Source organism: Dryobates pubescens, chromosome 13, assembly GCF_014839835.1.
Source record: "Dryobates pubescens isolate bDryPub1 chromosome 13, bDryPub1.pri, whole genome shotgun sequence".
Lineage (NCBI taxonomy): Eukaryota > Metazoa > Chordata > Aves > Piciformes > Picidae > Dryobates > Dryobates pubescens.
The window spans coordinates 30,992,324-31,118,752 of record NC_071624.1 but is presented as its reverse complement, the minus strand read 5'-3'; the positions used below and the strand labels follow the sequence as shown (position 1 = coordinate 31,118,752).

General features: G+C 46.0%; 5 protein-coding genes across 5 annotated transcripts; 1 reads left to right on the top strand and 4 right to left on the bottom strand.

Moving 5' to 3' along the window:
- Positions 1-6,831: 6,831 nt before the first annotated feature.
- On the bottom strand, positions 6,832-9,318 carry PIMREG (PICALM interacting mitotic regulator). Its single transcript, XM_054166801.1, has 4 exons — positions 8,972-9,318; positions 7,855-8,180; positions 7,682-7,777; positions 6,832-6,879 (listed from the first exon to the last, which is right to left on the bottom strand). Exons 1-4 carry the CDS (start codon positions 9,260-9,262, stop codon positions 6,849-6,851), a joined length of 744 nt encoding a protein of 247 aa, XP_054022776.1. The 5' UTR covers positions 9,263-9,318; the 3' UTR covers positions 6,832-6,848.
- Positions 9,319-12,338: 3,020 nt separating this feature from the next.
- On the top strand, positions 12,339-15,296 carry FBXO39 (F-box protein 39). Its single transcript, XM_009903049.2, has 3 exons — positions 12,339-13,434; positions 14,273-14,449; positions 15,168-15,296. The coding sequence occupies exons 1-3, from the start codon at positions 12,421-12,423 to the stop codon at positions 15,294-15,296; spliced, it is 1,320 nt and encodes a 439-aa protein (XP_009901351.1). The 5' UTR covers positions 12,339-12,420.
- A 509-nt stretch (positions 15,297-15,805) lies between these two features.
- On the bottom strand, positions 15,806-21,129 carry TEKT1 (tektin 1). The gene is made up of 7 exons (XM_009902854.2): positions 20,712-21,129; positions 20,108-20,273; positions 19,741-19,869; positions 19,019-19,162; positions 17,995-18,217; positions 16,805-17,001; positions 15,806-16,096 (listed from the first exon to the last, which is right to left on the bottom strand). Exons 1-7 carry the CDS (start codon positions 20,899-20,901, stop codon positions 15,937-15,939), a joined length of 1,209 nt encoding a protein of 402 aa, XP_009901156.1. The 5' UTR covers positions 20,902-21,129; the 3' UTR covers positions 15,806-15,936.
- A 4,572-nt stretch (positions 21,130-25,701) lies between these two features.
- SMTNL2 (smoothelin like 2) lies at positions 25,702-36,141 on the bottom strand. The gene is made up of 8 exons (XM_009903040.2): positions 35,723-36,141; positions 31,290-31,377; positions 29,866-30,096; positions 29,695-29,767; positions 29,059-29,229; positions 27,885-28,002; positions 27,081-27,232; positions 25,702-26,163 (listed from the first exon to the last, which is right to left on the bottom strand). Exons 1-8 carry the CDS (start codon positions 36,089-36,091, stop codon positions 26,037-26,039), a joined length of 1,329 nt encoding a protein of 442 aa, XP_009901342.2. The 5' UTR covers positions 36,092-36,141; the 3' UTR covers positions 25,702-26,036.
- Positions 36,142-43,048: 6,907 nt separating this feature from the next.
- USP32 (ubiquitin specific peptidase 32) lies at positions 43,049-123,079 on the bottom strand. Its single transcript, XM_054166333.1, has 34 exons — positions 122,851-123,079; positions 98,865-98,992; positions 93,456-93,561; positions 92,154-92,272; positions 88,717-88,876; positions 78,259-78,390; positions 76,239-76,346; positions 75,295-75,410; positions 74,611-74,673; positions 73,349-73,432; positions 70,433-70,494; positions 70,207-70,309; positions 67,985-68,171; positions 66,811-66,986; positions 66,495-66,635; positions 63,224-63,341; positions 60,335-60,489; positions 59,136-59,217; positions 58,369-58,443; positions 57,536-57,674; positions 57,168-57,273; positions 56,352-56,525; positions 55,698-55,872; positions 54,755-54,906; positions 53,594-53,705; positions 52,788-52,999; positions 50,998-51,182; positions 50,076-50,162; positions 49,432-49,552; positions 48,590-48,781; positions 47,428-47,719; positions 46,597-47,030; positions 45,907-45,999; positions 43,049-44,302 (listed from the first exon to the last, which is right to left on the bottom strand). Exons 1-34 carry the CDS (start codon positions 122,906-122,908, stop codon positions 44,129-44,131), a joined length of 4,821 nt encoding a protein of 1,606 aa, XP_054022308.1. The 5' UTR covers positions 122,909-123,079; the 3' UTR covers positions 43,049-44,128.
- Between the last annotated feature and the right edge of the window lie 3,350 nt (positions 123,080-126,429).

Below are 126,429 nucleotides of genomic sequence, written 5' to 3'. Positions count from 1 at the left end.
AAAAAGTCCCTCCCCAGCTTTCTTGTAGGGCCCCTTCAGGTACTGGAAGGCTGCTCTAAAGTCTCCCCAGCGCCTTCTCTTCTCCAGGCTGGAACTCCATTGAAGCAGCCTTCAGGTTTACAAGTATTTTCCCAGTAGTGTCACACCTAGTTCTCTAACCCATAAACTCAGAGGAATTATTCTGTGGCCTGTCTTGGCCCTGTTACTTGTATTAATTCTGATCATAGAATGCACTGCCTTGGAAGGGACCTCCAAAGATCATGTAGTCCAGCCCCCCTGCAGTAAGCAGGGACATCCCCAAGTGGATGAGGTTGCTCAGAGATCCATCCAGCCTGCCTCAAGGGATGGAGTCCCATTTCTTCCCCTGTCCTCTGCAGCTAGGAGGTCGTGCAGGTAAAGCAAACTGCATTTCCCTTCGCTCAGCTCACTGGCAGCATGCTCCTGCTTGCTGGGTTTAAGTAGGCCTGGGACCCCAAGGCTTGTAAGGCACTAGGCAGATGATTAAGTTTACTGAGGGGACCTGAAAGCAATGTGGATTGCAAACTTCTTTTTAAGCACTGGGTGTTGTGTAGCACATCTCCTGACATTAATCACTGTTCCTGCTGCAAAGTTCAAAGCTAATGTTTCTTTAGCTGTCTACCTCTATGATCCAAGAGACTCCAAGATCTATTTTTCTTTTGTTTTTAAGTTGCTGTAGTAGAAAGGCTTCCTTCCTTTCCAAAGAGGGATCTGTGTGTGATTCTGTGACTGTGTTAAAGGAACCAGCACCTGAGCACAAGGTTAGAGCAATCTCCTGAGTTGTTAAGGTCTGTCTTTTACCCTTGTAGACACAATGTCATGAAAACTGATTTTTGTCTATTTCTATTACTGAGTCAACTTTGCAGTAGTCACTGTGCTGGCTTCTCAAGAATATTGTGAGCTAATAGTAGTGAAACAAATGTGTGTGTGTGTGCATGCATGATTTAGATAGGTAATGTTTCAAACTTTCTACACCTGGAACTGAAATCAAGCTGAAAATACTTTCCCTGATTTGATTTCCTACAGATGTGAGAGCTCATGTGGCCTTTGCAGAACTCCAGTATCACTTCTTGCTCAGGGATAGAATGGTTTATCTCCTGATCACATGCCTCCAGCTGAGCACTTTGGCACTAATTTGGAGGTTAAGACTTCTTATTAATCAGCTGATCTTCCAAACCATCACAGGCTAGATGCATTTCATAGCTTCAGACTGGTTTGGGTTGGAAGGGACCTCAAGGATCATCTAGATTCAATCCCACTGCCATGGGCAGGGCTTGACCAGGTTGCTCAAGGTCTCATCCAACCTGACCTTGAACACCTCCATGGAGGGGGCATCCACAGACTCCCTGGGCAACCTGGGAAAGCACCAGGCAATTGCCACTAAAATGGCAAAACAACTTCTGTTGGAGCTGAGAGTATGAACAAGATTTGAGCCATCTCTGAACTAGGCTGCCTGTCCCACAAGACTGGGTGGCAACGGCTGGGGGACCTCATGCATGTTGAACCACTAGCTTGCCTTTTCTTTCTTCATTGTCCCAGCTATGCTTAGGAGAACTCCTGAGGTTTGCCTGCTGACTCACTGGGGTTACAGCAGCATTTTTTCAGTTGTGTTTTTTTTCTTTAAAGCCTTTGCTTCTGGTCAGAATTTTTAGTCACAAGAAACTGCAGGTGGTGGTTCATGGGCAGGCAGTTTGCAGCTGGCTTTCAGTTTTACTTGTACTCTCACAGAAGAGAATTATTCAGGTTGGAAAAGACCTCTAAGATCATCAAGTCCAACCATTCATGGAAGGATTATCACTCCTCCTAAGCAGGCTGAGGATAAGCTTAGTCCCACACTCTTCTTGCTTAAGCTTTGTAAGGCTCCAGAAGTGTTAAATCATGCACAGAAGGAAAAGGGATGGAGAAGTCAGGCAGGTGGATGCCCAAGGCATACAGGTTACACTCAAGCAGTAGTTTCAGCACCTTCAGTGCCTCCAGTCTGTCACAGAAAAAATGCATTCTCTTAACCTGCTGAAGGAAGGAAACCTAAGTGAAACTGTAAACCACATCATCATCATTCCAGTGGGTGCTAAGGCAGTGCAAATGTGGAAGCATTTCCTTCTTTTTCCCTGTTGCTATGGATCCACTTTTAAATTACTGTAAAAAAACAAATCAGTGGCTGTGATTAATACAAGTGGTAGACTTGAGATGTTGTGAAAACACACCTGGCACAACTGTGGTTTGCTATTGTTTGTGTGTGTGTGTGTGTGTGTAGTTACTAAAGAAAACCAAACCCACCACCTTCAGTGAAGTTTTGGTTCTGCTGTCACAATAAATTTATAACCAATACTATTTTTACAGTTAAAACCCAAAACCCCACCACCACCACGATGAAACCAACTCCCCAGTGGCTGTTGATTCAATTTTGTTGTCTAGTTAGGGTTTGAATATATTGTTGTGTAAAAAAAACCAACCACCAAACAAAGTGCAGACTATTCCACAGATCTGAATAGTGATGTTGAGCCAAAAGCTGTTTTCTTTGGACTTGATCAGTTAGTTGTTACTATTCTGTTTGTTTGTTTAGTGTTTGCATACACTTAGTGCTCTTGGAAACCAGATTCTTGCTTGACCAAAGTAACTCCTGTTTTGGGTTTTTGTGGCATGGTTTTGTATCTAGTCAGTGTTTTGTTAGGCATAAAACAATGCCCTTGGTAATTCTTGTTTCAGTGGGGTTCATGAGAGCTGCCAGTTGGGTTTGTTTACACACAAGGAGGCTCAATTCTTACAGCTTACTTCACCTGTTCCTCTAGTAGCTGGGGAAGTCAATGCTAAAGTGCACTCTGGAAGTGGAACTATCAAATAGGGGGGGAAAAGATTACATACCTTAATCTACTATTAAAATAAGCAGAACCATGACACTTTAGCTGGAAGCTCCACTCTTCAGCAAACTAACCTTTGTTTGCCATGACTGATGAACAAAATTGTCCCTTCTTGTTGTTTGTGTGCAGCCTTTAGGCTAGGGCACTCCTTGGCTGTGGGTGCTTAAGCAAAGCTCCAATACTTAAACCTGCAGCACCATGGAGTACATTTACAAGGGGCAGGGGGGAATAGGAGTATTTTCCTTAGTTATTTTGTTTCCTAATCTTTGTTAAAATTCACGTGTAAAAAATACCTAAAAATCAGTAAATAGTTTCATTTTGAAAGGGTATATCAATTGTTACTGATCAGAGAGGGTTTTCCCCCCTCCTCCCTCTTGCACCTGAGCTATAGAAAGGTGAGTACCTCCTCAAAGGTCCTGGATGAGCAGAGCCTGGGCCCCTTTTTAATGAGCCCATTGGCATATGAGAGGAAAGGAGAGCTTACATACTGCCATTTCATGATGTTTCTGATTAGGCCTTGAAGTGTGGTAGCTGAACTCAAGCTATCTGCCTTGAATTGGTCATTTCAGGCATGCAGTGGCACTTCCCTTCCTCATCCAGAGCTGGTGCAGGATAGACTTCCCCTAAACACAAAACTTCCCAACTTACCTCCCTTAGCTTCTGTAAGAGCAGGGATTCCCTGCTCTGTGTCGATAGCCTCAGCAGAGGGTGGGGGGGTTAACAAGGGAATTAGACTCCATTCTGTTTAATCATTCAAGGGTAAATAGAGGTTCCTAGAGATGAGTCTAAATTTGGTCCCCCATCAAGAAAGACAGAAAGGAGCTACTAAGACATTTTTGGGGGTGAAAAGAGCTCTTGTTTGCAGAAATAAAGGTCCTGGAGCAGCTAGAATCCTGTGTCATGGGCTCTGGAATTGAAGTCAGGTGTTGATATTTCCTCTTTCCCTCATTGCAGCTCAAGCCCAAGGGGAAAGGGTTAGTGTTTACCCTCTGGTTGTAGTTATGTCACAAAGCTCCAATCAACTGGAGATAACCATGGGGGGGGGGGGGGGGGGGGAACAGGAAACACATCTGCCAGCTCATTTCTCATTTGTAAAGGATGCACAGAACTCCTGGAGGAGGAGAGAGAGAGGTGCAGGCTTCCTGTGACACACTGGGAGAGGGTTTACCAGACGGGACACTGTTGAAAAATGTCCTTTACAGATTGCAAGCTTTAAAGATGAGGTTATGGAGGGGGGACTGGTGTGGGGCCCACAGTGGCAGTCCTCTCACAGAACCCCAGGCCTTCTGCATCATTTATTTTTCTATTTGTTAGGGGAGGGGGGAGGGAAGGGAGCAGTCCACTTCCAAGTGAATTCATCCAAGGAAACTTGAACACTGTAGCTGTTACTTTCAGTTTGTAGTTTTATTATGATGTGCATACTTTGAACTCTTGTTTGTCAGTGAGAAGGTTCTATCTGGTGACAGATGTTTATATTTCCTATGGCTGCCTTGTAAAGATTCAAACAAAAATGTACAATACTGAATTTCTTAATATGGAACAAGGAGTAAGATTTCTACACCTGGTACAGATTTTGATGTGAGCTGGTTTTTAAAAATCAGATTAGTCAAATAAAACCTTCCTTGCCTTTAAGCCAGCAGTGTCACTGAGTCTTCTTACCAGGCATGTGGGGAAGTATTAAGCCATCATTGTACACATCCTAGCAGCTAATGGGAGCAGCATAAATAGAGGCTGTTTGATCCATCTGACTGCCTGCAACAATACTTAGGCTGGAGGTTGGCTCTTCACAGACCTCCACCTCTCCCTCCTTCTCAAAAGTCATCTACAAAAGATACTTATGAACAACATAGCATCTTAGTGAAAGCTTTACAGGAGTGGTGGCAGTACATGCCAAGAATTAATTCAAGCTACTGTGCAGAACTAAAAGATGTTGTAGTACAAACCCAATGGTTAACTCCACTGCCAAGATGCTGTTTAAAGCAGCAGCAAGAACTCCTGTAAAGCTGCAGTGATTTGTCTGGAACCTAACTACTTAGGATTAATTAGGCTAATCTAATAGCAATCCTTAATAGAGTCTTAATGTGGTTTCTCTCTTGTGGCATGAATGAGTCCACTGAAGCCTTGGAATGGCAGCTGGGGACAGAACGCTACCAAACCACTGCTGCTTTATTGACTTCCAGTTAAACATGATGCACAACTTTTGCTTTCTTTATATATATATACACATATATAAAATATAAAATACTAAGCTTTCAGCATAATGGACCAGCACTTTTAGTATGCAGAGTATTAATACTTGTGGCAATTGGATTCCAGTCTAAATACTACCTATGATTACCCTTCATGAGTCTGTGGCCCTTGCTCTGGTCAGTTCAACATAAGCTTCAAAGTACTTCCTGCCCTATGAAAGTCACAGTTTTGATTCTCCTGTTCACCTGGAAAGAAAAAGCAAGGGAAGGGAAATCCTGTGCTGCTTTGTCATGCAAGGCTGTAAAATGTTATGGCTTCCTCAGTGTATGAAGTGCACCTTTACAAGTGCTCCACAGAGCTCTCCTTTATTGTTAGTTTATGAGCATATATAGTTACAGCTATCTCTGCCTAGGTACCAAGTGCTCCATGGAGTTTCCTTGCACAGCTTCTGACAGCTTGAGAAGGTTTCTGAGCTGGATGTGCAGGCTGTGAGTTCTGTGCCATTAGAGAGCCGTGGTTTGACGCTGCATGGTGCCTGCAGAAGAACAAGACTGCCATTAGCAGCATGAAGTCAGTGAAGTTAATTAACTGCTTGTCATGCAAATTGCTGGGAAAATACTAGATGGGAGCAAGAAAGAGGTCTGGGGCCTCTAGACTTCCAGGGTCTAACAGTTCTGAACACTGGCCAGGAAATACTTTACCTTCAGTGAGCATAAATGGCAGTACTGGTGAAGTACTGCAGTACTTTAGCAACAGGAGCATTTCTTGTGATAAAATCTAAGCCATTAAAATGAAAAACATTAGAACATGGAGCTGGTGACTATAAACAGCTAGAGATCAAGATTTGTTTCTTCATGGAAAAGATGGGAGCTAACACTAAAACTCATGACAGGTACTGTAACAGTTATATGCAGGACTGTAAGAGCACCTCCAAAAAAAAAAGGGTTAGGGTTATTCCAGCAGGCAACCTACAAACCAGCTGGTGACAGAGCACATTGTCTGCATCTACAGATGCAGGAGAAGTGGTGCAAATTGTTTAGGTGGAAGCAGTGCACATCACAGCTTAAAGCTTCACTCAAGCATTTGAAACTGCTCTTGTTACAGCAATCAAAACCAGGACCCAGCATTCCAAATGTAACTGTAACACAGAGTGAAGACATGAATGTCACAACACAGATCTCAGTGAAGGTAACAGAGGCATTTGTCTGGTAATGGTTCAATGAATTGACTCTAGAAGTGATGTTTAGAAACTTAGAGCAAAGAATTCCTGTGCTCATCCATTTAGGTACTGATTGCTGTGTTTAAAAATGCCAGCAACACAGGTCCCAACTGCTCTTACTGTGCTGGCATTGTCTTAACTGCCAAGACAGAGCTAGGGATGGGAAAGAAAGGCTGCAAAGGGTTCTTGTCATGCTTTGTCATCATCATTAGTAATGGGTGAGAACAGAGGTGGAGTAACCAAACCATTAGTACCAGTAGTTTTCTGGTCTGGGGTGAGAAAAGCTGCTCTTTGCATGGAAGCCAAACTTCTGGTTCCATGTGAACCCACAAGGGTTCACTAATCCAAAAGGTAGAGGTGAAGGTTTTCAGCTGCAGTGGATTTGCTGTGGCAGAGCCAGACACAGTGAATATGAGGGCAGAACCCTGTGGTTCCACTTAATACTTCGAAGCAACCTGAGCTAAGCAGCCCTTCCCTCTGCAAACAGCAGGTTTTCTCCTCACAGATGCATGCAGGCACAGACAAGGTAAGTGAACAGCTACTTTACCTGGTTGTTACTATCTTCAGTTACCAATGAGAGAAACTGTCATATCACTAACAGATGGGAGAATATTAGCAGTGAGATTTAATGACCTTTCAATGGATATGATCATTAACTTCACACAAGATTTAACCTCCAGTTAGCTAGAAATGGTCCCATTGGTAAAAATTGAGCTTTCTGGAATTATGTAGGATTTTAAGTCCTTCCCTCTACAGGTAAAAGTACTTAATGCTAAGCCCTCTCTAGATTTTAGATGCTTGACATTTAATTACTGAATGTTTGACAGAGTCATCAAGTGTTCCAAGGGAGGAGGTGGTTTAGGGAATTGCCCTGTGACAACACTTCTGACCTTTAGTGTCTAATTGAGAGGGACATAACTTTTACAAACACAGCAGCCTACCTCTGGGATTAACCAAGAGGCTTCTGCATCCCCTGAATTGTTGAGTTATGGGTAGCATGGATTATTTGTTAAGATAATACTGCCTGATGAAAAGCTTTTCTTGTAATTGTGCAGACACCAATGACAGCATCAGTGCAGTGGGATTCCCCCTTTGCCAGCCTGGATTGGCATCTCTTTTACACAAGAGACAAGGAGATGCTGTTCTCACAAGGCCTAAGGTAGGCTCTCGCTGTGAAAAATCATTTCCACAGCAAGAAACCTAAAGCCAGAGAGCATTTGGCAGGCTTTAGAAGGTGCAAGTCCCCCTGCAGAAGTATCTTGAAGGCTCTGCCATACCACAGCTGAGAATGTTCTGCAACTATTGCACATTCTGAGTTAAAGGGATCACTTAGCCTGCAACGGGCAGTGTCCAAGTGGTAGGTAAGCTGTTGCTAAAAGCTGACAGCAGCATTTACCTCTCCTCTTGCACAGCAGCATCATCAAACGCCTGGGAGATGTGCTTCAGCTTGCACATCCTGGAGGAGACCAGCTCCAGCTCACAGTCAAACTCTCTGCAAACAGAGTGATCATTACTAAAGATCAAACCAAACCCCCAACAGAATAAGGTTTGCAAAGGAATGGGGCTTACATCTTTCTGCTGCTAGGAGCAGGTGACGAATAAGGGCTCTTCAGTGCTGCTGCTCTTCTTGATCTCCGGAGAGAGACAGCATCTTTGCCAAACCAGGACGACAAACCCTTGCATCCTCTGCGTTCTGACAGCCTCATTGGCCTAAGCAAGGCTCTTTTGCTGGATCTTGGGGTGCCTTTGGAACTGGCTGCTGACTCCTTACAGCAAGAAGCTCGAGGTGTGGTGCTTCTTCTCTTGGCAGAATTGGTTGCACAGCTTCTGCTGGAGGATTCAGCTGGAAAGGTCACCTTGGGGCCCGGTGGGTTTTGACAAGACTTCTGTATTTTCTGCAAGATGCATTAGACATACATGTTATGCCAAATTAACTCTCTTGGGCTGGAGTTTGAAACCAGAGAGACAAGGCAAAATTGAGCTGAACCCTCAGCTTTCACACTCATACCAGTTTTAACCCAGCATGAACGCTTCTCAACCTCTGTACGCTTTTGTGCTGGGGTAGTCATTTCTTCACCAGACACTGGAACACAGCTCCTGTGCAGGAAAGAGCCAGGCTCCCTAACATACAACTGATGCAGTTACAATCAGAGGTCTCCACCCTTTGGTGGAAAGTGCAAGCTCAAGTTTGCTACCCTGATACCACCTAGTGGGTCTTGTCAGTCCAGATTCAGACTGACTGCAATGAAGAACATGCTGATAAGTACTATGGGTACAGGAAAAGGAGTAAACATATTTAAATAAACCAAAGAACCACACATGCATCAGAAACAATTCTTTACAAGCAATGACAGCCTCTACCCACCTTCCTCCTTGAGAAGGCTGCTTTGCCATACATGATGAAATACAGCAGGAGAAGAGCATTTACTTAGTTTCAGCAGAACTTTGACTTTATTGCCATGTCTTACATTTCTTCTTTTCACTTTCCTTCCTATTCTGTCAGAGCTATAATTTGCCTTTCTATAATTCAGGATGGACATTAAGGCTATGAGACAACCATTATGGTGTGCAAGTGCATGGGACAGACTCCCTGGGATGCAGTTTTCTGTACAGAGTCTAGAAATCTTAGCACTGAAGTTGAAGCAAAAAAGCAAACTACCCATGCTCCACCCCAAAGCCAAAGTACCTGGGACACTGTTCCAAAAGCATTTTTTGCTGTTCTTCTGAGAGTCTGAAGAGTTTGGCACTTCTGTCTTGCTTCCAGGCTTTCCCAAGTCGGGGTCTCATGAAAATTCATCTCCACTTGCTTCAGTGGCACTCGCTTCCTTAGAGACATGCGGATGGTATTGAGAGAGCTCAGAGAAGCCCTTGTCTTGAATTTGTCAGGGACAGGGCTCTCATTCTCATCAAAGTCACCCAGGAGCTGGTGTTTCCGCCAGGACATCGTGGCCTTGACATTTTGAAGCACAGATGCCATCTTGTTCCAATTCTTGGTCAACCTTATTCCTAAAACACTTGGAACAAGAGCAAAGCATAGAGCACGGTGAACGAGGGGAGATGGAAATTGTTGTACAACACATCTGCCTGAGACAACTAAATCGGAGATAAGCACACTTCTGCTTGAAGAAGAATGCAATTGATGCCTACAGCTTTAGGTCTGTACATGCCCATGAAGAAGTCATACTGCATGTCCAGCACTGGACATCAGACCTAGAAAGCTGTGAGGCTCAAGGTTGGGAGGCAGACTGCTCTGTAACTGCAAGCTTCTTGTTGGCATCTTAGAGTAAGGTCTTGTATCCCATGTTCTTGCCTTCATTAACCAAAACAGCTTTCTACTGCCAGGCAGATTTACACAGCTGCTGTTGTCTCTTGCCTGAGTTGTTAGCTGAAGGCTCATACTAAAGTCACAGCTATGATTGTGGATGTGTGAGTCCTGAAAGGGACAGGATGGTTGCTGGCAGGAGACAAGTGGTGGGAAAGGCTAAAATGCCTGTTCTCCATGTGGTATCTGACAGTTTAAATATCTAGATAGATAGATAGTTAATTCTTCATTTTCACCAGCTACCAAGCTAGGATATCCCTAGAAAATTACTTGCAAACAGCAACTGAGAATGCAAATGTATTTTAGCAATCTGAACTAAGAGTGGATTAATGCTACCAATACTAAACTGCAGGTTACCATTAATAAAAACAAGCTGGAGGGTCTCTACCATCATTATACATTTCAGGAAAGCCTCTTAATTATTCCTTACTATTTCTGACCGCCCCAAAGTGTCTCCATCTCTCACAAGTGTTCTTATTTATATCAGAAAGCAGTAAGGCTCATTAAAATCCTTTCAGTCTCTTCCCTTACTAGCTCGCAGCTTATGCACTGGAAGCCACAGCAAAGGCAGGCAGCTGCCGGGCCAGTCGCAGTGACACGACCCTGCCTCGGGAGCTCATCCCAAGCAACTTCCGCTGGTCAGCCAGGGCTCCACTCCCGCGGCTATCGTTCCCTGGTGCTGGCTACCGACAGTCGAGCACGTACAGCTGGGGCCCGGCCAGCACAACCGGCTTTGCACCGCGGGAGCTGACACGGGGGCACCGGGCAAGCCCAACCGGCACCAATGCTTGGCCCGCCGGGTGCTGTTAAAACAAGTACCCAAGACGACGCCAAGACCGGGAGAGAGCGGCTCAGGCCTCCCACACGGCCGGGAAGCATAAGCCGCAGCCGGTCCCCTGCGGCAGCCGCTCAGCTCTGTACTCACAGCGACAAACGGGACCAGGCGCAGCCACCGCACCCGAAAACCTCCTCCTCGCACGGCCGCCGCTGCCACCGCCGCCGCGTTTAAACAACGCCCCGCCCACCCCGGCTGCTCGGATTGGCGCCGCTGCCGCGGTCCGCTCCCATTGGCTGCTCCGCTGCCGTAGCCCACCCTTATTGGCTGCACCGCCGCACGCGCGGCGGCCGTTACTTGGCTTCGCGCCTGCGCGTGAGGCGAGGCGGCTGCGCCGGGGGCGCGGCCCTGCCCGGGGGGGCGCCTAGGGCGGGGGTCACCCAGGGGACAGGCGGCGGCAGTAGCTTGTCGCGATAACGGACAGGCGCCAGCAGCAGCTTGTCGCGATAACGGACAGGCGCCACTCCTTCGACCCCCGCGGCACAGTTGAGCCTGCTGTAGAGATGCTGCTGGCGACTGGTGCCCGAGCACGGCAGCACTGCAGCTCCTCCCTGCCCCACGCCGGTTTAGTACCTTTGCGGCCCTGTGGCCTGGAGACCCACGGCCTGGCTGGGAGAGCTGTGGGACTGCACAGCTTGCACTGGGATATCATTGCCCGTGGCAAACCAGGCAGCAAAGAAAGGCCAAGTGCAAGCAGTGTGGCTTGTTGGGGTTGCAGAGCTTTCTTCACCTGGGGGGGTGGTTCTTACCCTACCCCAGAGGCAAAGATTACCTGCAAACCCTTTGTCTTTAAAACACTTCCACCTAACAGTTCATTCTGGGAACAGCTGTAGCAAATTCTGTTGGATTTTGTTTTTCCAAAGGTTTGGCTTGCTTGCTCTTTGCCAGGTTAAACTTGGAGCTGACACTTCAGAGCTAGAGAGACCTCCACTGCTAAGATTGGGCCTGGAGGCATGGGGAGGCCAAGCCAGTCACGCTGCAGGTCACCTCCTGAGTCCCACCACTGCTTTATGCTTTCTATGAAAGCTCCTCAGAGCTGTGTTTCGCACGATGGTGCTGGCACCTCTTTGTATTCACATCCTGTAACGTGGGTGAGTATAGCTGTTGGCTCTTGCATAAAGTCATTTGTCATGACATCACAAATGTTACCTCTTTTGCTCCATGGTAACCACTGAGCTTGCAGAGGGAGGGTTCAGAGGCAGGGAAATCAAGTCCTGAACTCTGGAGGGAGACTATGAGAGCTGTTTAAAGTGCAGAGGGAGTTGAGCCTTGGCAGTGGAACTGGTAACTCCTGGTGTTGTGGCTGTTTGCTTATGTGTTTTACCAATACCCAGTTGCTCTTCTGGCTCACCAGCTTTCTGCCTGGCCACTGGAGCATGACTGAATGTCCTGCTCAAACCAAGTGATGGAACAACTTCCAGTGTTTCTTACTCTCTAGCAGGTATTGTACCTTAATGCCAGGATGCTGCCTCAGATGGCTGTCATGGAACAGCAGCCCAGGAGGATGAGAACAGGCACTACTTTTGCACTGAGGGTGCTGTTCAAATGTCTCCAGCCCAAAGCAGAGGATACTTTTAGGCACACCAGAAACCACTATCACTTACAGCTGATGCTAGCCAAAGGTTTCCAGAGGCTGTGGCTGCTCTAATAGCTCTTGCTAGCATCTTGCTGGTTAGCTAGACTGAAGGCCAGAAAGTTAAAAGCTGTGCCCTGGGCTGATACTGTGATTGTTCTTCACTCTCTTCTTTGGTCCTTTTGATGTAGGTTAGGCTGTGGTTTAGAGCCAGCAGCTTGTTTGGCTCTGACAGCTTGAGTACAGAGGCAAAGAAAGGATTGCTGGTTTTGAAAGTCAAGAGGCAAACTTTACTCCATTTGCTTGGCAGCTGTTCTGTTGGGAATGGCAAGAAATCTGCCCCCAGCTGTTGCCATCTAAGTTTGGCTCAAGACCCAGAGGAGAAGCGGAAAAGCTGCCTTCTCAATGGAAGACAACAGTGACCCTGAGCAGAGCTCCTGGGCTCATCTACCTGATGTCTGTCTGAGGAATATTTTCTATTGGCTGGACGACAAGGACAGGTCTCAGGCTGCCTTGGTCTGTGTGAAATGGAGCCAGGTGATGCACTCAGGATCCCTCTGGAGGTCCAGAAGCATCACGTTCCTCAGCCGCCCCTCGCGGGCGCACGTCCTGGAGGTTCAGCGGGCGCTGTTTTACGCCAAGAAGTTTGGCAGGTATCTGGAGCACCTTGAGATCAAGCTGCCCAATCCTTACAGTACTGCCTTCACCCAGAAGTTTCAAGTGATTATGAGAGACCTTCTTTCACACTTGGGCAAGTGTAGCCATCACCTCCTGTCCTTCAGCATCCGGTACCTGGAGTTAGACCGCTACTTCTGGAGGGGCATGGCCAGGGCTCAGTTGGTCAAGCACTTGGCCATCTTCCTGAAAAGAGTGAGCAAGCACCTGGAGTGTCTTGACTTGAAAGGAGCAAGAACAACCACGGAGGATGGCTGCGAGCTGCTGAACTCTCTCAGCTGTGTGACCAATCGAAGCATTATATGTAAGCTCAACATTGAGGATTTCTTCAGTCACCATCTTCATGTCTACAGGAGCAGCTTGTTCCACCAAACCATGTCCAAGCTGCACGGCCTGGTCGTCCTGTCTCTCAATTACAGCTGCCTCTCTGATGAGCTGCTGGACACCCTGCAGGAGCACAGCGCTCACTCCCTCCGCACCCTGAATATCAAATGCCACGTCAGCGAGCCCCATGGGCAAGTGATCTGGGGAATGTCCTGGGCAAAGCTGGCCAAGAGTGCCCCCAAACTGACTGTGAACTTTGTCTGTGAAAGAATCCTGAAGCACGATCACCTAGCCAGGATCCTGCTGGTAGACATCCCCGTCAGGAGCATCAGTCTGCGGAGCTGCTATTCCAATGACCCAGAGTGGATAATGAGACCTACCCTCACCGACCTCCTCCCAGCCTACCGGCATGTTCTGGAGGTAAGGGACACCACAGTGCTCTCTCACTGCAGCGTCCCAAAGCTAAGCAAATTGTGGTAGTTTTAGGCTATGCCTTTAACATTTTTCACAGACCTTGAGCAGAAAAGTAGTAAAATGCAAATAAATCACTGTTGGGTGTGAAGAAGGAAAACAAAGGTAACAGCGAATCCTAAAGGCCTTCTGCATAGCAGCACTCAGCAGCAGGAATGTTCAAAGGGTAATTTCCCTAAGTGAGCTGTTCCAGCTGTAGTCTAGTTCAGGTAATTAGCCTTGTCTGATTACAGTCCCCATTATGCTAGTCCTCACTGGCAGGCTGGTCTTAAGTTGCCCTCATAGAAAGCTAAAACACCCAAAACACTGGTGGCTGTAATGTCATCTGTGAGCAGAAAGAACCTTTGAGGCAGGGAAAGATAATTTTTTTGTAAGAAAGATTTAGGCTTTTTCTGGTTGTTCAGCCTAGAGAAGAGAAGACTCCAGGGGGACCTTAGAGCCTTCCAATACCTGAAGGGATCCTACGGGAAGGCTGCAGAGAGACTTTTCCTGAGGGTGTCTAGAGACAGGACAAGGGGAAACGGTTGGGAGCTGAGGCAGAGCAGGGTTAGACTGGAGCTGAGGAAGTTCTTCAGTGTGAGGGTGTTGAAGCTCTGGAATAGGTTGCCCAGGGAGGCTGTGGCTGCCTCCTCCCTGGGGTGTTGAAGGCTAGGCTGGATGAGGCCTTGAGCAGCTGACTCTAGTTGACTTCTTTGGGTAAAATGGGGAAACTCCTCCCTGTTGAATTCCAGTCCCTGTGCGCCCAGGCTGTGTGCAGCAGCACTAACAGTGTTCATTCCCTTTCAAGAAATTGACACTGGAATTAAACAATGACTGTGAGCTGCTGGATGGAGAGCTGCTACAGCTCACCTTAGCATGCAAGAGGTTGTCATACCTGAAGGTCTGGGCATATCTCAGTGTCACCTTTATGGAGAGGCTGCTTCAGAACCGTGCAGAAGGGAAATGCAGCTTGACTACCATAAAGGTAAGCCTTGGTGCTTCAAAACTCCTGTTCCCTTCCTTTCTGCAATCCCCAGAGGCAGGTGAGATCCCCATGCCCATAGACTGGTCACCTATGGAAATGGTTAACAACTTTCCCTCTATTTAGCATCATAATGAGCCTGGGAACCACTCAGCTTCCAACCTACTTGGCCATGCACAGAATACCACAGAAATTTAATACAAAGCCTCAGCAATTCTGCAAGTCCTTCCTAGCCTGAGTGCCCTCTGTCACCTCTAGTTCTCAGTCACCTCCCAAGCCCAGTGCTTACACCTGTGCTTCACTTGAGGCAGGTGGGCTGGATCCCACTGCACTGCAAAATGATAGAAACACATCTCACTCTTAAGGGTGCTGTGTTGAACTGGGGCCAACCCATAGCTGTAGCTGGTGTGAACCATGCTGTCATGCTACTTGATGTGCTAGGTTCTGAACTCAGTAGCTCCTCCCAGATCTGTGCAGCCCCCTGGGATGCATCAGTTCTTGGGAGTAAAAGGAACCTTGCTCTTCCCAAAAGTTGTCAGGAGATGATGTTTTCACTCAGTTTGGCATGAAAACAGGGCCAAACCTCAACATTTTACTCAAGGTCATGGAATTTGCCTTTTCTAGATCCCTCATTAGTCTCAGAGGCTTCTTCTTGTCATGAGCTGTAATGGGCTGTGCCTGTTCCACGTATCTAAGAGACCCAACTGTCATTGATGCACAGGTCAAGATTTACACAGCTGAGCAAGACACCACTGAGAAGGATCAGCTGTTGTGTGATATCTACAGGAAGTTCAAATACCTGATTGACTCAGAGCTTAATTATTTTGCCACCACCTACCCAGTGCAGTAAACCACTGGCAGAGAGAACACCCGGTGGCATCTGCAAGCAATGAACAGATCCTTCTGGAGGGCACTGAAGGGATTTGAATCTTGGCAGCAGTGCCTCTGAGAGTGAGATGCCAGTGCAGCAAAGTTTTATACTCTGTGCATTAAAGTGTTGGACTGAAGAACTGTTCTCCTGTGCCTCCAGCAGCATTTATTCTTGCCCCTGCTTTGGTTTTCTTCACCAGAACCAAAGGAAGCAGTGAGCCCTTTTCCACTCTTTAGTATAAAGCAAGCCACTTCTCATGGTAAAGCCTCCAACACCTTGCCAAGGAGCTCATCTCCTTGGTTCCATCTTACAAAGAGGGAAACTGAGGCCTGGGGTGAGGAAATGATTGGTACTTGGTCTTGTTAAACCTCATACAACTCACCCTGGCCAGGCCCCTTTGCAGAGCCTTCCTACCCCCCAGCAGATCAACACTGCCACCCAATTTAGGGCACAGATAGCTGTGAAACAGGTAGCTGTAATTACCAGCTAGGTTTTAATTACTTTGCACAACTAGAACCAGGTCAGCATTGAGCCAAACCAATTAACTCTGGAGGTTTGTCAGTAAGATTCCAGCAAGAGCTGGCTCTTTGCAGCACACACCAGCTCCCACATGCTGCCTTCAGAAGTTGTTAATGCAAACAGACTCTCTCATTTGCATGCAGAGCACTTCATCAATGTACAGGGAATTCTCCTTGACCTGGATCTCCTCCTCCAAGGAAAGCTGGCGGCGGCTCAGACCTTTCAACACCGTCTCAGCCTCTGCCAGTGTGTCCTGTAATCTAACAGGGGAAACACAGAGAGGCTTTAGCTGACAGCACACAGACAGATTGTTTTCTCTGAGAGAAAAATAGAGATGGAAAGGGATTCAGACTGACAACAGCTTCCCTTCAAGAGTCCTGCCTTTAAAGGAAAAGTAGTTCCCAGCCTTTCAGGGAGAGCAGAAGAGGGACAGGGAGCTGCTAAAGTGCATGCAGAGGAGGGCCAGGAAGATGATCAGAGGGCTGCAGCACCTCCCCTGTGGGGATAGGCTGAGAGTTGGGGCTAGGGAGAAGGCTCTGGGGAGACCTTAGAGCAGCATTCCAGTACTTGAAGAGGGCTACAGGAAAGGACTTTTTATAAGGGCTTATATTGACAGGACAAGGGGCAATGGCATTGAGCTGGAAGAGGGGAGAGTCAGACTGGAGATGAAGAAATTCTTGGCAGTGAGGGAGGTGAGACACTGGAACAGGTTGCCCAGGGGGCTCATGGAAGCTTTCTACCCTGGAGATGTTTAAGGCTGGGTTGGATGAGGCCTTGAGCAACCTGGTCCAGTGGAAGGTGCCCCTGCCCATGGCAGGGGACTGGAACTAGATGATCTTTAAGATCCCTTCCAACCCAAACCATTCTGTGAGTCCATGAATCTATAACTAGCTGAGACTTGGTGTTACTTTCACTCCTTCAGTTAGCCCAGTAATTTATACAACAACTTCTCCATCCTTTCCACTTACCTTTGAACGTTTTGTGTGATCTCCTGGACTTCCCTGGTCAGCCTGTGCTGCACTGGGTCGTAGCACAGCTCCACGTTGGGCCGGCGGTTTCTCGCTTCCAGGCGGGTGTGAGCCACTTTAGCAGGTCCCTCTTTGTCAGCAATTGCTTTCCTCAAGGCTGCAATGTTCTTCTCCTGTGAGGCAGTCTCATCCAGCACCTTCAACAGTTGCAGCAAGAGCAATCACAGCCACACTCATGCTGCTGAGATGTTATTTCATCAAAGGCTACTTCACAAAGGGCAGCCAGGATTGTGATTCCTTCACTGGAAAGCAGCTGGCACTGTTCTGAGTGTTCAGGACATTTCTGCTCAGCTATTCATTGCTCACATTAACACTCAGCTGTCATGGAGGAACTTTGGAGAGCATTGCCCTTGATGCTCTTAAGTTCTCATCACAGTTTGTGACAACTCCACAGGAGTCCCACATGCCTGAAACTCACAAGGGAAACCCTGACTCCACTGCTGCCTACTGCAGCACCTACAGCAAGTGACTGACTCCACAAATTCAGCTCTGCAGTGATGCACACAATGCTGAGAAAACAAAATCCAAGATGATTTGGCTCAGGGAGGGGAACAAGACGTGGCAGGAGCTGCCAATACTGCAGAGGTGAAATCATCTGTCCAGTTCTGGGCCCCTCAATTTAAGAAGGGCATTGAGACACTTGAGTGTGGCCAGAGAATGGCAACAAGGCTGGGGAGGGGTATGGAGCACAGCCCTGTGAGGAGAGGCTGAGGGAGCTGGGGTTGCTTAGCCTGGAGAAGAAGAGGCTCAGGGGAGACCTTCTTGCTCTCTCCAACTCCCTGAAGGGAGGTTGTAGCCAGCTGGGGGTTGGGCTCTTCTCCCAGGCAAGCAGCACCAGAACAAGAGGACACAGTCTCAAGCTGTGCCAGGGGAGGTTTAGACTGGAGGTGAGGAGAAAGTTCTTCCCAGAAAGAGTAATTGGCCATTGGAATGTGCTGCCCAGGGAGGTGGTGGAGTTCAAAAAGGGCTTGGAGCCATGGTTTAACTGTCAGGAGGTGTTGGGTGACAGCTTGGACTTGATGACCTCTGAGGTCTTTTCCAACCTTACTGATTCTATGCTTAAAGCAAAGCAGCTTAAGCCACAGGACTGAGAACAGTGATAGATGACCCAAGCCCTGCCCCTCCCTTACCTCTGCAAGCAGTGTCTCCAGCTTGTGCTTTGCAGCCTTGACTTCCTGCACCCTGTTTGCCAAGGCAGTGTTCACTGCCTCGCGCTGCTTGCGCAGGTCGCTGGCTGTCTGGGAGAGGATGCTGTCGATCAGTGCCCTCAGTGCCAAGGAATTGCTCCTCTGCTTCTCAGCCTTCTCAACATTTACGTTGGAGAAATCCACCCAGTCTTCAGGGCTGACAAAACTGAAGAGAGATTCAAGAGGAGAAGCTGGCAGCTGCCATCAGGGCCTCTGTGACTTCACAGCTCTATAATCACCGCTCCCTGAACGCAAGAGCTGTGCCCTGCTGTAACCGCAGGTCCCAGGGGCTGCCCCTCCTGCTGGGAGAGCTGCAGATACAAAATAAAGACCCTCTCCTGTTGCTAACCTTCCAGACCAGGGTAAGGTGGAAACAAGTCGCAGAGCAACTTTGTTCTAATTTTCCTAATGAAAGATTAAGTTGTAGCAGGGGAAACACAGGTCCTGAGCAACATTGCTTTGTACACCTCATTGTGAGAAGCTCACCACCAGCCAGCAGTGCCCTCCTGCAGCCCAGCAGGCACCTGTGTGCTGGGCTGCATCAAGAGGAGTGTGGGCAGCAGCACAAGAGAGGGGATTCTGCCTCTTCACTCTGTCCTTGTGAGACCCCACTTCAAATACCGTGTCCAGTTCTGGTGTCTCCAGCTTAAGGAGGGCACAGAGCTGCTGGAGGGAGAGTCCAGAGGAGGCCACAAGGATGATCCAAGGGCTGGAGCAGCTCTGCTGTGAGGAAAGGATGAGGGAGCTGGGGGTGCTCAGCCTGGAGAAGAAAAGATTCTGGGAGGGGGGACCTTAGAGCTGCCTTCCAGTACCTGAAGGGATCCTCCAGGTAGGCTGCAGAGGGACCTTTCATAAGAGTGTCTAGAGACAGGACAAGGGGGAATGGTTTGAAGCTGAGGCAGAGCAGGGTTAGACTGGAGCTGAGGAAGAAGGTTTTTTGGTACCATTGAACTAAATGATCACTTACTTTCCTTCTGTTTTCATTGCACTGTCACAGGAGCTGATATTGGGAGTGTTGTTTGTCAGGTTAGCACAGTAATCATCAATCATCAAAGCTGTGAACTTGTCCTTCAGATCCATTTCCAGGCTGTATTTCTCTGAGCGGTTTAGTCTAGGAGAAACAAGCAGACTCTGAGCCAAGGTGTGGGACTCACAGGTGTCCCTAACAGGAGTGCCTCAGGTAACACAAAGGCTGTGATGGAATTCTTCATGTATGAGCTGTTGGCTGCAAAGTCCAAAAGTCTAGAGCCTTCCAATACCTGAAGGGATCCTACAGGAAGGCTGCAGAAGGACATTTCCTGAGGGTGTCTACAGACAGGACAAGGGGGAATGGATTGAAGCTGAGGCAGAGCAGGGTTAGACTGGAGCTGAGAAAGAAGTTCTTCAGTAGGAGGGTGGTGAGCCTCTGGAATAGGCTGCCCAGGGAGGCTGTGGCTGCCTCCTCCCTGGGGGTGTTTCAAGGCCAGGCTGGATGAGGCCTCAAGCAACTGAGTCTAGTTGAGAGGTGTCCCTGCCCATGGTGGGGCATTTGGAGCAGGTGAGCTCTGAGGTCCCTTCCAACCTGAGTCATTCTAGACTTCTATGAAAGTTACTTTAAACCTGTGCTCAGCCTGACCCTACAACATCTCATGCTGGCTGTCCTCCTACTATCACCTCATCAGTGCTCAGTTATGCTCTTTGCCTCCTCACCTGATTTGCTCATTGGTTTGTTCCAATGTACGTCCAAGCAAAGCAATAACCTCCTGGAGGAGTTCAACTTCCTTCACCAGTTCCTGTTCCACTTCATCATGCACCAAGTCAATCCCAGTTCGCCTCTGCCTGAAGAAGAGGAGGAGAGGCCATCAGTTGCACTGTTCAAATGCAGGCATTCATGTCCAGCTTCCTAAAGGGAAGGCTTTTCCTTGCCACAAGGGAAGCTTTTCTTCCATGGCTTTGGTTCCCCAGTGTTTACAGAGCTACAGCTGCACTGCAGAGAGGGGCAGGCCTCTCTTTAATTATTTGTTAAAGGTTCCTTACTGATTTGGTTTTGTCTCTGAATGCTTCTCAGTCATCTCACCTGTTCAGGAGGCACTTTTGGGCAATCATGAGTGGCTCTTTGCAGCTCTCCAAGGATTTCTCCAGCCTAGTCTTGAAAGTCAACAGCACCTCCGTCTCCTGAACAATTTGTTCGAGTTTGTTATCTAATTCTTGCTTCCAGAACTTTATTTCTTTCTGCCTCTGTTCTGCAGAATTAAAATGGCAAGCAGGAATTAATGCAACCTCCTCCTACATGCCAGAGCACCGTGGGTCAGGTCTTACCTACGGATAAAAATAGTGGAGTGCATGGAGTGCTGTGGGCTGCTGTGTGGAGACAGTTTTGCAGCTGTCAGTTTGGTTGGGATAGCTTCCTGTGTGCTTTGGATTAATAATTCAGTTGTTACAAAACAAAGAATCTGCCCAGAGCAAAGAAACAAACCAAAACATGAACTATTTTGCTTTTCTCCATGAGCTCAGGGAGCATGGCATGGACACAGTTCCTGTTCAACACCAGCTGCTTTTCTAACTCCAGCTTAAACACACAGCTTAAAAACCACCTCCTGGCAGGTCCATCTGAAGCATCTGTCTCAGGTAACACCTCTGGGCAGCTGCAGAACATGGGGGTGGGGGGTGGGGGGTGTTACCTATTTTCTTGTTGACATCACTCTGGGTTTTCTGAGTTGTCTTTTCTATTTCATCCAGCAGCCTCTGACTCTCAGCGACGGTGCGCTCGGACCTGCACTTCTGAGACTCGGTGCTGGCACGCTGCATCTGGTTTGCAAGGTCCCATTCTGAAGGGTGAAACTTGGGTGGAGCTTGCAGCAGCCTGGCCATTGAGTTTGGGGAAGATTTGGGATGTTACACAGCTCAGTTCTTGGAATGTGGAACCTGAAAAGAGGAACAGCATGATGTGTTTGCCTGCAGAAGCACGAGAAGGAGAAGGCAGGTCCCTGAAGGTGAGGAAAATGCTTGCCCTTTTTACCTGCAAAATTACAAAGGCATGAAAAGACTTCTTGCTTAAGGCTTCCCAAGGCTTTGTTAAGGTGGGAGGGAGAGATTTTGCAGTGGCAAAATGATGAAACAGAAGAATTTGGGAAGGGAAGCTAGGAGGAGAGAGAGTAAAAGGCTTGAAAGTGGAACTGAGAGTAAAAGATTGGCTGTTGCAACAGGAGACCTGTGAGGAAGGATGAGATCACTGAGTGGACAAACTGAGCCAAAGTGAACACATACAAAAGACAAACAGTCTCCTGCAGGCAGCTGCTCCACAGCCACACACATCTTTGCCCATATTCCAGCACAGGTACCCATAAAACAATCCCTTTTCTCCCTCACACACCTCGTGGCTGATGCTGCGCCTAGCCTCCTCTGCTTCCAAGGTCAAACTCGGGCAGTGTCACATCCACGTCTCCTTCACTGAGGGGTGGTGGTGTTTGCTCCCAGCTGTCTTCCAGCCTTAAGCTCAGCAGCAGCAGCACAGAGTTCTGGGTTTTTTTTCAAACGTGCGACTAAACCTTGCAGGAGGTGGCTCGGGAGGGCACGGAAGGTAAACAAACCGGTTGCTATGGGAGCAGCAACGGCGCCTCCAGCAGCCTTCTGCCGCTGCACCGAGGGGAAGTAGCACAGCACACACAAGCCAGCTGTGCTTCCTTTCACCCATTCCCGGGTAAGATCTGTCTGGAACGGAAAACTTATTCCTTGTACATTCATGGAGAGAGTTCCCACAGCTTTGGCCATAGGCATTTGTTGCAGAGATGCATAAGGATTGTGAAAGCAAATGAAAGGTTTGTTAGGCACCCAGGCACCTCCAATATCAGCCATCAAATATCCTTAGCAATATGCTCCTGTTACCACTATGTTATTTTCTGGGCTAAAAGGAATTGAGAGACAGACAGATGAAATGAAGGAGACATCAGATGGTACAGTTATGCCCCCTCTGTATAGCCCTGCTGTAGTTTAGATCAGAGCAGGGGGTCTCAGAGCTCCCAGCATGGTTCAAAGAAGAGTGCAAAGTGATACGTGCCGGTCATGCTGAGTTGAGCTGGGCCAAGACAGAAAAGTGGGAAGCAACTGCAACTGTTGGCTGTGCAGTGGCAGCTAGGAAGCAGCTAATTAATGATCTTTCATTTCAAACAAGTCTCTGAGTGGTGATAAAAACTGACAACCACAGTGCCTCTCATGCCAGCTGCCACATAAACAGCAAACAGGGGTTCAGCTGGAGAAACAGCCTCTTGGAGAAAAATGCAGGTAGTTCAGAGTTAACCAAGAAAAAAGACAAGCCTCAGAAGACAGGGCTGATAGAACTGAAAGGAGAAGGCCCTAGAGATTGAAGCAGCAGCAGAGAATGAAGTGCAAAGCCAGCAAGGAAAACGAATGACAGCTGTGAACCGATGCAGGGGATGGAAAGCTGTGGCTACAGAGACTCAGCAGGCTCCTGATTCTCGAGGCAAAGCTGAAGTATGCCGAGGCTGAACACTGCTCAGAATGGATTACAGAGACATCGCACATGCTGCTACTGAGGCAGTGAACCGGGAGGTTTCCAGCGGCTAAATCGCTGCAACCTTCCTGAAGCTGCCAACAGCGTACTGCTCAGCAAACAAGAGCGGGAAAACCGAGGCAAGGACCAGGAACATTCAGAAAGGAATGAGAATGAAAAGGCTTGGTAATTCCTGACTTCGTTTAGCAATTCACGGGGGCGGTGGGAAATGACCCCGAGGCAGTCACGGTTCCACCTTCCCCTGCTCCGCCGTGGCTCAGCCTGGCTCCTCCCGCCAGCGCCACAACGCCGCCAGCGGCCCCCACCAACTGCCCACCCGCCGCGGCCAACTGGCTGTCTCCCTGGCCAATCGGCTGTGGCCTCGGCCAACTGGCTGTCTCCCTGGCCAATCGGCTGTGGCCCCGGCCAACTGGCTGTCTCCAGGGCCAATCGGCTGTGGCCTCGGCCAGTCGGCCGTCCCCCCGGGCTCGTCCTGCGCAAGGTGGCGGCGGCGCCGGCGTGGTGCCGGCAGCGCTTTGCGCTGTGTTCGCTGCAAGTAGCTCTGGTGGGGGTGTGGAAGGCTGCAGCACCTTCCCTGTACAACATCCTAAAGCACAGCTGCAGCCGGAAGAGAGCAAATCCTCTTGGCGAGCATCTCAGGCTCCCCCCTGGGGACTGGCAATAACGTTGCTGTCTAGACCTTTATTTAATTACTCGTTACTAAGCCTAAATTGGCCGAGCACTTACCTGTGCCTCTGGCACTTGCCTCACACAGCAAAATCAGCCACGAGCTGGGACTGTGAGGGAACGAGATGCACACAGCCGGCCGGCACTGCCCTCTCGTTGCAGCTAGAGTGGAACTTGGCTCTGCTAGGCAGTGAAAAGTACTCTGCTGCAAGAATGCAAGTGTGTATCCTGCTTGCCAGCTGTGGACAGATTACTCACCACACTCCCAGCACTTCAAAACACAAGCAGAGTGTTTCTGACACCAGTACGGTGAGTTCTTAACACCAGTATCATGTCTCTGACCCCAGTAGAGAGCGTTTCTCCTCACAGGGCAGTTGGAGCAACAACTGCACACTTCCTCCACAGAATTAAGGCCATTCTAGACAAATCAATAACTGAAGGCAATGGCAGTTGTATGACAAACATGACCATCCCACCCAACCTCTGTCCCCCTGCATAAAAGCTCAGATTAGCTATAGCAAGGATTCTGCTAGCTTGACCAAATACCAACCGTTTATATCAGGTATTTAAAAGTCCTTCAAACCATTTCACCAGTGCCAAGCAACAGCCTAGCCCCACTTCAAACACAACTTCTTAGAATCACAGAATGGCTCAAGCTGGAAGCAAACTCAGAGCTCATCTACTCCAACCTCCCCACCATGGGCAGGGACGCCTCTCAACTAGACTCAGGTGCTCAAGGAGGCAGCCACAACCTCCCCGTGCAGCCTGTTTCAGAGTCTCACCACCCTCACATGGAAGAACTTCTTCCTCAGCTCCAGTCCAACCCTACTCTCCCTCAGCTTCAAACCATTCCCCCTTCTCCTGTCTCTAGACACCCTCAGGAGAAGTCCCTCTGCAGTATTCCTGTAGGATCCCTTCAGGTACTAAAAGGCAGCTCTGGGGTCCCCTGGGGTCTTCTCCAGGCTGAACAACCCCAGCTCCCTCAGCCTGTCCACCCAGCAGATCCAGGCTTTCATCAGTTAACCTATTTTCCTTTTGTGCACTTCTGGTGTTTGTTTGTTTTGCTGTGTTGTTTTTTTCTCCCCCTTTTTTCTCCCACCCTGAGACTGCCAACAAACTGCTGGATTTGTTCATGGGTTCTGAAGTAAACCTCACTAGAAAGGGAGGCCGAACTAAAATCCTCTTCCAAATGCCACTGATCTTCTGTACCTTTATTTTCTAAACTGAAACTCAGAGCTCAGAGCATCAGGACTGGAATAAAACCCTTTGCAGCAAGGCTTTTTCCCCCACTGATTTCCTTTGTTATCTGTCAGTTGATTCTAAAGAGAAGCAGTAAATCTGAAGAGCATTTGACAGATTTTATTATAAAGGGTCACCAACACAGAACCAAAATCATCTTTATAAATATCTACAAATGCAGGTTCAAAATCATAAAATCATTCCCCAGCATGAGCAGAGGGCTCATGGCTTTCAGCTTCTATTTTCTATCAGCCTATTCTTAAGGGGAGGAAAAAGTAATTTTAAAAGGCTTTAAAAATTACTCTGTTTGAAACCCATCCTGGTTCAGTGGCTTTGGTTTTAATATTCACTGTGAAAACTAAGCTCTGTTGGTTTTCTCCAAGCCTTTTTGTCTAGTCAATCCAGAATGATGTCCCTGTACTCTGGGTTTAAGGCTACTTTAGCTGAAAACAGAAGTTTGTTGAGGCACTTCAAGACTTGCATGTCTTCCACGCTGCCTGTCCACCTTGCAGTCAGCAATGAGCACTGAGCAGGGCTTAAAAGATTTATTCCTGTCCCCACTGGAGAGCTGCTTCCACCTGGAGTCCAGGCCAAAGCACACCCCAGCTTTGCTTTTATTTTAATAGGTGAGAGGAGTTTGTGCTTTGCCAGCTACCCCCTTTGCTGGAGACCCAAACCATGCAAACACACAGCCTCATACACAGACCAGCCCCAGCTGCTGCTGTTCTTCATGATGAAGAAACTGATTGAGGACTGCCAGTGGAGGCTCCAGCAGAGCCTCTGAGCGAGTCACTTTAGCTCTGACCATTATGGACAAATGCTTTTGCCCCACCAGTCAGAGCCCATGTTCTTAGTTTGCTCTGAGAATAGAGCATTGCCTGTTTGATGGTTCTGCAAGCAGATATGCTGGAGTGCAAGGGCAGGGCTGGAGGAGAGGCAGTATTGCCCTACTGGCTGAGTTTGAGCACTGTTGCTAGCTTATTATTTGCTCACTGGAATTTCACTTGGCCATCTCTTGTTTCTTTTGTGCTATGCTCAACAGAGAAGTGGCCCTGAATAGAACAGAACAGAATTAACCAGGCTGGAAAAGACCTTCGAGATCATCAAATCCAACCTAGCACCCAACACCATCTAATCAGCTAGGTGCTACCTTCTGGAGGTTCACCAGCATTGTAAAAGGGAACACTTCTGTGGCAGTTCCCTGTCACTGCATTAGAAAAACAAGTGAAATAGCTATATATGAGCAGCAAATTAGCTTCCTGTGGTCGTTAAACACAGGGATATGAAAAATCCAAACCACTACTAGCACCAAAACGACAGCATTTTGCCTTTCCCTAAAGGGTTGGGGTTTCTTTTTTGTCTTTTCCAAAGGTGTTTCTGTCTTACTGCCATGCTGAGGTGATCAACACTTCGTGGCACTGCTCAGCAACACTTCAGTCAGCCACGCAGCTTGGGTGGAAGCCAAAGGATAGTGAGAAGCAAGAAGCGACACTGTTCCGTGTGCAGAACTCCACTCTGCCCATCAGGACGCTGCACTTGGCCCTGCTGGCCGGAGAGGTCTCAGCAGCTTTCACTCAAAGTGTCGTAGATGGTTGTAGAGAGACTGGACATAGGTGAAGACACACATGGGGTCTGGCCTGTGGCCCATCAGCAGCATGTCATCCACTTCTATCAGGCGGTCGCAGTGAGCCATCTTCCTGTGGGAACGACAGCGAGTCAGGAGGCAAATCCAAGGCCTGGAGCTGCTTCCAGGGCTGATTTGCTGCTCTGAGTTCAGCATCACTGAGGCACTTAGAGTCATTGAATCATAGAATTGTCAGGGTTGGAAGGGTCCTCAAGGCTCAGCCAGCCCCAACCCCCTGCCATGGGCAGGGACACCTCACACCACAGCAGGTTGCTCACAGCCACCTCCAGCCTGGCTGCAAACACCTCCAGGCAGGAGGCTTCCACCACCTCCCTGGGCAACCTGTGCCAGGCTCTCACCACCCTCATGAGGAACAACTTCTTCCTGGCATCCAATCTGAATCTCCCCACTTCTAGTTTTGTTCCATCCCCCCCCCAGTCCTATCCCTCCCTGACCCCCTCAAAAGTCCCTCCCCAGCTTTCCTGTAGCCCCCTTCAGATACTGGAAGGCCACAATGAGGTCTCCTCAGAGCCTTCTCCTCTCCAGACTGCACAACCCCAACTCTCTCAGTCTGTCTCCATAGCAGAGCAGCTCCAGCTCTCTGCTCCTCCTCGTGGCCCTTCTCTGGACACCTTCCAGCACCTCCTGATCCTGGCACAGAGGCTCCAGAACTGGCCCCAGAGCTGCAGCTGTGGTCTCAGCAGAGTGGAGCAGAGGGGCAGAATCCCCTCCCTGGCCCTGCTGGCCACACTTCTCTTGCTGCAGCCCAGGCTCTGCTTGGCTCTCTGGGCTGCCAGTGCTCACTGCTGGCACACTTTGGAAATCCTGATTCATTTTGAGACTGCCAAGTCTCCTGTGCAGAGCTGTATCATCATTTGGGGGGGGAGGGCATGACAGAGCTAAGCTACTGATCCAGCATCTACAAGGAAAACTACAGAGCTCCTGACTGCTGCCCCAGCTGCACTGAACTAGGAGCACTTCAATACTCACTCAGCCATGGTGAAGGCCAGCTCAAAGTTCTGCTTGCGATTAGCTGGGTCAAGCTTATTATAATCAAAAGCTTCAGGAAAGAAAGAGTGCACAAGGGCACAGAATGCCATCCCATCATTCCAGCTCGAGGAGAAGTTCTGCAGGTCAATGTGCTGTCAGGGTGGAAAAAAAAATGCCATGTTAGAGCAGCATGGGGGAACAGGGAGGGGAACCCTCTCTTAAAAAGACGACTTCTGGACATTAGGAAAAAGGTTTTCACAGAAAGAGTGCCCAGGGGCTGGAATGTGCTGCCCAGGGGCTGGAATGTGCTGCCCAGGGGCTGGAATGTGCTGCCCAGGGAGGTGGTGGAGTCACCAACCCTGGAGGTGTTTATAGGTGGTTTGGATGCAGTGCTTGGGGATATGGTTTCAGGGAGAGCCTTGTAGAGTAGGGTTCCGGGTTGGACATGGTGACCCTGAGGGTCTTCTCCGACCCGATTCTTGCCCAGGAAACACATCACTGGGTCACCTCTTGCTTTGGGCCTCCTAGCCAAACCCATGACAAAAGCACTGGAGTGATGGGCAGCTGTCTGTGATCACAAAGGCCAACACCAATGCACTGCTCTGACAGGCACCCAGGGCCTCGCTCCTGCTATCGCTGTCTCGAAGGGCTGCCCACGCAAACCACCACATTTGTGCACCAAACCTGAGGACCTTGAGGAAGCTGAGTCAATGTCTGGCATGTTTGACATTCACTTTTTAAGGATGCTTTACTTGCACATTCTCCTGGATAAAGAGAGAGCTGAAGGCTCTGGCATGGCCTCACCTTGTACCCCAGGGTTTTCGAGCGGCACCAGTCCAACAGAATCTGTTTGATGCTGCTGGCGCTGGCAACCCCAAAGCTCTGTGACCTCTTCAGCTTAGCTCTGGATTCTCCTTTTCCTCTGGAAAATGAAGAGAGATCAGATGAAATTACACTCTAGAAAAGTTTCAACCTGCTTGTCAGCAACATCTATGCAACCTTGACCAGGTCAGGCCCTGTCCAGGTGGTGTTTTGAGAAACACGCTGCTGAAACTTCAATTCGTTGCTCCCGCAAGAAAAACTCATTTTCATTTCACTAAGGGCAAGATTCCAGGCCCTGTTCTCCTTAAATCAGAACCCATCATGGGGTAGAAGGAACAGTCCTTTTGGTCCTTCCCACCTCAAATACTGCATCCAGTTCTGGTGTCCCCATCATAAGGGCACAGAAATGTAGGAGCAGGTCCAGAGGAGGCCACAAAGATGATCCAAGGGCTGGAGCACCTCTGCTATGAGGCCAGGCTGAGGGAGCTGGGGGTGTTCAGCCTGGAGAAGAGAAGGCTCCAGGGGGACCTTAGAGCTGCCTTTCAACACCTGAAGGGATCCTACAGGAAGGCTGCAGAGGGACTTCTCATGAGGATGTCAGGAGACGGGACAAGGGGGAATGGTTTGAGGGAGAGAAGATTTGGACTGGATCTCAGGAAGAATTTCTTCACTAGGAGGGTGGTGAGCTGTTGGAACAGGCTGCCCAGGGAGGCTGTGAATGTCTCCTGCCTGGGGCTGTTCAAGGCCAGGGTGGATGAGGCCTTGGGCAGCTGAGTCTAGCTGAGAGGTGTCCCTGCCCATGGTGGGGAGGTTGGAGCAGATGAGCTCTGAGATCCCTTCCACCCTGAGCCATTCTGTCATTCTGTGATTGTGTTATTCCCAGTCTCTAAAGATGATGGAGAAGGCAGCTTCCACAGAAGCCCTTCCTGCTCCAAGACACCTGCTTCTTCAGCTGAACTCCACAGCCAGAGGAATCTGTAGCTGTGAATTTCCAGGGCTCGCTCTGTCAAAGCCAGCAAAGCTGTGCCTGACCTCATACCATCCTGGAGCTCAAAAGCCTACACTCAGGAAGTCCTCCCAGCCAGCTCTCCACTGCTGCTAAGGACTGACCAATTAGTTTCCCACTGACAAAGCCATGCTGGAGGCTGTGACTCACCTGCCACCATCGTGCTCAAACTTCTCAAACAGAGCTTTCCTGCTCTGGGCTCCTGTGATCCGCGGCAGCGTCTGGGACCGCACCAGCTCCCTCCTCCTTTCCACTTGTCGATGCACGGTGGGAGGAGAGGAGTGGGAGCTGGGGCTCACCTCACAGTGACTGTCAGTGCCACTGGGCAAAGAGAGCAAAAAAAAGGATGTGTTGAAACACAGCCTCACTTCTCAGCTTGGAACTCATCTAAACTCTCGGCTAGGCACACTAAGGATGTTTGACTGCAGCCATTTGCTGGTTTCCAAAAGTATTAGCCCCAAGTACAACTTTCAGTACAGCAGAGCAGTTAAAAAAGTGTTGTACAAGGACAGCTTGCTCCTAACAAAATTCCACCCTGGGCACTGAGAGTTTTACTGACCCTGCTGCAACGATGCTGAAAGTCACCACCAGGGCTGCCTGGATCTGCTCTACAGGAGATTTTTGTCCCAGCTCTGTTCCAGCCAGCCCTCAGGAAAGCTCACAGCCTTTCAAAAGCTGGAAATGCAGCATCTGGGACTCGCCTGTTGTCTAGGCCAGCAGCACTCCTGTCCCTTGAGGCTATACTGGCCACAGTGGGCTACCAAAAGGCCAAGAGAAGGTCCTTACCTTTCACCGGGCTGGCTGCCACTGCCCGTCCCATAGCTCACAGCTGAGGCACACTTGGTGACAGAAGTGTTCTCTGCAGGAAAACACAAGAGCAGCAAGGTGCATCAGGGCAGGCTCTGGAACAGGCTGCCCAGGGAGGTTCAGCAAACAAATGGGGTTTGTCTCTTTTACCTGACTGGTTGAAGGTTTTCACAGCCATGGCATTTTTGTCCTTGCTCTGTCCCAGCAGGCCAGCAGCCACATTAGCTGTTCCTGTGGCCTCTCCTGAAAACCTCTCTGATGTCCTGGTGACTGCAGTGACAGGAAGGTGAGGCATCTGCAAGCTGACTGCAGGGGCATGGGCTTCGAGGGAAGAGTCTGACATGTGAAAAGAGGTCAGTTCCTGAGAGACTTTGGCCTGACCTAGTGAATCAAGAGCCAAGGAGAGGGGAGGTAAATCGATTGGCAGATCTGTAACAAAGCCACAAAGCAATCTCCATGCAACAACTTCATTTTACCAATCTTTGGAATGGTTCCAACCTAGTTCCCCCTTACAGCACACTGCAGAACCAGTCCCAGTGTGAGGGATCCTTGCAGTGATCAGACCTCTCTTACAGGTATCAGCAAGGACAGCTGGAACCCTCAGCGTGGGAAGGGACATGGACCTGATGGGCTGGGTCCAGAGGAGGGCCACAAAAACGATCAGGGGGCTGGAACATCTCTGCCATGAGGCCAGGCTGAGGGAGCTGAGGGTGTTCAGCCTGGAGAAGGCTCCAGGGACACCTTACAGCAGTCTTCCAGGACCTGAAGGGGGCTACAAGAAGGCTGCAGAGGGACTGTTTGCAAAGGCCTGCAGGGACAGGACAAGGGGCAATGGTTTGAAATGAGAGCAGAGCAGACTGAGATTGGATGCTGGGAACAAGTTCTGCACCAGGAGGCTGCTGGAACACTGCAACAGGTTGCCCAGGGAGGTAGTTGAAGCCCCATCCCTGGACACATTCAAGGTCAGGCTTGACAGGGCTCTGGGCAACCTGATGTAGTGGAGGATGTGCCTGCTGACTGCAGGGGAGTAGGACTGGATGAGCTCTGGATGTCCCTTCCAACCCAAGCCATTCTGTGAGTAATCCACTTACATCTGCATTTGTTCAGTTCCTTCCTCTTCCTTCCTGCCCCCAGTCTCCTGCTGTGGGTTAGGAGTCAGCACCCCTGTTCTTTTCATGAGTTTCTGAAGGGCCATGTGCCTCAGCCTTCCCTAAGCTGGAGACCAAGTCCTTCCTCCACTGAAGGTGATGGAAGCGGACAGATGATCTCCAGAGTGTTCTGGGATGCGAGGCTAAGATGCCACTCAGAATAGAAGGCCTTATCATCACTACTGCCTCAAGATAATGTGACAGTAATGGCCTCTAATTTATGGAACACCACAGGGCAAGCTGGACAAGAGAGTTCAAGTCTGTGAGCTAACTCTCCTCATTAGGAAATAAACATTGCCACAGTACAATGGCCTTGCTGAAACCACAGCAGCTTCTGGCGCTTCCCTCGAGTGAGGCTGGCTCTGTGGCTGCCACCAGCAGGTATTTTGCAAGGAGTGCTGCTTCATTTCATGCTCTCTTTCCTACCTGATGAAGACTGATGCCCATTTTCAATGATGGAAGAGCTAAAAACTCTTCTAAACTCAGGTTTGTGGTGGTCATCCAGGTCTACACTCTGTCAGAACAGACAACAGACACAGCAGCTGAATGTCAAACAGCAGCAAAAGTTGGAACAGCATCCAGAAACACCTGCCCAAGGCCAGGGCTTCCTTGTGTCAGTGACCACCACACGAGGAGGGAACAATCATCCAGTCCAAAAGGCAACCCTGCAAACTGAGCACTGGCAATGCAGAACTTGCATCAGTGTTCACAGGTTTGTCCTCATGGACCTTAGCATCTAGGAGGGGTCTTCCTTTTTGTTGGATAAATTTGTCACCACCCACTGTGAAGGTGACAAACAGAAGGCTACACACACAGTGAGAGATTGATTGAGACTACTTAATGCTCTGCTTTTGTTTGTTTCTGTTTGCTGCAGGAAAAAGAAATTGACATTCCCATAAACCACTGTAAAAGCATCCCATAAAATGAGTTATGATCCCAGAGGAAGGCTGGAGAAGGTCCCTTCTGACCTAAGGGGGTAATTGAGATGCCAGCCAACAATTACTGCCCATACCCAGAGCTGCAATGCTCCTGTGGCACAGTCAGAGCTGTTTGTGTCACCCACTATGACCTGAATGTGCCAAACACCTGAGCAGGCTGCAACCATGAATCTATTTTATAAGCTGGGGTTGGAGGTGAGCAAAACAGTGGAACAAAGAGGTCACTGTGAAGGTTGTGTAGCATCCTGCAGCACCTAACACAATGCACTGGCTTCCCTGCTTTGTTTTATGGCTAGCAGTGCTGGGGCAGAAACTGACCCCATGCTGGAGGATGGGGAAAACCCTGGCAGCATCTGGAATGAGATTCTGCCCTGCCTTTAGTGGTGTCAGGTTACAGCACTTTAAAATCCCACTTGGTTTGGAGATGCCAGCCTTCTGCCACATGCAGGTGTGCTGCCAATCCCTCTGCCAGTGCTGGCTCCACAGGTTGTACAACAGCAGAGGATACTAATCTGTGCTTAATAATGAGAAGTATCATTTCTACAACTCATCTAAGAGCAACAGGATGAGGAGGTGGTGAAGCTGAAGAGAAGAAATCGAAGGCTAATGTTTTGCATGTCTTAGGCTTGCCCTTAGAACCAAGCTCTCCGTGGCTCAGCAGTCTCCATGTCATGTAGAATGATAACAACTCTGTGCTTCTAGGGCTGCTTGGAATTCCTCCCTCACTGCAAAGAAGCTAGGCCTTGGGGGATCCAGAACTGGAAGCTGCTATAAAGCAGGCAAACATCATAACCCAGCAGTTAAAAAGACACACATGAGGAAGAAAAAAAAAGGAGGAGTTTTAACCATCATGAGATTAGGAAGACAAAAAATACAACTTGTTTTTCCCCTCTATGAGCCTCTAAGGTACACTTCTGGTGCACCTTAGGCTCGAGGTGAGGAGAAAGTTCTTCACCGAGAGAGTCATTCGTCATTGGGATGTGCTGCCCAGGGAGGTGGTGGAGTCACCCTCCCTGGAGGTGTTCAAGAGGGGACTGGATGTGGCACTTGGTGCCATGGTCTAGTCCTGAGGTCTGTGGTGACAGGTTGGACTCGATGATCTTTGAGGTCTCTTCCAACCTTAGTGATACTGTGATACCTTCAAGCTTTTGCCTGCAACAAGGCCAAGCTGTAGGCAAATGACAGCCAAATGAGCTTCCCCTCTCTCAAATGAGAGATCTCAGTCACCCAGAGTCATCCATAACAGCACCAGCTAGCAAAAGGGCCATGAGAGAATCACTGGCTCTAGAGATGCTGTTCATCTGTGAGAGGAACCTCCCTCTCTTGTCACACGTGCCAGATGAAACTGAAGCTTCGCTTTGGTGAACAGCAAAATCGCCGCTGAGCGCTGCAAGGCAAGGACCTGACACTCTGCTCCTCACACAGGGAGAGATGGTGGATGAAATGGGGAATGAAGAAGTGTGTGGGAAATGCAAACAAGGCTGCAAGAGGCCAGCAGGAGCTGCTCCACGCTCACACCTTCAGTCTTCTGCTAGAGAGCTGCTGCCCATCAGCATACACAAATGTTCTCTACCCACAGCTGACCCTGCGGCTTGAAGAGAAAGCCTGGAACACCATCAGCACATCAGGAAAGCTTTGGCACTTGGAGTAATCACCAAAGCAAACCAATGGAAACACTTGCCACAGAACCATTTTTGTTGCAAGGCTGGATAAAAATGGACCCCAGAGAAATCCTCCACCTTGGCCACTTCAGCAGGTGTCCAGGGCTTTGGTACAGTGAATTACAACAAACCAAACAACAACAAGAAGGAAGAAATCTGGACAAGGATCAGAAAGGACACCTGCAGGAAGCGTAAGAGAATAGTAAGCTGCACCCTGGGATAGGACAAGGGGCAATGGATATAAACTCCAGCACAGGAGGTTCCACCTCAACATGAGGAGGAACTTCTTCACTGTGAGGGTCAGAGAGCACTGAAGCAGGCTGCCCAGAGAGGTTGTGGAGTCTCCTTCTCTGGAGACTTCCAAGCCCCATCTGGATGCATGCTGTGTGCCCTGCACTTCATCCCTTTTGTTGGGATAAAGACTGCGTTGATCACGTAGCAAAAAGGAAGCCAACCAATTTATCTTGTCAGAAGCAGAAGGCTACATCTTGATTTGCAAGTGTTTCCAGGTCAGTATGATTTGTTGCCCACACTTAAAGCAAGGCAAGAGGTGTCACCAGCCGCAGCACGGGTGCTTGCTTCTCTCCAAACACACGCGCAGTGTCATTAGCGTACTCCGTGTCAAGTGCCCTGGTCATGTAACCACAGGCTGCAAGCCACCGAGGGGACCCTGAGGGAACCCAAAGCTCGCTCTGTAGCCATTTGAGCAGAGTCAGGTCAGTGCCTTACCCACTAACTCCTCTTTTCACTGCATCTCATCTTTCTGTCTGCATCTCCCATGGTTCCCAGCACTGAAATTCCTTCTCGGTCAGCTACGCTGGCTTGGGAATTTGTCCAGCCTCCCGCAGAAAATTGTTGGGAGGGCACTGGAGAACTGTCAGTACTTAAGTGATCTTCTCTGAACCCTCCAAAGCATGGTGGCAAGCTTCCATTCCAAACCAAAGCTCATCCTGTGCTGTAACACTGACAGATGCCTGAAGCTAGATGTTGCCATAACCGAGACTGTTCACCGGGTGTGAAGTAAAGGCTGTGATGGAAGCAGTGGAGGTGGTGTGAGGGACAACACCTCCTTGTCCTCTCCATGAGGCCTCTGTTCCTTCCAACACAAACATGTGGAATGGCTCCAGGTAACAGAAAGCAACGGATCCCAAGGCTCTGTGTGCTGCTCACCTTCGCCACATGGGGAAAGAGGGAGCAGTTGCCATGGCACAATGCACTGAGCAGCAGCTTTACCTTTTCACCTGCCTAGCTGGGGGAAACCCTCTGCCCCATTCATGAGCCAGCAGGAATGAAGGGAGCTGGGATGCAGTACAGACTCTGCTCATTCACTCTGCTTTAACTTTGAGGGAATTTCATTCCCAAGCTTTGATTTTTCCACCATAGAGCAGCTTCCCGTTCTCCAACAGAATTAAAGACCTCTTAGAAGAGCTTAATCAAGACTACAAGAAATAGGCTGTCACCTGTGAGAGCCAAGTTCCTAGTGTCACACAGTTTTGAGTGAGTGCATCGTGGTGTAGCGCCTGGTTGCCACCTCCTGGTGTCAAGCATTGCACAGCAGCTCTCAACTCCTCACACAGATTAAACAAGTCTCAAGTGTCAGATGAGCTTCCCACTAACAGGGGTTTCCACGCCCCAAGTTATGAGGCTCCACTAAGCTGCAGGAAGAGTTTTACCACTGGCAAAGACACGTCTTTGTACCAGTTTAGGTCCTGGAGACCACGACAGCTTGCGGGATGGCCACCTTTCAGGGATGGGCTGCATCCCTGTGGGGCAGTGGTAATGCAGCAAAACTGCCTCACCGTGGGATGCTAAGTCACTATGCTAGGAAAACATCTTACTGCCTGCCATCTGCTGAGCTGTTCTCCTCTGTGAGCCTGCCAACTGGCAAACGGCATTGCTGGCACACAGAGCCCCCTGAATCGGCTCCAGAAAGGATACATAGATATTCATGTACACAAGGATATTGACAGCTAAGACTGCCTCAGCTTCTCCTAACCGCAGGAAACTGACTGGTTGCTACCACTCTAAAAAAGATCCCAGTCTGACCAAGCCACGATCAGGAACATCTCGAGGTGGTATCAGGGCTAAGCCCCTTTCTCAGAGCACCTCCCAAAAGCTCACTGACCTCCCCCGGTCAAAGCAGCTCCCCGAGTCACTAAACGCTCTCCCATGCCCGAGCAGAGCCTGGCGTTGCCCATGAAGCTCAAGCACACTCTTGCCTCCACCTCCCGCCGCCTCCCAGCTTGTGCCCAGCACTCACCTGGCTTCGGCCAGCGGCCGCTAGCTTGGCATGGCTGGAGAAGCTCCGCTCCGGAGAGCTCCACGCAGCCTCGTCCGCCCACTCCGGGGGCAGCCCGGCCGAGCGGACCAGAGCCTCCACCTGCCGGCACAGGCGCTCCAGCTGCGCCCGCAGCCGCCGGTTCTCCTGCTGCAGCTCGGAGACGCTGCGCGCCAGGGGGTTGGCGAGGCGCAGCACCTCCTCCACCTGCCGGCCCACGCCTTGCTTCAACACCTGCATGTCCGCATGGATCTCCCGCACGGCGCCCCGCAGCCTGTCCTCGTAGCGCCCCAGGGCCTCGCAGACCGTCTGTGCCTCCCGGCTGTCCGCATCCTCCACCTCGCTGGCCATGGTGGCTGCGGGGAGAGCGCTGATCGGTAGTCGCTAGCGGCGGCCGCCTGCTCCGCCTCACCCTCTCGGCACCCCCAGGGCGCCCTCTGCCTCCCGGCGTGCCTAAGGCCGGCCCCCGTGCGGGGTGGCCCCCGCTGCCGCTGGCCCCCGGGCCGCTCGCATGGTGCGAAGAAAGAGCTCCGCAGAGCCCGGGGTGGAGCGCCCGGGGAGAAGGGGAAAGGGGCGGCTGGCCGCGCAGCCTCTGCCCCTCCGAACGGGGAGATGTAATTTCATCAGGCAGCGGTGGGAGAGGGAGCGAGAAGGGGCGGGGGCAGTGGTTTGTTCGTAGCTGCCCGAGGGCTGCGAAGGCCTGAGGGGCAGGGACACGAGGGGCTGTGGGACACAGGTGTGCACACCAGCGCCTGCAGACACGCGTGATAGAGGCTCACTCGTCCCCTCCTGCACACAAGCTTGCACACACACACCCCCCTCAAACACACACAAGCTTTTCCCACTGTGGGCTGCGATTCAATGGGCATTAATTAGTACTGAACTGCCAAATTATCCAGAAGAGCCAATCACAGAATTATCAAGGCTGGAAAAGACCTTTAGGATCATCAAGTCCAACTGTAGCCCAACTACCACAAACACTGAGCCACTTCCAGGGATGGGGACTCCACCACCTCCCTGGGGAGCCTGTTCCAACCCCTCACCACTCTCAGCAAAGAAGATTTTCCTGATGTCCAATCTAAACCTCCCTTGGCACAACTTCAACCTATTGCCTCTCATCCTATCGCTGGCTACGTGGGAGAAGAAACCAACTCCATTGTAGAGAGCAATGAGATCTCTTGAGTCTGGAGGGGAGGCAGCCAACAACCCCAGCTCCCTCAGCCACTCCTCATATGATGCCCTGCTCTGCTGAAGTTTCACAACCTGATGCCATGTGAAATGACAACATTTCAGCAACTAAAGGAGCATAAATATTCTAAATCTTAAAATCAGTTATGTCCTTAGTGACTTGCCTTGGTCATCAGTTCTAATCTGCAAAGCTTGTTTCAAAACAGCTGAAGACAACAATCCCTTGGTGTAGGCAAGGAGCCAAGAGGCCTCAGCTGTTTAACAGGACTGACAGGTAACTTCCCTGTGTTGCCCTTGCTTGGCACTGGGAACCACCACAAGGCTGAAATGACAGCAGCAGGGAGCAGCAGAGCACCCAAACAAGGCATCACCTGCGGGGATGTGTGCAGTCACACCAGCCACAGGCAGCAACAGAAGCACTCTCTCCATTCCCCACTCTCTGCAAGGCCTTCCAGCTCCTTTGGCCGTGGTCACTCCCCACAAGAAGGACTGAGAGTCTCGGGTACACACCAGGGTGCCAAGTCCTGTTAAAGGGTAACATTTAAGCAGCGGCAGCAGCGGCTGCCATGGCTGCAAACTTTGTTTTCTCAATACTGCTCTCAGGTGTCAGTGAGGCTGGGTCACCCTCTCCTCAGGAAATGGCTGCCCGATCGTGTGTCTGCCGGCGTTCCACGGGCAGTTCCAATACTTTCCAGAGCAGAGTTCTAGCTTTTCGTGGCAGAAGGTAACCCAATGCTCTGGCCTGGCTCCAGCTTGCACAGGACTGCCAGCTGAGGGGGGAGACCTCAGTGATGGGACATTTTTTTTGTCAGCACCTGTCCCCAAACACTCTGTTACAGAAGAAGTGGAAAAAATCTGTGGTCACTTCACCAAAAGCAGTTCCTTAATCACGTCCTCTCCTCAGCACCTCCTTCATCATGCGCTGCACCGTACAACCGGGCTTATTATTAGCCATTACTTTCCACAGCACTCAGCTCGCCCAGGCTGGGGGGCAGAGGTGACACCAGAGGAAATTCTGAATCTGGGGCAGAGGTGGGCAAAAGGGAGAAGTAACCCTGAGACTGACAGGGCTCTAGTGTGCTGTGAGAGTGACCTGGGACAAGGGTCTCACAAGCAAATCCCTGGGGGGGGAGGATGACAATTTGCTGCTGTGGTAATTGCCCTTTGGACTCCACATCTGAGGGCAGCAGGGTGGCCAATGCTGGGAGAAGGTGACAGCTTCTTGCTTAGCTTCCATCACGCTGGGACTCTGCTCGCATGAGTCCGTGGCTGGGGAGCAGCTCCTGTGGAGCAGCTCCTGTGGAGCTGCCAGAAGACAGGCAAAACCCCAGCCCAAAGGGCCAGTGCTGTGTTCCCAAATCAGCTCACTGCACTCTGCCTCTGTTGGCATTCTCAGAAACACCTTGGCTAAGCATCTGGAGAGTTTCTGGAATGTCAGGACAGCAGCGGCATGTTCTTGCTCATACCTCGGGTGTCATCTGCTGCTAGGTACTCCACTATCACTCTCTGCATTCCACAAACACTTCATAAACTACCCCAGCTCCCATGATGGGATTCTTTGGGCCTCCCAGACCATTTATCAGGACAGGGCTTGATAGTGGCTTTCCTGTCTGATAACGCTGGCTGACGAGCTCCTCGGGCACGCACAAACCCTCTGACACATTCCTGTCTACCGCGTAAGACTCCCACAGTTTGGATGCTGGCCTGGCCTGTGTGCTGGTTTGTCTTTCCCCACTAGGATTCCCTTTTCCCTAAACACTTTGCTTTTCTGGCTTGTTATCCTCCCCAGCTTGCTGCCACCCATCCCTATCTTTCCACAGAGAGCTGCTTTCATTATGTCTCCTTTTGGAGGGAGATGTTGAGTGTTCAAGATGCTCACAGCCCATGGCAACCCTGGACAAAGGTGCTTTGGCTGCTGCAGCAGTTGAGCCTGTGTGACAGAGAAGACATGATTAATATTTGTGAAGTCCTACAATGGCTGAGGGTGGAAGGGACCTTAGAGTGCAGCCTCCCCACCACGGGCAAGGACACCTCTCAGCTAGACTCAGCTGCTCAAAGCCTCATCCAGCCTGGCCTTCAATACCCCCAGGCAGGAGGCAGCCACAGCCTCCCTGGGCAGCCTGTGCCAGAGGCTCACCACCCTCCTAGTGAAGAACTTCTTCCTCAGATCCAGTCCAAATCTTCTCTCCCTCAAACCATTCCCCCTTGCCCTGTCTCTATAGATACCCTCATGACAAGTCTCTCTGCAGCCTTCCTGCAGGATCCCTTCAAGTACTGGAAGGCAGCTCTAAGGTCCCCCTGGAGTCATCGACTGCAGCAGCAACTGGCAATAGTCAGACATTTCCCCCAGGCAGCCAGGTAGTGCTGGGACATGACTGCAGGAAAAGCAGGAGCACCATTCTGTCTGGTCCCCCTCCCCACCTCATCACCAGAACTCTGCAAACCACATCAGTAAGTTTGTTGAGGAAGAAGGCAGCAGTCCTCAGGGAGAAGTTGGCTCTTTCCTCCACTTCACTGTTTGGGGTAACTTTAGAAGTGCAGTCTTCCCTTTATGGCAGTCTTGACTCCATCACAACAGGGTCCTTGCAGGGTCACATTCCTTCATGCAGAGACAGCCTGTCCCCTGAATATGCCACAGAGGCAGGTAAAGGCTGGAAGGAAGAGGAGTTTTATTCCCCTGACAGGACAAGGGGCTTTGTATCTCCAAGGCCTCAAAAGAGAGACAATAAAAAAGGCCTGAGGCACAAAGGCTGCTGCTGGCACCTGACTCATCCTTAGACTTCTCTGTCACCCGTCTCAGCCCTGACTCAGCTCAGCACACCATCATGGATGCCAAAGAGGGGTAACAAAACCTGCAGCTGAGGGGAGGAAGGCTGCTCTGTCCTTGCCAGCTAATGCTTCTGGGCAGCTTTTCCAGGCTCTTTTCTCCCACAGAAAACAGAACCAGTGAGGCCAAGGAGGCTGGCAGGAAAGCTGGGCAGAGGCCAGGAGGCTCAGCTCAGCTTTCGGTCAGTGCTTGGTTGTATTTCCACAGCTCCTTTTCACGTGTGTTTTGTTTGTTGGGAAGAAGAGTTGAGAAGATGACAAAGTTGGGAATTTGGGTATTGAGTAGCTCAGCTGGGGGAAATGCAGGGCAGAGCTGCATGGTGGAAGGACTGGTTTCTAATTTTGTGCTGTGATGCAGATGGACAGATGGGAAACTAATCCTGAGAGCTGGATGCAATGTGCTTTCATTCGCTTGCAGGCTGCTAAGCACGCCACTGTAGCCTGAGGAGGGGTGAAATCTGAGTTGCAGAATTACCTGTGACCAACTAAATCACAAAAGAGTGAGCAAGAGATAACCCCCACCCCCCCCCCCAAACTCGCCTCTTGCCTCTGTCAGGTGGGCCCGTTGAACAGGCTCTGGAGCCACAAGAGGCTGAAATAACAAGGGAGTGACTTCATCCTCTGCACTCAATCAGCACAGCTGCAGCACCGACATGCATGGCAATGGAACCCAGGGAAGAACAGTAGCATTAACAGCCACCATGATAAAAGGATCAACTCATCAGCTGTCACCAGCTGTCTTCCTCCAACCCAAGGAACTGTCACTGAATCCTCTCTGGAGATGGCACATGCTCCACAGATCTCCTTGTCAGTCACGCTGTGTTTCTAAGGGTAGGTTCAACCTTCCTCCACAGCACAATTTTCCTAAGAAAGGCAACAAGTGGCTCCAAGTGAGGGTCAAGAGCCAAGAGGCCCTGCCTTGGCCCCAGAGAGAGGCTGGCCTTTGTGGGAGTCACCCCTTGCACATGCAACCAAGTAGAGCAGACAGCTCTTGAGAGAAGGGGGCAGAGAAGACAGAGGAAGCTACAGTGAAACAGCTCTTGGAAAGGAGGGTTTGGCAGCCCCATTGTGGCTGTCCCACACCAAGAAAGGCCAGTTACAGCTAAACAGACAGCAAACAAGAGTCTGCAGATCTACTCCAGCATCCCAGAGACAGCACAAAGGAAATAAGACTGAACCTGGGGACCATAAACTGTCCTCAGTCAAGACAGCACAGAGGTGAAGTCAAACAGAATGTGTCAGGCTTCAAGGATCTGAGTAAGAAGTACTGCCTGGAACAGCAGCTCCTAAAGCCTAGGGGTCAGGGTGCCATTAGGGTTAGGGCTGGGGGTTAGAATTGGGTTTAGGGTTAGGCTTAGAGTTGAGGCTGTTCAGCCTAGAGAAAAGACGACCTTAGAGCAGCCTTCCAGCACCTGCAGAGGGCTACAGGAGAGTTGGGGAGGGACTTTTTACAAGGGCTGGGAGTGATAGGATAAGAAGGAATAGATTGAAACTTGAGGAGGGGAGGTTTAGATTGGAGATTAGGAAGAAATTCTTCAGTGTAAGTGGTGAGACACTGGAATAGGTTGCCCAGGGAGGTTGGCAATGTCCTCTCCCTGGAGGTGTTCCAAGGCCAGGCCAGATGGGGCCTTGAGCAACCTGGGCTGGTGGAAGGTGTCCCTGCTCATGGCAAGGAAGCTGGAACCAGATGATCTGTAAAGTCCCTTCCAACCCAAACCATTCTATGATTCTATCCTAGTCTATGAACAGATCTGACCAGAACGCTCTCCAAAGGAAACCTAAAGCAACTCAAGCCCCAGACTTACAAGAGCTGGGCTATCTTGGGACTTAGAGCTGGGCTATCTTGGGACTTAGAGCTGTGCTGGCCGCGCTGCAAAGCGCTGCCCTGCGCTTCCTGACACGTTTTAATCTGACAGCTCCCTTTCAGCTTCAGGAGAACACCTGAAAGCAGGAGAAGAGCTATTAAGAATTCTCTGACAAGAGGTGACACTTCATCTGCATCCACAGTATTTAATTTGTTTGAATAATATAGTTACAGATAAACAGCTTCACTCCATATACAATTACCAATACCTTTTTTTTTTCCTTTTAATACAGCTCATATTCCAGTACATCAACACTATTTTATTTACAAGGTCTTTATGTACATTAACATCTTTCTAAAGTCAGTGCATTGTCAATAAGGTTTTTCTTTTATACAATAATTTACAAAGTGAATGTAGTTAATAGTTAACTTAATAAAATTTACTGCTAGTTCATCAATTAATTTAATTTAAAAGGAAAAAAAAAAAACAAAACCCCAAACAATAAAGAAAATTAATTACAACCCCCTGTAACAAACACAGAAGATCAAATAACATTAGTAGATTGTGCTACCTGCTTAAATAAAACACCTGAAAGGAAATCAGTTTGAAAATCTTTCGTTTTTCCATGGAGTTGGCAAGGGGAAGGAGGAGACAAATGGGTGTTGGGGAGGGGGGAAAAGGCTTCTAACCTAGCAATTCACACTTTCCTGCCTTCAGCCTCAATGTTTAGACCACTCCAAAGATAAAAGACCATCTGGGGTAGGGAGCCACACTTGACAAGTGAGACAACACTTATTTTGGAGCTGACCTGCAGGCCTCAGAGAGGCACAACCTCCACCCAGAGGCAGGGAGGATTTTGCCTGAGTAAAGGCAACAAGGTCGGCCGAGAGAACTTCTTCAATGGTTAAAACTTGCATCTCTCTGGAAATGGAATTCACTGCTAGGTTTGGCATTCTTGCACACTGAAATGAATCCAAACATCTGCTTCAGAGATCACCCAGTGTTAAGTATCAACTCTGTTAGGGCAGACAGAAAACCTAAAGAATTTGGAGGATGACGCAGGACAAAATTAGTAAAGCTGCTTAGACTCAGCTGAGGAACAGAAGGCCAGAAGAGTGAAACTTCTCTCTTCATTCAGAGATGCAAACCATTTAACACTGAAAATGCTGAAAGAAAAGCCTGCTCACAAAAAACCCCAACCCCCCTTTTTTTTTAATTCTTCCTCCAGGCTCTGCTAAACCTCAGTCCAGCTTCTCCTTCATGCAATAAGCCTGCTGACTTTCAAAGAGCACGCTGCAAGGGCATGGCAAGCAATCCTGCTTGAATTGCAAGGGGATGCAAACATAAAGAAACTCAACAACAAATGAAAAAACAAATCCACATTGGAAAAGGCAACCAACTTTGGGGGAAACAAACCCAAAAACTCTTATTAAAATCATGAACCAGGAAAAAAGAAAGAAAGAAAGAAAAAACTAACACAACAACAAAAAACAAACCCCTCTCCCATGAATGCTACCAGGACAGCCACAGCTTCTCGTTTGAAATACACAGTGGATAATTCACAGCCATTCACTCCAGAGCCCTTAGGACAGCAAAACCAAACCCACGGTTTTCAAAGTGCAAATTTCAACCAAAAACCAAAAGCCCACCACCAGCCAGGAAACAAACAAAACAAAAAGCTCAAGCATCTCTCCTTCCAAGAAGTTGGGAACAGTTTTGTGCAATGTGCACGTTTTTAAGACACCGTTGAGTGCAATCACAAACTGACTCTCTTCAACCTGGAGCTCCTTCTTCCGAGGCATCTCGCGAGGTCGAGACAGCGCTCCCCAGGCGGAGAAAGCCGCTCCTGAAACACGTTGCTCTGCACAGCCAACACGTGGAGGAAAACACAAAGGTAATGAACCACTTGAGTGTCAGAAATGAGCCTCTTCTCACACTAGCATTTGGGTGGTGCTCCCAGCACACAGAAAGCAAGCGGCCGACACACACAGTAGTGGTGGCAAAACCGGCAACGTCTCTCGCTCTCCGCCAGAGTCCCTCACATTTGTGCACTTCTCATCGTTCTCTTTGCTTTCCCTGTTTTGCCAATAAAATGCAATAAAACTGCAGGAAAAAGGAGGTAGCAATATCATGTTGTCCATGGACAACACTACAAAAAATATCTGTTTTTTTTTTTTCTCCCCATTATCTTAAACCTAAAGAGAGCTGGGGGGGTTTGTTAGAACAGTTGGTAAACTCTACACTACGTCGTTTAGCTCTTGTCTGGACTATTGAATTTAGCTCTTATTTGGTCCTAGTTGGCTTTTCTCAAACCATTTGATTTAAAGGCCAATGGCAGTCTCAGCCTGATGTCTAACATCAGAAATGTTTAGAGCATGTAGTGAGATAACAGAACAACAACAACAGAAAAATGACTATCTTCATATTAACTGCTATTTAATTAGGGTTTTCCTTGTTGTGCTTTCAGATCACGGCGGGGACAACGACTACGCTTGGGTTATCTGTTTCAGTAAGATCTTCACCAGGTGTCAGTGTCAGGATATTTTTCCCTCAGGTTCTCAACCTCAGCTCACTGTAGGACACAGTACTTCTTGTAATCTGACTCAAAATCCTCGTCCATGCTGCTCGTGTCTGCCATCTTCTTGCCGTCTATCTTTGGCAGAAATTGTGCATAGTCTACCCCCTGCTGCTCATAGAAGAGAATGTAGGCAGAGTCGGTGTCGATTTCATCGGGATGCAGCTCCTGAGGGGAGAGAAAAACCTGGGCTGAAAGGCACCACGGGACCGTCGTGCTGCTGCCACTGAACTGAAAGCACACACAACTGCCCCAGCAGCGGGGTTTGTAGCTGGCTGATCACAAGAATCACACAGAAGGGACTCAGAACACACAGAGCTGCCCCAGCAGCAAGGTTTGTACCTGCCTGCTCACAAGAATCACACATGGGGAATCAGAACACACACAGCTGCCCCAGCAGCAGGGTTTGTACCTGCCTGTTCACAAGAATCACACAGAGGGGTAACTGAACACACACAGCTGCCCCAGCAGCAGGGTTTGCAGCTGGCTGCTCACAAGAATCACACAGAGGGGACTCAACACACAGAGAGCTGCCCCAGCAGCAGGGTTTGTACCTGCCTGTTCACAAGAATCACACAGAGGGGACTCAACACACACAGAGCTGCCCCAGCAGCAGGGTTTGTAGCTGCCTGCTCACAAGAATCACACAGAAGGGACTCAGAACACACAGAGCTGCCCCAGCAGCGGGGTTTGTACCTGCCTGTTCACAAGAATCACACAGAGGGGTAACTGAACACACAGAGCTGCCCCAGCAGCAGGGTTTGTAGCTGCCTGCTCACAAGAATCACACATGGGGAATCAGAACACACAGAGCTGCCCCAGCAGCAGGGTTTGTACCTGCCTGCTCACAAGAATCACACAGAGGGGTAACCAAACACACACACACAGCTGCCCCAGCAGCAGGGTTTGTAGCTGACTGTTCACATTTAGGGGAGGTTTGGAAATGAGGAAAAATTTCTTTCCTGCAAGAGTGGTCAGACACTGGAACAGGCTGCTCAGGGAGGTGGTGCAGTCACCGTCCCTGGAGGTGTTCAAGGAACCTGTGGGCACGGCACTGTGGTTTAATGGCTGTGGTAGTGTCGGGTTGAAAGTTGGACTGGAGGATCTTAGAGGTCTTGTCCAACCAAAACAATTCTGTGGTTCTGTTTTCTGTCTCCCTTACTGCAGCTATCAGGCTCCCTCATTTACTTGAAAAGTATGACAAATTTGAGAGTGCTCAGTGCAAATACATAGAAATGTCAGAACGTAATTAGTCAGTAATTGGACACAAAACTGCCAGCATCATGAGAAAGTATTCTGGGACTTCCATTTTTAGTGACTTTGCCATCTTTGTACACAATGAGCATCTTTCCTTAGCCATGGCACAGGCTGATGAACAGATGTTGGAAAAAATCTCAGGAGGGGAAATGGTCTAAAATTGTGCCAGGGGAGGTTTGGGTTGGATGTTAGGAAAACAAATGTCTTTATGGCAAGAGTGGTCAGGCATGGGAACAGGCTGCCCAGGGAGCTGGGGGAGTCACCATCCCTGGCGTTGTTCAAGAAACCTGTGGACAGGGTACTTGGGGACATGGTTTAATGGCCATGGTGGTGTTGGGTAGAAGGTTGGACTTAATCTTCTCCAACCCAAACAATTCTATGATCATTTCAGTAACATTTTTCACGCTCAGCCAGGGCAACTTATGAGATGCTCACGATTTCACAGCACAGTTCTCACCAAATGCCAGGTGCTTTGGCCCTGGGTGAATGATTTGGTACAGAAAGAAAAGCTTTACCTTACAGCTACTGTCATTGTAGCAGTACCACTTGTTGTTCGGGTTTTTGGCATAAGTGACATAGTGACCCCCTCCCATAATTCCTGAATGGCACTGAAGAAAACGAAGAAGAAAAGAAATTCTTGGATCAAAACCTAGAATTCACAGAATAAATGATTCACAAATTCACAATCTTTAAGTGAGTGACAATGGCTCATGACAGTCTATAATCTGGAGCTGACTAATTTTATATACTCCAGCAGCAAAAGCATTATGCAGAGACACTTTTCAGGTGTACTCAGCTTCATGGCAAATTAATTTGGCTGACAATGGCTCTGCTTTGCTCTCCTTCTCAACAGAACCCTGCTTTCTGTAATGAAAGCTGTACAGTGAATGCATTTAGTCAAAGCAATGCCACACCTATGAGGCAACAGCCTCAAGCTGTGCCAGGGGAAGTTTAGGTTGGATATTGGGAAGAATTTCTTCTCTGAAGGAGTGGTCAGGCATTGGAACAGGCTGCCCAGGGAAGTGGTGAAATCACCATCCCTGGAGGTGTTCAGGAGACGAGTAGATGTGGCACTCTGGGATGTAATGGCCTAGTGGCCATGGAGGTGTTGGGTAGAAGGCTGGCTGTGATCATCTTAGAGGTCTTTTCCAACCTTAATGATTCTACAGAGATAGCTTCCCTGAGGAGAGCAGAAGCCAACTCACCGAGATTGCATATAGATTGTAGATGGGGTTGACACAGACTTCATCTCTTTGGTCGTCGGCAGTGTCGTCCTCGCTCTGGTTGTCCGCCTGCCCGTTGACGCTGCCGTTGCTGTACGCGCTCTGCTCACAGATGTATCCGTTGGCTAGAGTCGCCTCGCTGTCCTGAGCGGTGTAGAGTTCACCCTGGCTACCACTCAAAATCTGCCCTCTGCTGAGAGCATCCCCTTGGTCAGCAGTAAGCCTCTGCTCCTGGTCAGTACCGTTCTCCTTGCTCGCATCCAAGTTCTCTTTGCTACTCGACAGTTTGTTTTTGCCCAGCTGCGGCAGCCGCAGGCGCCCTTTACCTCTTCCTAAAGTCCTTGGGCTACTGTTTGGGCTACTGTTTTTACTTGAAGGACAGCTGGTTCCACTTTTCCTCCCCAGAGATGGAGATGCTAAAAGAGAAGAGACATGGAGCACTCAGAGAAGTAAAACACGCAGCCCAGATTTCTTTTCTTGAATGACCAGACACTAAGCCCCACTGCTTGACTGCAGCTAGTGAGCACTACCCCAAACCAGCTCTGCACACACCCCCAGCAATTGGCATTTGAATCTTCCATGCAGGAGCACATCCCTCACTCGGCCCAGCTCACTTACACCAGCAGTGCCAATATCTGCTGTCTCTTGGTGGTTCTGTGAGGGTAAAGCTTCACTAAGCTTTACAGAACTAAAGCTTCAAAATAAATGCAGTGCTTTGGCCAAAGGCACATTCACATTTTGCTCATAATATCCTCTTTGCTCCCCTCCACATGCCAGTATTGACTGGAATTTTCCCTGATGGTCACTACTCACCTTTGATGTTATTCAAGACAGCAGTGTTAAGGGAGGATGGACTCCTGTTCAGTGAATCTCCTTCTCCTGCTGTGTAAGTGATCTGCAGATCTATTTTCCTAGGCTCCCCTGGGAGAGTCCTTGGTTCAGGCAGGCTGTCAAGCTGGAAGGTCAGCTGCTTCCTCTGGAGGTGATTTGGATCCCTTTGTACCAAAAAGGCACTTGGGTCAAAATTTTCTCTGGGAAATTTCACAATTTTCTGGGATTTTATCCAGCGACCATTTACAAATTGAAATCTCTTCAGGTGAATGATCTAAGGAGAAACACATTAGAGAGAAATGGAAGGAGGGGAATTAGATCACAGGAGTGTTGCTGTTTAACACCAGTTCTTCCACAGAGCATACACATGTTGGATGCTCATGCAAACCAGGAACGCTGCTGTATGTGGCAGTTTGGAGCTCAGGAGCAAGCTGGTAAAATATGGAACGAAGATTTTCGTGGGGAAAAGATGGCAAAGGTTGCTTCAATTCACTGAGCAGCACCTACCAAAGGTGAAAAGCTACAAATGCAGGTGGTACCCAACAAGAGCATGTTAGCAGAAAGACCAAGTGTAAATTCTGTGTCAGAAGAGATGACACTGCATGCAAAACACCAAGAGAAATGACTCAAAGGGATTTGAGGTTTGGTTTATTTGCCTGCGTGAAGCAAACTGAGTCAGTGGCCCTCCTGAGGCTGTAAGCAAAAGCAAATCTTATTCAGAAGGAGATGTTGGAACAGGCTGCCCAAGGAGATGGTGGAATCAAGGTCATCAAGAATCACAGAATGGCTCAGGTTGGAAGGGACTTTAGAATCATCTACTCCAACCTCCCCACTATGTTTGGGACACTTCTCAACTAGACTCAGCTGCTCAAGGCCTCATCCAACCTGGCCTTGAACACCCCCAGGAAGGAGGCAGCCACAACCTCCCGGGGCAACCCCTTCTCACCACTCTCACACTGAAGAACTCCCATTTTGGGACAGGGTTAATGGCCACAGTGGTGCTGGGTTGATGGTTGGACTGGATGATCTTGGAGGTCTCTTCCAACCAAAGCAATTCTATGATTCTATCATCTGTAGCAATAAAAATTTGTGACCAAAGTACTTTGGTTTTGTTGCTGTGGAAGCAAATGACACAAGATCCTACCAATATAGGGGGAAGTCTCCAAAGATCCAGTTTTTTGGTGGCCAAACAATGGGTCTTGCACTTGGAACAGTAGTACATCTCATCCTCTCCCAGTTCTTCCTCACTGGTGAAGGCTCTCAGACAGCTGTCCAGATTGATGGGCTCTGCCTGAGCTCGGCGGCTTTGCTCAACACTCTCATGTTCTTCTACAATCTGAAGTGAGAGAAAACTCTGTCTGACTTGGAAAGAGACAAACTGCTCTGCTCAGTCACACAAACATCACCATCTAGTTATTTAGGAGTAAAGATAAGACTAGAAGCACTCTTCTAGCAGAAATGTGACTTCAGTCCTGAAGAGGCAGCCACAAACAATGCACTGTCCTCATTTTTGGGTGCTGCTTGCAAAGTTATCCAGAAAGCACAGGTTTAGAGATTCAGCTTTTAAGCCTGAACAGCTATTGTAGAATAGCTCTGCTAGAGGCTTACTTTAAGATATGCTTTGTTGCCTCAAAGAAGGAATAGGTTCACTCACATGCAGACTTATAACACCAGTGCCATAAACATAAATCTAGTGTGCTTAGAAAAGAGCAAATTAATCTATTTTGCAGTATATTTATGAGAGCTTGATGAAAAGTGACTCACAACAGACAGAAAATGCACTGCTGTGGCCTCTTAATAGCTTCTCTTCCACATTTTGCTCATGTCAAGAGGTCTAACACTAAGACATTTAACACTGGTCAGTGATGACTGATTTCAGTTTAACAGGAAGTGGACAAAAGGAGTATCAAATAAGTCCAAAGTGGTGAAGTGTGCTGTGCTGCAGAGGGCTGAGCACACAAGCAGGGGTTTGTGTGGAGCTGTTACCCGTTCCTGGGAGGTCTGGTAGCGCAGGTGCAGTGCTGTTGGATCCCAGTCTACAGCAATGCAGGCATTCCCAACACAAGCTCTGTCCTCTGTGCACTCAATTTTGCAGCCACGGCAAAATCTAAATCCAGAAGTTAGGTGTGGTAAGGAAACTGATCAATAACTGAGTTTTTACATCACCTCACACTCCAGTTCTGCTCCCCACTTTGTAACACACACCCCCTGAGAGCTTCAAGGCCTTGCCTTTGGTGTGAAAAAGAGCAATCTTCATAAAACAATGGTCAGTGCCAGTTTGCTGGTCTACTACAGAACCCTAGAAACTGCAGCAGCTGGCTGAGCTCAACCATTTATAATGCTGACCAAGCCTACCTAGGCCACCAAAAAAGCACAATATTCTATCTCCACAAGTATTTGACAACCCAGTAACTACTGCATTTTATTTAGCTAGCTGTTAGAGACTTTGTATTTAGTGAGTAGATGGTCTGAATACCTTCCAGCAAGGGTCTGGAATTTTCTTTGTCTAGGGAAATCTCCATTTATGCTTCCAAGGTGAGTTTCTCCTCATCCATTTCACAAACCTATTACCATGGATTACATTTCTACTGTAAGGAATCACTTCCTTCCATCTAAAAAGGACAATTTACCTGTACCATGGACACCAAGCACAAGAATTTCCATCCTTCTGAACTACCCTCAGGGTGAATGGATACTGATACCCCATGGAATCATCGCTGGAACAGAAGAGAACATGAAACATAAGCACTCTTTCAGACGACCTCTTACCTTTCTTCACTAGGACTTGCCTTAAAAAATGAAAAAGAAAGCAGAAAACCCTCTCAGAATTGTAATTTTGATTAGGTGAAGCCATTAAAACAAGACCTGCCTAAATCTATCAGATATAATCTATTACCAACCACTGGATGAGAACAGATCAACTGATCTGTGTAAATCCAAGCTTGAGGTGCAGCTGGAAGGTGTACCATGTTTAACTTTACTGAAGAAAAAGATTACCACTTATTTTTAGTTATTGCCATTATTAAATTGCAGGACTCTAAATGGCTTCCTCCAAAAACAAGCCACTAAATGGAATCTGCAGGAGGAAATCTGAGATAAAAGCACACACAATTGTTCTTCAAGTTGTTGGCATCTAAAGTTTGATTCCTGGAATGGGCTGGGTTGGAAGGGACCTTAAAGATCATCCAGTTCCAACTCTCCTCCCTTGAGCAGGGACACCTCCCACCAGCCCAGGTTGCTCAAGGCCTCGTCCAACCTGGCCTTGACCACCTCCAGGGAGGAGGAATCCACAACCTCCCTGGGCAACCTGTTCCAGTGTCTCACCACCCTCACTGGAAAGAATTTCTTTCTAATATCCAGTCTACATCTCCCCTCCTCAAGCTTCAATCCACACCCTCTCATCCTATCACTACATTTAAATAGACATTACAAACCACACATTCATTCAGTGGCATCATGAGAAGTGAAAACTGGTAAAGATGAAAATAGTTTCAGATCTTGCAAGCAAGTCTAAGGCACTGTGTTCTGTGAAGACTGAGATGCCAAACTCACCAGTCCTGTGCATGGTTACTAGCTTCCTGAGGTGGGAGAGGGCTGGCCAGCCTGGAAACCTGAATCCACACTGCATCATACAGGTCCTTCTTGCGTGTGTGGACTGTGCAGGGCACGATGAGAGGCATTCCAAAGAGACTGGGACGGTTCTTCTGAGATGAGAGGAAATACAGCTCTGTCCGCATCTGCGTGAGGGAAGGAAAGGAGCAGCCATCAAATCACCTCACCAGAGCCACTGGGATGCTGCCCCTGGCACTCATTTCAGGCTTTGGCAGCTATTCATAGAACAGTTTGGGCTGGATGAGACCTTAAAGACCATCCAGTTCCAAGCCCCCTACCATGGGCAGGGACACCTTCCACTAGGCCTCATCCAGCCTGGAATTTCATTCTATTAAAAGCACTCTCAGCATTTTCCCCCAACATCAAACACTGCAAATTTTGATCATTGACTTGAAACCTTTTTGCTGTTTTAAGGTATTATGGTGATGCTAGGTGGGCATCAGACCACATCAACATCAATCTGTGTTTCAACCATGTACAAGAGTTTATTTTGTATGTGACACATTGCTCTCTACAGCTCCCTAAAAGGAGGTTGCAGGGAGGTGGCCATGATCCCTTCTCTCTAGTATCAGGTGATAGAATAAGAGGAAATGGCCTGAAATTGTGCCAGGGGAGATTTAGGTTGGCTAAAGAGTAAGTCAGGGATGGGAACAGGCTGCCCAGGGACTTGGTGGAGTCCCCATCGCTGGTGGTGTACAAGAAAGGTGTGGACAGGGCACTCTGGGACATGGTTTAGTAGCCACAGTGGTGGTCAGTCAATGGCTGGATTCAATGATCTTAAGAGGTCTTTCCCAACTGAGACATTCCTATGCTTTCTTCATTTTCCCACCACACTAATGTAGAAAAATGCACTTCATGATGCTCATCCCTGTCCCCAAATGCCCCCAACCCTAGGCAAGTATTATGCAAGTATCCCTTTCCATTGAGAAGGTTTTTGGCTATGAGAAGTGTGGATTCCTGGCATGGCTTCCAGAGACACCTTTTACTGTATAACTAACAGCTTGTAACGGCTCAAAAGCTCAGCTACAGGATTCTGCAAAGTCTGAATGAAAGTAAGAGTGGTGACAGTGGTTAACTGCCACTGCTTGGGAGAATAAAGAAAAAAATACTTATACAAACACAGAGTAAGGAGGGAATTTAAATGACCTCCTGGCCCACATCCCTCAGGCTCTAAATGTCAACAGACTGAAGCCTGGTCCCAGCCCACACAGAATGTGTGGCTATTTGAGGTGCTCGGTCACCCAGCTTTGACATTTAGAGTTCAGCTTAACCACAGATGCTCTTACAAGGAGCAGTTCATGCTCACAGAATGACCCAACAATGAACTACAGATCCTCACTCTGCTTCCTGAAAGGGAAAAAAGGCTTTTCCACACAATGACAAAGAACTGCATTTCGAGCAGCTCCTCTAATTGGATATTTTTAATGCTCAATGAACCTGGAACATTTAATCTGGGAGTTAGTAGATGCCCAAGTATGCATCTCAGCATTACAGAGCTGGGAAGCATGCCAGAGCTGAGGGAAGGAAAACACCACCACATCAGACATTATGACTGACATCTTGCTGTAAGATCTGGGTGCTCACTTCAGAGGGAGATGTATTCCAGCTCCCTCCTCTTAAGAAACAAAGATTCACTTATCACAGGCATATAAAAATGAAAAAAATCCCCAGTGACTTCCTCTCCAAGTCTGCTCTGTGAGCAGTCTCCAAGAGCTGCAAAGCCTGCTCACCATTTTCCTGTGGACTGCAATGATGTACCCCGTGCAGGGACTGTCGGAGAGCGAGGGCAGGTGACCGTTGGGCGTCCAGCTGGTGTGGTTCCGCTCGGTCCCACATGGCACTACAGTATTTGGCATCCCATTTGGAATTAGAGTTGGTTTAGGAAGGTCCCCATTCATCATTATGTTGGGTGTTCCATTAGCTGACGGCCCAGTGGAGACATCTGTAGGTAGACAGTTACATTTTCAGTACCTACAGTAACCAGACCTGATCAGAGGACTTGAATCCTTCCCATTCTCTTCGATGCATTTCATGAAACCTTTTCTGCTTTCCCTAAGACCAACATCTGACCTTTTATTTGCCTACAACTTTGCAAAGTCAGAGCATGCAAGAGAAAAACAAAACAAAACAAACTCAAAACAAAACAAAAAAAACCCAACCCAAACCAAAAAACCCCAAGAAGTGTTGACAACCCACTGATGAAACCACAAACAATAAAACCAAACCCATGCTTCCAATCTTTCACATGTCCTGCCTTAAAGCCACAAGGAAGAAAACATTTTGGGTGTTTCTTGTGTCTTTAAAGTAAGTATCAAGTGATCTCCAGACTGCTGTCCTGGGCATAATCCTAAAAGGACTGCAAGACCATCAGTAGATAGTGAGCCTGTCCATGGCCTCTCCATGAATAAAGCCTCAACTTCCCTTTTCTTTAATACTCACTGCTGACTTCTGACTAAGTTGTCAGGTTTTCTCCTGACTTTCTCCAGTACCCAAGCACTGTGCATTTTAAGTGAGCAGGAACATGAAGAGCTTTTACCTGTCTGCACAGGACTGGAGGCTGATGTAGGAGACCCTGGAATTGGTATCTCAAAAGCACACAAAAACCCACTCACTGATAACCGCACCTTCTGGTTGTCTTGAGGAAAGTTCTTCAGTAAAGAGAAAAAACAAAAGGGAAGGTAGTCAGACAGATGTGTGCTTGGAAACAGTGCCTCTATCATCTCTGCCCTCCCATCTGCTTTCTTACACCTTTCTAGAAGGTAAAAAAACCTGGAGAAGAAAAAGCTCCAGGGAGACCTTAAAGCAGCCTTCCAGTACCTGAAGGGGGCTACTGGAAAGCTGGGGAGGGATTGTTTACAAGGGCTGGGAGTGACAGGATGAGGGCCAAGGGCTCTGAGCTGGAAAAGGGGAGATTTAGACTGGAGATTAGGAAGAAATTATTTACACTGAGGGTAGGGAGACATTGGAACAGGTTGCCCAAGGAGGCTTGAATACCTCCCTGGAGATATTCAAGGCCATGCTGGATGAGCCCTTGATCAACCTGTGCTGGTGGGAGGTGTCCTTGCCCATGGAAGGGGATTGGAAGCAGACGATGTTTAAGGTCTCTTCCATCCCAAACCATTCTGTGATTCTGTGATCCCTCTGCAGGAAGATCTGAGAGAGTGATTGCTGGCTCTCTAAGCCCACCAAAAGCCCCTAGTTCAGGCAGTTTTGATCTTACTCAATGACAGCAAAAATGAATTTTATATACAAATACACCAAAGGCAATCATTAATATGCCTCCAACATCCTGACAGTGTTTAAACTCAAAGCACTCTGAGATTTATTACCTCAAGATGATTTCTTTTTTTTTTTGCCTTTCCCCCCCCCCCCAACTATAATTAGTAATCAATTCAATTAAGCTTCCACGAGCTTCTCCATCACTATTAATTTTGTTTACAAGTGGTTTATTTTGGTTCACTTTCCTTGGATTTTAAATCTATTTTGAGGCAAGCCAAATCATGGTTTAAGAACAGAAGAAAAGTTCATACAGAGATAGAACTAAGCTGATCTTATCAGCCTTTTAATGAAATTATTTCACAGTTCTTGTAAGCAAAGCTTAGTGCCAAGAAGAACGAAAGAGCATGCTGCTGTAGACAATAAACAAGAACACCACAGTGTGGTGCAGTGATGATGAATTTTTTTGTCTTCTTCTTACCTTGATGTTGGAGCTGTGCACCTCTGCAAGTAGAATCTGTTCTGGTTTTAGCCCACAGAGTTCACTTAACTGTTTTTTCAGACCTGTGTACTTTTCATCCATGTTCAACCTGAGGCCGTACCGAACAGGAGTGGTTCCGTCTAATTTAATTACTTTGGAGGGGAAAAGAAACACAGTGGTCAGCAAAGCAGGGAAGTCTTCATGACAGGAACACACTAAAGCTAATTCATGTCAGAAAGGCTTTCCCCACACACACATATGAAGGTATTATTTTTACTTCACTGTTTTCTTTCACAAATCAATGTTTGAGGTCTGCAGCCAAAGCTCAGAGAATCTCCTGCTTCCCTGAAGGTGTTCAGCGCCAGGCTGGACGAGGCCTTGAGCAACCTGGGCTAGTGGAAGGTGTCCCTGCCCATAGCAGGGAGGTTGGAACTGGATGATCTTCAAGGTGCCTTTCAAACCAAACCATTCTATGAATCTATGAAAATGCTTTATAATCTGTTTCATTTTTAACCACCTTTCCCTTTGCCTCTTTCCCACAACACACGGGTGGTTCATACTATAGCTCATGACCCCTCAAGTGGTTTTTTTTCTTTGTACACTTCCCCCAACCTTTCTTTTTCACTCTGGCCAGATTTAGGACAACCTCCACACCACAGTGAACAGCTAGGAAGGTCTCAGAATCTCCATTTTAAACATGCTTCTGTATTAAGTCCTTTAGTCAAGGCTGAAAGAGGCCTATCTGTGCTGTGTCTTTAGAGGGTTTATCTTAGTTTAACTGTACTCCAATGAAAATTCTTGTCCCCTGTGATGTTAAAATGATTGCACTGTTTTGAAGTGTAAAGAGTAACACTGCAAATGTGGGTGTTTTATTGCTGTTGCACATAAACAGTTTTTATTTGAGCACTGCCAAGTTCATAGAGAGTTAAAGACTTCCACTCACCTGTGATCTCAAGGTGCATGTAGCTATCCATTGGCAAAGGCAAGGATAAAAAATTGAAAGGGTCAAATCTAACACTTATATGTCCACAAGTTTTACATTTAACTTGTGACTTCAGCTGCCCATGAAATAGATCTACAACAATGGATCTGTTTCTTCTCAGATGGTTTTCCCAGGCCTAAAAGGAAGTACAAAAACAAAACCAACACAAAGTTAGACACCGAAGACTGTTTGCTTGAAGTACAGGAAGGAGAATATGCTGCAAGACCTCCAAAGATTCGTTGGCCTAGAGAAGTCAAATTAATTCCACAGAAGTTGTTTACCAACTTCTAATAACTAGGAAGTATTTAGTTTCAACATGGGTAAAAAGAAGTCATTTCAATTAACACAATAATCAAGGTATTGCTTCTTTTAAAGCACTTCTAAAACAATCATCAGGCATCTGGAAAGATTTTGATACTCCATCATTCTGAGGAGTTGTTCAAAACAATTGTGAAGTATCATCTTTAGACCTTTATTATAGTACTTAAAACTCATTTTCAGCTCCAAGGTGAAACTGACTCCTTAAAAATCACAGAGTTGACAACTTCCAAAAGATCTCAGTCCTGAAAGTCAGTACAGCAAACAAACTCCAAGCCCCCAAACTTCAATCCATACCTCTGCTGCTACTTCCCAGTCTGGTCGCCCATCACTGTCTTTCAGCTCAACATATGGCTTATCATGAACTCTGTTCAAATCCTCATGAAGACCATCCAAAAGAAAAGCCAGAAGCTCCTGTGAGTCTTGCTGTTGGAAGCCATTAAATCTTGGAGCATATTTTGCTATTGTCCACTGTAGAAAAAAAAAAAAACCAACAAACCAAACCCAGAACTTTATTTAACATCAAGTAACAAAGGTTGGAACAATAAATCAAAACATTGTAGACAAGATACATGCTGTCAAGGAGCATAAATTCAGCTGCCAAGAGTTACAGGCAACCCCTTATTCTTTCAGGCCATTTACAGGCAAATGAATCATCCTCTGTCCCTAACATGGGCTATAAAAGCCACAGTTAATGCCACAACCTCTGACTTGTATCAAGTAACTCCTTTGATCTCACAACCACTGAACCATGGCCATATTCCACAGAAAGCTGACCAAGTTCTGAGCACCAGGGTGGCTGAACCCCTTCAGATGTGCATCTTGCCTCTGCACAGCCCCTTCCTGAACACCTCTGCTGCATTCCTTACAGGCAAGAAAGCAAAAGCTGTGAGGAGTTTGGAGTAACATCCACGATGACTGACTGCCAGGACAGGGTCACTGGCTTCACAGCCAGTTTCCAACAAGAGAAATAGATGTCCAAGCTTCCTTCTCCTTCTTTAAGGGAGATACTGTCTTGAGACCCAGAACAACACAGGTGACAGCAGGGACAAGGGCATGAAAAGATTCTGCTATCCAAAGACATCCTTTAACTAACAGCCAGCACAGCCTTACCCGCAGCTTTAAGGGTGCAATGTTCTTCTGAGTTCCACTCCACAGCTCCTGAACCAAATCCCCGTAGCACTTGGCCATGTGTCCTTTCATTCCTATTGGATTTGTCCTAGAAACCATGAACAATTAACACCATACTGAAAGTGAAACAAAGTACAGGCATGGGGACTAACAAGGGAGTACAAAGGCTTCTTGCTGAGCAGTTTAATCTCTCCCAGAAAGAAGAGAGGTTCTACTCTCATGTATCTGCTGTAGAACTGATGGCTGATAACTCTGAAAAGGGTTTACCCAGAATGTCTGCCTCTGAAACCTGAAACTCGGAGGAAATGCTACAGTGCCTAAGATGCCAATGGTCTCAAATGGAGAGTTACCTGTTAAGCTCATAAAGGTGTCTTCCTGAAATGAAATAGCGTGTGAGAGGCTGGGTGTTACTGACACACTGGATGCTGGAGTTCATGAAGCACGTGTTACCCAGATTGCTTAGTCCAGTAGCACCCTTTTCAGTAGGAACTGCAAGAAAATGTAATCATACCAGTTGTGCAGATGTGAGACATTCAGAATGGTCAATCAGTGAAGTCAAGACCATGACCTTTTCACAGAGACCAATTCAATTTAACCTGCCCTCAATTACCAGACTACAGCAGGCAGAGGCCCACCCTGTTCAAGCCATTTGCTCTCTCAACTCTGCTTAGCAGAAACTGTGACATTTTGTTCGATCTGATCCAACACAGACATCAGTACACAGAATGGCAGAGGTTGGAAGGGACCTCTGGAGATCACCCAACTCCAATTCCCCTGCTAGAGCAGGGTCATCCAGGAATCCAATGTCCAGGTGAGTTTGGAATCTCTCCAGAGAAGGAGACTCCACAGTAGGATCCACACAAACTACTTTCAGACTGAAGAAATTACTGGATTCGCGTCTTAAAATCTTAGCTGTTCCCTACCTACCCAAGATGACCACCACAAAATCCAGAATTTCATACTGCTGCATCCAAACATCTCCCATTTTATCTATCTATACACCCAACCCACCCAGACTTCCAGCCTCTCAGTTAATAAACAGAAGGAGCAAGCAAAGCAGCACAGGCATAAAAGACCTCTCCCAAGGTTAAGAGCACTTATATTAAAAAGAATTATTTCAACATAATTAGCCTCTTGGATTTTTCTTCTCATTATAATCCAGTTATGATGCTGAAACACTTACCTTTATGTCTGTCAATTTTACTGCTGTTTGCTATGAAAGACATCTCTTCTGGCCAGCTCATGTCTTTGTTTCGCACTAGAAGGAGATGTGGTACAAGCATTACACCTGATGCAGCTGAAGAGCTTTAATTAGTTCTCTAATATTAAATTGAGATTAGAAATAGTTTTATTGGGTTTTGGTAGTTTTCATCTCAATGTTTCCAATCATTAGTGGAAATCATTCTAATTCTCTAATACTCATTCTCATACTAATACATTCCAGCCAGACCAGTGACATCTTCAGAGATTCTTCTCCTGTTGGTTAACAAATTTCCCAGTACTTGGGCTAACACCTAATGAGGATTCCCCAGACTGAACAAGCCTGGTCACTTCTTGAGCAATCACCTAATACCTATGGTTGTTAGAGCTGCCTCCCAATACCTGAAAGGATCCAACAAGAAGGCTGCAGCGGTGCTTTTCATGAGAGTGTCTAGCAAGAAGACAAGGGGGAATGAAGCTGAGGGAAAGCAGGGTTAGACTGGAGCTTAAGGAGAAGTTCTTCAGTGTGAGGGTGGTAAGACTGCAATAGGCTGCTCAGGGAGGCTGTGGCTGCCTCCTCCCTGGGGGTGCTCAAGGGCAGGCTAGATGAGGCCTTGGGCAGCTGAGTCTAGTTGAGAGGCTGGAGCAGATGATCTCTGAGGTCCCTCCCAACCTAAGCCAGTCTACGAAATATTTATATACAAGAATTCTTTTTATAGTGTGTAAACTCATTCCAGGCCATTTTCCTACCTTCTATTACTAAATGCTGCTCATCTTGGATTTTAAGATACTCCAGTCTGTGATCTTCGTCATCCAGCAAAGTAAGATAGTTCTGCAGGAGAAAAAATAAACTTCATGCAGTTACCAGTTCTAGATTTTAAATTCCCTGAGGAGATTTTAATCTCAAAGTGGTAAAATGAGAACAGTACTAACAATTGCTTCACATCAACAAGAGCATCAGTTCCCTACCCATGGTAATTAAATGCAGTAGTTCACTGCTCTCCAGAAGCACCTAGTTCAGTACTTTTAATTGTAAGTGGTATTTCTTTACAATGAGGAATACATTCTGCTGCTTCCTTGCCCTTTGAAAGAGATCCTGGATAACTGCTGGCTTCTGTTAGCACAGAAACTTACAGCATCAGGCTGTAGGCATAAGGTTGTCCAGGCAGGTGGTGGAGTCCCTATCCTGGAGGTGTTAAAACACCATGGCATGTGGGGATGTGGCTTAGTGGCCATGGTGGTGTTGGGTTGGTGGTTGGACTTGATGTGAAAGGTCTTTTCCAAACAAAACAATTCTGTGGTTCTATCTAAATGAAACAATATAAGGTTTTATTTCCCATTCTCAGCCGTTTCTGTGGCACTCCACACCAAGGCTTCGACTAAGACAGCCAGCTGTCATTTCAAAAACACAGGGCAGGATAACAAAATGTTTATCAGGGCTACTAACAAAACAAAAGCTAAGTTTTCTGCATCACTGACTCCAAAAATCCAAATGTCACTGCTTGGGCTGCACAAAACCAATCTAACATCTCCACAAAACAAGTGATGAGAGTTTTCCAACCTGGGCAGTTAAACTACTGTCTTTTTGTTCCCCTGTGTGTGTTTAGTTGTTGCTAGAAAAGAGCAAGATAGACAAAGCCGAGGAGGGACATTTTGCAAGGGCTTGTGGTGAGGAGAGGGCATGGGTTGAAGTTTGAGGAGGGCAGATGGAGGAGATTAGGAAGAAATTCTTTACAGTGAGGGCGGCGAGGACACTGAATGGGCTGCCCGTGGAGGCTGTGGATGGCTCCTTCCTGGAGGCGGTTCAAGGCCTTGGTCTGGGAGATGTCCCTGCCCATGGCAGGGGGTTTGGAACTGGATGGCTTTCCGGTCCCTTCCACCCCAAACCATCCTACGAATCACTGAACCCCAGGAGGTGCCGGAAGGCGCGGCAGGAGGCGCAGCAGTACCTCACTGTTGTACAGCCAGAGGCGCATGTCCTCCTCCTTGATGCGCAGCCGCTGGGACAGGTACTCGTGGATCTCCTTGATGGTCTGCATGCGGCTGAAGCAGCCGGTGTAGGCCAGCACCCGCTTCAGGGGAGCGTTCGGGGAGGGGACGTTGCCTGCGTTCACAACCAGAAGGAAAAGGCAAAAGCTGCTGTGTGTGTATATATATCCCCAGGCTGCTGGGACCAGATCACTAACAGCTTACACACACCACAGAGAGAAGCCCTGCTGCTCCTGTCCATGTATAAAGCAACGAGTTGGATGGAAAGCTGGTTGGTGCCCCACAGAGTCAGCACCAAACTCAGATAAAACTACTATAGCCTGTCAGAAAATTGTTCTCCTAAGATCCTCATAGGAAATAGAGAATTTAAGAGAAGTTTTAAATGATTGAATTATTCTTGTGGGTATTTTTTCTCCTCTCAGAGTATCAGAGCCAATGGTAATTTTCCAAATGAAGCACTTGGAAACGTCCTGAGGATTTTTCTTTGTGAGAGAATATTGTAAGTAAAACATAAGGTCAAAAGCATCAGCCTGACTACTCTTGAGAGTAGCATGACTGAGCTTCAGCCCTCCTTCCCTGAGGCTTCAGGCAGCAGAACGCCGCTCTCTGAAGATGAAATCAGCCTGGCAGTTGCACAACAAAAGCATTCTTCATAACTAAATTCCTCGGACCACATTCTGAGAAGATACAGGGGATTGTCACCAGAATTTCTCTACAGTCTCATGTCTGCCACACATCAGTTCCATCAGTGGAGCTTGTTGCTGTTTTCTGTGCTGTGAGCTCATCTTTAAACCAAGAACATGCACGAGAGCGGAGACCAACTTCAGATGAGCTTTTTGAACGTCTTTCCACTTGGGAAGTTCCTCATTCCTCACAGAGTCAGCTCTCTAACACATTCATGAAGTGGTTTTTATTACACAGCCAAACCCAGCTGGGCAGCTGCTACTAAAGCAACCAGAGAAGTGACTTTGTTCTACTTGCACTGTCAAAAGCTGAAAATAAATAGTACCACATCAAAAGATGCAATATTACATGCAATTGGACAAGAGGGTAAAACCAAACTGTAATCATCTTAAGCAGACAGCAAAGCATCCCTTTTGCTGCACTATATCACACCAAGTACTCTTATTTCTTAAGGAAAACAAAAAAAGCATTTTCTGGGATTAGGGATCAGAGGATTAGTTGTAAGATTACAGCAAGAAAGCACATTTGAAATCTCAAAAACAGATTAATAACTGATTGGACAAATAAATTAGTGCAGAGCAAAATGATTCCAAATCAAGATCAAATTTGGCACTTCAGAAGATTCCCTTTATTTGAATTTGGGCATTTGAAGATCTCCAAAGCAAGCAGTTTCCATTTTATTAGGTCAAGTATGAGACATGAATTTGGGTAGCAGGCAGTTTCTTGAGCAAGCAGGCAGCTGCTCTCCTGGATGGTAAGTTGGAGATTCTACCAAAGCAGTGAAAATTTGAGCATTGCATGAAGGTTTTTAAACACAGGCCAATATTAGAAAGGTTAAAGGGTTCAATTTTCAGTAGTCAGGCAAGCCCATTTCTGGACATAGGTGGCTGTGGGTGCTCAGGTGTGTGCAGACACACACCTGTGAACAGGGATTTCCTCAAAGCTACTGTGCAAACCAACTGGAAACTGAAAACAAATCCTGCAACACTTTCCAGCTGAAGTGTGAAGCTGCAATCTAAGGATTACTCTTCCAGCCCATTACCAGCACAAGCTGTTGGTGACCAGTTATGGCACATGTTTTGAGTTGGATCTTTACACTTCCTAGTGGATTGCCTGAGCTGCAGGAAATCATAATTTTTATATTCCATTGTTTTCTAGAGTAGTAAACAATTTGGGGCATTAAAAACCTTGCTGGCCAAATAACTCTGAGCCAGCTGGCTGAGCAATGATTTAATTTGCTTTACTACTGGCCCCCAGACACACAGCCTCACCCTGATGCACCTATTCTATGGCCACAAAATTAACTACCCAGACCTGCCCTTCTCAGCTCTTCAGCTTATGCAGTGCTCATTTCTCACTTTCAACTCACCCATCTATTTGCAGTAGCTACAGGACTTAACTGAGGAGGAGGCTGAGGGGGAGAGCTCATTGCTCTCTACAGCTTCCTGAAAGGAGGTTGCAGTGAGGTGGGGTTGGTCTCTTCTTAGTATCAGGTGACAGGACAAGAGAAAGTGGCCTGAAATTGTGCCAGGGAAGGTTTAGGGTTGAGTATTAGGAAAAATTTGCTTCCTGCAAAATTGGTCAGGCATTGGAACAGGCTGCCCAGGGAGGTGGTGGAGTCATCGTCCCTGGAGATGTTCAAGAAATGTGTGGAAAGGGATCTCAAACACTGGAACAGGCTCCACAGGGGGGTGGTTGAATCCCCATCCATGGAGGTGTTTCAAAGGGGCAGAGAGGGACTTGGTTTAGCCCCAGACTTAGAAGAATTAGAGACTGGTTGGACTCAATGATCTTAAGTGTCTTTTCCAACCCAAGTGATTCCGTGGCATGGCACTTTGGGACATGGTTTAGTGGTCATGGTGGCCTTAGGCTGGCAGTTGGACTCAATGGTCTTAGAGGGCTTTTCCAACCAAAACAATTGTCTGATTCCCTGATTCTACTGAAAATGCTCCCTCAAGCCTCTTCCTTTGCAGAGAAGATGGGAGGAAAGCCTCTCAATCTTTGCCAGATGCTGATTGTGCCTTACAGTTGATTAGCTGGTGCACAAGCACAGTGGCAGCAAGCTGTGGCTCTGGCTTTCTTAGAAACTGCACACTTGTATTCTTGCTGCATTCTTAAGTTACCTCTAGGTAAATGCTGAGGAAACATTCTCAGGCTCATCATACCCATATTCACCCAGATGTTGGACTGCTGTGTTCGAGTGGCAGGCTGCTGTCTCAGGAAGAGCAGGTAGCGAGGAAAGAGCTCCAGCTCAGGCACGTTTGTTTTGCTGTTTTTGATCACCTAGGAAAAGAGGTTTAAAAGACATTTTAGAGACTGCTGACCCAAAGGTGCAAGAAAGCCAAAGAGGGGTAGGAAGTAATGATTAGAGCAAATGGTTCAAAAAATAAACTTTGTTTTACTAGGAGACAAGAAACCTGAACTTCCGATGGAGTCTTAGGCAAGCATCCACAGGAACAACAGTTTCCTGCTTTCTAAGCACTTTTGGAAGCTTATTAGTTGCAGGCTGTCAAAAGCCAACACCTCATTTAGAGAAGCAGAGCTGCCTGGACCATACCATGGAAAGAACCTTTTCCTAATTCCAGAAACAGATGGGAACCTACAATGCACCTCACTCCTATCACTCGGTGTTTGCTTCAGATCAAAGTTTCACAGCTGTTGAAAAAGCTCCCACATGCTGTGTAAGATCATTTCAGTTCATAAACTCACAACATTGAGACCTTTGTTCTGAACTTTAGCAAGCATAGGACTGAATTTAAAACTTTGCACTGTAAGAACAGACTTGAAAATTTCTTCTGTTGCATTTTTAATCCGCTGACAGAAAGAGCTGGAATGATTCCAGAGTAAGACTTGCAGCTCTCCAGTCACCATTGCTGCCCAGACATTGACACACAGTGGAAGGAATGTTCACTGCTTCTGAAAGCATGCAAAGCAAAAGACAACACACAGCTTAAGCTGTGGGAAACAACACAATGCACTGAAGTGCCACGAGATTCAACTTGAGTTAGAACAAAAAAAAATACCCAAAAAGCTGATGGACAAAGCTTTGAGCAACCTGCTTCAGTGGGAGGTGTCCCTGCCCATGGCAGGGCTTTGGAACTACATGATCTTTAAGGCCTTGCCAATCCAAACCTTTCTATGAATCTATTTTCTGGAAAGAAACAACTTAACAGTGTCTGCTGTGGGGTGGGAGATGAGAACTTGAAGTGCCTGTGTACAAGGTGGCAAGGAATCAAATGGTCTTCAAGAATTGCAGTGCTCAGATTACCAAGTGTCAAAATATTCCTTAATTATGGGCTGAAGAGCCTCAGTTTACACAGGTATTGTTTGTATTTTTTTGGAGACAGGATCTCCAAACTGAAATTCTCTTATGCTGAGCAGAAGTCTCTTTTCTTATGGGGGGGGAAAAGAAAGGCTCTTATGAAAAAAGAGAAAGTCTCCCTTTTCTTTTTGACCCTATCACACAACTCCCAAGCACTTTACTTTGTGTATAAAGAGATGTGGCCTTGGGTGGCTGACGGAAGGTGTTTGTTTCCATGGAGAACGTGTGGGAGCAGGGTAACAGAAGGCAGTGATTTTTCACTGTAAACTTGCCAGTACTGCAGCTACCAGACCAAACTGTCAAAAATCACACAGCTAATTCTCTCCTCTTTGTGACACTGAATATTTCTGACACCAACCACCTCATCTCGTAGAATGGCTCAGGTTGGAAGGGACCTCAGAGCTCACCTGCTCCAACCTCCCCAGCATGGGCAGGGACACCGCTCAACTAGACTCAGCTGCCCAAGGCCTCACCCAGCCTGGCCTTAAACACCCTCAGGAAGGAGGCAGCCACAGCCTCCCTGGGCTGCTCCAGAGTCTCACCACCCTCATACTGAAGATCTTCCTCAGCTCCAGTCTAACCCTGCTCTGCCTCAGCTTCAAACCATTCTCCCTTGTCCTGTCTAGAGATACCCTCAGGAAAAGTCCCTCTGCAGCCTCTCTGTAGGATCCCTTCAGCTCTAAGGTCTCCCCTTACAATCTCTATTGGTATGTAACTAATTTCTTTTGCTACCACCAAAATAAATCCTCTCCCTTACTTTTTCTTAAGTGCAGCTGCTCTAAGAGACTACCTGACACAGAATAAATCAACCACTAGGTGGAATAAATACACTCCACAGAAACTCAAAGCAGCTCCCCCCGTTGTTAAGTGAACAGGCTGAATTACTTCCATTTTTCTTGCCTCTAACATCACTCTACTCTTTTTGTGTGTGTGTGAATTCAGTATTAATAATTCAAGGCATGCCAGCTTTAGCCTCAAATGCTGATGACCTGTTAATGGTTCTTGCAGTGTTACACACAGAAAGAGAGAGATAGCTCAATAAATTGGGAGTAAATTATATGATTCAACACTGGCTATTGCTCTGTAATTACTGCTTCTCTTTCAGGGATATTGTTGCTGTTTCAACTGCAACCAAAAGGAAAGAAAACAACAACAACAACAACAACTCATTCTCATTGGGATAATACAAGTGAATTCTTAGCCCATTAGTCAATTTCATGTAATACACTGCACTTTCACATTTGAAAATGATATTTTGTAGTACATTCTGCATTGTGCCCCAAATTAATTTTGAATGAAAGATATTACAGCTTTAATCTAGCAAACACTGGTGTCAGTTACAAAAAGCCTATTTCAAGTCCTTTGTGGTTTTTTTTTTGCCTTTTTCCTAGCTAAACTTTGATGCAAACAAGTAGAAACAGCACAATTGCTCTTTGACAGCCTCTTGCTAATTATGGCCCCTCCCTGGGAGCGTTCAAGGCCAGGCTGGATGAGGCCTTGAGCAGTGCAGTCTAGTTGAGATGCGTTCCTGGCCAGGGCAGGGAAGTTGGAGTAGATGATCTCTGAGGCTCCTTGCAGCCTAAGCCATTCTGTGATCTGCTTAAAATAACGACTGGTATTCACACAGCCATGACACAACACCTGCAACAGCTGAACTTGAAGGACAGCAATTGTTAGCTTGCTCTCACTTCATGAAATTGTAAGAGAGAGAGAGAGAGAGAGAGAGAAGTATTTTCAAAGCTGCAGGTGTCCCAGTTTTAAATCTATTGGGTTTGCAGACAGGCTGAAAATGTATCCAAGCTTGTAAAGGTGGCTGTTTTGATGCCAAGTCTTTCAAACTGCTCTCAAGTTTACTTTTGTCTGCTTTAGCCATCATGATCACTTGAGCACTTCTGCCCTTTTGCACCATCTCCTGGGGCTTGTGCTGCAAACCTCCTGGCAAATATCCACAACTTGCTATCCATGTCCACTTCTGCTCTCCAAGGCTTTTCATTGAGACTGCTCATTCTGGATCCAGTGGGAGATGACCATAAAAGATTACCTCGTGCAACCGGCAGAAGCTGGGCCGCACTAGGTTGGTTTATATTATCTTGGGGTCTATGATCACAACTCACCGGCCTGGGCAAGGACAGATTTGCTCCATACCAATGGTACAGTGCTCTCCAAACTGGTTCAGGTACCATGACATAGTCTTTTCCTTCTATCAGCTGTGGAGATCTCTTTAATCTTCCACCCTCCATTGTTAACGAGGCAGCCTTGAAACAAAGAGGGAATTTATCACATCTCGAGTGAAGCAAGAGCCCTCAGCTTTGTTCTGTGACAAAGCAGTCTTAATGCAGAATGGAGCCACTCCATGGAAAAACACAACATGACATAAGCAGCTGTGGTAAAAGCATGCTCAAAGACAACTTTGCCTGTATGCACATTTACCTTCACTGGTTCTTGTGTTACTAGAGGTTGGTTATCAATAGCTCCTGGTTTCTGAGGATTAAGCTGCAGCAAATTATTCCCATTGGCTCCAAGGAAACACTGGTTATTGTTGTCTGAAGTATTATGCTGCCTAGCAAAACAGACATCAGTCCCTGGTGTGCCAGGGTAAAGAGCATCTGTAACAGAACACAAGGGGAAAAAGAAAATCTCTGTTTTAGTTCATGACTTCATAAACCAGAAATGACTTAAACCTCTCCATCTTTTCTTTGTTTTTTAACAGGTATTGGCAGGCAATCAGCCTAAGTTTTTATCATCAGGTACGCTTAACATTTCCTTATTGTCTGGATGTCTGAATATCAAACTCCTGAAAATCTTATCTCCAGAACTGAATATACATGCACTAATGCTTTGGGTTTAGTTTTCCTCCTTGAAAGGGCAACTGGTTTTATTCATACAGAACTTCAGTTATGCAGAATACTACATCTAAATGTCAAGCTGGAAAAGAGAAAGAAGCTTTAGCTTCAAATTTGTCTCCCTTCCCACACTTCCCCTATCTCCCCCCCAAAGCCCACCCTGCAAAGTGCTCACAGTAATTTATCTACTTTAAATTGAAGTTACAATTTGAAGGTATAGATTTTAAACCACCAGATGCAGCATTCAGCTGTCTTGCAAGAAAACCCCAGCAGCTCACATTGTCACAAGAACTGACTGAAAATCATCACTAAAACCTCTTCATTCACAAAAATGGCCTTGAGAAGCCACACCACCTCACTTAAGAGCACATGCCCTGAAAAACTCTAAGTGTGCTCTTCCTAATTGTTTCCTGCTTCTCTTTGTAGTTTCTGAGGTGACCCTGCTGCAAGACAACACCAACTCGGCATGAGCTAGAAACAGCTTCATATGAAGAGTGGGGATAAAAAACACTCAGAAAACAAATGATAGGATAAAAACTACCCTGAAAACAACTCTGGAAACTCATTATTGTATGAAAGACAAATTGCTGCTTGAACAAGATTGCTTCTTGCTTATCTGCTACAGACTAAGATGCCCTAGTCATGACATCCACATGCAGGCCACTGCTGCAGGCTAAACTATGTTATCTTGTTGCCTGGAGAAATCCATGCAGTAGGTAGTTCTACATTAAACCTCCAAGGAAATAAGATGTTATGCTTACTGCTGCTAGTGGTCTCTGAAGCTTCTGATGCAGTAGAAATATTATCTGAAAACTTTTCTTCTGATGCACTGAAGTTATTAAGACCTCCCATTTTCTCTTCTCCCTGTTCTGAAGCTGCAGCAGCTACGAGTGAATTCTTACCTCCATTCAAGACAGATGAAGGCTCTATCACAACAGGGTTTGCATCCTAAAATTGGTAGGCAAGTAGAAAAGTTAAATTATACACCAAAAAGCAAAGAGGTTTAGCAATAGCCAAACCAAGTCACCAAAATTCACAGCTATGTGACCACAATGAGCTTTGGAATGAAAAAAAACACAACCACCACAACTTTCTACATCTACTGCTGAAAATGCTGCAGGAACAGCCAAGAACTGTTAAACCAGTTGAATAAATTCTTCTGCAGAGTATAAAACCTGAAATACTACATTATTTCCTCTAGCTAGACACATAAAAAGAAAACCATTTCAGACAGCTATAGTTACAGGCTATAAATACTCAAGATTTGTCCTTGTTGAATTTCATATGGTTAAGGGGGAACAGCAAGCATAAGATCAACAAAAACCCAAACCCATTCCTGGCTCAAACCTGAAAGATTTGAAGTCTTCCCTAACTTTGTTTTGTAGCACAGTTTCCTTAAGGGAAGCAGCATTGCAAAGGCAGTCTCTGGCTCACACTTGGGCAAGATTCACAGAATGGTTTGGGTTGGAAGGGATCTTAAAGATCAGCAATTTCCAACCCTCCTGCCATAGGCAGGGACACCTTCCACTTGACCAGGTTGCTCAAGGCATCATCCAACCTGGCCTTGAACAACTCCAGGGAGGGGGCACCAACAACCTCCCTAGGCAACCTCTTCCAGTGTCTCCCCAGCCTCACTGGAAAGCATAAATGTGAAGATAAATAAAGGTGGAGAAAAAATTGTGCCTTCCCCCCAAAGCATAACTTCCCCGACCAGTACAGACAAGATGTAAGAATAATTCTACCCAATTTACAGCAGTCACAAGAAGACACCAGAAGATAAAAGGGAACTAACTGAGCTCTAGAGGAGGAAAGAAGAAAACCCAGGCAGTGAACATCACTGTAACAACATTGGGGAAAGGGATGTTTGCTGTTTGATGTTGTCCCTTAAACATCACTTGCCAAGTAACAAAATTGTGCAGTAGAAAAAGAAGGCTAAAATGTCTGTTGGAATGACAGTAATCATCCATGGAGTTCCACAGCAATTCTGAGTGCTCTCCTTGCTCCAGAAGTAGACAGAGGACTAATGGCATTGTGCTTTTATGCAGGGGATTAGGTTTGAACTCATGTGCACATCTGAGCACTATCTGAGACTATGACAAGGATCATATTACCTAATACTGAGGCATTTAGCCAGCATTTGTCCAAATCACTGTGCACAAAGAAGAGCTGCAATTACATGGGCAGTTAATGCACACATTGCAGTTTTCTGAGGAGTTTTAGTTCCTTGTGTTTATAAAACAACTCAAATATTTATTTGCTTACTTAGCACTACATAAAACTCTTCTGAGAAACAGTCTGTTTCACTTCTGTAACCTGCAAAGAACTATCAACATCCCACAGAATGGGTTGGGTTGGAAGGGACCCTAAAGATCAGCCAGTTCCAATCCTCTGCCATGGGCAGGGACAAATCCCACTAGACCAGGTTGCTCAGTTACATTTTATTACATGGAATTTCATTGAAAGTGCTTCCACAGCAATGCTTTGGCTCCACTGTTTTAGCTGGAGGGGGTTAGACAGCACCTTGTAACTGTATGGTTTTAGCAGGACTCCTTGGATCACCATCAGCTACTGGACTACTCTTCATCATTGCCTATAAACCAAATTCAACCAACTCCCTCCTTTATTTGTCCAAAAACAATAAAAATGGCCCAAGTAAAGTCAAAAGCACATCAGGTAGCTTTATCATATCACCAAGTGAATCAGGAGACTTCAGGGGAGCTCTATTGTGAGAGGATGTTTTTATTCCAAAACTATTTTGACAAGCAGGAGTGATGAAACAAAGCAAGAGAGAGATGACAGTTTAATGAAATTACAGTGAAAAGCTCACCATGTGACAGTGATTCAGCAAAACAATTATTTTCCTCACAGAGACAGGAGATGCTTAATTTCAAGCATTATTGGTTAAGCAGTCATTTGCTCCACACTCCTCCTTTTCAGCAGACAAAGAAATCACTTACTCAGGAAGCATTATTATTATACTTACATATTTGACATACTCTTTCCACTGGTGCCACCATGGCATTGCAATCAGGAACCAGTTGTGCCCTGGCTGAAGGCCATACCTGCTTTCTCTTTCTAGCCAGCCTCTGCACAGAAAGCAAGCACAGCAGGAAGCATTAGCTGGAACAGGGGAAAAGACAGCCCTCCTTTGGAAAAATATCAGAAGGTTGATTCTGAAACCTGGTTTAGATTCTGAGCAAAACACACACCTAATAATCTGGCCTTCCTCTTCTGGAGTGGCAGGTCGTAGCCCCAAAACTATATGACACACCTGGGAAAAGAAAGCAATTCTTATTAAGAATGCCACCACCATGAAAGAAAAGAACAACTCTAATGGGACTCCTCAGAAAATTCTTTTTAATCATGTAGGAAAATTACCTAAAAATGAAGAAATGAGTAAAAACAACAACAAAAAAAAGAGAAGTACTTTGAGGTAGGAGATTCACAACCTGCTAAGACAAAGAACCAAGAATGTCAAAGGCCCCAAGTCAAATTAAGGTGAACAGGATATAAATTGCCATTATTTTCAGGCCCGAAGCAAAGGCCATGAATGATCACAGTGACTGACATGGATCAGATATACCAAAGGTTAAGGTGGTGAGGGAGAGAGGGAATGAGGAACTGGGAGAATGCAAGCCGTCGGAAGAGGATAAGCTAAAGGTTAAACAGTAAAGAGAATGGGAAAGGGCAAAACTGGGGAGATGTGGCTGTCTAAGAAACCGAGGGGACACATGCACGTGAAGAGACCAAGAGAGAAGTTTAAAGCAGTCCAGCCAAGCAGTCACCACCCAAAAGGCTCTTGAAATTGTCCAACTTTCCCCGAGTATCTGATGCTTCATTCTTCTCTATGAAACAAGCACAGAAGAAAAGGCACCACTCCCAGACGGCTGCTCCAGGGGGGGGAGGCTTTATTCCAAGGACAAGACAGCAGTGCCCCATGGCTAATATTTTCCTCCTTTCTTCCTAGCCAAAGCAGCCCGGGCTTGGCTGAGAGAGGACTGTGGCTGGTTGCTGCCGGCAGCTGCCAGGCACAGGGCGTGTGGCGGGGAGCGGAGGGGAGCAGCCTCTGCCCCAGCCTTTGTCTCCCAGCGCAGGGAGGAGGCTCAGCTGTCTCCTCTCCCAGACGGTTTTCAAATTGGTGGTTACTCATAACATGATTTATAGTCTTTTCCTTATGTCTCTTTTGAGGCCATCAATTTGCATCTCAGCTGGAGATTTCTAATGACTGGTGAGATATCTTATTTAGATTTATATTACAGTGTGAGAGACTATTCCACATTCTGAATAAAACAAAGGCCATTAGCTGCTGGGAAGCAACAGCTTTTCCAGCACACACAACACAGCTGGCTCTGATATTCCTTTTTAACCTCATGTAGCACTGTGCCAGTATCAGATTCTTCATAGAAACTATCCCTGCTGCAAACAAACCCAGTTGTTGACAAGCTCTCCATGGCGCTCCGCTCAGACTACTTAAGATTCTCTGCCTGCAGATGAGCCACACAAGCTCATGACAGTTCAAATAAATGCCCAGACAAATCAATGGCAGACTCGGTCCTCTTGAGCCTGCAGCATGAGATGAGGGTGCCTCAGATGATAAAAGTATCAAAGGAAATAAGAATCTGAAATGAAAATGTAGTGACTCTGTCAGGAGAAAAAAATACAGCAGACCTCCAGCAGCAATGTGGAACAAGGGTAGTGAGTAATCATCAGTAGGGAAAGTTCATTAAGGGCTCTTCATCTTCATCATGTTGCATAGAATGGGTTGGGCTGGAAAAGACCTTAAAGATCATCCAGTTCCAACTTCCCTGACGTGGGCAGGGACACCTCCCCTAGCCCAGGTTGCTCAAGGCCTCATCCAGCCTTGGCCTGCAACACCTCCAAGGAGGGGACATCCACAACCTCCCTGGGCAACCTATTCCAGTGCCTCCACCCTCACTGTAAGAGAGTCTCCCCAGAGCCTTGTCTTCTTCATCAGTATTAAGTAGTGATAGGAACTTGATGCTAGGCAGTCCAAAAATAAAGGCAGCCCCTCTTGAGAAGGCTGCAATGGGAGCACAACCTGATGCAATTAGAGATACAGAGAATTTGAAGAACTGTCTCATTTTACTCTCTCCAGCTGCGATGAAGCTGATGGTCTCAGACCCCCCTCACTCACTCACTCACCCTGAAGTTGTTGGAAAAGCAGTCCAGGGTCATAAACAGGAGAGTCAGGAGCCTGCTATTGAGGCAGCCTCTCACAACAGTTTTTTTGTTTTAAAAACCCCACAGAGCTGCTCTCTGATGAAACAGTTTTCTGCTACAATCTGACCCTGTAACTGATTAAGCTTCACTTGTAAGATGAGAGCAGAGCCCACTGGCTCTCCCCAGCCCTCTCTGGAAGATCTGAGACTGTCATACAGGGCTGGAGGTGAATGCTAAATCAGGGCAAACCTCCAAGGCTCCATTAGGATTATTACTTTTTAAACTCTTAAGTATCAACCTCTACAGGAAATGGATAAGGAACAAACTGCAGTGAATGAAAATACTCTTAGGGGGTGATTTCCTGCACAAAGTGAGCCTGAGCTAAAACATGACTGCTTCAAGGATTTACAAAAATCCAGTTCCACCTCAATTAAGAATAAAATTCAGTAGACCCTTAATCCTCAGCTTCTGCATCACAATAGTGATATGATACCACAGCTTTCAAGGACTGCTTCATTAAGACAGCCATGAGAGCTCCCTTAGATGGCCTTCACAGAAAACACAAAGGGAAAGTGATTGCATGAAGTTTAGCAACACCTTTGCTCCTTTGCTGGGTCACCTTCTTGGCAAAGACTTGCAAGAACAACTGGTTAAGAGCACAGCCTTTTCCTAGTGGAGAATATAACTGCTGATGCACTTGAAATTGCATTTTATATGCAGCACAGGATGCTCTCTTCAACAAATTCTGCTTTAGCCATCCCCAAACACTGAAAAGAACAAGAATCCAGGAGAGAATCAGCCCACCGAGGTAACGCACAACCGCAAACCCACCTCAGTTACTGCAGCAGGGTGCTGGCCAGATGCTGATGCTGCACTGTGTGGCCATGCCAAAAGCTCAGGAGTTAATGATCATAATTTGCAAGTTCAATTTCCTCTAAACATACCTGAAACAGTAGGTTTAAAAATTCATTGGCAAGCGCACTCTTCACACTCCATATCTGGTAGTCCTCCAGTGTGAGGTGTCCAAGCTTAGTTGAAGGGAGAAGGAAAGAGGAAGGAAAAGCCATCAAACCATTAACCATGGCTACTTTAGCTCTGAAACAATATAGAATCATAGAATGGTTTGGGTTGGAACAGACATCCAGAGGACATCTAGTCCAACCCCCCTGCAGTCAGCAGGGACATCCTCCACTAGATCAGGTTGCTCAGAGCCCTTGAACATCTCCAGGGATGGGGCCTCAACTACCTCTCTGGGCAACCTGTTGCAGTGTTCCAGCACTTTGTTCCTAACATCCAATCTAAATCTGCTCTGCTCTCATTTCAAACCATTGCCCCTTGTCCTACCACTGTAGGCCTTTGCAAACAGTCCCTCTGCAGCCTTCTTGTAGCCCCCTTCAGGCACTGGAAGGCTGCTTTAAGGTCTCCCCGGAGCCTCCTCTTCTCACCCCCAGCTCCCTCAGCCTGTCCTCATAGAAGAGGTGCTCCAGTTCCCTGATCATTTTCATGCCCTCTTCTGGACCAGCTCCATCAGGTCCATATCCTTCCTCTGTTGAGGGCTCCAGAGCTGGACACAGTACTCCAGGTGAGGTCTCACCAGAGCAGAGTCAAGTGGCAGAATCACCTCTCACCATGCTGCTTTTGACGCAGCCCAGGATGTGATTTGCCTTCTGGGCTGAATCATATCACTGTACATAGTTCACCAGTTGTATATGATATTATTGCCTAGTAGCTTGATAATGTGTAAGTTCCTATTGAATTACTAGAGCTCCTGAGGAGAAAGTCTCTTTAAATAGCACACAACAGAAGCCACACTAACGCTCCAGGCTCTCTTTTTCAGATCATTTTTAACATGAAACAAAAGAACACTTTCTCCAGAACAAAAGTCAAGCATCAGATTTAAAACTGGTATTGATTATGCACAGCCAAGCCTTGCAAAGAGCAAATGCTTCAAAGTCAGTTCATCTGGTTATGTATGACTTGCAAAATTCACTGTTCTTTCTCTCACAAGCAGTGTGTGGGAAATTTTAATGGAAAACTGACATTTCTTTAAAGGGATTCCTCTATTGACACATTTAAGAAAGCACAAGGGTCTTCTTTCTTGCAAATCACAGAATTGTTTAGGTTGGAAAAGACCTTTAAGGTTGAGTCCAACTGCTAAATAAACTGAGGGCAGAAAAATGACAAGGAAAGAACAGCAAATGCCTACCTTTGTGGTATCATGCATGTTCAAAATATCTTCTACAATGTCAGACAAATCCATGCCCAATTCCTTAAACAAAAGGAAGGGAAAACAGAGTTAAATCCTCACAGCATTCTCCAGGGCTGCACATGTTCAACAGAATGATCTATGGGTAAGAAACGCTGAAGATCCCTTCTGTGTAATTCACAGCTGACTGCTCCCAGACAGCTGTACCTTTGTAGCTAAGGTTTTTAAAATGAAGCAGCACACACTGCAGGCAAATCATTCTGCTTTGGCAATGGCAGCTCAAGAGTTATGCAAGGAAAGTTACATCCAGTTATCAGCATTCAGCTAAGGTAGAATTCACAGAATGCTTTGGGTTGGAAGGGATCTTACAGATCATCCAGTTCCAACCCCCCGCCATGGGCAGGGACACCTCCCACCAGCACAGGTTGCTCAAAGCCTCATCCAGCCTGGCCTTGAACACCTCCAGGGAGGAGGCATCCACAACCTCCCTGGGCAACCTGTGCCAGTGTCTCCTCACCCTCACTGTAAAGATTTTTCTCCTAATCTTCAGTCTAAATTCCATTCTAGCTCAGGGAAGCCAGCATTTCACCAAAACCATGCTCAAACATTCCCATCCCTGCTATTGAAGGATGAAGGATTTTAAGAAGCAGAAGGGAAATGAGTGAAAGCCCAGGTGGGACTTACAGGTATTTTATCAGTACGATTATCTTTCCAGACCTCTAGGAGTGCCACCACCATGTCCTTCAGCTCGGTGCGAGACAAGACTCCATCCCGGTCGATGTCAAAAACCTTGAAGCAAACTGAGACCCAGAAAGAAAAAGGAAATTACTTTTCTCTGCCAGAACTACTCAACAATTATTTTCTCTTTTTCTTGCAGAATGTAAAAGTCTGCAGAGTCACAAGAACATGATTTAGTGCTGACAGTTTTGATGAGGCAGGATGCATGTGTGGTGGTGAGGAAATGGAGCAGCTGTGTTTAATAAACTGAAATGGAGATCCCTGCAATTCTGTGCTGTGTTTTCTGATGTGCCATAGCAGGGAACATATGTGCATCCAGAAATTTCCACTCAATGAGAGCTTTTAAGTTGCAGCAATATGGCTTTTGGGAAAGTATGGAACAAAGGTATTTCAAACCCACAAGAACCTCGCAGGGAGACAGCTGAAAAGTGGAGACGAAACAAGCCAGACCATGCTCTTTACCACAAGACAATCAAATAGGGCATTCAGTTTGGATTAGAGCTAATAAATAGGTAAGTGTTTGCAGTTTTGATATGGAGATATACACTTCTGTGTCATAATCACAGAATGGTTTGGGTTGGAAGGGACTGTCAAGTCATCTAGTCCAAGCTGTGAGCAGGGACATCCTCCACTAGAGCAGGTTTCTGCTAAGCATGTTCAGAATTTTTATGAAGCTCTAGGTGATAGCATCTAGAGAATTAGGTTTAGTCATCCTTTATAAGAGGAAGCCTTGATAGTTAGCATTTCTGTAACGTCTGAACTTCTGAAGTCTGTGACTTCTCACAGACACTTGCTTAGAGACATTCTAGAAGGGTGGAAAGAACTGAAACTTCCCTGCTCAAACCTGCAAAACCTCTTGAAGATGAAGAGTTACCATTCTGCATACTTACACTTCTGTCTTTCTGCCAAGGGTCCCCTGCAACATGCTGAGAGCCCACAGGAAATTTCTTTAAAATCTATGTGATTGTCTCGGTTTTCATCAAAAGCATTAAACAAACCTGCAAAGCACAAAAGCATCTCCTGTTACGGCAGCCGGCTGAAGCAGCTGACAGTTGTACTTGGCAGTCACAGCAAGGGTTAATGGTTAACATTTGCAAGAAGTACCAACGCTTAGGACTGGAACTAATTCTTAGGAAGTGGAATAAAGGTAATTAAGCACTTCCAAGACCATTTGGAAAGGTGAATTAGATTCCTCCTCGATGGCCAGAAAAACACCCCGGGGGCAGGGTGGGGAAGGAATCATGAATACTGAAGAGAAACCTTCTTTTCAAGGCTTCCTTGGAGTGACTGTTATAGAGAGCACATCCAAACCGGGATGGCCAGCACCAGCATTATCACAACAGCTAAGGGATCAAAATAGTAAAAGCCCTCAGATACCAGCTGCTTTTGGCTTTTCTGAAGTGCCTGCTAGAAACTCCTGTGAGAACCCCTGAATACCACTGCAAGTTTAGCCCTAAGAGAGTCAGGAGATTTAGTCAAGGATTAAAGAATCCTACTCTTTCAGAACACATCACTTCTTTTCTCTGAGGACAGGGTTTGTTGGGTTTTGGTGGGGTTTTTTTTGGTTGGTTGGTTTTGGGGGTTTTGTGTAACATGACTAAGTGGCACTATCCACAGCAGACATACAGAACAACCAGAAACCTGCCCCCTCCAACCATTCAACCTGCCCCCCTCCAACCATTCAACCTGCCCCCCTCCAACCATTCAACCTGCCCCATAGCAGCTGTGGAAATTTTGGATCACTAATTGGCTAAAACACACTAACAAGCACAAGGGTGGAGGGATATATCCCTGCTGATCTGAACATCAGGTCTGGTGTTTTAACAGCTTGCATCTGCTGAAGATGAATTTCCCATCTTCTACTTACTGCTGCCACTTGTCAGTATAACTGACCATTTGGTGACAAAAAATTGTCACTCTAGGAGCGCAGACAAAAACTAGCACGGAAGTTGAATGTTACTTAATGTCCTTATGTTGTGTAGTAAATGGCAATTAGACAGTTGCAACCTCCAGTTATTACCAGAGTGGCTTCAACTTGAAAGACCAGCTTGGCTATTAATGGCTGCATTGCATCACACAAATCTCCTAACTGAGCCTTCTGAACAAAACCTTCCTTGACTCACACTGTTAGGGGAGGCTCTTTCATTGACTGCATGATACAGCTCCTGGCTTGCATGCTGAATTGTCATTTAATGGATGAAACTCACATCTGTCAGTTTAAAATCAGTCTTCTGCCTTCCCTCCCTCAGGGACAGCAGAGTATTTTGTCATTACAGCATATTAAGGGACCCAACAAAAATAATTTAAGCACTAGAGGGGAAATTCTGCATGAGGTTTGACACAATTCCTGACAACCAATAAGAATGTAACACACAGAAGCATCGCTTCATAGATTCACAGAACGGTTTGGGTTGGAAGGGACCTTAAAGATCCTCCAGTGCCAGCCCCCCTGCCATGGGCAGGGACACCTTCCACTACCCCAGGTTGCTCAAGGACTCATCCAGCCTGGCCTTGAACACCTCCAGGGAGGAGGCATCCACAACCTCCCTGGGCAACCTGTGTCAGTGTCTCCTCACCCTCACCGTAAAGAATTTCTTCCTAATCCCCGGTCTAAATCTCCCCTCTTCCACCTTAAATCCATTCCCCTCTTGTTCTATCACTACAAGCCCTTGTAAAAATTCCTTCAGCACCTCCTCTGCCATTCCAGATTCCCCAACAGAGATCTTTCCAGGCATCCTGTCTCATTTTCAAGCACTCAGAACTCAGTGGAATGAATCTCTGTAATTTAAGCTTACAATATATTTCAAGAGGCCCACTTTGGAGCCACACCATTTGTGTGTCAGCAGACCATCAGGTACCCAACACCACAGCAACATCACTTCCCTGCACATTCAACCCAGGGTTCCATACCTTCACTCAGAGATGGGTGTATGGGAGGGGAAACCAAGGGGGCAAATGTTTCTAAATCAAAACGCCCAGTTCTCGATTGAGCTTTCAGCAGCCAGTAGCGTTTCTCCAGATCGATGATGTCAGATTCCTCCACTGTACAATCAACAAGAAAAAAAGAAGAAAATGTTGTGCCTTGTTTAGGCCATGGTAGAATTCAGCACCAAATAAAAATGCAGCATGACTTTGTCACAAAGAGAAGCTGTATTCATTTTCTTACGCCTGACTCCTGCACACAACAACTGAAAATCCAAGCAGCAGAGAAATGAAGGTTTGATTTTATCTTATTTATTTACAGAATCATCTTACCTGGTCACCACCCAGGAATTCAACATCTTTCTTCTTCCTAACATCCAGTCTAACCCTGCTCTCCTCAGCTTCAAACCATTCCCTCTTGTCCTGTCTCTAGACACCCTTAGGGAAAGTCCCTCTGCAGCCTTCCTGTAGGATCCCCACAGGTATTGGAAAGCAAACAAAGTGCTACGGAAAGGTGAATAAAAATAGCCAGAGGCAGAAGTTGTGTCTCCTTTCAAAGCCTTCTAGACAGAGGCCTTTCTCTTTACATTTTATCCTTGAAATTAAATGCATAGGTAGATACTTGCATATGGAGAAAGGTGAGAAGTATTGTTGAGTAGAAACTTTTGTGTGTCACAACCCTGCTTTAGGTCAGTGTGATCTAATTGGTTCTCAAATAGATCTGCAATGACAAAGCTGGCTATATTAAGACCCACTACGTGTGATCCCATTCCCAGATGGTTCTGAGGCTTTAAATCCATGCCAGCTTTCTAATAGGTTTAACTGGAGCTATTTGGCCTGGTTTAGCCTAGAGAAACAATAATAATCCTGTAAGGCTTAACAACAGAAGAGACCTCTCCCTCCAAAAAAAAAAATAGCTGTATGTCAAATTGAAATAGTTTACTCCTCCCAATGACAGAAATAGGAAAAGAAATTCACTGAGAGTTGTAATTTAGAGTAGTGACTGAGGGAACCCACAGTAAGGGTCAACTGCTTGCAACAGGCACAACAGTGCATCAAAACCTACACAACACCTCACCCTCAGCAGCAGCAGGTGTAGAAGATTGATAGCTGAAGTAGAGTTGGAGGAGTGGAAGGGGTCTGTATCTTCCTCTAACATGTATTTAGAGAGACCAACTAGAAAGTAACATCAGTGCAAAGATGTTGTGTGTGTCCCCCCAGCTTGGTACACTCAAGCACAACACCCACACCACAGAACGCCAGCTTGGGAGAGACCCCAAGGATCATCTGGTCCAGCCTTTCCAGGTGATAGTGGAGTTGAAATGAGCTGGCCCAGCACCCTGGCAAGCTGAGTCTTAAAAGTGACCAGTGTGGGGGCTCCACTGCTTCCCTTAGGAGATGATTCCCATGTCTAACTGTGCTCATGGGGAAGCATCTTCTTTCTCTTCACACCAAAGCTGCAGCTCTAGGGTCACATGAAGCTAACCTAAATCCAGGCTGAACAGAGAAAGTTTACCTTCCCCCTTAACCCTAGGCACATGCTACAGCATCCTCACTAGCATCAGGTATTGTGCATTTAAGTAGTAAGTGAGATAAGAGAACTGATCCAGGAGAAAAAGAAAGCCAACTGATTTCCTTTCTCTTCTTCCCCTCCTTCCCAGCTGGATTAATTCCCTTATCTGGCTTACCTTCTCCTGGCTCTTGAGACCTTTAGAGGTCATCTAGTCCAAACCCCCTGCAGTGAGCAGGGACACCAGGACACCTTCAACCAGATAATCAGATAGCTCAGAGCCCCAAACAACCTGACCTGGAACAGTTCCAGGGATGAGGCATCCACAACCTCCCCGGTCAACCTGTTCATGAGTCTCACCACCCTCTTCCTGAAGAGCTTCTTCCTAAGATCCAGTCTAACCCTGCTCTCCCTCAGCTTCAAACCATTCCCCCTTGTCCTGTTTCTAGACACCCTCATGAAAAGTCCTTCCAGTGTTCATGGAGGTGGTTAGGTAGAAGGTTGGAATTGATGATCTGAAGTCTTTTCCAACCTTAAGAATTCTATGATTGTATGACTCAAGTCCCAGTGCTCTACACACCACTGCACAACAAGGTGTATCCATGGAGTTTCAAGAACAGAAATAAACTAAAGCTCAAATAACAACTGAAAGGTAAAAGTCACTTTATGAGCCAGAACCTTAAGCACCTGGAGAGAATCACAGTGTTGTTATCCTGCCTACACAACTCCACACAGAGGGCAAGTTTGTAGTGTCATTTAGAACTGCACAGACACATCCCTGCTCTCCTTAGCAAACACAAAAGCATTATGCTAATTCCCTGGAGCATGAGCATGTAAATCACTTTGTTTCCTTGCAATCTACCTTTGTGACTAGGCAGAATAACAAATGTGCTAGGTGCACTGCACTCTTTAAATGATGCCACACTAACAGCACTCAAAAAGCAGAAGGAAGCTCATGTTGTCTTTTCTGAAGAGCTGGTCTGCAGAACTGCTCTGAAAGGTGCATTCTTTATCTTAAGTACTTAAGAACTGAAAGATTTACTGAACGATTTACAGATTGCATCAGGTTGGAAGGGACCCCTCAAAGGTCTTCTTGCCCAACCCCCCCCTGCAGTCAGTAGGGACACCTCCAACAAGGTTGCCCAGGACCACATTGAGTCTGATCTTGAATGTCTCTAGGGAAGGGATCCAGACCACATCCTGTTCTGGTAATTCACCACCCTCAATGTGCAGAACTTCCTCCTGATGTCCAACCTAAATTTCCCCTGCTCCAGTTTCAAACCATTGCCACTCATCCCATCACTACAAGCCCTTCTAAACAGTCCCTCCCCAACTTTCCTATAGGTCCCCTTCAGATATTAAAACGTAGTTCCTAACGTCTCCCTGGAGCCTTCCCTTCTGCAAGGCTGAACAGCTCCAATTCTTTCAGCCTGTCTCCATAGGAGAGATGCTCCAGCCCTCTTCTGATCATCTTTGTGATCCTCCTCTGGACCAATTCCAGCAGGTCCATGTCCTTCCTGGGCTGGGGGCCCCAGAGCTGGACACAGGCCTGACAAAACAAACCAGTCCTCCAGTATCCCCAGCAGAAGCTTGCTGTGCTCCATCCTGCAAACCGCACTTCACAGTTTCTACAGCGCTAACTTCAGTGCTTTGTTATTTCAATCCGAGCAAAGAAAGGTTATCAGAAAGCATCTTATCTGCATTTCTATCAAGCACTGGTGGAAATTACAGAGTCATTCGAATGATAAAGGATTTTCAAACAACAATCTTCAGAGGAATAGCTGCTAAGTGCTACACTGATAACACAACCAAGGTAGGGCCAGTAGATGGTAAAAACCAAAAGGGCCAAGCATCAGCAGCCAGAAGGGCCAAACAACCTTCTTTTCCTGAGTGGACTTAGGAACTTTAGGCTGAATGCAATTACAAATGTGGCAAAAGTGCATTTTCTTTTATCCTTTTTACAATGAACTGCAGCCTGCTGCAATAGTTTCACTTACATAAAATACAGGAAGCTTTATTGGATTACAGCACACGTGAAAGTTGAACTCCGCAGTTGCAAAGCCAGCTGTTATGTAATTTCACTGCTCCAGAGTGATTGGGTTTGGGTTTTTCTTGGCCCATAATGCTGTAAACCAGCCTCTGGATATATCATGCACCATCTATTCCATCAGAAATGGAAACCAAAGGAAATCCCTTGACATTTATGCTATAGATCCATCATCATATTTGTTAGTGAAGTTTAAATGAAGCATGATAAAAACCAGAATGCAGTTATCTAAACATACTAATGTGGATAGAGAAGGTGTCCCTGTCCACCATGGCAGGGTGGTTGGAACTAGATGATCTTCAAAGGTCCCTTCCAACCTGAACCATTCTGTCAATCTATGAATGAAAAAATGCCACATTCCAAAGAGACTTTATACAGCTAAAGGATTTCAACTTTTCAAAGTGTACTTCCCCCCCCCCCCCCCTAGTCTGTTTAAATTGCTGAGCTTGCACTCAGTAATTCAAAGTTTAAATAAATTAAGTCTCCTTAAATATATTTCCTAGATATAGTCCAAAACACCAGGCAGGCTTCCTAGGCAAACACAGAATCATTTCTGACAACTAATTCTTTGTGGGAGAAAATCCTGCTGGTGGTAGTTGGTTGGTACTCAGGTGTAGGAAAAACTGGGTTTAGGAACTAAGGTCCAATAAAAAGCTAAAGTTGTTCTGGTAGCTTTTAAATCAAATGATTGTTTGTGGTCACATGGAGCTATTATGCACCTGTGGAATTAAACCCTACACTACCAATTTACTACTGTATGCCACTTTGTGTCCCTCATCGCTTGCCCATCAAATGATGACAAACTTCCAGGTCTGGGAAGTTACAAGTAATGTTTCTTAGCCCAATTCTCTAAGAATTAGACAAATCTAGTCAGAAGGGTGATAATGTCAAATACACCTCTAGCTACAATCTTCATGTTGTAAAGGAAAAGCAGGTAAATCTCTCCAGCAAAAATAACCAGCTGAGAAACTAAATCTCCTGCAAGTGAGTTCATTTCAAACCTGCCACTCTGTGATGGACACTCAGGTTGCATGACAGCAACAAAGACTTCCAAAAACCCCAAGCATCCTTAAATGTAATACCATTTCTTTGTGAAATGTTATATAGGTAGCAAGCCATGAACAACCTTCTGTCTTCAGACAAGAAAAGCAAACCCATGCTCCCATTCCAGGCACCATTTATTACAGCTCCTTTATACCACCAGCATTAACCAAGCACTGCAACACATCTGAAAAGGTTAAGCTTTACCCACCTATTGGCACAATCCTGTCTGGTTCACAGCAGTAGAAGCATACCATATTCCCAACATTTTAACTGCAGCTTGCTTTCTTTTACTGTTTACCATCGTCTCCTGCAGGCAAACCCCAGTCCCCAGGCGCAGAGAGAGCTCTTCATTGTGCGGCGGCTGAGTCAGAACCAGAGGCTGACTGAACACCACTCTGCTCCTGACTAAACACACTTGTTTGTCACCTTTAAATTAAGACACTGAAGGCTCTGGGACCTGGGCAGAGAGAGCTGCTTTGCAAGACACAAAATAGCCTAGGAGCTAAGAGGATAACAGTGTGGCAAGATGCAGATTAAGTGACACTGAGGCTTCTTCTTACTGGCCTGGGCTGCTGTAAATCTCTCATTGCCTTTGTTTTTTCCCTAACTGGAAAATGGACACAGAAGGGAATATTAGAACTTGAACCAAGACCCTTGTGTGTGTCAGACACAACTATCCAGGCACTCACCTAGCAGAATATTGTGTCTGCCTTAAAATGATGACAAGCCATGCAAGAAGAGGTAGTAAACATCCCGGTTCCTCTCAAAGCACAAGTGTTCACACACTTGGAAGAAAACAGCACAGAACAAAATATGCTCTTAAAAGCACCTTTAATAAATCCTAAATCTCCAGAGTAGTCTTCTAGTGGCTTGCCATACACCATTAAGAGATGGTGTTTCAAGAGTGGGCAAGCTACAGAACATGATTTTAACATCCATACAGCCTTTTAATGGGAGCAAAGCTGAGTGATCACTTCACTTTTACAGGCTCACATCCTCATCTTACCATGAAGCCCTACAGGTTTCTAAACCCATCCCTGACAGAAGTAGTTACTTCCACAACATCCAGTTTCAATCTTAGACTGTTTCAAAAACTTACTCTTCCACCTCAGTCATGCTGTCTGGTTATCCAGAGCCCCTCTCATTTATGATGTTAAATTAGTGATAACTGCATGCTCTAAAATCTAATTACTGTACTGCTCACACACTGTCTTGCTGCATTCCAGCATGGTAGAGCTGTCAGAAAAGGCAGGAGCATTTTGATGAGTTTTTCTGATGACAGAAGAGAGTCTCTCAATTCAAAGGAGAATTAGGATGCCATTTAATGAGAGCTCAGTGACACAAGAAGTAGATAACAAAGAAGTAGAGATTACATGGTCTGTCAGTTTGAAACCAGTGACCCCTCTGATAAATTGAAGTATTCTCCCCATGGAAAACGACTGAAACCCTGAGTTTAAGTCCATCATGTGACACTGAGACATGCCAAAACGACTCAGTTGTGGAAAAGGAACCATGGCCTGTGCTGCAGCAGCACAAATACTTCCAGTCAAATGAAGGAAACCAGTGAGGTGCTACCTGGAGTCCACCTGACACCCATGGGCTGAGATAGAACAGAGGAGGGACCACTTGGTCTCAAAAAGCCCTGAGCTGGGCTCCTGCTACTTGGACAAAAAGGTCAAGAAGAAACACAAGTAACCTGCACTTACACTGTGTGGTAAAAAGGAAGGAGAGCAGACTGTCTGAAACTAAGGACAGAAAACTAAGACACAAACTTCCCACAAATACATTTAGTCGGTGTAATGGAATAATTTTCCCCAACTGGAGAAGGGAAAAAAACCACCTCCAAAAGTCTCAGTATCTTTTGAAAGGAATGATACAGGGACCCCCAGGGCCTGCACCTGGGAGAGGAGACCCTGCCATGTGCCTCATGCTGCTGTATGTCTGCCAGCCCAAGCCCCAGAAAGCTGCACTTTGCAGGCAGGGTGGAGCCAGTTCCATTCCAATACAGAAGTGCAAACCAGCCAGGGCTGACATCCACCAATAGCTAAGAACTGGATTATTGAATTGCTTCATTTGGATTTGGAGCAGCAGGGACTGGGTATTTAATTGGTAATCAGCAAGGATGAATAATGATTTGGGCCAGTATTCAACACAGAATTTGAGTCTTCTGAAAGGAATCTTTTCCAACCTTAATGATTCTATGAGAAGAGAAAAAAACATTTGGGGAAAAAGGAAATCATTCAGAAGTACCTGGATCAGAGCAGGAAACATAAAATCCAACCAGTGCTAGGTGGTCAGCACTCAGGTGTAGGAGAGACTCATACCCCCAAAATGGAGTTTTTTGGGGAACAAAGGTCCAAGAGAAACTAAAGTTGTTTTGGTAGCTTCTAAATAAAAAGCTCCATATTTAAGATTTAAGTGAAATGGGACACTATTTGATTAAAAGCAGCAAGTGTGTGCAACTTCCTGTGGAATTCCAGCTCTAATTATACATTGAGGAACACAAAGTCATCTGCATAGCAGAATAAATGTTATTTACCAGTGAAAAACTGGAATTCCTTTGCTTCCCTGAGAGCTTGGCTCATTAAGCAAATGTAACTGGAGTCACTGATGCTCTGCAATAAAATGGTTGCTGTCTGGTTCTGAATCAATGTTCACACTGCTCACTGTTTCTATCAGTGCCATTTCTCCTGTCTCTCACACCTCATTCAAGATGTTTAAGGGAAGAACAAGGTGAGGGGAGGTAAAGATTAGCAGGAGGGCCTGAAGCTGGAGCCAGGAGAGGGCGTGCTGGGACTCGGCTAGGTGAGAAAATCGTCAGCTGCAGTGGTTTCACAAACCAGGCTGCATTTTACAGTGGAAGAAACTGTTAAACCTTTCAGTCTTTCACTGTATTCTGCTCACAGTGCTTGCCTAGGCTTACTAAGCATTATTTCAGTTCTTTGTTCTCCCAAAAGGCCACTATTCTCTCAGGTAAAAGAATCAAACCCAAGCCTTCCTTGAGAGGAAAGGAACTGTCACAACAGCTGGTGCTGTGTTTTACACATTCAGCTGTGCTAAGAGCATTTCTGTACTACAATTCTTACTCTTTGGATTGATCTGACGAGACTGTGATTATTAAACTTCAAACACAAACCAGCCCCAAGGCCCCCAGAATTTATCCTTTACTGCAATTACTTCCAAGTGCTCAAGCACTTCTATTTTCCTTACTTTTGCATCTGCAGGATGAAATTCCTACACTGCCTCAAATCCCAGAGGTAAGCATCAGATGCATTGCAAAGAAAGTATTTCTGCAGACCTCGGGGGTGGGACTGGTTCATTCAGCAGCTCATCTTGGTTGTTTAGTCTGGAGAGGAGGAGGCTGAGGGGAGACCTCATTGCTCTCTACAACTCTCTGAAAAGAGGTTGGGGTGAAGTGTGGGTTGGTCTCCTCTCTCCAGGATCAGCTACATAGAACAAGAGGAAATGGCTTTAAATTGTGCCAGGGAGGGCTTAGGCTGGAGATTGGGAAAAATTTCTTTGCTGCAGGAGTGGGCAGGGATTGGAACAGCCTGCCCAGGCAGGTGGTGAGTCCCCATCCCTGGAGGTGTTCAAAACCTGTGTGGACATGGCACTTTGGGATGTGGTTAACTGGGCATGGTGGTCTTAGGTTGATGGTTGGACTCTATGACCTTAGAGGTCTTTTCCAACTGAAACAATCCTCTGATTCCTACTATCTCAACTTCCTGTCAGTTTTCCACATCTGCCACCTGAGAGACAGTGGGCTGCAGACAGTGTAACACAGCACAATTAGGCTTTTCCTTACTGTAATATTGAGATGGAAACTAACAAACTCAGAGTATATAACTTGATGTTATCTGGAGGGCCAAACGCAGCTGTCAGAGGAGCTTTGCAAACGTGGTGAAGCACGCAGAGCCTGCAGATACTTTGCAGTTTGACACATTCTGCTGAGGGCCTGGCTGCTTCTGGTGACAGTGACAGGTTTAGCCAAACCAGGAGAACAACACTTAAGTATTAAATAAAAAGACAAACATGAAGAGCTGCTGCATGAATAGGTTTGCATTACCAACCTCCCAGGTTCAGTACAAATGAACTTCTCTGACAAAGCACAGGAATATCTGTTCAGAAATGTTTCCATTTCAAAGCATGGGGGAAAAAACAAATCAAAGCAAGCTCTGAGGTAACATCCAGAAGCCTGGGGTAAAGCTTTCTTTGAAGACTTGGGGCAAAGGAGACTTGACAAGGTTGGAGCCATGGCAGATCTCAATTTGACAGAGCTTGAGATTTACTTTTTTTTTCCCAGGGCTGATGTGTAGAAAATTCAAAGAGGTTTGTGGATGATTTTTTTTTTCCTTAGCAAACCTCTTTCCCTACCTTGTCCATTAGACCTCAGAGCATTCAGTGCTCTTGGGCAGCCTCTCATGTAATGCTAATAAATTACCTGCCTATAAACTTCTAATTTTGTTCTGTATTTTAATTTCAGCTGCTCAGAGTTTTAATGCTCACATTTAAAACCAAGAGCAAACCCTGGATGTTCCTTTATTCAGGCAACCCATTAAAGAGATTAAATACCACACTGACACCAACAAAGAAAATCCATGAGAGCCCATAAAACACCACCACCAGCTTGCTCCAGCCACCAACATCTGAACAGCAAACACCCTTCTCAGGACACCAAAGCCCTGTAGATGCTTTGCTGTCATGTGTGCTTCCACTAGACCTGCACACCAAGTGTCATTGATCAGCCTATTGTTTTGACATTGGACTTAAAAACAGCTGCTCCTCCTTTTACATTAACACAGAGACAAGGAAGTGCTTGTTCTTGGGACTTGATTCCTAAATGCAAATCCTGAGGAGGCTTTTCTTGAGTTAATTTAGTTGCCTGACTACAGGACTTGATGATCTTAAAGGCCTTCTTCAGCCTTAATGAGTCTATGATTCCTTTTTTCCCCCTGCAGAAAGCCAATTCAGAGGTAATACTTCTTTGTGAAATGAGCATTATTTTCAGAACTGTCTCAAGAGTTTTTCAATCCACTATATCTGAAAGACCAAATGCAGAATTACAGAATTGCTTTGGCTGGAAAAGACCTTTAAGATCATTAAGTCCATTCGCTAACTCTACCGAGCCTGGTGCTAAACCACATCCCTCAGGCACCACTTCTCTGCCTCTCTTGAATAACTCCAGAGATGGGGATTCAACCACCCCTCTGGGCAGCCTGATTCAGTGTTTGAGATCCCTTTCAGGGAAGGGCTTTCTTGTCTTACCCAATCTAAACCCACCTTAGGGCAGCTTGAGGCCATTTCCTCTCATCCTATCAGTTGTTACTAGGAAGGAGAGACCAATCTCCACCTCAACTCCAACCTCCTTTTAGGGAGTTGTAGAGAACAATGAGATCTCCCCTCAGCCTCCTTTTCTCCAGGCTAAACAACCCCAGCTCCCTCAGCTGCTCCTCACAATACCTGTTCTCCAGATCCTTCACCAGTTTTCAGTATTAAAGTCAAGACACTTCAGATATATTTGTCAGAGAGGATGTTCTGCCCTTTTCCCTTTCTTTTTTCCCCTTTAAATTAGCTTAGTACCTCTGCTCTAAGAGGTGCTATAAACTCAGCATCATTATCTCTTAAAAATAATGACCCAGAGTGCCCTTGTCCATAACAGTGGTTTACCTCTCACAGCACAAAGAGCAGAGAACAAATTAGCATGAAGAAGTCTATCTGGCTGAAGAGAACTGCACACATCCCAGATCAGTGAGACTTAATGAGCAACTAGAGCAGGGCAACAGTTTGCCTGTGAACTCTGAAATGGCTTTTAACATGCACACAGGAAGCAGCATGGTTTACTTACAGTGTGTGACTCCAGCCAGGGTCTGGTAGAAGGTAGGAGTGTCACTGTCATCAGTGAGTGTCACATACACACCTCCAGACAGCAGCCAACGGGAAAAGGTGAAAGCATCTTTGTTGTGCAACAGCCAAACCCTGAACTTCTCATAGTTCACCTTTTCACTCTGCAAGAAGAATAAAATGTGAGCTGTTTTTCTCTGCTTTCTCAGTGCTGGTAAACAGGAACCTTCCAGCTGCATGCACACAAATTGGGACAATCTCCTATAAAAATAAGTACTAAACTCATTGTGGTTTTTTTTTCTCCTTTGGAGCCATGCCTGTTTTCCCATTTCACTCTGAAATACAGCACTGGGAGGGAAATTAGCCTCCTCAGTGCTCCCTGCCTTTCAGCCACCTACCCAGTGTGGCCTTTGGAATGTCATCTACTCTGAACCTGAGGCTAAAGGGATTAGAGGAAAAATGGTTACTTACAAGTGAAAATAGCAGGGCTTGTTTTTATGAGTTTCAATTTATTATGCTAGATAAGAGCTCTTGTGTACCAAATAACAGGTGCTAGAAAGTCATAAACATTCTGTTAGAGCTGCACAAGTATACAAACACCACAAAAATTAGATTTGTGAGTGACTAACAGTAAGATTAATCACTGTACTATAGCATGTCAATTTTTTGCCTCTGTTGACCAAATTCTGCTTCGGAGTGTACCAGTGAACAAGACATCCACAGGGTCTTTAACTCAGTGCCTCTTGCTGGATGTCTCATGGAAATACCTGCTCAGAAATACATAAAACCCACAGATTCACAGAATTGAAATGCTGGAGAGGCTGTTTAAAGCATTCAGCTGAATGGTTTCCAGGCTGTGGCCATGAAGCCCTAGGGATCATCAGACTCATTTCGACAGCACCTACAAACTACCTAAAATTAAGCCAATCTCTTAGCAGTAGACAAACTCATTATGTGGAGATCCTAATCTCCAAAGGAAATAAACAGGGATCTGCACAGTGGAAGAGGTTTCACATCATTATTTGAACTTCCCTAATATCACAGACCATTAAACTTTACTAAATTACACCTCTGCAGAATCCAACAATTTGCATTTGGCCACAGACTACCTGCAGCTGCCAACTGTAGACAATTGCAAACCCACTACTTCCTTTGCCAAGTTGCTCAAATGATTAATCAGCATCACTGCTAAAACATTTGTTTCAAATTCCACTTGTCATGGATTATTTCAGGCTCCAGATAACCATTCTTCTGATGTCTCCTTTGCTAGGCTGAAGAATGTTACATTTTTTTCCCCAACAAATAGATGCAGAAGCCTCCAAACGCTTACAGATACCATCAAAACCTTCCAGACTCTTATAATTCAAGGAAGTTAGGATGCTACAATGCTCCTCCATCACCACTTTAATCTGTATATATCCACACTGCTGACTGACAGCATGGTCCTAACCTTCCTCTTACCAACCCTGTTTCTGATCCTTCATCCCTTCTCTTTTGTGACAGCAATCACATTAGTGCAGCCATGCAGCAAAACAGATCTAGCTGAAAAATAACCTCCAGGATTAGGAGCTACAGCAAAGGGCTTACTTCTCAGCTAGATCAGTTCCCCATTGCACTTCATCAAGGAATCATAGAAAGACCTGAGCCAGCACAAAGGTAGGAGAAGGAGTGACAGTCAGGAGAAGGTGGACTTTGCAGGATTTAACCCATGAGAGAGCCACTTGTTTAAGCAAAAGCAAAGCCAGCTCTACTGCTAAATCAACAAAGAACAAAGCAGATCAGAACCTTCATTTTTTATGTAATTTCTCCAGCAGCTTGAGTCAGAGACAAGAGCACTTTCTTGCTACTTGGGCCATTCTACTTTCCCTCTACTTTTTTCACTGCTTTCTGTAAATGCAGCCAGAGCTGTGTCATGGTTCACCAAGACACTGTTCTTCCTATTGGTTAGAGAAAGGACAAGGAAGAGAGACAGAAAAGCTTTTGACAGGGGGGAGAAAAGGCATTTGAATTGTGCAATGTTTACAGCTGAGCCATGATGGGACTTGAGCAACTACAGCAACACAGGTATCACTGAACTGGGTTTTTGTATTCCAGAAGCAAGACTGAGGCAAATTCAGCTGTATTTTAAAGCTCCTATTCCTGGATGTATCCATGCAATAATGCTGAAGGAATGAGAAGTACCTACAAACACCATCCTTCAATGCATAAGCCCATGGGCCATAGGGCAGGCAGGAAGGCCCACAGCAGGAGCATTAAACTTCTCCCTCTCCAGCAATGCCCTGGTATGATTAACAGGCCAGTAAATCCTGCTGAGTGGGTTATTACACTATTTTCATTTTAAAAGAAAAATCAATGTCCAGCATTTTCTCGAGCAGGGAAATGGTCTGAAGGCAGATTGATGCTTCTCTTCCTGCAAGTCTTCCTAAGGTATGAGTCTGGATTTCTTGGACAGTGTGCAATTAACTTTTAGGGTATCATTCATCAAGTCATATTGATGGGAAATTATAAGTGGGAAATACTGAAGTGGGTCAGCTCCAGAAACTGGACTGCAGCATGCACAAGATTGATGATTCCAGCCAAGAATGAAGATTACAATCATTGCCTGCAAAGCCAACGTGGTGCCACTGCCAGATTCAACAGCCCTGCCTCAGCCACTGCCATAACCAAAGGTATCTTCAATACAGTACAATAAAATCTAAGGTAACTCAGTAATCTGATCTCCACAAATAAAGCTTCTAAGCCATCAGTTTCTCAGTGGAATGTATAATGATGAGTAGATTTTGCTGATCTGTGGTCCTCTGATAACACATGAAGCAACCAAATCACAAAACCCTGGCACTTCACCAGGACCAGCAGTGCCAATGAAGTATCTGTGCATGTTTAAAAGCAACAACAGCCTGGGTTTGACAAGAACTTCATGAAGGATACATCTCTCAAACAACCTAAAGCATAAATAAAGGTTGTAGCTCCTGGCAGACACAGGGAGACAAAAGCAATACCATAAAACTATTATTTCTAAGCAATTGCTGCTGGCAGGCATGTTGAAATCCAGGATGAAGGTTTTCTTTGCCCTCTCAGGTCTGTTCCAGATTTCTTTCCTAATCACAGGAAAACATCCACAGTAATGAATAAAATTCCACTAGCAATATTAGTATTTAAATGTACTTGATAACATGATTACCCTTGGGAAATGTTCCTTCAGACCAGCACAGTAAGGCAAGAAGCATGGAGAATGCCTACAATTATCTACAGAATTGCTACTCATCCCAATCTAAGTCAGATGCAATATTACAACACAAGAAACTGGGAGCTTTCACCCAATCTAAAGGAGGCCCATTTGTTCCCACAGGTGCATGAGCCATGTGTATGTCAGAGAAAAACCAAACTACCCAATGAAACACAGTGTTGTAAATGCATCAGGCTAAAACCTGTCTGAAATACCTCAGAGAAACATTTCTTGAGCGACTCTGGGACCTTCCCATCAACCACATGCAGCATCTTCTCCATCTCTTCACGGACAACATAGCTCCCAGATTCATTGGAAAAGAGACTGAAAATGTCTGAGGAAGGAGAGAAAAGTTTAAGCAATTATGGTGGTTACACTCTTCAAATATTAAACATTTAACAGGCTGAGAATACCAAAAGCTCTGCAACAACTAAAGGACTGGACCAGGCTGCCCAGGGCAGGAGAGGAGTCCCCATCCTTGGAAGGGTCTCAAAGCCATGGAGACGTGGTGCTGAAGGACATGGGTTTCACAGAACGGTAGGGGTTGGAAGGGACCTCCAAAGACCATCAAGTCCAACCCATCTGCCAGAGCAGGATCACCCAGGGAAGCATCCAGGTGGGTTTTTTCAGTATTTCCAGAGAAGGAGACTCTACAACCTCCCTGGGCAGCCTGCTCCAGGGCTCTGGCACCCTTACAGTGCAAAAGTTTTCCCTTATGTTCCCATGGAGCTTCCTTTGCTCCAGCCGGCACCCAGTGCCCCTTTGTCCTGTCCTTGGACATCCCTGAGCAGAGCCTGGCTCCATCCTGCCCACACTGCCCTGCACATCTTTATCAAGAGGAATGAGTTCACCCCTCCAGGTCCTCTGCTCCAAGCTCAAGAGCCACAGCTCCCTCAGCCTGTCCTCACAGGGAGATGCTCCACTGCCTGCAGCAGCTTTGTGGCTCCATGCTGGACTCTTTCAAGCAGTTCCCTGAGGTCCTTCTTGAACTGAGTTTAGTGCTGACCTAGCAGTGCTGGGTTAATGGTTGGACTTCATGATCTGCACGGTCTCTTCCAACCAAAATAACTTCCATGATTCCATGACTAAAACCTTTGATTCAATTTCAAGACAGCTCAACAAGGCTTAGGACAGGAAGCACCTCCTTTTTCTCTTACCATTGTCCACCTATCAAAAGGAAAATAATCACTATCGAGTCTGATTAAGAAGGAAGACAAAACAACAGCAGGCAGTAGGCAGATGCTTGCATTTGTTTTGAGAAATATCACTGCCACCCCCCTTCCCCTGCCCACACACTGATCAGCAGCCTTTCTGGAGGAGCCCAACAAGAGAACTTAGCAAATATTTCATTTTGGGGGGGTGCAGAAAATTAAAAGGCTAAAAATGTCCAAACTCATTGGCAAAGGTACACCTAAACACAGGGGCTGAGGGTACCCCAGTCTGTTTGCTTTGCAGATGTGTGCTGCACAATCCCTGGCCCCTGTCCTGCTCTTTCTGCAGTAAGTTACAGTACTTACATTTTGCTTTCTCTTCCTCTCTGCCTCTTGTAAGTAGAACTAATCCAACTATCAAATTATTGAAGTGCAGCCCTTTGGATATTCCTCCAAATGAACAGTAGATAACCTAGAAGAACAAACAGGGGAGATAACAAAAAAGTTAACAGGAAAAACAGTGATGTCAGAACTAAAAGCAACAGCTCCTGCTGAGGCTGTGTGTGTGTGTGGCTTTCAGGCCAGTCACCTCCCAGGCAGCTAAACACATTTCTAAGGTGAATTCTCTTCCAGGACATATAAATGAGCCTTTCCATGGTCTTGTGAGTTAGTGAAAGGCAGGAACAGCAAGAGGAAAGAAAAGTTAGAATGCTGCAATGAAAAATGAAAGGCAATACCCGGGACAAGAGTGACACTGGACTCACTGCTCTAACATTGAAAACAGCAAGGTAGACAAAAATCTATCACTGCTGCTTCTCACAGACTCATAGAATTGGTTTGGCTGCAAAAACCTTTAAGACTATCCAGCCCAACCATTACCTAACTCTGCCAAGTCTGGTGCTAAACCATGTCCCTCAGCACTACTTCTATGCCTCTTCTAAACACCTCCAGGGCTGGGGATTTAACCACCCCTCTGGGCAGCCTGTTCCAGTCTTTCAGGACCGGTTCAGTGAAGAGGTTTCTTCTAATATCCAACCTAAGGCTCCCCTGATGCAACATGAGGCCATTTCCTCTTGTCCTGGCTCTTGTTCCTAAGGAGAACAGAGCAATCTCCACCTTACTGCAACCTCCTTTCAGGGAGTTGTAGAGAGCAATGGGGTCTCCCCTCAGCCTCCTTTTCTCCAGGCTAAACAACCCCAGTTCCTTCAGCTGATCCTCATGAGACCTGTTCTCCAGACACTTCAGCAGCTTTGTTGCTCTTCTGTGCTAGGAAGCAGACTAGCAGAATTCATCTGCAGAATGTTCTCTAGCTGACCTCCAAAGAAGTATCAGGCAACAAGGTAGTAAAAGATTCTGCAGTGTTGTTCAATCCTCTATCCCAGCTCTTCCCAGCCACAGTGGAGAAGCAGAGAGATTCCCTGAAGACACTCACCTCCATATAATTCTGCCTGTTACCTTCAGTAAGTCCTCTCCTTGTCCACCCATCAAGCTATCATTTTTTCATTGCTATGCACTTAAGACTGTTAAAAGATGTCTGAAGGAAAGGAAATGTAAAGGAAGCAGCTAATACAGGATGATGTAACTCCACAGCCAACATCACCTAGACCCAGCAGAAGACACAACACTACCCAAACACATTAACTCAGATCAGCCTCTTCTATTACTAAAGTTTAATCCATTTACAACTGCTTGAAGGGCTCAACTATTACAGCTAAACTTGTGCTCTATTTGCCCACAATGATTGTGAATGCTCCATGGCCAATGTCATGGCAGAGATTTGAATTCCACATTTTCTATGGCTAATCATTCAGATTTCATAGGATGCCTTCAAGGCTACACTGCACATGTGAGAGATTTCCCTTTGTATTACAGGGGAATTAGGACTTCTTTTAAAACAGGCACTCAGCTCTGAAGAAGACTACAGTGAAAGTCTCAACAGAACTGTTTGTGATCAAAAACCCCAGAGCACATTTGAGATTAAGAGGACTTCCAGGACAAAAACGTAGCTAGGAATAAACACAGGAGAAATCACTGGGTTTCTTTCAGTGATTTTTAATGTGATTTTTCTTTACACTTTATTCTCCATCACTCCAGTTTAACTTCCTTTTAGGGCTTTCATTTAGCATTTTTAAGAACAGCTACTTTATAAACAGGCTTGAATAAAGCTGTCTCCTTTCTTCATCCATCTGAAAGCCTATGGCAAATTTATAGCCATTTCTGAGTTTTGTACCACTCATTTCACAGATTCATGGAATGATCTGAGTTGGGAGGAATCATCTAGTTCCAAACCCCCTGGGCACAGGCTGGGACACCTTCCACTAGCCCAGGTTGCTCAATGCCTCATCCAACCTGGCTTTGAACACCTCCAGGGAGGGGACATCCACAACCTCCCTGGGCATCTTGCCCCAGTGTCTCACCACCCTCACTGTAAAGCATCATTCTGGTTGGAAAAGACCTTTCAGAGCCTTGAGTCCAGCTGTTTTAAGAGCCAATAAAAGGCACCATCAAAATATGATGCAAGTCTGTATTTTCCAAAGTTACTTCATGCTGTTGCAGCTTTACTCAGAAGAGCCACACCCAGACAGCATCCTGGCAATTTACATTACAGAATGTCAAATTTAATGGAATGACATGGCACACAGATCCTTTTTTTTAATCAACTGTAAGTCTGACACCTCATGTTTCATGGGTAACTGAAGAGTGTAACAAAATGGTTCCTATTCTGCTAAAAAAAGAAACAAAGCTCAGTCTACACAAAGTGTTCCCTCCAGGCCCTGTGCCCCTACACTCCAGTAAGCCTGCTAGAAGAGTAGGAGAGGATGCTCAGAGCATTCTTTTGGCTCCTTCCTCTAGAGTATAAAATGTCCTGGATTCCTTCCTGATTTTATCCTTGTGATCCCTTCTTTTCTCTCTGTACTTGAGAAGCCTGTGTTCTTGTGGCTGCCCCCTCAACATGCCCTTCATGTTTCTGTTGGCATTGTCCCTCTTCTCTTTTGTGTTACTTGAACTGCAGCTTCTTAACCAATTAGTCACACTTGGAGACAAAAAATGAAATAAATAAATGCACTGACACTGAACTACTTCATAAGCATCACAGAGTGCTGTGGATAAACTGTCTCATCTGTAGGTATATATAAAAGGTTTAATCCAATTAGTCATTTACATGACTCACAGACTGAAGTTAGGTCTTTTCTCAACATTCTTCCCCTCCTCAGTCTAAAATACAAAGGTATTAAAAACACTTGCTGGAAACATTATCAGCATTTTGTCCTTCCTCCCCCCCTGAACAGTATTTTTTCTACCAAGGTGCCCACATCTGCACACAGCAATCACATTATTTCCTTAGCTTTAAAAACAAATGGTGTGTTCATGCCTCTCACCACTTGACCAGCTTTCCTGCAGTTAAAACAATACAAACAGCACTCATCTGAATGTCATTTAGTACCTTCAGCCCCATTCTTCCAAGAGATCCTTCCAGAACAGTTCTGTCCTGAACGTTTCAAATGTTTGCTTCAGGAGCATGCCAACCATGTGAGTTCTCTGACCCAAGTTCCACTGGCTTCAACTCTGCAAAACTCTGCTTTGATTTCATGAATTCCTGAAGGCATCACTACTCAGTTATGGAAAACTACTACCCAAAGCATGCAAAGACAGCCCTGCAATCTGAGGATCAAAATGATCAATTCTAATGATTGAATGGCTGAAAACTCAGAGCAAGGCTTTAAGCTTTCCACATCCTCAAGCCAGGAATTGCAGAGCATCCCTGCACGGTACAAGGAGAATCAAACCCAAATTTGGTCCAGATTTGCAGTACTCAAGCTCACATATGTGACTACTGCTATAATTATTTATATCTACCTGTGGGTATATCTAGAGAATAAAAACTAGTTAGGCCACACCTTGAGTCCTGTGTCCAGCTCTGGGCCCCTCAGTTTAGGAAGGATGTCGACTTGCTGGAATGTGTCCAGAGAAGAGCAACAAAGTTGGTGAGGGGTTTGGAACACAAGCCCTATGAGGAGAGGCTGAGGGAGCTGGGGTTGCTCAGCCTGGAGAGGAGGCGGCTCAGGGGAGACCTTCTTGCTCTCTACAACTACCTGAAGGGAGGTTGTAGACAGGCAGGGGCTGGTCTCTTCTCCCAGGCAACCAGCACCAGAACAAGAGGACACAGTCTCAAGCTGTGCCAGGGGAGGTTCAGATTGGATGTTAGGAAGAAGTTCTACACAGAGAGAGTGATTGCCCATTGGAATGGGCTGCTGGGGAGGTGGTGGAGCCACCGTCATTGGAGGTGGTCAGGAGGAGACTTGATAGGGTGCTTGGTGCCATGGGTTAGTTGATTAGGTGGTGTTGGATGATAGGTTGGACGTGATGATCTTGAAGGTCTCTTCCAACCTGGTCTATTCTATTCCATTCTCAATGCTAGAAGTACACAGTAATTGGTACTAGAATGCTGAGGTGCCAAAGTGCCAGCTTTAATGAGATGCCATCAAAAGCTAATTATGATGCTTCCATTAATTTTACTTCACCCAACTGGAAACCCAAAAACCTGCAATATCACTGTAATGAGTGTTAAAAGAGGCAATTACCACCAAAACTATGTCTTTAAGGACAGATTTTTAAGGTAGAAAGTGGCCAGCAGACATTTGAAAAGTAGGAGTCTCCATTTGTGACCAAAAGTTTACTACACCTGAATCAGCCATTTAATTCTTAATAGTGGCATAGAAGGGATAAAAAAAGTACAGTCAAAGAAGACAACACACACAGAAGTGACTACTGAAGACATGCTTTAAGCCATGGGCAGATCCTAAACCTCCTTTTGATTGCAGTTTTTCCTGTGTTAAGTGCTTGAATCTCCACAGAAAAAGATAATCAATCTGACAACTGCATTACAGAGGCAAATGACACCATCCTCATCAACACTTAGTAAAAGTAGAAAACATAAGGAAGAAAAAACAATTAAGCTATGGTGGGGGGGAAGTAACCCTCTGCCAGAGTGTTAAACCTTCTGCAATGTACACTTCACTCCTCACATTACCTAAATAAAACTGGGAGACTTGGACACTGCCTGTGAGGTCAATAACACCAAGGATACCAGGAATAGCAGCTGTGATTAGAAACCACATGGAGGAAGATATCATCTGAAATGTCTGGCTGATCTTATTCTTCTCTACCAAGAATATTTGAGTTTCTCTCTCAAGGCAGAGGTAACACCAGGAAAGGAAATGATGGTTTTAAACATGCACAGGTACAGGATGCTATTAACTCTTCTTTTGCTTGTGTCCTGATATAGAGACACAATATTTATACCCACGAAGTGTATTTTCATTCTGGCTACTTTTTAGTTAAGTTGTGCATTTATTATACATAAAATTATTTTTAAGAGCTTGTAAAGATTAATCTGCACTTTCAAAAGTAAAGTGGAAAAAAACCCCAATAAAACAACTCAGGGAAAGCAAAAGGAAGCTCATCTCCAGAGTCAATAAAATCCTGCTCTAATGGCCATGTATAGAGTTACATCTTGCCAGCCTTTTACTTCCTCAAATCCACACCTGGATATTCAGGTTCACTTCAAAGTCACCTGCCAGCTATTAGTTGGGTTGGAATCAGCAGTTCAGTCATGCAGCACATCACTGACAGGTCTGGAACATTATCTTCACCCAGAGAATGCACGTTGTGATGTCTGAAGAATGGAATGACATGGAACGAGCCTGCATATCTGTACAGGCACATTACCAACCACCTCTGCCCCCCCAAAACCACAGCAAGTTCACAGATTACCTCAGCAACTTTTGGAGGGACTCCATCACCAAGAACTTCCCTGATGAAGCACTGTTGAGTCATGTAATAGGAGAGTCCACAAGTTCTCTTGAAAGCATCTTTCAGCCGTTTCAGCTCTATGTCTGTAACTGTGTTGAGAGAGAAAAGAGGAGGGGAAAAGAAAAGATTTGGTCAGTAAATATGTCACAGAAATTTAATAGCTTGAGGGATCTCCAAATCCTTACATTTACCCTTCCAGTCAAAAGACAGGAAGAAATTAAATGCATGACTTCACCTAGATAGTGGGAAAATCTGACTACTAGAACATGAGATCCTACCAAAAAAAGGGAGGTGAAGCAGACCTTAATTGAACATCAATCAACAGAACAGTTCACTGCCTAACTTTCCTCTGACTACAATACACAATAGTGTATTAGAATTTGTTCTAAATCAACATAGCTGATGATGAGCTGGAGGGAAAAGGTTGGGGAAGACAACGGTGAGATAAAGCCTAGAGAAGGAGAGTGATTAATCCAACACCACTGCAGGAAACCAGATGATGCTCCTCTGTCTCCTCTCCCAGCAATCCCACCCATGGCTTTACTCCTGCCCATCCAGGCTGATGATATGGATCAAACCATGTTTTGTCAGCATTCTGGTCACACAAAAGGACAGTAAGATAGCTAGCTGATCCATTTGACCTGGCATGCAAGCCAGAGAAATGATCTGCAGCCAACAGAGCAGCTAAGGAAGCTTCATCTAGCCACAAGTCTACCTTTCTGTATGTTGGAAAAAATATTTAATCACCACTTACATGCTCATAACAGCACAGTGAAGCATGAATTAACAGGAACTAAATGTCATTCTTCACCTAAGATTTTGCTGCACACTCTGCTTGCCAGCTAAAACCTGTTCCAACTTGTTCACAACCCATAAATGCGAAGCCTGATGACATCCCGTTTCGACTTGCACACCAGCTTCCTGGAAAGCACTCCCTGCCTTCAAGTTTTACAAGCAGAAAGCAACTTTCTAGCAAAGTGTTTAAAAAGTGAAGTATCTGCTTGAACAAAACAAGTCCTCTGTCAAAAGTCAAGTTGCAGTGAGCAAGAGGCCACGACCTGCATCACATGCAAGTTCCCATGGCGAGCAGAAAGAGCTATTTACCATCCGAGAGGCAAAAGGAATGATGCTGTACACGATAGCTGCTCCACTGTATTTATAGCAAGGCATTTGCCTTCCCCTGATACAACATGCCAGGCAGAAACAACACTGGCACAGCCAAAAGCCATGTCAAGCTTTTTGTCAGCCAAAATAAAACACAAGACTTGAGAGCCAAACTCTCTTTCAAACGTCTCTGTATCAATTAATTCATTCATCAAAAGAAAAATCATGCCTTGAACCACACTGAAACATTTCTTCCCTAATCTTAATCCTAGTGAACATTAAAGCCAATTAGTGACTTAACTGTGTGTAAAACAGAAACTGGGTTAAGTTTCTTTTACAGTTTTATTATAGACTCTGGGTACTTTTGACCAGCAGATACTAAAATCAAAGCATCTAAGAAATGAACTTAAAGAGTGAGCCACACAGGACTAGTGCTATCAATTAACATGGCTCTGGCAAAGACATGCTCAAGTTATCATCAGCAGATATCTTGTCTTAATAAAACAAGCACACTTTAATTATCTGGCAGAAGAAGGCTGGTACAATACTGTAACCTGCCCTACATGGTGTTCAAATGTCACAGCTCCCCACCTCATGTGTAAAGGAATAAAACCTTGAGACTGCTAAAGCAGACAGGACAAGGGATAATGGACACAAACCTGAACATAAGAAGTTCCATCTAAAGATGAGGAGGAACTTCTTTAATTTAAGGGTGATGGAGCACAGAACAGGCTGCCCAGAGAGGTGGTGGAGTCTCCATCTCTGCACACATTTAAAACCCACCTGGATGTATTACTGTGTGACCTGCTGTAGGTGAACCTACCTTGGGAGGGGAGTTGGGCTCAATCTCCATAGGTCCCTTCCAGCCCATACCATTTTGTGACTCTGGCTCAGCACTGCATTCCTGCTGCACCCCCAAGTCCCCCATATCCCTGGGCAGAGCAGGCTCTCACAACTCCAGTCACCTTCCAGCTGCCCTCACCGCTGAGCTCACTTGCTGCAGATGCAGTTCTCAGAAGGACCATGAGCACAGGCTTGCTGAGTTATGCCTGTGCACTATCTGCTTGCTAGGATTAATTAAAAGAAATACAACAGCCCACAGCCATGTCAAACTTCCAATTACTGCTCTAATAGAAGATTTTATTTATCCAGTAAATGTGAGCCATTTGTAATAGGCTGGCCTATAAAGTGATTTCAGTCAGACAAGCACTCTCCCAATCATAAAATGGACTGGCACTTCCATTCTGAGAATACCTGTATTAACAGAAATTAATTTCTAGACCATATGGAGTACTCCAGAGATATTTTATGGATCACCTTACATCCCTGAGTGCACCAAACAAGTTACATGTTTCTCAGAGCCACTGAAACTCAATCACCTCTGTGGTGGCAGAACTGCACAGAACAGTATTTTGTGTGCTAAACTCTGCTGTAACAGAGAGCAGTGAATGAGTTTAACCTTGCAGGGCTGCTCTTTCACAGCTTTGCAGGACAGCGGAGGCTGTATGACGGGGGAAGATGGCAAGCAGAGCGATGAAAAGCCCAGCTGGATCTCAGGAATGCAGAGTCCTCCCAAGAGCACCACGGGCAGCAGTCATCAGTACTTGGTGAGCACCTACCACTGCCAACTGTGCACTTCTGGCAGTGCTCAAGACTAGGAAAATCCCTCACATGCACCTCCTCTGGAAATGCAGAAGTGACTGCACTCCTACTGAAGGTGAGGAGAAGGCTGGGAAGAAGTCTTGTCAACCAGTCCTACCAAGACCTTCAAAAAGAACTGTCAGTATATGATTTAATTGCAGACAAGTGATGCTGCCAGTCCATGTTACACTTCCAAAGCAAGTTACTCGTCCTAGAGACCACTTACTATTATTATTTGCTCACAGGAACTTCAAAACAGGTCATGGAATTACAGGAAAGGTGATTCCACTCCTTCCCCAGGACACATTAAAATGACTGATGCTGGCCTTTTAAAATCATTTGCAAAGCTTTATAAAAGTAAGTTCATTATACATTTAGATGGAGGCACATGAAAGCACTCCTGAAATGGGCAGAGCATAAATCAAAGATATTATCAAGGTCTACCATGAGTCTGGAAGACAAATAAAATACTTGAATACAAAATCAGGGCAGCAGTGATACAACACAGAGGTAGAATGTGATGCTGTGGTGAGAAGAAATAAACACAAGTCTTCCATTATGAATGGACCATCTCTAGAAGCAATCTGTCTATTAGGATAATAGCATTAAAAACAAGAACATATAACCACGAGCTACCTTTTTCCCTCTCAAGTCCACAGGTCCTACACAGCAAGCATCACAGACCACAGCCAGCTTGGACAGGGCCTTCAGCAGCATGGTCTAGTAGGAGGTGTCCCTGCTCATGGCAGAGAGTTGGAACTAGATGATCTTTAAGTCTCCTTCTAACCCAAACCAGTCTGTGATTCTGTGACTGTAGGGATATTTTTCATCCCAGTTTCAGACATGAATGTGGTTAACCACCCTGTTTCCTACACTGACTTAAGTTCCTTCAAGCAAGTTGATTCACTTTTTCCAAAGGCACCACCTTACCAAACACTTTCAGGAGACAGCTGTCTACAAACACCTCAAGAAAAGATCATTCACAACCTGCTTTCACGAGACGCTGGAGACAGACACCACACTACGGGATACTCTCTTGCTGCATTCATAACCTGACAGTGAAACCCACAACATGTTAGACTTCCCAAAATAAGATTATGGTAGCAAAAACCATCTGTACATCACTCCTACCAATATAACAGGTGCCACAAACTCAGTTTTACTGCAGAGAAAGCAATGCAATTGGACACACCCCCCCCCACCACCACACAGTCTTTACATTTCAGCACTGTGGAAGCTAATTTGTTACTGTAAGGCTCTAATTCAAAACAGTAAAGCCAAGTTGCAGTAGGTAGGCACTGTACTCTAGTTCTTAAAAATATTATCTACCTACTTCCCAAAAAAAATAGTCTTTTCCACAAAAGGAGAAGTCACAGACTGTGTTGTTCCGTCTTGGTGACTTTATTAATACCAACCCCTTAGTGCTGCCTTAGCTGGATGGCTTCCAAGAAAGTTAGAGATTTCAGTTTAACAGAAGATTAGTGCTGCATCCAACCCCCAGGGAACATTTGAGCTCCAGCTTGTTTAATAAAGTTTAAATGAAACCATGCCACCTCAGCTGAAAGTGTCACCTCAGCTCACAGTAATTGTAACCAACCTTCAGCTCATCCAACTGCTGAAGGTATTTTTAGTTTAATAGTGTTACTTAAACTTAATGCTGCTTACATGGATTTGGAATCCACATCTGTCCAGGTAGAGATTGGTGTAGTCCTGTTCAGCGCTGGAAACCACTCTCTCTGCTCTGCTTTCACCCCACTGAGTCATCCTGGAGTTCTCCTTTCAGGATCAAACTGGATGTGAAGCTCAAACTATGCAAGCCCAGCTCTAGACTTAAACCTTACTTTGCCACCCATGTGAAAGTGACCTGAATTTCAGAGGGGATTCTTGCCAACTGTGTCACTGATATAAACAGAGCTGCAGGGAATCTGTCTCAGAAAAAAAAAAATGCCACGTTTCTGTGGACGCCTGGTGTTAGATAGCCACATTCTGGCCATAGGCTTTAGTGTTCCATCTGAAAAAGGAAGGCAGGGAACACAGCTGAAGGGAGTCCTTCACACTAAAACCGAAGTAAACCCAAGGTTCACTACTCAAAGCACTTACTCTTAGCACTCAAATTCTCCAATAGTTACACGTGCTTCATCAACAACTCTCCAACTTGAAGTCTGTTTTATGTAACAATTGGAGCCCAAAGAGTGGAGGTAACCCCAAAATTAATATCCTGCAGTTCCTCTTCAAGCAGCTGAAGGAATTCTTTTTGCTTACGCATTCTGTAACGTTACACATTCTATAACATCTTTAGATGTACCTTAAATTCAAGTTGAACTAAACTCAGCCGGAGGAAATCAACCCTTAAAGTGGGCCTTTGGGAGGTTTTGCAGACACATTCTCTATTCATTTTAGCAACTTTTCTTCTCTTTCTTTCCACATCCTGTAGCACTAATCCCACCCCCACCTCCTTGTCTTTATCTTGGAGCTTTAAAATGCAGCGTGAGTAATGTATGGATCAACGTGCAGCACAGCCTCTGTCATCTCCAAGGTCGGGCAGAAAAGGACAGAACAACTTCAGACAACAAACATCCCTGCAACACTCAGCTAGCTGGGAAGCAAACACTTGCCTCAGCAAAAGTTGCTCTGCTGTTACGAGGCTGCTAGTGACATTCAGGAAGAGTCATCATAAAAATATGGCTGCATAACTAAACACACCTAATATTGATATTTTCCCTTGTTCCCCTCTGCTTTGGAAAAAGAAACAAGAAAATGGGCACATCCAAGCCAATTCCTCACTAATGGAAGTATCTACAGCACATAGTTCTCACATGCTTCCTCAGAGACTGATGAGCCTAAGCTAAGGTTGCACATATGACCCCAACAGTCTGGTTTATTCACATACTGTAAGCAGTTTAAATCTTCACCTTTTTTAATGGTGCCACACTAGGAACACTACTGGGGAACACTACGGAGTGACAAAGACAGGGTGAAAGACTTGAGGCTGCTCAGCCTGGAGAAAAGAAGGCTCCAGGGAGATCTCAGAGCTACATTTCAGTATCTGAAGAGGACCTACAGGAAAGCTGAGGAGGGACTGTTTAGAAAGCTTTGCAGCGATAGGACGAGGGGCGGTGGTTTGATAATGGAGATTTAGGTTGGACATCAAGAGGAAGTGCTGCACAATGAGGGTGGTGAAATACTGGCACAGGTTGCCCAGAAATGTGGTTTAGGTCCCTTCCTCCAAGGCATTCAGGACTCAATGCGGCCCTGGGCATCCTGATCTAGCCAGAGATGCCCCTGCTGACTGAAGATGACCTGTGAGGGTCCCTTCCAACCCAATGCAATCTGTCAATCTGTGAGGACAAAACTGCAGAACTGCCATGCACTACATCCTCTGCTTGGCACCAGTAACTAGCTCACACCTAAAGCAACAACCAAGAGTAAGTCATCTTGCCATCTTTCAGCATGTGGCCCCTCTCCAACGCCCTTGCAGAGCAGTTTAAAGATTTACAGATGCACTGAAGAGAAGCAAGACCAAAATTTATGAGCGAGCACTGCTGCTTAAGATGCAGCAGCTCCCACGTGAATGCTAAGCATTGTAGGAAACAAATATTCATTCTGAAGGGAGCCTGTCTAAAGGTTAAAAGAAGTGGTTAGTCAGGCTTAATGGATTTATCACAGCTTACGTAACATAATTACTATATACCTTACCTATGACACGTGCGACAAGAGCGAGCACACTACTGACACGCTAAATTGCTGTTTATTAGGAAAGCCAGAGCAGCCACAAAAAGTACCTTCCTTCTCCAAGCTGCTTCCTCTACCCTTCAAATCCAAGCAGAAATGATCTGAACTGCTGGGTGCAGAATGAGATACAAAGTGCAGCTTTCAAAAGCATACAGCTGTCCGCTGCCGTAGACAATGAAACCAGCTCCTGAACTCTTGTAATGCTGCCCGAGACACCCAGGCAAGAGACACTTAACCTCTCCTTGTCTTACTTGTCTCAATCCTAAAATGAGAATAAATTCTGGTCTCCATCAGACAGGTGGCTGATAAATGATCTAAGATGCTCTGTGAAAGTACTAGAAGCCACTACCAAAGAGCTGCTTTAATCAGTGAAAAGGACAGAATCCTAGTAGCTTAACTGAGGGTAGGAGGAGTTAATCTGCCATGGCTACTATAAACTGACAGCCAATTAACTTAATTATAACAAACTGGACACAAACAACGTGTGTATCTGCTTTCTTTCCTTTCATCTTATTAAGGCACTGGCTGCTGAAAACATCTCAGTGATTTGGCAACCCCTATTTACACCAGAGTCACAGAAGTAACAAGTCATCACTTCCATTAGTAGCAGCAGCAGTAACAGCACCAAAGAGCTGATAAAATCTTGAGGTCTCAAAAGCCCAAAAGAGCTACATGAACATAAATTATTTATTCTGATTTACAGGTGACTAGCAAAAAAAAAAAAAAAAACCCAAACCCCAACCCCACAGGGTATCAACAATGCTGAAAATCAAAACAGGAAACAAATTACAGTATAAGCAGGAAGCAAAAACCAGAGAGGATAAAAAGTTCAGTTAAGGTGAGGGGTCAAGAAAGTTTGAGCTCATCTGACTCAAGTACCTTACAATTTATCTAGTGGCACTTATCCCCAGGACTGCAAGCACCAAAATGTCCACAGTACTTCACAAATACACAAAGATTTGAGTTCCCAATGTCACCACTGGATGAAAACCAGCTTGCTGTGTCAGTGCCTTAATAACATAAAACCACAACAGAAAAGAAAAAGCCACAAACAAAACACAACCACCAGCCCTGCAGATCTCAAGTATACACAGCAAGCAATGATTTGCAGCCATCAGCATAACACTGCATTTATTCTCTACTAAAAATAACCAAACCTGCATTTCAATAAAGCAGACAACTTGATCATCCTTCAGAAAGTAAGCAAAATTCACCTACCTCAAGCTCTTCCTGACCTCCAGCTTGGCTCTTAAGAATTCGAATATTTTGATTTTTAAGTGACAATTTTGCAGGTTCCCTCTCCAACTCACAGGGCACAGAATTCTCTAACCAGACAATTATCTTCCCTGTAATCACTTGCTCAATATTTCCCCCAGGAATCTTCATCCTAGTTATACATGGAAATTTTATTACTTTTTTCATTAGTCTTTATTGTGACTTAATGGCTGCGGTTATGAAGTTGTCAAGCACCAAAGCCATTACTGAAAAGCTTCAAAGAGGTGAAATTTGCAAGAGAACATAAAGTTTGGTTGGGAACAAGCCCCAAATAGGAAGGATAAACTGCAAAATACAATTGAGATAAATGAATCAGCTATGACTAACAAGACAACCTCCACACCCACCTGGTCCTGCCAAAAAGGAATTCACTTGAGAATATTTTGAGGGAAAACAGACACAGGAAAAGAAACACAAACCAAAGCCAACCAAAAAAACACCCCACCAAAAATGAATCTACTCTTCAGGGATCTTTCATAACCATCAGAAATCACAGTATCACAAAGGTTGGAAGAGACCTCAAAGATCATCGAGTCCAACCTGTCACCACAGACCTCATGACTAGACCATGGCACCAAGTGCCACGTCCAATCTCCTCTTGAACACCTCCAGGGATGGGGACTCCACCACCTCCCTGGGCAGCACATCCCAAGGGCCAATTACTCTTTCTGGGAAGAACTTTCTCCTCACCTCGAGCCTAAACTTCCCCTGGCACAGCCTGAGACTGTGTCCTCTTGTTCTGGTGCAGCTTGCCTGGGAAAAGAGACCAACCCGCCCCCGGCTACAACCTCACTTCAGGTAGTTGTAGACAGCATCAACGAGGTCTCCCCTGAGCCTCCTCTTCTCCAGGCTAAACAATCCCAGCTCCCTCAGCCTCTCCTCACAGGACTGTGCTCAAGGCCTCTCCCCAGCCTTGTTGCCCTTCTCTGGACACCTTCAAGTGTCTCAATGTCCTTCCTAAACTGAGGGGCCCAGAACTGGACATACTCAAGGTGCAGCCTAACCAATGCAGAGTACAGGGCCACAATGACCTCCCTGCTCCTGCTGGCCACACTATTCCTAATGCAGGCCAAGATGCCATTGGCCCTCTTGGCCACCTGGGCACCCTGCTGGCTCATGTTTAGGCAGCTGTCAATCAGCACCCCCAGGTCCCTCTCCGTTTGGGAGATCTCCAGCCACTCCGACCCCAGTCAAACGACACCAGTCAAATTCCACAGTGCATCTCCCTAAAGAGTTCACAGCCTCAACAGGACACCTACCAAGAGCAGGAATTTAAGTTTTGGTATTTAAAAATACTCAAATTGAAGTATTCATCCAGTTGTATTTCCCTCCCCCCCTGCTACCCAGTCTTTGTTTTTTTGGTAGCAGTGGCTCATCCTGGGGATAAAGCTCTTCTTGGTTCTCTGAGACCTCACCATAATGCATATCAGAGGTTTAACATCTTGTGTGCAGGGAGCAGAAGATTTAGTTATTACAATAGGATTTGCCAATTTTCTCTAACATGAATACTTAGCATTTATGTGACGCTTTTAATCTTCAAAGAGCTTACTTCTCACAGTTCCCATCCTCAAAAAGAATGCCATTAAGTATTACCAGCCTGTTTTATCCATCTGTAAAGTACCTCCACACTGTCACGTTGCTATTTGGATCATGTTTGCTTCCAGCAAAGCTAATCAGTCCCTGGTCTCTGACAACCCTCCCCAGAAGACCAGTGTGGATAGGAATTGCTACATAATAGCCCCAACAGTGAAATAATCCTCCCACCATCTGAGCATTTAGATCTTATTTGCTATATTTTATATCCTCAGGAATTAAAGGAGCCCAGCTTTTTCAGATGCTTACCAGTCCAGCTCTGCGAGCTACAGAAGAAACCTGAAAGAACCTGAAAATTCAGAAGCCTCTGCAAAGCATTAAACTAACTTTTATCATATGTACTGCTGCAAAATCCAGTGAAACAGATTGCAATATTAGGGACAAAAGTAATTACTGTTCTTAATTAAAGAGCTGGTAAACTCATTCTGTGCGACTGAACAGTGATTTCCAGCCCTTACTGATGGCAGGATGCCACCCTTCTCAGCCACGTTGGATCACTTATGCCTCTTGCATGATGAGGTGCTGTTACTACTCTGGATGCTCTGAATAAATTATTGCTGCCCCTGGAGAAGGGAAAACTCAGCCAGCTGGCTGTCCAGCACAGCCAGGCATGGGACAGTATAGTGAAGTAAAAGGAAAGGAGGTGGAAGTCCAAGTTCGAGGCAGTTCTGAACACAGAGCATAAGCCATCCTGCAACAAAAGCACCTGGAACACTGAACTCCAATCCAGGAGAGAGAAGCCTGGACAAAAATCAGTCAGGAGTCATGGAAGCCCTGGAGGGATGAAACTCCGCCTGGGGTGCCTGCCTTCACCTGAGCGCAGTCATCCTCTTCGCCCTCTGCATTCCTCACTTTTCTTTCCTTTTCTCCTATTGCTTCTCCACAGTTTCTGTAGCTTGCCTACAATTTCCTACAAAGACCTTTTCAGGATTTGAAGTGGGTGTTGAGTCCGATTTGGATTAGAAGCAGAACTGCTCCTGAGCTGTCCCTTCATGGGCTCTCCTGGCAAACGTACAGAATGGATGGTCACAGGTGAGCGGAACAGCTTCTCTCACCATTCGGGAAAGCTGCTTCCACTTTATTACCACCATGAAAATCATCTATACATTTATGCTTGTTAAGCTACACCAAATGCCATTATGTACCTCATTTCCAAGAAATAAGCAGCCTATTAAAATGAAAAGCAAAGGCAAATGCCAGCTCTGTAAACACAAACACCACGTAAGGACCATGCCACACAATAAATTGTCTCAAAATGAATATTTCATATCCTCTCTGCCAGCAGTGGCAGCGACACTCAATGCAGCTACACTAGGAATTGTTATTCAATTAAAAAGAATAAATAACCTAAGCCTGGAAATTAAACAATCTGCAGCTTCTGCACAGGAAGGCAGCGCTTCTATTGCCCCCAGTGAGGGCTAAAGGCAAGCAGTTCCTCTTTGCAGTTGCTGGTATCGTTTTGGTCAAGTGTTTACTCAAGTGGTAGTCTCTGGCAGCTAAAAGAGCCAACTCTTAATTGAGTGTAATACTTAGATACAATGTGAAGTATTGTGTGTGATGGCTAATAAAAGATATTAGATATTTACACACTGGTAAATCTTAACTTCTAAAGTTAAAAGAAAAACATGACCCACTTGGAAGTGGTTGTTTCGGCACAAACACTGCACACACGCACTGGGCTGATGGACAATGGAAGCCTCTGTATTTTGAGCCTGCCTATTTTCAACTCCTGAAGATACACCTGCCTGAAAGAGAACTTCAAATTCAGATGCAAGAGTGAACTATTCTAGTGTCAGGTCACAAATTCCTACCTTCTGTTCCACCGTTACAAACACATCAGAAGAATTTTGCTACCCAGTCTGTGAACGACTGAAAAATAGAAGCAGAATCACAAAAGACACAGCACATGTAGCTGAGAAAGAAAAGAAAAACTCAGAGGTGGTTAGTTCTGGGATCCCACTGCATGTTTGGTAGAACACCAAGAACTGAGTCTGAGATGGTTTTTAACAGACAATAGGAAATAATTAGCATCAGTGGTCCCAAACTCCTGTAGCCCCCTTCAAAATACTCATTGTTAGATGTGTGCTATCCCGAAGGTCCTACATGCAGAAGAATGAAACAGCCTATTTAGATACACCATGGGATGGGAAACTACCTTCCAGTCCATTTACTGCCCCAGTTCAGATGGCTGGGATGACTCAAATTTCAGAGTTTCACAGAAACACACTGGCCATTGTTTCACAGAAGAGAAGCACACAAACAGAAAAGGCATTAGAACGACTTCACACCAATGAGCTACAATGCCCTGAATAGTGTCAGCAGTTGGAACCTTTCCCTGAATCCCTGAAAAGGCTCCCAAGATATCCCCAAGGACATTAAAGTCTCTATTAGAAGCTGTACATTTACATAATAAATTATGAACATTTTATGTGAAGAGCTACTTATCAAATACTTTATATGCTGCTTTCCAACCTCTATTCTGGTAATTCTCTGGCCTCTGCAGTTAGTTAGCCAGTGTTCTACACCAGAATTAGTGCAGATTAGGGTTCCTTCCACTTTAACCTATCTACATTGCAATCTACTCATTATTTAAAGACCAAGATTAGTTCACACAGGATATTTACAGGCCTATTCTTTAAGCAAGGTGATTAGAAGACAGCATTGAATTGTAGGTAACATACCTACACAAAAGAGGAAGACTTTTTAAGTGGGGAGGGAAAAAAAAATGATTCTAATTCTTTAAGAAAACAAAAATCCTGTTGTCAGCTGCAAGACTGGAAAGCAAGACCCAAAAAGTTCTTTTATTGCTTTGCCACTGATAACAACCTTGGTTGGCATCCTCACAGAACACAGAGCAAGCCAGGCTGGCTGCACTAAGTGCTGCTGCTGCTTTTTGGTTGCTTGCTTTGTTTTTAAAACTGGTGCTGAAGTGCAAATCCACTTCTCTAATTTTTAAACCCAAATCCAGGATTTTACTGTTTCTCCTTGTCAGGGAAAACCTCATCATAAAAAAAAAAAAAAATCATCTTTACAAGACTAGGAAATTTCCAGTGCAGAATAAGATTCTGTTTCTGGCTAACACCTCACAACTAGAAACACGGATTGAAAAGGAGTGCTACTTCAGCTCAAAATAGATTCCTGATGCCACATTCAAATTCATTTTTAGAACAAATTTAATCTGCAAAACTGAAGTTCTCATAATTACTATCCCAATGCTTTCAGTTCTTTTTCTCCACGTCCACAGACTTAGTAAATCTGGCACTTCCTGTTCTGCTTTAGGCTTCTGAGTTTCTTCCACTTTTTTACATACATAGCACCCCATCAAGTCTTCTCCTGAAAACCTCCAATGATGGCGACTCCACCACCTCCCCAGGCAGCTCATTCCAATGGGCAATCACTCTTTCTGTATAGAACTTTTTCCTAACATCTAGCCTGAACCTCCCCTCATCCAAGGTTTCAGACTTTTAAAAGAACTAATTTCTCAAACTAATGCAGTGGCCCTGGGCAGCCTGATCTAGCTGGGGATGTCCCTGCTCACTGAAGGGGTGTTGGACAAGATGACCTTTGAAGATGACCTCAAGCTGCACCAGGGGAAGTTCAGGCTGGAGGTGAGGAGAAAGTTCTTCACAGAAAGAGTTATTAGCCACTGGGATGTGCTGCCCAGGGAGGTGGTGAAGTCACTGTCCCTGGAGGTGTTCAAGAGGGGACTGGACGTGGCACTTGGTGCCATGGTTTATTAGTCATGAGGTCTTGGGTGACAGGTTGGACTTGATGATCTCTGAGGGTCTATTCCAACCTGGTTGATTCTATGATTCTGTGATAAGATCCCTTCCAACCTGATGCAATCTGTGAAAATTGACCATTCCAAGCAACTGTCAAAAACTCCACCAAACCCAGCCTTGTGCTCATTTGTTGAGTTGCATTGAGAGAGGAGATTATACCTGTTAAAGTATTTCAGTTCAGGAATTGCTGCCACAGCAGTCTGCCACAGGACAAAACCTGAGCACTTCCATTCTCACTACAAATTAAGATAAGGAATATCAATTCAACACACAAAAGAAATGTGGGCATGCATTCCAGATTCAATACTTAACATGAAGTTAAATTGTATGAGTAGATGACAGCTGAGAGATCAGCCAACAAAAAGGCAGATAGGAGAGGAATAAAACCTACAGCTCGTGAGGGAGAATTCAAAGGGGCTTGTGATAGGTTTGATTTTTGAAGGGTTGAGGAATATATTTTTCACACAGAATGCCATGATCTCTTATTTTGGCCTGGTGACATTGCCTCTCCCAACTTCAGGGTCCAGTTCAGGCTCTGAACCGAGCAAAACAGCTTCAAAGGATTTGGTCATTAAAAGCAAGTGAAAAACATCAAAATAAGTGTTATACAAGACACTGAGAAACAGAGCTTCACTTGCCATTTGCAGCTGATGTTTAGAAGTATGTATGGCACTGATGACTGGTGTGGCTGCCTCACTCCACACCTGTTCTCCACTGCCTTGCTCTGCAGCTCATGACAAACCCCCAGAGAACTCTACCAAAAGAGAGGGAAAATCTCTTTTTAAGGTACAATGTTTCTCAGTGGCTGTTTAAGACCATTCTAAAAATCAAAATTCAAGTCTATGGCAATGTGTACCACCCATCTCCTCACTTTGGCCAGTCACCCATCACAAGTAAGAGGCTGTCCTGTTAGTCTGAACAGCATCCTTGTCCCAGAAACTCTGGATGGTTTGCAGTGTGTTCCACCTTAATGCACTGGTGAACACATTAACCTGTGTGGCTCATGAATACCGTTCCAGAACAGAGATTATTTTGCCCCAAACACACCACACATGGAAAGCAGAATGAGCTGTTAGCCTCATCAGCACAGCTCCATGTGACAGAAGAGGCTTGTTAGGTGTTGTGATAGGCTAAAAGGAGAAAGGAGAGGAGGATCCAAACATCCAAGAGATGAGGAATGTCACTTGATACACCAAGTCAGCCTACCTGTGACAGCTAATCACTTGACTGGAAGGAATGATTCAGGGACTGCTTCCAGTGCTTTCACCACTTTAAGTAATGTACAGGATGGGAAATAAAGCCCTGGTCACTAGCCACTGCCTTGATTATCATCTCTCCAAACCTTTCTCAGGCACATCCTCAAACCCAAATAAAGGCCTTGTGCAGATGTCAGTAGATTTTTAAAAGGAAGTGATTTTGTTAAACCATTTGGTTATTTAACCAAGAAACACACTCCTCTATCTCCCAGAACTCAGCCATATATCAGTATTACACTGAAACAATGAAGAATTTTTTATTGTCATTATAATAAATGACTTGATGCTCTCCACAGAAGAATCCATTGATTGATTCTAACTTGCACCAGTTTTTAAACAGATTTGCTGAAGCTGCACAAAAGCTGTCTGCAGACACATTCTGTTTCAAACTAGGACTGGAACCCAGCTTATCCCCATTAGGAATCAGAAATCCAGAAGCCTTCCCAGCAGTTTAACACAAAAATCATCGAATCAATAAGGTTGGAAAAGACCTCAAAGATCATCAAGTCCAACCTGTCACCACAGACCTCATGACTAACTAAATCATAGCTTCAAGTGCCACATCCAATCCCTTTTTGAACACCTCCAGGGACAGTGACTCCACCACCTCCCTGGACAGCACATTCCAATGGCCAGCAACTCTTTCTAGGAAGAACTTTCTCCTCACCTCCAGCCTAAACTTTCCCTGGTGCATATTGAGACTGTGTCCTCTTGTTCTGGTGCTGCTTGCCTGGGAAAAGAGACCACCCCCCACCTGGCTACGACCTCCCTTCAGGTAGTTGTACAGAGCAAGAAGGTCTCCCCTGAGCCTCCTCTTCTCCAGGCTAAGCAACCCCAGCTCCCTCAGCCTCTCCTCATAGGGCTTGTGCTCAAGGCCTCTCCCCAGCCTTGCTGCCCTTCTCTGGACACGTTCAAGTGTCTCGATGTCCTTCTTAAACTGAGGGGCCCAGAACTGGACACAGTTCTGCAGTGAAAAAGAGATGCATAAAACTGCAGTGAAAGAGAGATGCACTCTTCCCCAAAATGTCCCACCTTTGGCTCAAAAAAACCAAACCCCAACCAACCACTTCTCAGGAGCATTAGAATTTGTTATGCAATAAAGAAATGCTGAGCATTATCAGACAGCTAAGCTGCAAGCGCTGAAGCTAGCAGGCACAATCATCACTAACAAAGTAAGATGTCCCTGAAGAAATGACAAAAAAAGAGAATGTGCATCAGGATCTTGCCACTCTTTAGGCAAGCAGGGTGTTTTTGTTCCAGCAATAATATAGTATTCAAAGTTTTGTGACTAAAAGCCTTTTAAACTCTCAGGCAGAATCTACCTGAATGGATTTTGGTGGGGCTTGGTTTTTCTTTTTTTCCTTCTACATTCATCTTTGCCCAAAGGCTTCATTGTCTCCTTATGCAAATGACCTTTTCATATGAAAATTAAATGTTAAAAGATGCTTTTTGTAGTTCTTCAATACTGCAAACACCACCTGGACTTTGACAGTAATTCAGACTAAGTGTAACTTAAAGAAAAAGCACCTGTTTCAAGCAGTACAAGAAATCAATTTGGGTTTAATAGGCTTTAAGATGATGTTTTATTTACAATTAATCTTCAGGACTTTCTTTCAGAACTTAAACTAGGAAATGATCAGTTTTATTATGAATCCTGAAGACCAGATTGCAACATGTAGTTCTGAAAACACGCATGCAGAACGTGAAGACCTGCATCGAGAGCTTGGCAGGTATTCCACCTCACTGGGTGTTCTTGTAGCAGCAGAACACTGGGTGTTCAGCTAGCAGTCAACACCCAACTGGAGCTCACCTGAAGAGAGGCTGGCCAGTTGAAATCAAACACAATGTGCTCCTGAGCTGCCTTCACTGAACACCAAGTCCCACACGTTACTGAAAACAGCTCCAAGTTATCTCCAAACAGTTTTGCTCCTAGGGTGCAGTAACGAAGTGGAGAGCCAACACCACACTCATTACAAAGGCAAAGACTTATCAGTCAAGGGCAGCCAAAAACCCTCACCCTTTTACTCATTAAGAACACAGCTTCATGTCATAACTGTCTGTAATTATCTAACGTTGTACAGTTCCATTTGAGACACCAAACATCTCTTGGTGCACGCCAGTCCTCCAGCCATTGGCACTGCAACCAGCCTGCAGCTACAGCACCCATCTGGCCCAGAAGGACTCAGGTCGATGCACAGCTCCTCACTGAGCAAAGCTGTAGAATTAATAGACTACAGTTAAGCAACCTTCTTTTAGGAGGCCCTAAAAAGCCCAGCTTTACAACAGCCCTTGCAGTAACTTGTCAGCGAGTTGAAACAATTCTGGCATGAAAACACAACACTTACTCTACCCCCCCAACCATTTCTTTTCTGGATGCTCACTGTATTGTGACTTTTAAAAATAATTAGTGGCCAAATGATACAGATGCCATAATAAGAGCTCAAGGACATAAAACTCATTAGATCTGCCTGACACTCCCCATATACCAAATCCTTTGGAATGAATGCATGAATTCACAACCTAACCCCCAATCCACTCCATTTGCAGAGGATATTGTGTCATTTTTTCAAATGACAGGCATTAGCAATGTCTGCTTTTTTCAAACACAGAGAAGCCATAATCAGTCCTACCATGAAGCAGCAGCTGGGCAATCATCTTAATTTATAGAATTAAATAGACATATCATGCCTCACCTAAACACATTACTTGTTAAGGCTGTGTTCTTTTATTCTCACAAAGCTTGTCATCCCTTCACAGGCTCATTTGGTGAATGTGATTTCAATTTTTTTTTGAGCACTACAGAACTGAATGCCTTATTTTATGAAATGAGACAGTAGGCTGCCTTCCCTTTGAGCAGAAGAAAGGGGGTGAGGGATGTTTTACTCATTTCTCCCATGGTGCCAGGAGCCAGCAAGCCTGATACTGTTACAGGTCAAGAACAACAGGACTCAAGAAGCCCCCTCTGTTTTTATTTTCCTTTCACATTTCATTAGAGAAGCTCCACATCATTTTGAAAGGCTTCCTGGTTTCTATTTTTGCCTTGTTTTATTCTCTCTGTAGGACACTGTCAGGTAGCTTTAGAACCCTGATGTTGTATTTCATAAAAACAAAGCTTTACAAAATTCAAGGTGAACAGAAATGTTTCCCAGAATCTATCAGGTTAGAAAGTATCTCATGAGGTCACCTAGTTCAGCCTTGTGCTTCAAACTGGGTCAACACTGAACTCAAACCAGCTTGCAAGGGCTCTGTCCAGGGAGGTCTAGAACACCTCTAAGGATAAAAGTTCCACAGCTTTCTCTGGACATATATATTTAACAAGAAAAGAGAGACTTGCTGTTAAAGGGGTGAAAACTAGACACTGATTAGAGTGAGGTGACTGTGAAAATAACTTATTGCATTGATTGAAACACAAGGAATCAAGCAGAACAAGCAACAGTTACATGGGCTATGAGATATATAGGCATATAATCTATAAAACAAATGGTTGGGATACTCAATTGTAGTCTAAATCAACAGAAGAAAATACTTTCCATATCTATTAGCCTGACAGTGTACTTTCTGAATGTTAAAACACCTTGTTATAACCTAAGTGGGGATTTGTTCAGCTCATCCTTTAACTTCCAGCCACCATGGCTGGAATGATATTATCTATTTACACTCATCTGGCAGCTTTCCTGACCCTTTTGATTTGAATCTCTAGTGACATGCTGACAGGACAAAAATCCATCTAATACTATGAGGCTACTACCAGAGACACAATTCACCTGTTGAAAGGACAAACCAGAAGGCTCCAAGCATTTCCTGAAGCCCATTTTAAGGTTTTGAGGGCTTTTTGGTTTAAGATGCTCAGTTGTTTGTTTACAAAATGCCTACTCTTAAATCCTCTTTTATCAGACTAACATCACTACGTGCACATCCAACACTCAAGCACTTACTCAATGCCATCCTGGGGAACCATCTAAGAATTACTAAAAGCCTACTAAAAGCTATGTGATCAGCTCCCTCAGAGCCACAGCACTCACAGCAGCCTAAGCAGAAGGGAACACTTTCCTCTAATTCAAACATTCTCAACTGGTATTTCTGTGAAGAGTTTCTGAAGACCACAAAAGGCATCTCAGGAAAGCAAACTTACTGTTAGTTGACTTAAGTTCACTATACAAATGTTCCTCATTTCCAATAGGAAATAACTTGGGCAGTTACAAGTAAGAAGAGGTTGAAAACCACTGAGCACACTTCTCTAAACTCGGAACCTGAAGTAAGAGAAGAGAAAGTGGTCACTGCAGCTCAGCAGATAAAGAACTACAGATAAATAAGCTCTCTTCTAATAGTAGCCTCTTTTCATCAGTTCCTGGAAGTAGCACTCCCCAAGCCACTTGTGCATTGTAGAACACGTTCAGCAGAGACTACTGAGGTACCCTCCCAAAACAAGCAGCAGAACTGAATGCCAAAGTTGTGAAATAATTACTGCTCTGTGAATTTGAGCAGCTACTTGCAGCTCTCCAGATTTATAAACAGGAAGTGTGAAGCTCTGCATTCATACCTGCTTTCATCATATGACAGAGCCCTAAAGCCATCAAATACTGGCTGACAGAACAAGTCTCACTCTATAATCTAGACTGTCTCAACAGTGGATCCTATTCATTCTGACAGCTAAAAATAAAAGGCTGGGAGAGATCTGAGAGATCCAGGCATTTTCATCACATGCATCTGAATACTCAAAGCTCCTTACACAGAAGGACACAGGTTTATACCCCTTGAAAACAGCACATCCTGAAGAACGTTCACCTATTTATGGTGTTCAAGCACTGGTTTTCAGATATGAGAGAAGAGAAAGTAGCACAACTGCTTTTGTGGGATATAAAAAGAAGATAACAAACCACTAAAATGGTTCCCTGATCATTCCCCCCCCCCCAAAAAAAAAGTCTCTGGGATTTAAAAGGTTCACTTTATAGTCTGGGGTAATAAAAAGTAGTCTGTGATAGGCTCAAGGGCTCAGTCCATGGATTTTTGTCACCAGGTTGAGATCAAGACAACCTCAAATAGATGATTAGATATTTGCACAAGTTCTCCATCATCCTTTTGTCAGATTTATTACATCTGTACACTGGAGGATGTTAATGACTAGACACCTAATATATATGCCTTGATTTAAATAAAACAAATGTAGCTATTTTTCAAATTCAAACAAGACAGAAAAGGTCATTAGCAAGATTTATCCTCTGCCCATCACACATCATCACTCAGCACTGGGAAGAATACTAACCAGACTTTCTGTGGAGTAGAGAGAGTCTCCATGGCTTTAGTTGGCTTCTTGTTCTGCAGTTGGCAGGCATCGTGGAGGTAAGAGAAACAAGGAAGAAAACTACCTTCAAAATCCACTATTTCCTGACCTCTCCAGAGACAAATCCTGTGAAACTGATACACCTGCAAGTTTTGCCTCAGTCTTAGCTGGTGGTTTAACTGCATGCACATTGCTGAAAGATGGCACTATTTCTTTATCCCCTGCTCTTCTCCTCTCAGAGGTCACTGTGCTCAAATCATAACACAAGGAAGGAAATCCATCAGCAGCCACTCATGTCTCCAAACCCAATGACCACACCAATATTGTGGCAGTTCCCTCTTCTTCCATCCCAGCACAGGAGCACCAGAATTTTTACCTTGCTTTAAGAAGAAAGAAAACTCTCCTCTGCTCTCTGGCACAAACCTGACAGATCCATGATGATTCACTGACATTTCTTCTGTGTAAGGGTTACCTGACTGAATATTTAGCATATCTAAGCTGAAAATGGCCTTAGTTAGCATGACCTGCTCTAAGCTGCATTATAGAATCTAAGTTTCTATGAATCTCATCATTTTCAAGCACCTTCATAAATTTACACTGAGCAGGATATATTAAGAGTCACTGGAAAAGACAGTCCTTAGGGATTGGAAATAAGCTGGTCATCAATACCACAAAGTCACCTCTTTCCTGAGGAATCCTTGTTAAAGTATTCTATACACAACACAGCATAATGCAAGAGCTGCTGTGATGGAGCTAATACAAGAGCAATATAAAGTTCTTCCTTTTACAAAGTTTCACTGGCCCAAAGACAGTCCTTGAAGGAACTGGGTGTCAAGGCTGCCAGCAGAATAAGTAAAAGATAAGGCAGACTTCAGAGCAGAACCACCTTGGCATAAGGCAAGGCCTAACTGTAGGCAATACTCAAAAGAGCAAGGCAGCCTGATGAATAGAATGGGAATAGAGAAGTCAGAGGCACAGGATGGAAAAGGTACCAACCCAAAACAGGAGACTGCCTGGGCTAGGGGAGCCTGCCTGAACTGAGGCACTGCCCTAGGAAGAAAACTGCTCTTGCAGCTTAGGGCTGAGAAAACACAGAGCAGTGGACTCAAGCTACACTGCCAGTTTATGCCAACACCAAGTTAGTTTGATAAGGCAGTCAACACTCTTATGCCCAGTTTGGAATGAAGCAAGCCTTTCACTTCACCTATGAAGACCAGCCCACGAATTTCACCACCTTAGAAAGAAGTCATCCTCAGAAGGTGGTCTACAGAGTCAGGAAGAGCACTCACCACAAGTTCAGAACCCATACCTCTTCCCACAGCAGCAAAGCAGCGCCTCTGGCTCCTCTAAGTAAGATCATTACTTAGCAATATTTGTAACAACAGATGTCTAAAATAGCATCTGTTACTCTTCACTCCCAAACTACACAACAGATTGTACAGGGCATGGGGGAAAAAGGGAGACTACCAAGACTCAGTGTGACCTGCACTGGTGGACACAAACCGACTTTATCATGCCCACCTACAAGGCCACACCACACAGAGTGCAGTCAGCTGCCTGTGCCAACCAGAAGGGAAAAAAAACAATAACACTTGCAGTACTATCTCATGCTCAAGGGTGAAAAAGGCTATTAACACCAGGCTGCTCTCACATTTTCATCTCCTTGAAGAGAAGTTACATTTTAGCTACAGTTATTTATACTGTGAGTGTTTAACCACAAAAACTCTCCTCACCTTCACAACCTTTGGTAACTCCCAAAATGGAACTGCAGTAAATAAAACTGCAGCTGCTCACAACGTAAAAGCCAGCCTTGTTTCCTGAAGCCTGCAGAACCAGCAGCACTCACTGCATCTTTCTAGATCTTCTGAACAAGTGAAGTTAAAAACAAACAAGAGTCTCAAAAACATGACCATAACATTCTGAATGATTACTACCTTCTACAAGTACAATTAACCGCTATTGATTGCATATGAAGAATTCACAGTTGAAGAATTTGCTCGATATCACCTAATATAAAACATTTAACAGCCAGGACACAATGTTATGACCAAATCTAATTGGACATAAATCACAGCATGGTTTGGGTTGTGAAGGACCTTAAAGATCACCCAGTTCCAAGCCCCTTCCATGGGCACAGACACCTACTAGACCAGGCTGCCCGAGGCCCCTTCCAACCTGGCTCTGAACACTTCCAGGCTTGGAGCTTCCACAACTTCCCTGGGCAACCTGCTCCAGTGCCTCACCAGCCTCATGGGGAAGAATTTCTTCCTAAGGCCTAATAAATACATTTCACTTTCTTTCTGTAATGTTTATGTTGATCCATAATCACTGTTTGCATCCAGAGAAATGTCACGAGTACCAGCATGGCTCTGTGCAAGTAGGAATGGTCCAACAAATGATGTTTTGATAACTAGCCTGTTTTATACATACAATGATTCACTGGTTAAGTACACAATACAGTTATTCAGCAAAACATCAACTTATATTAGAGAGCCTAAAACAACCTTTCTGTCCTCAGAAAAACAGTATGAAATGCCTCACAGGGGGAGAATAACATCAAAGGAAAACACTGCATTCACTGGGCAAGAAATCACTTTAAATCACGTTTTTAAAAGCCAATCTTATTTTTTATGTCAAGGGAACTTCTGATCATGAAACATCCACGTCAAGTTCTGAGATTTTAAAGGAGCACACCAGTTTATATAGCTAACTTTAACATTCAAGGCACTTAGATTTTTCTTATTGATGAATTTTTGGCACGTGTATCTCGAGCAAACAAATGTATTTTCCACCAAGGAAAGCTTATTCCAAGCACCTCCTGTTACGTTCAACTTCACACATCTACCGAGCTACATTTCTGACTCCTGCTCCTCTAAAACCACATGCACCAATGCCTTTAAAGATTTCCTATACTTTCACCACCAGTGAAATTCTTCAAGGCTGTTATGTTTAAAATCTGTAAGGAAAGTGAGTTTGAGTCACATGTTTGTTTCTTCTGCTCGACAGTATGTTGCTCCATTTCCTATCTGCCATGGCATTCTTCACAGGCTCCAGCATAAAAGGGGAAAAATGTCCAAGTATTTCACAAAAATCCCATTTCCCATTAATTTGTTTCTCTTTCAATTAACACTCCATCTCCTCCCAGCTCTCCCTTATCAGTCCTTACATGCCTCTCAGACGGAAGCAGAAATAAGAAGGGCAGCCATGTATCCATTTGAGCTTAAGAATTTTATCAATGCTTTAAACATCACACAGGTGAACTGCTTTAACTCTTGGTACGACTTCACATGAATGCACAATAGGGCAGTAAATACAAAAAAACATCCCCCCTGCAAACCATATACTGTTGAAAATTACTGTCCCTCTTTGTCCTTGGACTTGGATATCAGTTCTAGAGCAAGGTAGCTGGCAGGGTGTGTAGCTTGCCTGTCGCCTTGGAGCCCTGCAGCTGCAAGTGTTCAGCACTGAGCTTGTTTATGTTTTCCCTTTGCTAGTTCCTCTTTAAATTCTCCGGGAGGTATCTACAAACAGACTAAACCAGCAACACAGATAATAAACCGCACAAGGTACATCCATCTTTCAACCCAGAGATGCAGATGCGTGCTCACTATCGCCGACAGCAGCAAGTAAACATGCGGAGCCGGTAGGCAAGAGGCAGCCGGGAGCTGACAGCACGGGGAGAGGAGCGGCGCGGCCGGTCCTGTCACATCGGCACGGCCGGATTTCCCAACGCCGGGCTCCGAGAGCCGGCAAGCGACAGGCGAAGGCAAGGCCGAGGGCTGCTAGGCAGCGGCAGGGTCTGGCGGCATCCGCGCCCGCCGGGTGCCTCTGCCCCTCGCCGCCCTCCCCTCCCTTCCCCGCCCGGCTTGCGGGGCTGAGCGGCGGGAGCGGGACGGCACCGCCAAGGGCTACCGGGGGCTGCTGCCAAGGTGTGGGGGCGGCCCAGGAGAGGAGATCCTCCCCACGGCTGCTGCTCAGGCCCCATTATTAGGATAGGGTAGACAGAGAAATAAATAAATAAATAAATAAAGGGCGGAGTGGGGGGTGGGGGGGAAGGAGAGGAAGGGGGCGGGGAAGGAGCCCGAGGTAGAGGAACGGCGCAAGTGCCTCCGCGCCGGGGTCTGTCATGGTGGTGCGAGCAGCCACCAGACACCACCTCGCCGCGCAGCCCGCTGACAGAGAAGCAGAACGGGGGACCCGCTAACAGGGGGAGCAGAGCGGGGTACCCCCCTCCCACAGCCACCCCGGCAGGCCCGCCGCCGCGCCTCCTTGCCCTCCCTCACCCCTTCGCAGTGCCTCGTCGTAGCTGAGGAAACCGATACGGGACTCCTTGGCGCCCATGATGCTCCTCAGTCCATGGCCCCTCGTCCTCCGCCGGCCGGCTCGGCGCCGCGGAGCCCGGGCTGCGCCGCTAACGACTCCGGAGCACAGGGCGCGGGCGGGGGGAGGCGGGGCGGGCCGGGCCGGCCGGGGGGAGGAGGCGGCCGCGCGCCCTCCCCGCCACCGCCTCCATGGCGGGTCACGTGAGCAGCCCGCCCGCCGCGCCGCGTCACGTGACGGGGGAGGGCTGGCTCGGCTCGGCTCGGCTCGGCTCGGCTCGGCTCGGCTCGGCTCGGCTCGGCTCGGCTCCTCCTCCTCCTCCTTCCCCCCGCGTCGGTTTTAACGGGCGGCGCGCGCAGCTCACGCTCTCTTGCTCCCCCTCCCGCCGCAGGGAGCGCCCCGTGCCATGTGACGCGGCAAGCCGCCCCCCCTTCCCCCCCTTCGCTGCCCGTAGAGGCGCCGCCTCCTGCCCCGGCAGCAGTGGGAGGGCAGCGGTGCGGTGCCGGCCGGGGTGGAGAAGGGCAGCGGGGTCTCCAAAGAGGGTGGCGGGTTTGTGCAGCTGGGCTGGCGTCTTAGGCTCTGCCTCAGGGCCCTTATGCGCCCAGCCAGCCGTGCCACACGGGGCAAAGAGAGGAGAGAGCTCTAAGCTTCGGGTCGTGTCGCAGCTCTGGTTGTGGGCTCCGTGCATCGATCTTTCATCCCCCTCTCACACCTCACAGGGGACCGTGACTCTCTGAAAATCCTCCAAGGAGAAGCGTTGCAAGCTCGGAGGGCAGTAGGAAGTTGGTGTTGCATTAAAGTGTCTTTTCGACACTCTGTTACAGAAACACAGGCTGAATTGTAAGAGTATCATAAATAATTCTGTCCTTCGCTGTTCTCCAGCATGTTGGCTTTTAGCATTCAGTCCAATACCTGCGCAGAAGGGGAGGATTTCCCAGACGGCTTTGGTACGACATTAAGCCTGCCAACATACCCCGGGTCACTCCTGAGCGGAAAGCAAGGAGTTTGAAGCAAAAGGCTGATTTCCATGGGCAGCTGGTTCCAAGGATTGTTGCTGCACATGCACAAAGCCTGTGAAAACATCAGTTGCAAGTCATTCCTTAAGTTACAGTTTCCGTCCTGAACGATCTTACCACATCAGAGCTGGAGAAAGGTCAAGGCCGAGTTACTTTCTCGCTGATGTCAGTTTCACCCGCAGGTATTTTTATAGCAAACATTCCAAACAAATTTCATAGCTGATACGCAAAGCCAGGAATGCTGCTCACAGAGAAGCCAGCTTGAAGGCCAAATTTCTCCTCATCTAACACTGCCCAAGTGCAAAGACACTACCAATAAATTAAGCTTCCTAAAGCCTCCTTTTATTCCCCCCCCCCCCAATCTGAATTGTTTATTATCTCAGATCTGTGACAAAGAATGTCATTATTATGCCCAAGCTTAGATTCTGCCATAGAAGATCTCTCTGGAAGACTATGGGGCTGGGAGGGGATCTTAAGTGCTTTTAAGAAATGCAAATTAAATTGCTGGAAACATACTTCAGCCACCAGCTGCTTGTTCCACACTTTTTAAAGAGGATACAAGCTCCTTTCTATCCTCTCACTCCTCTGCTACCTTGCCATATCTCTTCTCAATACAGTCCCTCACCCGTGCAGCTTTCCATTGAAATAAACTCTTCAAAATATTTGAGGGAGTGAATTCAACAGACGTGGCAACACATCAATCAAAAGCACATGTTGGTAACAGTAGAGACAACTGGAGAAGCCTGGTTTACCTAGTGATTAGGGGAAGTATTCCAACCCCTAATGATGGCATTCCGGGTGCCATGCTCTGTTTGTGATGGATTGCTTTTTAAACTCGCAGCCGAGGAGGCATGGTTGAAGTCCTGGCTTCACTGCGGTATTCCTGTGGGACCTTAGGTCTAGCAATAATCTTTTAATGTTTTGGTTGCTCCTCTGAGTTATGAGGATAACGATACATAAAAAGGGCCAGCAGTTACAGAAGGCAGTAAGAGCAGGAAGCAACTGCAGGGGTGTTGTAAGACAGCTTCGTACCCATTTCTTCCAGTATTCACACCGATTTCACCAGGACTATTTGCCCTTGCCTCACCTCGAGCCTCCCACTTCCAGTAAGTTATATCATTAAGCTGCAACAACAAAACCCTGAGTAACCAGGCACACCACAGATCTGACATAACACTCCCAGGCCTGTTTCATCTAGGAGTAAGGAACCTGCTGGGACAATTGCTCTCTGATGCTATTGCAACCAGCACAGTTTAACTGCTGTCCTGCATCTGCTCCCTTCCATCTTGCCACATGGACAAATTACCAACACCCCTTTTTGTGCACTTACAGAAACCCATCTACCTCTTTTCAGCTGTCATAAACACCTCAGCAGATGAAGCTCTTCTAGCTGTCCCCCTCTAAAGCTGTGTATCATTCCACCACTTCTTAGCAGACTCCTTCTACGCCAGCTGCAGATCATTTTTCCCAGGATTTTGTGCCATGTTCAGCTGAAGCCTCGCCAGCACTTTGCAAAACTCTCCTGTTCTTAGCTGCTATGCCTGGCCTCCCTCAGCTTCCCACTTGCCATCAAACAACAGGTACAGGGCTCTGGCACTGGAGGGCCAGGCTATGGAGGAAGGAGATGAAGATCCATCCAGGGGGTTGCCGGGGGTGACTCAGCCAGCCCCACACATTAGCACTACTTGTGTTAAGAAAAAGACAAAGTAAAGGAGAGGTATTGTTGCAGGTGAAGAGTGCTTCGAAAGCATTTACTTGATCCATAGCATGGCACCACAGCTTGCACCAAATTTAATAACAAAGATCTCCTAGACTGGAAGATCAGGCTGGAGGCTGATGATGGCAGTGCCTTTGTTCAGATTAAATTAAGCATGTTCTCAAAGGCATTGAAGCAGGAACCTGGAGATAAGACTTTGTATGTTAAGCGTGGATTAGATCTGGCAGCAAGTTTTGAACGAAGCCTTATTGGGGAGCATAAGATTATAGATGTTGCTGCTATTTAAATGTTATGTCAAAGGTAAATTCAATCAAGATACAGTGAGTTTAGACCTGCATTGGGTGAACTGAGCTCCTCTCTTCTGGTGGGAAAGTGCTATACATGCAAATCTAACTGGCCACGAGTCCTTTTGATTGCTGGGATTTGTTTAATTATTCGCTAACCACAAATTAATAAGCACTCAGCAAATATCTTTCAGTGTCTTTGCATCACTCTGAAGTATCTGTGGAAAACAAGACGTTTCGTGCTGCACTGAAGCTGCAGGAGGCTTGCAGCAGCATTGCCTTCTTGGCAGAGCAGCTGGCAGTCACCAGGAGGGTGGTTGGCAGTCTGCAAGGCTACAAGGGACAGAGGATGAAAAAAAGTCACCCAGACTTCAGCTGAGGCTCAAGCAGACATCTGCTAAAGAGAAGGTGTTCTGAGTTGCATTGAAAATGCCTCACCTCCAAAGAGATAAGCCAAGTAATTGTGGAGCTGCTGCAGTGAATCAAAAGCAGCTCTGTGAAGGGTTGTCTGTCTCTAGGATTTCC

Excerpts from the sequence above, each read along its gene's own strand:
- PIMREG (XM_054166801.1), bottom strand. The coding sequence starts at position 9,262 with ATGGCATCTGTGCTTCAAAATGTCAAGGCCACGATGTCCTGGCGGAAA. Across the intron at positions 7,778-7,854 it reads GCTCCTAGCAGCAGAAAGAT|AGAGTTTGACTGTGAGCTGG; the intron begins GTAAGCCCCATT and ends CTCTGTTTGCAG. Across the intron at positions 6,880-7,681 it reads GCTGCTGTGCAAGAGGAGAG|TGATATGACAGTTTCTCTCA; the intron begins GTAAATGCTGCT and ends CCCATCTGTTAG.
- FBXO39 (XM_009903049.2), top strand. The coding sequence starts at position 12,421 with ATGGAAGACAACAGTGACCCTGAGCAGAGCTCCTGGGCTCATCTACCT. Across the intron at positions 13,435-14,272 it reads CCTACCGGCATGTTCTGGAG|AAATTGACACTGGAATTAAA; the intron begins GTAAGGGACACC and ends TTCCCTTTCAAG. Across the intron at positions 14,450-15,167 it reads GCAGCTTGACTACCATAAAG|GTCAAGATTTACACAGCTGA; the intron begins GTAAGCCTTGGT and ends ATTGATGCACAG.
- TEKT1 (XM_009902854.2), bottom strand. The coding sequence starts at position 20,901 with ATGGCCAGGCTGCTGCAAGCTCCACCCAAGTTTCACCCTTCAGAATGG. Across the intron at positions 17,002-17,994 it reads TGGAGACACTGCTTGCAGAG|GTGCTGGATGAGACTGCCTC; the intron begins GTAAGGGAGGGG and ends CAACTGTTGAAG. Across the intron at positions 16,097-16,804 it reads ATCACACAAAACGTTCAAAG|ATTACAGGACACACTGGCAG; the intron begins GTAAGTGGAAAG and ends TTCCCCTGTTAG.
- SMTNL2 (XM_009903040.2), bottom strand. The coding sequence starts at position 36,091 with ATGGCCAGCGAGGTGGAGGATGCGGACAGCCGGGAGGCACAGACGGTC. Across the intron at positions 29,768-29,865 it reads GAAAACCTTCAACCAGTCAG|AGAACACTTCTGTCACCAAG; the intron begins GTAAAAGAGACA and ends GTTTTCCTGCAG. Across the intron at positions 27,233-27,884 it reads CGAAAACCCTGGGGTACAAG|CACATTGACCTGCAGAACTT; the intron begins GTGAGGCCATGC and ends CCACCCTGACAG.
- USP32 (XM_054166333.1), bottom strand. The coding sequence starts at position 122,908 with ATGGGCGCCAAGGAGTCCCGTATCGGTTTCCTCAGCTACGACGAGGCA. Across the intron at positions 68,172-70,206 it reads GGAAAGAGTATGTCAAATAT|GATGCAAACCCTGTTGTGAT; the intron begins GTAAGTATAATA and ends TACCAATTTTAG. Across the intron at positions 57,675-58,368 it reads TAAAATTGACAGACATAAAG|TTCCTACTGAAAAGGGTGCT; the intron begins GTAAGTGTTTCA and ends ATTTTCTTGCAG.